This window comes from Balaenoptera acutorostrata, chromosome 16, assembly GCF_949987535.1.
Source record: "Balaenoptera acutorostrata chromosome 16, mBalAcu1.1, whole genome shotgun sequence".
Classification (NCBI taxonomy): domain Eukaryota; kingdom Metazoa; phylum Chordata; class Mammalia; order Artiodactyla; family Balaenopteridae; genus Balaenoptera; species Balaenoptera acutorostrata.
Window position 1 is genome coordinate 35,780,518 of NC_080079.1, and position 144,179 is coordinate 35,924,696.

The 144,179-nt window shown below is 38.3% G+C and overlaps 1 protein-coding gene across 3 annotated transcripts; it reads right to left on the minus strand.

Moving 5' to 3' along the window:
- Positions 1-11,219: 11,219 nt before the first annotated feature.
- TNKS2 (tankyrase 2) lies at positions 11,220-75,244 on the minus strand. 3 transcript variants are annotated; one of them, XM_057530809.1, is made up of 27 exons: positions 74,744-75,244; positions 62,187-62,411; positions 59,903-59,998; positions 57,966-58,002; positions 57,700-57,775; positions 57,237-57,331; positions 55,176-55,242; positions 52,096-52,282; positions 50,898-51,019; positions 48,475-48,566; positions 48,309-48,387; positions 45,188-45,359; positions 43,062-43,141; positions 39,014-39,159; positions 37,823-37,988; positions 36,833-37,052; positions 33,943-34,052; positions 33,046-33,234; positions 30,930-31,182; positions 29,848-29,930; positions 28,632-28,752; positions 25,305-25,402; positions 24,381-24,455; positions 20,002-20,107; positions 17,429-17,615; positions 14,396-14,552; positions 11,220-13,559 (listed from the first exon to the last, which is right to left on the minus strand). In XM_057530809.1, exons 1-27 carry the CDS (start codon positions 74,940-74,942, stop codon positions 13,497-13,499), a joined length of 3,501 nt encoding a protein of 1,166 aa, XP_057386792.1. In that variant the 5' UTR covers positions 74,943-75,244; the 3' UTR covers positions 11,220-13,496. The 3 variants fall into 3 exon arrangements, with proteins under 3 accessions (XP_057386792.1, XP_057386794.1, XP_057386793.1); XM_057530811.1 differs by lacking the exon at positions 33,046-33,234; XM_057530810.1 differs by lacking the exons at positions 48,309-48,387; positions 48,475-48,566.
- Positions 75,245-144,179: the final 68,935 nt, after the last annotated feature.

Here is a 144,179-nt window from a genome sequence, read left to right on the forward strand (position 1 = left end):
TTCTTTCCCTATTGACTGGAAATACCATTTTTATTCTCTTTCAATAACTTTCACTGTCCCTTCTTATAATAATAGCACATATTTTAATTATTATAGCCTTGTAATATGTTTTAGAATCAGGTAGTGCAAATTCGGTGGGAAGAGTCTTGATACTGCATCCTGTTTGTGTGTCACACACTTGTTCATGCACATTGTCTCCTGAATTAAAATATATTACTTTGGGTAATGCAACCTAAGTTGAGATACTTTATATGGTGGAACAGGATGCAGTCATTAAAAAGAAGCTTTTCCAAAAGGAGATATTTAGCAACATGGGAAAATGCTTTGCATATAATATTAAAAGAAAAGATTCAGGTTAAACAATATGATTTGGCTTTGCTAAAACCAACAAATTTCCTGTCTATATGCATAGAAAACAGATTGTAAATAAATACACAAAAATGTTAATGGTAAGCTGTTTCTAAGTAATGGGATGATGGGTGATTTTTACTTAGCTGTATCTTTCAGCCTTTCCCAGATTTTCTACAGTGAATGTGCTTTACTGTTATAAGCACAACAATCAGTAATTAATATTACTGAAATGGATGTTTTAAGGCCCACCCCCAGTACTTGTCAGGATGGTTGAAGGAGTCAATCCCACCCCAGAGAAGAGACTGGCTCTCTCTCCAGAGGGAGTCGTGGACGGGTATCCAGCCCTGAAAGAGTTCAGTCCTTTTGATTGAGAGATGCTGCCATTAGAACATGTTAAATGCCAAATAACATCATCTGGAATCTCCTGGTGACCCTCTGTGTCGCCAGCTGGGAGAGGGCTGTGGGTGTCACCTCCTGCTCGCCCTCTCCAAACACCACCCAGGAGGGCTGGGAAGACACAAAGATGGTGTGCTGCCATCAGGGCGGTATACAAATGCTGGCATGTCTCCGACCTTCTATCGGGAATGCTTAGGGTGTGAATTTGACCATCTTTCTCAGCTCATAAATCTACTTGGGGGCACAGCTGAGCTGTCAGACGCCATCAAGCAAAACTTCTTCTGAGGTTGGCAGTTTGAGTAAAACAGCCGGGATCATGCCTCAGTAAAGTCCAGTAAAGAGCTTTGTATGTGGGGGCCTGGAAAGCAGCGTCTCACATTTTGATACAATAGAACAAAACAGTGGGAAATGTGAATGTCTGATTATCTGGACTGGTGGTCTCCCCTGTGCCCCGCCTGCCCACTGAGCCATGGATCCTTATTCATTCACAATTCTTTGCATGCAGATGGATCTACCTTATTCCCAAACAACTGCTTGCAGAGACTCCTGTCAGACTGGTTTATTTAATCCCTGTCTATAAATACAAATTGCCTACATTCGCTTCCACTGGAATCTGCTAGCCTTTTTACAATGAAATCTACTAAACTTCAGGCAGGTCATTTCTGCCTAGATTAGTTCTCCCTGTATTCAATGGTCAGAACAGAAACATTCTACTCTTCCTGGGACAGAACACTCCCCCAGAAGAGTTCCCACTGTTTCCTCTTGACACAAATGCAGGGTTGAAACTATCAAAAGAAATCAGTTTCCACCTCTAGATTACAGCTCCATCCAGAATCCATCTGTTCCTCCAATTGGTCAGTTTACAACTCAGCTGATTAGAAGTTCTAAGTAAAAGCATACTTTCCAGCATCTGCTTCAAAAGGGGAGGCACTGAGGCAGGCAGTTAGATTTTCATCAACTTCCTTTTTCGGCCAAGCCTCCAAGCATGGTAGTGCAGTTTTCTGCCTTTAGAGTCATAAAGCTCCTCTGACAGATTCTGCACATTGACTGAGGTGAGGAGGAGTGCTGGCTCCAGGGCAGCAGTTAATTCCCCTGATCGGAGACTGGACGTCCCGGGAAAGACCTACCCACCCTGCATCTCCATATGGTAGAGGCAACCAGTGACACTCCCACAGAGCCTACATGAGAGACTCCTGTCTCCCCAGGGCTGATTTACTGCTCGCTAAGAGCACAGCACCACTTAGGAGGGCCGAGAAACACAGGCAAAAGGAATCGGAAAAGACTTAACAGCCTTGGCTTTGGGGAAGTTTCTTTAACTCTGGAGCTCCAGTTCCCTTCATTATCTGGTTTATGATGCAGGCATTTAATACATGGTAATTGTGATTACTGATCCAACTGACAGTGAATTGAGAACTGTGATTATTGATATTATTATTACCGGTAGTGAACTTTAAAAATGATAGCTATGATTACTGGTGTTATTGCTGGTAGTGGATTTGATAAACAACTTGTTACTGTTGCTGCTGGTAATGCCAGTACTAGCCATTTCTCCATGTAATGGTGAGTAGACTTTACAAGAACAGAGTGAAGATCATATGAGCCACTCACTCACTTAACAACTGTTTATGGGGCACCACCTATGTGCCAGGCACTGTTCGAGGCACTGCGGCTACATCAGTGGAATCCACCCTTGTGAAGTTTACCTTTTAGTGTGGGGAGACCGAGAATAAATATGTTAATTACATGAATTTAGAACTTTTTAGTTTAATAGGGAAAAATAGAGCAGGGTAGAGAGGACTGGGAGTAAGTTAAGGGAGATGGGGAGTATGCAACGGCATTTAAAATAACGTAGTTCTGGGCTTCCCTGGTGGCGCAGTGGTTGAGAACCTTCCTGCCAATGCAGGGGACACGGGTTCGAGCCCTGGTCTGGAAAGATCCCACATGCCGCGGAGCAACTAGGCCCGTGAGCCACAGTTACTGAGCCTGCACGTCTGGAGCCTGTGCTCCGCAACAAGAGAGGCCGCGACAGTGAGAGGCCCGCACACCGCGATGAAGAGTGCCCTCACTTGCCGCAACTAGAGAAGGCCCTCGCACAGAAATGAAGACCCAACACAGCCATAAATAAATAAATTAAAAAAAAATAGTGCTATTGACTTTGAGCTATTCTGACCCATTAAGAAAATAATAACTGAAAGTTAGTCATCATTTTTTTGTTTTTTAAAAAAAAGGTAGTTCTGGAGAACCTTCCTGAGAAGGTGATACCTGAACAACCAGGAAGGTGGGGAACAAAGTACAGAGAATGCTGGGCAAGAGCATTCTAGCTGCAGACATAGCCCCTGCAAAGGCCCTGAGGGTGGGGGCATGCCCATGCTAAGAAGGCTGGAGTGGCCAGGGGTCGAGTGAGAAATGGCATCACAGGGGTGCAGCGGCAGATCGAGTAGGGTCAACCTGGGTATTTTAAGGACTTCAGCTTTTTACTCTAAGTGAATGGGGAGTCACTGCAGGGTTTTGTGACATAGTTGACTTATGCTTCAAAAGGATCACTCTGGCTCCTGAGCTGAAAGTAGACTAAGGGACCTGGGCGTGGGCTTGGGGAGGGGTCGGTAGTGGACAAGGGTGAAAGCAGTGAGGCCAGGTGAGCTGATGTAGGCTGTGAGGGAAAGAGGACGCTGAGAGGGAAAGAGGACGCTGACTTCCAAGGTTTTTGTCTTGAACAACTGGACGGATGGAAAGGCCTTTCACTACGAAGAGGAAGACTGAAGGCAGAGCAGGTTTGGGGGATTTCTTTCTTTTTTTTAAAAATTAATTTTTATTGGAGTATAGTTGCTTTACAATGTTGTGTTAGTTTCTACTGTACAGCAAAGTGAATCAACTATACGTATGCATATATCCTCTCTTTTTTGGATTTCCTTCCCATTTAGGTCACCACAGAGCACTGAGTAGAGTTCCCTGTGCTATACAGTAGGTTCTCATTAGTTACGTATTCATACATCATAGTGTATATATGTCAATCCCAATCTCCCAAATCATCCCTCCCCCCCACTCCCTCTTGGGGGATTTCTCAGTTCAGTTTTGGTCACACTTTTCCAGACTTACAGCTTAAAAAAACTCTTAGATATTACCTAACTCAAATCTCATCTTTAGACAAATATTTTTAAATGAGTGCACAAAGTACAAAATTCTAAGTATAATAGATACAGAATAGAAAGTTCGCTTTCATTCCACCCCTATGTCTCCTGCCACCCGGATCTCTTCCTCAGCACAAGTATGCCTGTGTGTTGGTATTTCCTCTCTATATTTTACAATGGTAGCTGACTCTACACACAGTTCTGAACCTTGCTTTTGTTTTTTCCACTCAATAATCTATCTCGATCAGTACATGTAGGACTGGCTCATTCTCTTCATGGTTCCAGACTTTCTGGTGTATGAATGCGCTGTAATTTATTTAACCAGTCCCCTATTTTTTTTTTTAACATCTTTATTGAAGTATAATTGCTTTACAATGGTGTGTTAGTTTCTGCTTTAAAACAAAGTGAATCAGTTATACATATACATATGTTCCCATATCTCTTCCCTCTTGCGTCTCCCTCCCTCCCACCCTCCCTATCCCACCCCTCTAGGTGGTCACAAAGCACCAAGCTGATCTCCCTGTGCTATGCGGCTGCTTCCCACTAGCTATCTATTTTACATTTGGTAGTATATATATGTCCATGACACACTCTCACCCTGTCACATCTCACCCCTCCCCCTCCCCATATCCTCAAGTCCATTCTCTAGTAGGTCTGTGTCTTTATTCCCATCTTGCCACTAGGTTCTTCATGTTTTTTTTTTTCCCTTAGATTCCATATATATGTGTTAGCATACTGTATTTTTCTCTTTCTGACTTACTTCACTCTGTATGAGACTCTAACTCCATCCACCTCATTACAAATACCTCCATTTCATTTCTTTTTATGGCTGAGTAATATTCCATTGTATATATGTGCCACATCTTCTTTATCCATTCATCCGATGATGGACACTTTTAACCAGTCCCCTATTGATGGAAAGATGTGCTGCTTATAACTCTTTCCAAATAATGCTGTAATGTATTTCCTTACCACAGGTCCTCTTCCTCAGAGGGTATACCCATTTAAAATTTGGACAAGTACTGCTCAGTTTTCCTTCTAGAGGCTGTTTCTCGATGAGGCAAGAGAGGTATTTTCCTCCACCAGTGGGACTGTACTGGCTGTTAAATATCGGCATGCTTCTGTGCCTGCTGGTAACTACCTGCTGCCCCCAGTCCTGAGTGCTCCTCTCTGTTATCTAGAGCCTCCGAGATAGCCCAGAGGCCCTACTTCCCCCACAATCTCCCACCATCCCGCAACTAAAGGGTTAACACCAGGCAGAAGAGGCGGTCTTCAGTCTCTTCTGACTGGTCAGTGCCTGGCTGTTAAATATTCTGAATATCACTCCATCTTTTCTTTACTAGTAGAAGCGGAAAATGGTACCACGGTACAGAGTTCAGCTGCATTTCTCCTCTTTAAATGCCATTTTAATTTCCTTCTCTGTATACTGCTCATTTTCTATTGGGTTGTTGGTGTTTTGATTCCTGATTCTGAAGAGCTTTTAATGTTAAAAAAATAAATTCTTCGATTATGTGCTGCAAATATTTCTTCTGGTTTGCCATTTATCTTTTAACTTTGCAGACAAAATTTTTGTGAAGTTGGATTTATCAATCTCTCTGTTCAGAGCTTCTGGGTTTTGTTATAATCAGAAAGGTCTTTGCTATACCAATATTGGTAACATTGTTCTGTTTTTCTTCTTGTAATTTTGTAGTTTCACTTTCTATCATTACATATTTGACTCAACTGAAGTATTCTGATGTAAGAAACAAGGGTCCAACTTTATATTGTCCTGATGGCTCCTCAGTTGTTGCAAGACCATTATCTTTCCCACAGTTTCATAATATCCTACCTTTCCTACTGTAGATCTGAGACCATTTCTGGACTCTCTATTCCATTCCAGTAATTAGCTTATGTGCCAGTATTACTGTTTAATAGTTTAAAAAATATTTTTAATATGTGATATGGCTAGTAGCCCTTCAGTACTTTTTTCTCAGAAACTTTTTACAAGAATCCTTGTATATCTATTTTTCCACAGTAGCTTCAGAATCAGTTTGCATAGGTTCCCACCCCTTCCCTCAAAAGGGTTGGTATTTTTTGTTTAAATTAATTTTTATTGGAGTATAGCTGATTTACAAAGTTGTGTTAGTTTCTGCTGTACAGCAAAGTTAATCAGTTATACATATACATATATCCACTCTTTTTTAGATTCTATTGCCATATAGGTCATTACAGAGTATTGAGTAGAGTTCCCTGTGCTGTACAGTAGGTTCTTATTAGTTATCTATTTTATATATAGTAGTGTGTATATGTCAATCCGGTATGTTACTAGGTCATGGCAAATTTATATACTTACTTAAGGAGAACCAAAATCATTATAATATTGAACTTTTCTATCCAAGAATAGCATATAGTATCCTATTTGTGCCAGTCTTATTTTGTTTCTACGTAACATTATTTTCTTTTTATTGCTTTTATTGTTTCCTTTTTATATATCCAGAAGTAGGCTCTTTCATTTTACTGGTAATGCCAAATTGTTTTCCAAAGCACTTAGACCCACAGCAATGTGTAAGAGATCCACATCCTCTAATTGCATTGTCAAGTTTTTTACTTTTGTCAATTCCAGCAGGTGTAAAATGGTATTACCATGTTACCTAATTTGAATTGCCCTGATTACCAATACGGCTGAGCATTTTTTGGAATGCTTAGTGGTCACTGGGGTCTCCCATTTTGAGAAATGCCTGTTTATTTTTTTACTCATTTTCCCCCTTAGTTTAATATATCCTGGATATGAATCCTTTGCCCTTTAAATGTGCTGCAAATATTTTCTCCCACTTTGTGACTTGCCTCTTTACTTTCTTTACAAAAGTCCTTTGATGAACAGATGTTCTTAATTTTAATACAAATTTACCAATCTTTTCTTTTAGGGTTAAGTGTTCTTTGAAGCTCATTCTTATCTCCAAATCAGAGTCTTCTTCTGTATTTTCTTAACATTTAAAATATTTTGATTTTCATATTAAGTCCCATATAAAATCCATCTGGAAGTGATTTTTGTGTATGCATCTAGATATACAAATTTTTCCCATATGCATAACCAGTTGTTTCCTAACAATTTATTGAACAGCTCCTTCCCACATGATCTGTAGTGCTACCTCTGGTGTCTATAAAAATCCCATTTATACTCTGTTCAGTTGGTCAGATGAATCCATCCCTGCACCAATATTATTACACTTAGTTACTGGAGCCTTAATGCTATTCTTGACGTCTGGTCCTCTCGTTGACGTCCCCCTCCCCTTCAGGAATGTCCACCTGTTCTTACCCCTTTACAGATAATTTCCTACTCGTTTAAGATTCTTTCATACCTTTTGGGAGAAAAAAACTACATGAGTCACCTATGATCCCCACTTTTGTTGGAGTGTTCTTTTACCTTTTTTTCATCTTTACAGTTCTATTTCTACTCTTTTAGTGATTATTCTTAAAATTTTAATATGCATACTTAAACTCTGAAGCTCATCAACACTTTAAAGTTTCTCCTATCTTCCATATTATTGTCAAGTAGTACTTTAAATTCCACCTTGTTTTTAAAATCTCAAATCTATTTATTACTCCTACGGTATTTTTATAGACAATGCTTATTTTATTATAGTTTTGTTTAAATAGATAAAATAGTCCTGCTAGGGACTTCCCTGGTGGTGCAGTGGTTAAGAATCCAACTGCCAATGCAGGGGACATGGGTTCGAGCCCTGGTCCGGGAAGATCCCACATGCCATGGAGCAACTAAGCCCATGCACCACAACTACTGAGCCTCTGCTCTAGAGCCCGTGAGCCACAACAACTGAGCCCGCGAGTCACAGCTACTGAAGCCTGTGTGCCTAGAGCCCGTGTCCGCAACAAGAGAAGCCACCTCAATGAGAAGCTCGGGCACCGCAACGAAGAGTAGCCCCTGCTCGCCGCAACTAGAGAAAGCCCGCGCACAGCAACGAAGACCCAACGCAGCCAAAAATAAATAAAATAAATAAATAAATATAAAAAAATAGTCCTGCTACAAAATTCAAAAGGAATAAAAGACTATACAGTAAAAAGTCTCTTCAACACCTCTGTCCCCTGGCACCTAGGTGTCCTCCCAATAGTTTGTGTGTATCCTGGAGGTGTTTTACACATAAAGAAGCCAATGTATATTGTACTTTTTCCTATTTTACACAAATAAGAGTACCAAATCATACACAGTCATCAACCTCTTACTTTTTTCATTTATTGTATCTTGAAGATGATTCCTTATCAGTTAATAAAGTACTTATTCTTTTTTTTACACGAGTATAATTTCAGTCTGTTTACCAACATGTTTACCAATTTCTTTGTTCACCATGCTTCTTGCAGTCCACTCCTTCCTTCTGGATTCAACTGCCTTCCTTCTGGAATAAATCCTATGAGTTCTTTCAGCAAAATCTGAAAATGTGTTTTTCATCCTCTCTTTTGAATGCTAATTTACCTCTGTATAGATTTCAAGGCTAACATCAATTCTTTTCAACACTTACAACTTATTTTATTGTCTTCTGGCCTATACTGCTGCCATTGAGAGCCTGCTACCAGCGTAGTTATTCCTTTGCTGGTAATAACTACTAATTCCTTTGCAGGTAACTTTTCTTTTTAGTTGCTTTTAGATTTTTCTCTTGTGTTTTGTAGTTGTACTATATGTCTAGAAACAGACTTGTTTTTATTCACTCTCCTAGATATTTGTTACACTTTCTTAATTTGAGGATCCATACCTCCTTTAAAATTCTGGAAAAATCTTCAAATATCTTCCTTCCCCTATTCTTTATGTTGGACCTTCTCATTCTATTCTCCACGTTCCTTAGCCTTTTCCTATTTCCCATCCCTTCCTCTGCTATGACCAGGGTATCTTCCTGATTTATCTTCTAGGTCGCCAATTCTCTCTTCATAGATGCCCAATCTGTGCTTTAATCTGTCCACGGGGCTCTTAATTTCATTAATTATACATTTTTTTAGTTCCCCAAAAGACTTAGCTTTTCAAATCTACTTTGCCTTTTTCAGTGTCATCTTTTCTAATGGTTTTTATGCTTTCCTCCCCCAGCCAATCATTTTAAATATTCTTATTCCATAGTTATCATCCTACATTAAGTTTGTGAGGGTGCTAAAGCTCTAAGGTTGTGTCTACTGACTTATGCTCACAGTGGATTGTTTTGGACTTTTGATCATGAGTTCATTTGAGTGGAGTTTGTTTCTTCTGTACTGTAGGAATATGATGCAGGCTTGGGTTATGGGTATGTCTTCCTTCCCCAACCAGGTTGCCATCATGTCTGTCTGTGTGCTTTTGTCAGTCTTTTTCAAACTGAGATCCTCAGCCTCCTAGGGACATACATACCTCATATTTGAGCTTCTTAAGGTTTCATTGGAACAAAGGGACCAGTCCAGTGGCAAATAAATTTAGCTGTTTTAAAATTCTATGTTCGATAACTCCATGACAAGTGAGAAGACTCAACCACTGGTCCTGGGGATTCAGGGAAATAATAATATAATTACAATAACCAGTTTTTGCCAAGTACAGCACTTAGTGGCACATACAGAAAATCATTTAGTTCCCTCAACAAACCTATGAGATAAGTACTGTAAGGCTTATAAAGGTTATGTAATATGTTCAAGGCTGTAAAATTGGTGTGGGATAGGGTAAAATTCAAATCCAGATCCATCTAGAGCCCAATCACTTAACCACTATTCACTCAACAAAAATTTACTGAGGAACTACTACGTGTCAGCCTGTGCTAAGTGATGGGTCTAGTGGTAAAAAAAAACCAGGTATCTTTCTTCTACCTTTCAAGTTATCTGTGAGGGACTACTGTTTCTGTTTTCCTCTTAATTTCCAATTTGTTGCAGACCAATGTTTTAGTTAAAGAAATTTAAGAGGACTTCCCTGGCAGGCCGGTGGTTAAAACTCCATGCTCCCAATGCAGGGGGCACGAGTTCGATCCCTGGTTGGGGAACTAAGATCCCACATGCTGCATGGCATGGCCTTAAAAAAAAAAAAAAAAAAAAAAGAAAAAAGAGAAAAGAAATTTAAAACATTGCATCAATGTCAAACTGCTATAAAAGTTTCCTCTCAATTTTTGTTTTCATCTCTCCACGGGCTGGTAACAAATAGTTTGCAGACCAGCCCCACCTGCAGGCCACTTTTGCGTAGCACTGCTCTACAGTGTATTGGCAGACCATCTGAGGGGCTTTGTGCAGATTTTTGTGATGTGCACATTTTTGTGGTGAATAACAAAGTGGAGAAGACACTTCTGACAATGGTGGCTTGTATGTGGAGAGCAAGAACCTTCTAAGAAGGTATCATTAAGTATTTTATGTCAGTCTTCCTCAGCTAGTAAGCATGAAAAGCAGGAGGCGGGTAGAGATTCAGCAGATAGTGAAAAGGCCACACTACAGTCTAACTTTATACAAATCTGGCAGTTCTCCTGGTGAAGAATGTATACCACCATTTGCTTCCTCTGTTACTCTAGTCCTCTAATAGGACAGGACAGTAGGTAAAGGGCCAGTCAGGAATACTAATCACAAAAGCTTAGGGAAATTTATTTGCAAGTTTTCTTTCCTCATCACCCTGCAAACAACTGGATCACATCATACAATGGCATGCATGCTTAGGAACTAGCAAGAGAACACTTTAATATTATACCAACTCAAGCAGTAAGATAAGCTGCTAAAAAATATTTCAAAGCCAAATGACTTATGGATTATTTGCACCATTATTCTCCTATTATGGAAAGCAGGGACCTGACCACACACACAGACACTTAGCATATTGAAATCTAAAATACATTTATCTTACTATACTTTCTTTTAAGAATAAACACTACTAACTTTAAGATTTGTAAAGTTATAAAGACATTTTCTATGACACAGAATACAAAAATATATTCCTATTCCTCTTTATAAGTTAAGATATATTTCCCAGGGGAATTCCCTGGCAGTCCAGCAGTCAGGACTCCGAGTTCTCACTGCCAAGGGCCCGGGTTTGATCCCTGGTCGGGGAACTAAAACCCTGCAAACTGTGTGGTGTGGCCAAAAAACAAAAAAGGATAGATTTCCCAGGAAACAGCTTTAAGGTTTGCCAAAACCTGTGTAGGATGGACTAAATGTCTAAAAGCGTCTGACAGCTACTTTCATCTTAAAGCATCTGAGCAGGTATGGTCATGACATTGAGTATTTCAAATTTTAAACTGCAGTCTTCATCACTATTAGACTCAGAACTACATTATTTTCCTGCAATTGTGGTTTATTGTAATCTTAATCCATTTTCTGAAAGACCATTCAACACATTTATACTATTCCAGTAATTACCATGCTACCCAGAAAAACAAGTGAACAGTTTATTAAGAATTAAATGAGGGTATGGAATGTGATACAAGTAAGACACTCAAGATGGATATAATAGTACTACTCACACAAAAAGTTAAATCTCTTAAAAAAAAATCACAAAAGAAAAAGCAATTCCATCATCATAAAGTAAGGTATTTCATGCAAAAACTTCAAAGAAATCCCCAGTCACCCCCAAACCCCCCCAAGCTCCTAACAAAAAGCTATCTGAAATATTGCCATGCTAACATATTAACCACAATATAATCATTCATAGAAAAGCAACACACTAATTAAGCAATGGATTAGATGAAACAACACAGGCTGCAATATCGTAAACTCATAGACCACGATGATTTTACATGATAAGCAATTCCAGAGTCACTCATAGGGTGAGCAGTATGGGCTAAATGTTGAGAGATAAGGTATGTAAATATAAACTCCATTAACTCATCTCATTATCTTCTAATTATAAAACCTAGAAGCTTCCAGAACCTGAAAAATTACATAAAATTTGGCATACTCCATTTGTGTTCCAAGAATGACATTAGGATCATACTTGCCATTATTAGAGAGCTGTATAAAAGCACTTCATGGTCAGGAATTGACCTCTTAAATGATCACAATTTACATCATAGAAACACAACTCCAGATATGCATTTACTGTGATTAACTCACTCAAGACAAGAAACATGATTTTCTAGCACTTTATGTACAAATTACTGCAAAAGCCCAGTTAATTTAGAGACCGAATAAAATGTAAAACAAATGTGAACTGGTACAGAGAGTGGAGGGGAACAGCCTCATTAACAAAGATTTAATGGTTTACAGTCTTGCCTTGACTTCTGAGGGAACTACAGTCAACAAACAGACTGCCAAGCTGTAACTCATGTCTCTGTACCAAGATGCTTTAGCATATTTCATGGAAAAGATAGTTTTACATTAAAAAACTAGGAATGGCATTTTATGGGATAGCATTCCCCTCCACAGCTGCCAAACAAGCCTGGTCACCAGGTGGTGCATAAACAAAGCGTATTTCCAAGTGGGTGTACCATATCATGATGAGGCAACCCAGGAGCGGAAGCACCCATTTCACTGCACCTGCCTATTCAGGAGGCCAGGAGAGAACTGGGACACCTACATTTCATGGTTTTGGGTTGAGCTTACTTATGGTGTATAGATTGGCTACAAGTAAAACAATAAGGCCAAAGAAAAAGAACAGGAGAAAAATACTTAGGAGAAAAAACTACCCACTCCCATCTGCTATTTTTTTCCCTTTAGATTTAAGGTAATTAGAACAGGCTGGAAAAATTTCAGGATTACCCTTCCCACATCTGAAAATTCAACTTCCTATTTACATTCCATGAAAAGAACACTATAATTGTTCAGTGGCAGGAATTAGCCTCTCTAAAAAATAGAAGCTCTTGCTCTAATTTTCACAAAATGACATGAGAAAATTTTCCAATGTGAAACCCAGGGTTTGAGGCTAGTAAAGAAGTGTCTTTAATAATCAGGACCATCAAAGTTAGAGCTCTTTGGAATGTGTGTTATACATACAAAGTTATCACAAATTAAACTCCCAGAGTATTTATGAAACAAGCTCTTAAATGGGAAAGACTTCTAATGAGACATAAATGCTTCCATCAGCAAATTAAATCTGATGAATCAATCCTTCCCAAGTGACAAGGTCTCTGCTAACAACTCAACATAGCCTCTGGAATCAAAGGTAAAAGATCATTCAATCATGATGATGCAAGATGAAGTACAGATGAGCAGTACATATGAAAAAAATTTGTAAACCGCTGCAGTTCTAAAACAGTAGATTTATATTACAAAGCAATGTAAATAAATATGGGGCTAGTACAAAAGCTCTTATTTACAGTTTTACAAATGAAACTGTATTCAGTGTAAATGCTGTGTTTTAAAGAACACAGTACTATATTAGTAAAATGAGTTCTGTTGAGGGGAATTACAGTTTCTGTTAGAATCAACGTATAAAAGATTCAAGTTAACTCTGTTTATAATTTAGTACAGACAAACCCAGTTTAACCTGGAATGGCATCTGTTAAAGTGCTGAAAAACAGGAAATATTTAGAAAACACTGTACATTATTAAAGCTTTATCAAGTCAGAATGTTAAAATCCTTTCACATTTTTAACCTTTTGCCACAGGCTTGTGGACAAGATGATTTTTCTCAGCAAAGAAGTAAAACTTACGAGGCCACCAGCTGCTTAGATGATTTTAGGTTCAGTGTTGCTAGTTTCCTAAAACAACTATTTATCCATCAACCATACCTTCAGGCCTTACAATCTGGTAAGTAATTAAATATTCAGGATAAGCCTAGAAGAGAAAGATTAATTCAAATATTGGTAAACAAATTTTTTGAAAGGAGACTTATTATAAGGATTCCTAGGGAAGAGGTTCTAAATTAGTGCTGTGGATCTCTCAGAATCATCAAAGGGCATTTTCCCAAAACAGCCTTACCTTGACTCCAATCCCTTAGATTCTGAATCAGCAGGCCTAGGATGAGTATTAAGCATGTGTTTGTTTTTAATAACTGAGGTGATCCTGATACATATCCCCAGTACACAACGCTCTAGAGATGCTTTTGACTGGATCTATGTCACTAAGAGCAAGAGGGAATTACACATTTCTTTGCTACAGGGAGGTTAACTATTAAATATAGGATTCTAATTAATTATAATTTACAGAAGCTAAAAAAAAAAAGCATGGTTGACAAAATCTGAATAAGGTCTGTAGGTTAGATATATTACATTAATGATATTTTCCTGATTTTAACAATTTTAAGAGAATGTCCTTGATTTTAGGAAATACACATTGAAGAATTTAAGGGTAAAGAAAGATGCCTATTACCTACTTCCAAGCAGCTCAGAAAAAAAAAAAAAAAACTATACACACATACAGTAGGGAGAGCATGATAAAGGAGAAAGACAGAATGCTAAAATGTTAACATTTGGAAGATCTGGGTAAAGGGTATAAGGGAATTCTCTTTATTATTTTTGCAATGTTTCTTTAAGTCTGAAATAATTTCCAAATATGAGTTAAAAAGAAATCCAGCTCTTAAGGCAACATGCCTTGTCAATTTAAAAGATTTGTAAGAGGTTAAAGTATGGCTCTAAAGCATTTTTGAAGATGAGCAAATAAAACTGACTTACCTGTTCTCCTCTGTAAATAACATATTCAGCTAATGCTAGGCCATTTACACTGGGTCGACCAGTGACTGAGTGGTGTCCTGGTGGAGAATGTGCCATTTTCATCGCACTGAACTGCAGGAAAGACTTTCCCAAGGTTACCCGGCAAAAGAGCAGCTGCCTGTAACACGTGAGAAGGAAAAGAGCTCCCTGAAGACAAGTCGTACATGACAGTTTTATTTATGTACACTACATAAGCTTTTTAATGCACTTATACATGAACACTTATGACGGTTTCTATCATTTTACCCTTTAAGTAAGAATGTCTTCTACTACTCTCACTAATGAAAGAATTTGTCACTTTAATTAATCCTTATTTTAACTATAAAATGATATAGCAATTGTAATAATCTTAAAGTGATATAGACTTTGCCATCCTGTTTGTATCCCAGCAAAAGCACAAATCATAGCCCAAGTGGGAAGGAGGAGGAGGCTTTAAGGGGCTTCCATGAAGTGCCTTACAAAGTTGAACATTTACCCAGGTAAGTCCTGTTGATTCCACTTTCAAAATGTATTGAAATCAATTCTCTTCTCTTAATTCTACTGTCACTATTGAGTCCAAATCACCAAAATTTTCACCTGGACTGTAACAATGGCCTTTGAACTAGTCTTTCTGTTTCTACTCTAATTCCTGTCTAAATTATATTCCATCCAAGCAACCAGTGATTTAGGGAAAAAAACAACAAACAACAAAAACCATAAATCAGGTCGCATCGCTTTTCTGCTTAAAACCTTTTAGAGGCTACTCACTGTGCCTAGAAGAAAATCCAAATTCCTTTTAATGGCTCTAAATTCTCGAATTTTACTCTGGGTTCATTATGCCCAGGCGCATTAGTTTTTTTTCCCACAGGCCAAACTTTCTTGCCCTATGGCCATCAGACATACTGTTTCCTCTATCATCTAGAATGATACGTATTCAACCACTCTTCTACTGGCTAATATTCATTTTTCAAGTTTCAGCTGAAATGTCATGTCTTCAAATAGGTCTTCCCTCACCACAAGTTTAAGTATTACCCTCCCACTCCCCACAGGCATATGATTGGCCTTCCTTAGGTCCAATGAACTCTTTATTACTTCACTGTTTCTCTCTCTAATTTTCTTTTCTCTCTATAGGAGAAGAGGAGATTTGGTGGACTAACTGATGATTCTGTCTCCAAAGAAGACGGGCTATGTACTTTTTATTCTAAATATGCCCTTTGGAAACCTTCTTAGCGTTTCTTTCTTTATATATATATATATATATTTATGGCTGCTTTGGGTCTTCATTGCTGCACGTGGGCTTTCTTTTTAGTTGCAGAGAGCGGGGGCTACTCTTCGTTGCGGTGCGCAGGCCTCTCATTAAGGTGGCTTCTCTTGTTGTGGAGCACGGGCTCTAGGTGCATGGGCTTCGGTAGTTGTGGCTTGCGGGCTTCTAGAGAGGAGGCTCGGTAGTTGTGGCGCATGGGCTTAGTTGCTCCGTGGCATGTGGGATCTTCCCGGACCAGGGCTCGAACCCGTGTGCCCTGCATTGGCAGGCGGATTCTTAACCACTGCGCCACTAGGGAAGCTCTTCTTAGTGTTTCTAATAGATTTTCTATTATAGTCACAATCAGTCCCATGATAATCCAGCATACAGAAATCTTAAGTTAATAAATAAACTTATTTCCAGACATACAAGCATTCTACTTCAAAGGCAGCTGAGACGAGGTACTCGAACAATGCTTACTACTAATACTAATAATCAGAACTATTTAGCCTCCAGATAATATATGACAAGTAAAAGTAGCAATGTTCAATTTACAGAATCTCAAGAAATTACAAGCCTCCTAACCATTCCAACTTATGATCTAAAATAGAAATGGGTGGGAGGTCATACCCAGGAGGACTGACTTTAGATACCTATGTGAGTCTAAATTTAGGGGGAAAACAACAAGAACAAAACATAAACAGTCTTTGTTTCCCTTCAGGACTACAGTCCTTTACCCTTGGTAACCTTTCAAAGTCAGCTGGGAAGCTTTTAAAAATCCCATGCACAGACCAGACCCGAGACCAATTAAGTGAGAATCTCTTGAGGGTGGGACACAGGCATTAGTTTTTAAAGCCCCTTAGGTAACTCCAATGTGCTATCAAAGCTGAAAACTACTGCTCTAGGGTTTCTACATCAGTGATCAGAAGCTTCAGCATCAGCTAGGAACTTGGTAGAAATTGGTAGAAATTCAAGTTCTAGGGCCCCACCTACTAAATCAACAATTCAGGACGCACGGCACCGGAATCTGTGTTTTTACTAGACCTCTAGGTGATTCTGAGCTTGCTCATGTTTGATACCTACTGTTCTAGGTCTTTATAAGCAGTGTCCTAACTACAGAATAAACCTCAGTAATTAATCTTACTTGAGTTTTCAAATGGTGAAAGATAATTTATTTACCTATGAGGATTTTATCAATTTGACCCAAGTCATTTGAATGATTTTAACAACTGAGTTAGACCAGGGTAACTAAAAGTAGGAAAAACGAAGTACAAAGTAGTTCTTTGATAATGTGCTTTCTAAAGGGATTGATGTATTTTATTATAACTTTTTGAATAGTAACATCACAGATTGAGGATTAAGATCATTATCACAATGGAAGAGAGACTCCCTCACACATCGCCATGAAATGATTAGGTGTAACAAGTAATGCCATTTTAGCCTTTGAATACTAGATTTTTAAACAGTCCACAATAAAATCTCTTTCATGCCCAGTGATATTTTCTATTCCATATTCTGAAAGCACCATGTGCTCTAATGATTGAATGAGTTGAACAGGTCAAGTGCGTAGAACTGTGCTTGGCCCATACAGATCATTTAATAAATATTAGCCATTATTAGAACTGGTGAGAGGACCCAAAGCAACCTGAAATATGACTAGCTTGGATTCCTAAAGTTGTCCGAGATAATGTTTTGCCCTGAAAATTTCTCAAATTTGAAACCAGTTCTTATCTGATTCTTATCAAAATAAATGAGAACAAGTGATCTCTTACCTGTGGCAAATGTAACAAGATCTGTCTTTGTGTACTGGACACCCAGTACCTCCTCCGATTCCATACACATACTGATTGCTTTTGGAAGAGTTTTCAGCAAAATAGATCCCAGCTCCAAACATGCCACCTATGTAGGCGTGCCTTTCGTCAAAGCCTTTATGAATAATTGCATTCACAAAGGGAGACCCTAAAATACATATAAATATATAACATTTAAAAATTATCTTAGAAGAAAAAGAACAAAAGCTAAAGCCCCTTAGAAGTTAAATTCTTAAACATATATACACCACCACCACAATAAAGCAAAATCAAAACACAAGGGTTAACAAGTTAACTGTCAGCTAGCTCACCACTTTAGAATAGTTATTTTAGAAGAATTGCTAATATGAATGAATGTTTCTAATAGGGTAGTGGTTCAGATGCCAAAGTAAGGACACATACAGATTCAACTAGAAAAACAAACAGATCACCTGAAATATCAATGCTAGAGTTATCAAATTCCAGGCCCCAAATTCATATATATCCAGAACCAAGAGTCTCATAATTCACCTCTTATGGCAAGGCTGAATGCAATTAGGTCATGCAATGACGCCCACATCTGTGTACTTTTTCTAGATATCAAAAGTGGCCAAAGTGATCTTTTCATGTTCATTTTCTTCTTTACACCTCCTCTCTCCTATCCTTCCACTTCTCTACCTTTTATCACTTGCTAGTATCAGATTTCAACTGTAAATGTGGTGTGTTCCTTCATTCCCTACATATTGACTTCTTTCTCCTCCTTCCTTGCACGTGTGCCAAGAAAAAGCTTAGCCAAAGGAGAGGAGGTACTAAGCATGGGTACCAGGCCAGGGAGTGGAGTGAGGCTGGGGGTTGGGAAAAGCCAATGTAACACAACTAACTGATCCATCAAGATCAGTGTCCCTGTTCATAAAGGGACAGGAAAATACACTGAATTCCACTTTATAGAAATACTGAAGAATACAATAACTTATTTGAATTTGGAAAAACCAAAACCATTTCTATTATAAAACAGAAAAAATCATTCATTACAACCATCAAGTCAATACATAAATAAATATGCTCTGTGCCAAGAAATTATCACAATGATTTTTAGGGTTTTGGAATGAGAAGTACCATTTATATATTATATACCAATTCAGTCTGCTATAGCCATTCTTCCAGGGGACTGTGACATTTAAATGCTGTGTTTTATAGAACTTTACCAGTCTCTAAAAATTTTCTGCAATCAAAGCCAAATGAAGGAACAGACTGGCCAGATCATGGGTAATGTGCTTGAAGACTTGATAAACACTACATTAATATCTATATTAATTTTTGCTATAAACATGAAACACCAATCATCAACACCTGCCAACTTGCAACATAAACAGGAAATTTCAAGAATGACAAGTAATGGTGCTCTCAATTCAACAAAAGTTCTCAGAAAACTCCACAGGTTCAATGACAATGCTCTTTTTGCTGAAGTTAAATGTAGCCTTGACACTTAGAATCACAGTCAGAACAGGATGTATATATTCTTCTGAGGCAATTTTCAGATCTTATTTTAACTTTAATTCACCCAACCAGTTAAAAGTAAAACACACGGGCTTCCCTGGTGGCGCAGTGGTTGAGAATCTGCCTGCCAATGCAGGGCACACGGGTTCGAGCCCTGGTCTGGGAAGATCCCACATGCCACGGAGCAACTGGGCCCGTGAGCCACAATTGCTGAGCCTGCGCATGTGGAGCCTGTGCTCCACAACAAGAGAGGCCGCGACAGTGAGAGGCCCGCGCACCGCGATGAAGAGTGGTCTCCACTTGCCACAACTAGAGAAAGCCCTCGCACAGAAACGAAGACCCAACACAGTCATAAATAAATAAATAAATAAAAGAACGTGAATTTCTTTAAAAAAAAAAAAAAAAAAAAAAAAAAGTAAAACACACCATTTTTCAGAGTAATCATCACACAAAATCAACTATATTAAAATAAAAGGGAAAATATGAATAGTCAACATTCTCATTTCTACACTTTTTGTTATGGTAATCCTATTTATACACTACCCACTGTAAAACATGCAAACTCAAAAGACGTTAAAAATACAGGGACTTCCCTGGTGGTGCAGTGGTTAAGAATCCGCCTGCAAATGCAGGGGACACGGGTTGGATCCCTGGTCTGGAAGATCCCACATGCCACGGAGCAACAAAGCCCATGCGCCACAACTACTGAGCCTGTGCTCTAGAGCCCGCGAGCCACAACTACTGAGCCCATGCGCCACAACTACTGAAGCCCACATGCCTAGAGCCCGTGCTTATCAACAAGAGAAGCCGCTGCAATGAGAAGCCTGCACACTGCAATGAAGAGTAGCCCCTGCTCGCCGCATCTAGAGAAACCTCGTTCACAGCAACATAGACCCAACACAGCCAAAAAAAACCCAAAAAAATATAAATGTAAAGATTTACAGAAATACTGTTCATTTTTTTAAATGACATGAGGAATATAAAGATTCATTATTATTTCAAACCTGACAAAAAATGTGGAGGAGGATGGTGGTAGGGTAGGGGGAGAGGAATCTTACCATGAAATAGCATTCTTTCATTTGCATGGTTGTGGTTTTCTTCAGAAACTTCTTTCCTCCTGTGAGTATATCTTTCCCATAGTTTCTTGTTACAAACTTTCTGAATCTTTAAAAAGAAACCAGAAAAATAAAATCTCTAGATCATAATAATCAATCTTATCCAAAAATGGGCCACATAGGGCCAGAAGAGAGGCAAAACTTTTCTCTGAAATATAAATTATGTGTTATTTTTAGTCAACTAAAAAACTTTAACCCAACCATAAAAATGGAAATATAGGTACATTTTGGAAATCAAAAAACTACAAAGGGGAAAAAAGCTATATGTAAAGGTCAAGAGTACTGTTAATTGATTAAAATACTTCCATTCTCATTACTTTAGAATTACTGCTAAAACATCTCCAAATCAGACATGCTGAGTTCTGTATGGAAGTATAAGAAAGAGAATACTATCTTTTCCCCCCTGCTTTATCTGGCTCAAAGTACCATCTTTATCTGTTTTTAATTAAAAATATTTGAAATACACAAGTCAGAATGGCCATCATCAGAAAATCTACACACAATAAATGCTGGAGAGGGTGTGGAGAAAAGGGAACCCTCTTGCACTGTTGGTGGGAATGTAAACCGATACAGCCACTATGGAGAACAGTATGGAGGTTCCTTAAAAAACTAAAAATAGAACTACCATATGACCCAGCAATCCCACTACTGGGCACATACCCTGAGAAAACCATGATTCAAAAAGAGACATGTACTACAATGTTCACTGCAGCACTATTTACAATAGCCAGGACATGGAATCAACCTAAGTGTCCAATGACTGATGAATGGATAAAGAAGATGTGGCACATATATACAATGGAATATTACTCAGCCATAAAAAGAAACGAAACTGAGTTATTTGTAATGAGGTGGATGGACCTAGAGACTGTCATACAGAGTGAAGTAAGTCAGTAAGAGAAAAACAAATACCGTATGCTAACACATATATATGGAATCAAAAAAAAAAAAAAAAAAAAGGTTTCCGGTGTTGTGACTGAAACCCGTCAATATGGTGGCGGTCGGCCGCGGCCGCTCGCTGAAAAACCTCCGAATACGAGGGCGGAATGACAGCGGCGAGGAGAACGTTCTGCTGGATCTGACCCGAGGTTTTTGTCTCCGAGTTGGTGATGCTTTGTTAGAAAAAGATTCCACTGCCCATCTCTTGGTATGCATATCCCCAAGAAATTAGAACTGAGTATTGCATAGGAAATTGATTAAATACTTGACAGCAACTTGGCAACATGTGCTTAGCATAGATGAGTAAAATAAAGAGCATTTTACATATTTCAATATGCAAAAGCAAGAGTAAATGTGAAAGTGAAACAAAAATATTCAACTATACTGAAGGTGAAGAAATTTTGATGAAGTGCATTTTCTAAATGTTGGTAATTTTAAAGATATTAGTATTCACTCCATTTAAAATATTTTTATGCATCTGCTCTTTGGAATTATGGAAAACAATGACTGGAATTCCCTGAAGGTGGGAACATTTAATAACCTTGGATATCCTTGCTGATTCTGAGTCTAGACTGTTCAGTTCACTGAACAGATTTAAACTGAGTGTGTATTATTAGCTCCCAAAAGAATACTTGTTTTGGGACTCCCCTGGTGGTGCAGTGCTGAAGAATCCACCTGCCAATACAAGGGACATGGGATAGAGCCCTGGTCCGGGAAGATCCCACATGCCGCGGAGCAACTAAGCCTGTGCACCACAACTACTGAGCCTGCGCTCTAGAGCCTGTGAGCCACAACTACTGAGCCCGTGTGCTGCAAATACTGGAGCCCACGTGCCTGGAGCCCGTGCTCTGCAATAAGAGAAGCCACCGCAATGAGAAGGCCGCACACTGCAACGAAGAGTAGCCCCCATTCTCCACAACTAGAGAAAGCCTGTGAGTAGCAGTGAAGATCCAACGCAGCCAAAAAAAAAAAAAAAAGAAAGAATACTTGTTTTTAGTGGTGAACTTTGAGTGATTGCTTGTTTGATTCTATTAGGAGTGGTAAAATGCAGTAAATCTATATTTTTAACCATCTTTGTCAGGATTATATTAGATATTGCTCTTGTACCTACTGATACATGACTGTTTTTCCAAATTATTTTAAATGATTTTTCCTAGCCTAGAGCTGAACTAGTGTGGTAAATTTTTTGCTGTCTGATATGATCAGAACTTGGTCTAAAATGATATTTTGATTATCAGAACACTGCAAATTGTGTGAAGGATTTATCAAATGATGTGTTGTTTTAGCAGGCAATCTAGAAATTACATACTTCGAAGTAGATGTTTTCCTTCTAGCAGTCCTCTTGGAAGGGCATGTACTTGTTCTAGTGGTGATGTCACTGTTCAAAACATTTTAAAAATTCTGCTTCCGAAGATTATTAAAGCTTAAAATGTTGACTTAAAAAAAAAAAAAAAAGGTTATGAAGAACCTAGGGGCAGGACAGGAATAAAGACGCAGATGTAGAGAATGGACTGAGGATGGACTGAGGACACGGGGAGGGGGAAGGGTAAACTGGGACGAAGTGAGAGAGTGGCATAGACATATATACACTACCAAATGTAAAATAGATAGCTAGTGGGAAGCAGCTGCATAGCACAGGGAGATCAGCTCAGTGCTTTGTGACCACCTAGAGGGGTGGGATAGGGAGGGTGGGAGGGAGACGCAAGAGGGAGGGGATATGGGGACATATGTATATGTATAACTGATTCACTTTGTTATAAAGCAAAAACTAACACACCACTGTAAAGCAATTATACTCCAATAAAGATGTTAAAAAAAAATTGAAATAGCCACACCAAACACACACACACACACACATCCCTACCTAGTACTCCCTCTATCCTTCGCTATCCCTCCAATTCCTAAAATTTGTCTGGAGAAGAGTTAAAGACGGATACTGGTTTCATTAGGAGTACTGTCAAAATTCACAATCCTAGTGCTGTTTCTTAGCTGTATTTAAGGGTGCTACAGCCCCCTGCTGGTTCTAGAACACATCTGGGAGCTGGTGGTTTTAGTCTTCATTCAAATTAACTCAAAATACCATCACAGACATAATCAAGGCACACAACTGGCATAAACAGAGCTCATTAATGTTTAAAAATAAAAGGGAACAAAGTTTTATCAATGAAAGAACTTTTATTAGATATTACATTAAAATACCTTTATAGAGGAAGAAAACAGCATACCTCCCAAATTCAGTAACTTTGGAAATCAAACACATATTCTCTTCCCTGCCCTCACCCTTGACAAACCTCTACACATTCTGTTACTGCTTGCACACAAAATGGACTTGACTGAAATTTGCCTGTAGGAGGAATAATTATTTGTCTTATTAAAAATTACTATATATCTATCCATGAATAGAAATCTCAAGATGTCACTCAGGTCATACTATGATATGAACTAATAAAATACAGCTCCCAGAAGAATAACCCTTTCACCTGAAAAATGAATGTGTGCTTGTTTTATATCATCTTATTTCTAAATAGTATGAACACAGCAATCTCAATGAATAGTTTTAGTATTCACAAATTCTAAAATATGACATCTATTTGTATACTCATAATAGTATATTATTGTGAAACAGTAATACAACACAGCTGAAAGATTTGATACTGTTCACCTTTGAGTTTAAAATTTAGGTATTAGAAAGATACTTGCCACATTTTAATTATAACTCTAAGTCTTATAATGATTAAGAATATATCAATGTAGTTAATAGAAAATTATTATGCATCTCAAGTAGAGCATGCAGTTTGGTTGCTATATACCTTAAACAACAACAACACAAACTAGCAAAGCTGAAAAAGGTCCTGAGAAGAGTAACTGATACCAATAACAGTCAGGACTCTTTAAAACATTATTTTTAAAGACTATTTTTGGAAAGATGGAAGGTATAGAAGGAGTACTACTAAAATTACCAAAAATTGGTATATGTGGGGACCCACAGAAACCTGGAGTAGTCACAGTTAGGACAAACAAACCATGGTGTAATTATAAACACGGGAGTCCTTCCATGAGTCAAAAAAAATTCAACTTTGTTACAACAGAGTACCTTAACAGTAGTTTACATATTTAAAGTCCTAAACCTGCAGGATTTATCTTTACCCCAAGATAAAGCATAACCCCTAAACTTAAATAAGTTCAACAGAGGCTGAACTAGTGTTTAGTACAGAGATTTGAGGATCCTAACCTTCCAAGGACATATTATTTCCCAAAACATCCCCTGATGCCCTGTGAAAGACTTATTGGGCTGGACAGATTACATTCTTGTGAAAGTTAATCATGGCTTCAGGCTTTGAAAACTATGGTCTCAGCAAACTTTATTTTCACTAACTTATTACCTTGAGAATACTGTATCTGTTGAAGATTCCACCTGCATGACCTCCATCTCTGTGCTCTCGGACTGTACTCTGCATCTGACGGAAAAATATTTCAAATATACGTGCGTTAGCTTTTGTGTGTTTTGATTTAGGGAACATGGTTCTTGACCCATATGATTCTATTTTTGAGAATACAAAATGGGTTTTTAATATTTTTGTTGTTTAAGGAATGAGTTCTATAAGTTCACATGTACTATTTTTGAGAGATAGCAGATAGCTAATACAATCAATCTAAAAATACATACAGGTGAAAATTATATAATGCAAACTACGGGAAGAAAAAGAAACAAGCAGATGCATAGGTGAGCTAAACATACAAAGCCAACCACCTGACATACCAAAAAAAACCCCAATGATTTATTTGTTCCCATTTGTTTTGCTCTAATAAAGCACAATTTGTATATCACTGAGAGTTGGAGTTTCCTGAGCTTTAGAACTAAGTCTCACTCAACTTTGTATCTCTGTGCTCAGCTCACACAATTAGGGTATGATGTTCTTCAAAGTGCAAGGCAGTATTCTAAGATTTTGGTGGATAAAAGAGTTTTGTGGAAAGAAAGCTAGAAAAAAATTTCCTAGATAAGTAGCATTCACATGTTCTGGGTCTTGTCTACGATACTGGGCTTTGCAATTGCCTTCATGAAAGAAGGAAATATTAGCAACCTCTTCTTCAACAGAATTCTGTGTATTAATTGTAGTGCTGAACCAAGTTATTAGAATTAAGGTTTACTGAGATAGTGTACTTTAAATGCTGATTTCAGAAGTTTTCCAGGTGGTAAAGAGTTAGGGACATTAAAAAACCCTGCTACATACATGTTCAGGTAGACCTGGAAACTTCTGGGAAATTTAGCTACTGAACCAACATTTATTTAAGGTATATGAACATACCTCTTCCTCCACAGACTGAAACTCTTTATCATCAGGAGACAGATCTATGAGAATTGTTCCACTTCCAGAGGTGTTCAGAGTTAAGTATGGGTTAAGACCTATCAAATGAAATTTAAAGGTAAAAAAAAATTTGCCAAACCACCCCCCCCCCAATAAACATCAACCCAAAACAACCACCTAATTTATCTGATGCTTACTATCAATTTTAAAAAACTTTTTATTTTGGGATAATTTAGATTTACAGGAAGGCTGAGAGCACTGAGAGTTCCTGTGTACTCTTACTCCACTTCCTAATGTTACCATCAGGAACATTAATGTTTCCTTAATGTTACCATTTTACACAATCATAGTACACCTGTCAAAAATTAAGTAAATTACAGACTTTATTTGGATTTCACCAGTTTCCCCCACTAATGTCCTTTTACTTTTCCAGGATCCAAACCAGAATATCACACTGCATTTAGATGACTGTTTTTTTTATCTTATAAGTCATAAGGGTTTTGTGAGAATAGTTCAGAAAATCTTTCTATTCTTCATTTCCTATCTGTCACATGTTTTCTTCTTCAAAGTATTTCCTTTATTAACTAGGCAGCCCTTTCAGCATTTGGTCCCTTTATTTTTTGTAAAACTGAGGAAGAAACTTGCATGGCCTCAGGTAATTTTAAATCATCCAAGAATGAGAAGTCATAAAGTCTACTAACGATGGAATGCTTATTCTAACCCATGATAGATTCTTTAATTCAGCAATGAATGTCATATTTTCTGAATGTCAACAGTCAAGATAATCATATATATTTTTGTATCTTTACTCTCACAAAAGCTTTTTAAATGGAATCTTAAAACAGAATTTTCTAATTTCTTTGTTACATCTGTAACACAACTCTCCAGATTTCCACAAGATCTCCAGAGCTCCACTGTTTTCTCAGTTAAGGCTCAAATCCTTTACTGCTGGGTTAATGCATGGCGGTTTGCCTCTGGAGACTAAGAGCACTGTTCTGGTCTGAGTAACAGTACTACCACCAACATGCCAAACTCTGATAAAGATGTATAGATATGGCTGAATTACAATGTCTACAGGAATTATGGAGACTATACAGAGGAGGTATTTTATAGAAAAAACACTTAACAGAATAAAGTCTGACAAACACTTGACTAAGCCATCTTCTAATGGCCTCAAGAAGACATTTATCAGTGCTGAAAGATCAGAACAAGTAATCTATTTTTAAAAAAAATAAATTTATTTATTTATTTTTGGCTGCGTTGGGTCTTTGTTGCTGTGCGCAGGCTTTCGCTAGTTGCAGTGAGCGGGGGTTGCTCTTTGTTGTGGTGCGCAGGCTTCTCATTGTGGTGGCTTCTCTTGTTGCGGAGCATGGACTCTAGACGCGTGGGCTTCAGCAGTTGTGGTGCACGGGGTTAGCTGCTCCAAGGCATGTGGGATCTTCCCGGACCAGGGCTCGAACCTGTGTCCCCTGCATTGGCAGGCGGATTCTTCACCACTGCACCACCAGGGAAGTCCCAGAAAAAGTAATCTATTGACCTGATGCACTGAATGATAGCTAAGGCTGTTAAGTCAGCGAGATGAGAGACTGTCAGAAGCTTGCCACTGGTTCCATTTTGCAAATTGGGTATAATATAGGTATAGAATCCTGGCTTCAAATGAAAATGAGGAAGGTGGTAACTTTATGTAGGAAAGTGACCCTGATGTGCTAGATCAGACACAGTCATTGTGTCATGATGTTTCTCCTCCATGTAGGAATGAATGTTCCTACTAAAGTGTAGCTGGATGTTATCAGAATGACCAGAGGCAGCATGGAGGTACGGACCTCTGACACTTGAAGGCAGTATATCTGTTTCCATCATTGTTTCCTGAGCCTTTCATCAATCTTAACTGCTATCCTATCAGATCCAGTGTTTTCTAGTAGAGTCATGATGGCAGTCCACAACTGAGGGTTCTAGTTCCTCTTCATACTAACATTCCAGGGAGCCATGAGTCTTCCCTCTTCTTCTTCTTTTTTTAAAAAAATTAATTAATTAATTTATTTTTGGCTGTGCTGGGTCTTCGTTTCGTGTGAGGGCTTTCTCTAGTTGCGGCAAGCGGGGGCCACTCTTCATCGCGGTGCGCGGGCCTTTTCACTATCGCGGCCTCTCTTGTTGCGGGGCACAGGCTCCAGACACGCAGGCTCAGTAGTTGTGGCTCACAGGCCTAGTTGCTCCGCGGCGTGTGGGATCTTCCCAGACCAGGGCTCGAACTCGTATCCCCTGCATTGGCAGGCAGATTCTCAACCACTGCGCCACCAGGGAAGCCCCTTCCCTCTTCTTTATCTCATAAAATTTTGTCTTCTATACTAGAAATATCCAAGACTATCTCGCATTTTAAATGTTTTGCCCCAGTTCCTATCAGGCAAGTAAAGTGCATCTACCTTTAATCAATTCTATTCCAGAATTCCAGTTTAAAACATTCTTAGCTTGAATCACCTGATTTTCAAAGCTCTCTTTTTTCTTCTTCAAGAGATGGACCCATCCTGGCTAGCATACATCCTTCCCTAAAAATTCTCTCATTTTTGCTAATGGGGGTTTGTCTTTAACCACAGTTGTACAGCCAGGTCTTCAATTACAGGATGCTTCTGACCCTGGGGTACATCACTCCCTCAGTTTTAACAATGAACTTAAAATGTGGTTCTGACACCTAAAATAATTCATCTTTTATACCCAAGACCTGATATACAGGAAGTGTGAATATCTACTGAACAAATGCAATTTGCATTTTCCTAACGTATCAACATTCAAGAGAAATAAAATATTATTCAACTTTGTTTCGCTAAGTTTCTTTAGTTGCAACATTACTGTTCCCCAATATTTTTACTGCAAGTGTTTAGAATTTAACTATTTACAACAAAAGAGATTCACAACATTATTTTATGGGCAGGCCTGAACACCTAGTCATTACCTATTATATTACAATAAGATATTAGATATCCAAGTTTCAGATCTTTTAGAACCATACAATTTTTGAGCTGCAATAACTTCAGAAATAAGTGAATGGAAATAACGGAAAAAATTTCAGAGATAAAGCAACACCCACATTTCTGAATGGCCCAGACATTTCACTTAGGTTCACAGAGTTAAAGGTAGCAGCTCAGGAAGCTTAACAGTGGTAGATTTAAGATTCGATCCCAGGTTTCTGGAATCCTACTCAGTACGCTTATTAAGTGGACTCTCTGTTGCAGATTTTAAAATGATCATTTATTAAGTTGAGGGCTGCCTTTGTGCAAGCTGTTAATGCATGTGTCAATGCATTGATGATAGCAATAACTTAAAATGAAATACCTTGTTGCCCAGAGATAAGTCTCTCAACTCCTTTAATTAGTTTGTGTCTATGTCCATAAGCATTGATTCCAATCTCCTTCAGCTCCTTGTGCCCCATCTCAACTAATACATCCAAAGTGATCTTACAAAAGAGAATGAAACTGTTTAGAAGACTTGTTTGGAAGACATTCATATATTGGTGTTCTCACAATGTATTAGACTTATACATTTATTTCAAATTATTTTGAACAGATTAGAAATGAAAGCACACCAGCTGTTAGACTGAAACTGAAAAGTTGCAGCTAATTAAACAGAAAGTTGAGTCATGAACTACCAAAAATATCATTATTTTCATTTAATATAAGAACCTGAGCAGAACTAAACTGCAAAACAAAAATGCATTTTCAAATTAGCCACATTTAGGCACACTATTTTACCATCACTCTGCATCCAACCTATTTACACAATGTCTTAATGTAATGTTCCTACAGACTCTGGACTATGCTAACTGATAACTTGAGCATCATTGTTCAAACTAAGCCTTTTACCTCAAATATATTATTCCCATTTTGTGAAACTTAAGACATTCTTTAAAATCCTGCTTTTGTTTTTTTTTTTTTTTTTTTTACAAATCTTCCATGAAGCTTTCCCTGAACAGTCCAGCTTGTAGTAACTCTTTTTTTCTTATAATTTCTATGCCAGAAACTTGACTCTTTATATGTTCTTGGTATAGCTCCCTAACTAGATCGCAAGCTCCTTAGGGGTGCAAGTCTATAATAATTATATTTTCTGGACTCAAAAAATCAGTAAATGTATTCTGACAGAATACTTTAAATTAGGACTGTTCTAGAAACGCCCAGATACATAGTTTGTATGTCTATGTATCTCCCCATAGTGGCTAGCGAAGTGTCAGGCTTAGAGTGGGTAGTGACTGACACAACAGAATTGAACAAACTGAGCTCAAGGATAATTTACTTTTAAGAAATGAATACGCTAAACTTACTCGAGAAAGCTATTTTATTGCTACTACACAAGAAACAATTTTTATGTGCTAATAAACTAAATGGATATTCCAAGAACAAGCCAAATTAGAAGACTGACTGATTTCCAGTCTCTTAAAAAAACATCCTTTTCACCCCTCAACAGGCTGAATGGTTCAGGGCATTTCAAGTATGTTCTATTTTCCCCTTGAGGTTCCCCCAAACACCAAACCAAGCAAAACAACTCATGTACTTACCTGTTCTCTCTCAAATATATCCATTAGGTGTTCAAGTCCAAGATTCCTTACAAACTGAGTTATGCTAAAATCTACTCCTGGAACTAGAAAATTAAAAAAATCACAGTAAACAAAATTTCATATCAGAATAATGTATATCAACATTATAACAGCAAAGTTTTGTGACATTATTACATGCATGAAGAATGTAAAGATGAAGCAAAATATTAACAGCCGTTTGGGATATAATATTTAACTTAACATCAAAAATCGCAAGGAGAAAGCTATAAAATTTCAACATTATTAGAAGAAAAGAGTTAACCAATGGGGCACTCTCATGTTACAAAGAAATCTTTTCTTTTTAAGAAATTTTATTTTTAATTGTATCTTTAAAATATGTTTCCATACAGCTTAAACTAATAAAATGTTATATGTCAATTATATCTCAATTAAAAAAGCAAAGTTTCCCTATCTTTGAAGAGGTAAGCTATTTTACAAAAAAAGTTTATGAAAACAAGTTCCAGTGTTGCATAGGGTGAGATCAATTTTGACAGGTAAAAGATAAAGAGACTGTAGGTATGTGTCTTTTTTTCTTTTCTTTTTTTTTTTTGGCTGTGCCACATGGCTTGTGGGATCTTAGTTCCCCAACCAGGGACTGAATCTAGGCCCACAGCAGTGACAGTGCTGAGTCCTAACCACTGGACCGCCAGGGAATTCCCTTTCTTTTCTTTTTAAAAAATGATATTCAAAATTAGGTATTTTGATGTGGGGTTAAAAGTATTTCATAATTCTGTAATAATACACTGGAAGAGATAAATAAAGGCATAAGTACTCAACCAAAAGGACTTCTATACCTTTCAAAAAGTATGTTTACATCTAAAGAGTAGGTTAGCAGCAGAACACTCATCAAGTCTCATCGCGGAGGGAGAAAGTTTCATTAGGAATTCTAATACTAATGTAAAGAAAACAATAAAAGGCTAAAACTTTTAGGCTATGTTAATCTGATACTAACAGTTGTATCTAAGGTTAAAAAAATGGTTTTTTAGTAATCCAAATGACAAATATGTGGCTACAATACCAATTATTTTGGCTGAATGTCTCACCTTCCTTTTTCTCCAAACTGGAAGCACCCTCTGTTCCACTTGAACTAACTACTGAAGACAGTTCAGAAAAACTGCCAGATAAGTTGTCAAGACTGCTGGCTGCAGAAAGGCTTGACGGGCTGGATGGCCCTGAAGACAGAGCATCTGCAGTGGCTCCTGGGCTTCTCACGCCATTAAGCACTTGAGATTTATAACATGAAGGCAGAGCAGAAGGGGGCATGGCTGCTGTCAGGAGAGCACTGACATCATCTGCCTAGGGTATATGTCAGAGAGATGAAATCTGCAATAAGCAAGTTTTAAAATTCTACACTATACCCAATAGAACGCATTAAAAAATATGACAAAAACCCAGCAGATTTGCACTAGAATTGCTTATTATATAAAAACTATTTTAAAAAGTGAACCAAATAAGTAATATTCAGCTATTAAACATAAAACATAATACAGAACACATCTTCTGAGACATACAAAATAAAACTGTTAAATGTGGCAAAGCAAGAAAAAAATCCTAAGATATCATGATTGAAAAGCACTGAAATGAATTTTAGAAATATAAATTTTAAAAAGATTTAAAAACTTTTAAAGGCATTCTGAAGACGTAATTCAATCTACATAGAACTTTACCAAACAAATGAGTTTTTTGGGGTTTTTTTTGGAAAATATTCAGTAATATATTTGTTCTTCAAAATTGAACATTTGGAAGGGTAGGAAAAAAGATAATCATTTTAATCAAATCTGCTAGAATGGAAAAAAAAATCCCAACTTTACTGGTATATTAATTTAATAAGTAACAAATAACTATTCTTTAACAAAGCTCAATTAAGACACTAAGTAATTAACATTCAGCAAGAAGTAAACAGTACTTGTTTTCATGGCTTTTCATTTATACTGCCCTTTCAATCCTCACCTTTTTCTTCCCCTGAATCTGAGGACTCCCATGACACACATAGTTGGTATCTAACACTTAAAAGTAACATTAGCACAATTTATTGGGTGCTTTTTATGTACCTGATACCACGCTGAGGACTTTAAATACATCACCTCATTTAATTTTCATATTAACCAGATATATTTTACCTGCATTTGGAGATTAAGTAACTGAGGCTTTGAGGTTAGGCAACTTGCAAGACTGTACAACTGAAAGTGGTAGAGTTGGAATTCTAAAGCAGGTCTGTTTGACTCTAAAACCCATGCATGTTCTTAGTGCACCCTGTTTCAATGTCACTTAATTATATCTAGTGGACTAATGTATGTGCAGACTGAATTAGAAAAGTTCACTTCTAAGGTAGTTTGGAACTGGAAGGATATTTCCCTTAAGAAATAATCTTGCAAATATGGCTGGGTTGTCAGCCTGCTGAGAAAATTCTATCCAACCCCCAATGCAGCTGAACTAAATTAGCTTCTCAATGTAACTTGCAACAGTGGAATCTCAGTAGAAAGCAGTGTGCAGAAGAGACTCCCCTTCCTCTCCACCTCAAGAAGAATTTCTTCCCCTTTTCCCTCCACTGCTCTGGGTCAATGTCCTCAGTGGCAGAGGCAAGAGAAGCACCTGCATCACAGTGGCCAAAGCAGAGGTTGGAGGCCACAATGGAGACACCTACAGGAGTTTCCTTGGGAGAGGAAAGAAAAAAAGACTTCCCATGGAGAACTGGAGGAACAAACTTGTTTCATGAACAGTTTTGGTGGGGTAAGCAATAAAATCTTTGGGATGAGGCAGTGCTGGGAGGGAAGAAAATCTCTATAAAGGCAGGCTTTGCAGCTGCACCCTGAAGGCCATGTTCCCAGCTGGGTAAGTTCATAAAGACCCATGGGCCTGTACCATCTTGTGGCCTATGCACTGTAACAGCATCCACTGAGGGCCCTGCCTGCTTGTTTCCTAACTAATGTAAGCAGCTATACCTTATACTTCTTTTTCCCATTTCTAAAAGTACTCAGCTTACAGTAACTGATAATTCTATTATTTACTCATTATATTTTAATACCAAAGAGGTCTAAAATTTAAATCGGGCTAAAAGCCAGATTTTGCCACATTCACCATAAAGACATTTTATATATACCAAGTGAATTTTAAAAAGTCAGGAAAGCACTGAGATTTTTCAAAGAGCCCATCACTTACTGAAACTAAATCTAAAGGTGTTTGTCCTTCCTGATTTTTAAGAGTTGGATCAGCTCCATGGGCCAACAATAAAGCACAAAGCTGTGTTCGTCCCTTTTGGGCTGCTTCGTGCAAAGGTGTGAAAGCCCATTTGTCCGTAGCATTGACACATGCATTATACTTTATTAGTAAAGCTGCTACATCTACATGCTGTAAAAGAAAATACTCCTGTTACAGTCGGAAATATTATTTTATTGTACTTTAGTTCTTAAAAAGAAACCAGCTATATACCTATTTTTCCAGTTTCAAACTTACTCTAGAATGAAAAACTGTGTTTTCCCCCCATCATCATAATTTATGGGTAGCTGATTAAAAATTACAGTAGTAGACATTTACCTAACTTGAGAAAATATCTAGAAAATAGTTAGGAATTCTACACAGGAAGGAACTAAATTAATAGGACTTTAACAGTTTCTAATTTATTTAAGTGTTAAAACTGATAACATCAATTTATAAACCAGCAGCCTTCCTTAATTAATCAATTGAAGATGGTCAATACTGATTGTTAACATTCAAGGCTATTATAAGTCAGGAACAACGCATCTCATCTCTACAGATTCGTATGAATCCCAATGGAGTTTCTGGGCACCAGCAAATAAACAAAATCACCAACATCTCACTGAAAATAAGAGATATGTGCTAAGGAAGGTAATACAACAAAAGACAAAACGTGCTGCATGTCACACGGCAAGCTATAATAGATTCGGAATTGAAACTTGGAAGTTATTTAACCTCTTTAGCTCTCATATTTACTTCTCTGTAAAATGAGAAAGTCAAACTAAATTCCTTTTGAATTGTAATACTGATTTTCACTTTGAAAATTTCAGACATTTTTAAAGGTAACACAAAAGAACTTACCCCATAAGATGCTGCATTGTGTAAAGGAATAAGTCCTCCTTTGTCTTGAGCATTCACATCAGCTCCATGTTGTAGCAGATACTCTGCAACTTCTAAGTTATTATAACCAGCTAATTTAGAAAAAAAGTAAAATTACTTGTTAATATAAAATATAGCTACATATATGTATATATCTATATACAAAGAATAGATAGGATTTTAAAAATAAGAGATTTTTATAGAAATCTGAAATTCTCCAGTGGAGTCTATTAAAGATTTATCTTATGAAAAAAAAATTGCCCACTGGCCTCAAGTTGGAAGCTTTCAGTAATGATACCCATTTGTTTTGGAGACTCTAAAGTTATATTGACTGATATACTTAAATCTTTCCTTTTAAAACCTTCTTACCAAAGTCCCTGCTTTCATGGTTGTTGTATACACAACTTCCTGAACTCAGGTACATGGTCTCAAGGCTGCAAGCAAAAGGCATCCAATCGTATAAAAGCCAAGTTAGGAACACAAGTGGCTGGCAGAGCAGAAGACAACACACCAGTGTGGGACTCAGGGCCCCATTTCCCCAGAAGGCCACAAGGACATGCTTTTTGCTAGAGAGAATGTAAGGGTGTATATCTCTACAAGCAGCAGAATCTACTGCTGCGAAAGCCATGAAGTAATAAAACTTAGTATTTTATAAATGTACTGTAACCTTCCAGCTGTCATTTTGGGAACTGTCAGCTATCTTAGTAAATGCATGCTCACAGTAAAGTATGTGTATTTTATTTGACACATAATCAATAGTTTGAAAGCAAATAGTTTGAAAACAAATCTGGAACTTAATTTTGTCAACATAAAAATCAGGTATCACTTGAAACTTTAAAATAGTTCAAAGTATTTAACTCATTCATTTTTACTGTAGTTTTCAGCCTTTTGCTGAAAGATCTAAAGCAAAAAAAAAAAAAAAAAAAATTTAGTAAGATCAAGTAAAGAAAAACAAAACTACAAAACTACCATAAGCTAAATACTACACCAAATCCAAAAGTCCTTCCAGATCTCAAGGTATAATACCACATAAGTAAGAAACATTTTGTGTATACAACGTATTTGCCACTTACAAAGAACACAGACTTAAATAGTAATATTAAATGTTCTAGGTACGCTACCATAAAGATACAAAGCTAATATACGTAATTATGCACAGCACAATTCGAATCAGAGGTCAGGCCACATTTTGTCTTACCTGGACTAGAAACTCCTGATTGCCAGTGGAAGAAGAAAAGCTTTACCTCGCTTCGTTAGCATTTGTGGCTTATCACTTTTAGTGCACTTTTAATGCTCTAAAAGACACATAGATGGAGTAATTCTTTTCCTTTGCCAGTGGGGTTCCAACTTACATGGGGTCATAATTTAAAGGTAAAAACCACATACACTAAAATAATCTCTTAAGGGACTTCCCTGGCAGTCCAGTGGTTGGGACTCCGCACTTCCATTGCAGGGGGCCCGGGTTCAACACCTGGTTGCGGAACTAAGAGCCTACATGCTGCACAAGGCGTGGCCAAAAAACACAACAAAAAAACCTCCCAAAACAAAAACCTAGGAACATAGTTGCTCACACTGTGAGACTGAAAGGAACTGAGAGAAGAGTAAACTTACACCTCCTACATTATACAAAGTGGCAGAAACACCTGCATTCCTTTTTTTTCTCTTTTCAAACCACGTGTATCTAGATAAAACTTGTATGAGTCAAATGTGCCTATGACGCAACTCCACTAAAGTATTAGTTGTAGCTCAGTGATTTTAATGGCCCATTCCCTAGCACCTTATTTTTTTATTTTTTATAAAAGGAATATGCATTTGTAACTTTGTTTTTATTTTAAAAAAATTTTTTGGCCAAGTGGCATGCAGGATCTTAGTTCCCTGACCAGGGATTGAACCCGTGCCTCCTGCAGTGGAAGCATGGAGTCTTAACCACTGGACCGCCAGGGAAGTCCCCCTAACATCTTCAGTGCAGCTCAAAAAGCTGTGCTGAAATCACAATGCTGCATTACATGCAGTGAAGACAAAGATACATTGAGCCAATTTTATGAGTGAAAACTTAGAACAAATGTTTTGTACTCAACTGTATTCCCCAAATATCCTGTGTTGAAGCCCTTAACCACTAGTACCTTAGAATGTGACTATATTTGGAGATAAAGCCTTTCAAGAGATAATTAACTTAAAACAAGGCCGTTAGGGTCAACCCTAATTTAATGTGACTGTTGTCCTTATAAGAAGGGGAGATTAGGACATAGAGACACCAGTGATGCACATACACAGAGAAAAGGCCACGTGAGGCCCCCGAGAGAAGGTGGCCATCTGCAAGCCAAGGAGAGAGGCCTCAGAAGAAACCAATCCTGCCAACATTTCCAGAACTGAGAAAATACATTTCTGTTGTTTAAGCCACCTAGTCTGTGGTAATTTGTTAAGGCAGGCCTTACAAACTAATATGACAAATGACAAGAAGTTTATGTAATTTCTGGAAGTCTTTAAAGATTTTTTCTGCTTATGCTTAACAGCTATCATTAGAAGAATGGAAAGATTTAGCGTTCCATGAGGATGGCCAGCTCAGCAGGCTTATTTTTAAAGTTTCTGTAGCCAAAACACACTCACAAAGATGATTCAAACAATATGATGACCTGGAATAAAGGTTCCAAAGCACATGGTGACTGGCAGAGCCTCTTTTGATTGTTCTTAATGAATGTAACATGCTAGTGCTAAAGTGAACATGGCCCTGTACAAATACACTAGAGTATAATTGTTGTATTAGAAGATACTTGATTTGAATCTTTCAAATTTACTTACAGGAAATATTGTACTCGGGTAAAACCAATCTTAGATGTCACCAGCCTAAATCTGTGACACTTCATTCACTTACCTGCTAAATGTAAAGGTGTTGAATGTCGGCCTTGGGTATCACGGCAATTCACATTATCTGGTGAAGACAACTTCTTTACTCTGGCTAAACAACCCTTCTTGGCAGCATCCAACAAAGCTGCATCTCCCCTAAGTAGATCTTGAATATCTGTATCTCCATCTTTAACAAGATCCAAGGGAGTATTTCCATCTCTATTTTTCTTTGTGGGGTCTGCACCATGCTGGGCATGTGAAAAACAGAAAGGGAGGAATTAGCTTAAGTTTGCCCTTGGTCAATGAGAAAATATTCAATGTAACGATACCAAAGCAAACTATTTTTTTTTTAAACATCTTTATTGGAGTATAATTGCTTTACAATAGTGTGTTAGTTCCTGCTTTATAACAAAGTGAATCAGCTATACATATACATATATCCCCATATCTCCTCCCTCTTGCGTCTCCCTCCCACCCTCCCTATCCCACCCCTCTAGGTGGTCACAAAGCACTGAGCTAAAGAAAACTATTTTACACAGAGACTCTACCTTAAAGGTTAACGTGACTGTTAATAACGCTTAATTTAATACATAAAAAATTACAACAAAAAATACAGAGGCACTTAAATATTACTGGGCTTTAACAATGCAATAATATGGTCAAAATTTTAAACTACATTCAAAACAAGGTAGTATTTCACTAAAAATTACCTTTCACATATGCTATTTTTAGTTTTCACAAACATATTTCAATGTTCGTATAAAGTATAAATTTAACTATACTCTTTTTACTGTAAAATATCTACACTGGTACCAGTACAGATAAACCAGTACTATCAATTTCATTAGTACTAAATAAACCTGGCTTACACTGTTCATGACATTTATTCTGAAATCTAGGTACAGAATTAGATTTTTGCTTCCTACCCCCTAACTAGTTTAAGTTTATATTAGAATTATTAGAAATATCATAAACATATTCTACATAATATACCCTGTCCATAAGTATTTAAATATACCTGGAGCAGAAGTTTGCAAATTTCGTATTTTCCTTTTGCTGCAGCTTCATGTAAAGGTGTAAATTTCCATAAGTCTGCTACATTAACTACTGCTCCATGCTTAACAAGAAGTTCTGCAACTTCATAATGTCCATAAGAACATGCATTGTGCAAAGGTACAAGGCCTCTGAAAAGTTAAATAAGCAACACAACACAAAGATATATTTTAATTTAAATAATTACATACAGCTGATAAATTTCTTGACCTGCATAAGAAATTTTACTGATTTAAATTTATAGAACCTAAATTTATTGAAAGGAGAAATGGAATTACTTTGGGGCGGGGGGGTAGGCAGAGCGGACATTTTAAAAATATTTAAAATTGCAGAGAACATAACAAACATCTATTTTGCAATATCTAGAATTAAGAATATTCTATTCTATGCTATGGCCATGCAGCACAGCTTATGGGATTTTAGTTCCCCGACCAGGGGTCAAATCCGGGGCCACAGCAGTGAGAGCACTGAGTCCTGACCACTCAACCGTCAGGGAATTCCCAAGAATTATATACATATATATATATATATTTTTTTCTTCTCTTTTTTTTTTTACATCTTTATTGGAGTGTAATTGCTTTACAATGGTGTGTTAGTTTCTGCTTTAAAACAAAGTGAATCAGTTATACATATACATATATCCCCGTATCTCTTCCCTCTTGCATCTCCCTCCCTCCCACCCTCCCTATCCCACCCCTCTAGGTGGTCACAAAGCACCAAGCTGATCTCCCTGTGCTATGCGGCTGCTTCCCACTAGCTATCAGTTTTACATTTGGTAGTGTATATATGTCCATGCCACTCTCTCACTTTGTCCCAATTACATATTTTTAAAGAAAAGTAATTTTAAGATAAACTGGAAGAATTCAAGTATCCTCAATGCAAACTGAAAAATTTACCACATTAAAAATCAGCATCACACTATTGTTGTAATCTCCTTGGCCATTACAAAATTACAAGGCATTATGCAACTAAGTCTTTATATAAATGCTACTCATCATAAAATCTTAACTGAAATTAAGAAGCTATATTTAAGCCAGTTAGGAAACAGACTTCTCTGAAAATAAAAGAACTACCATCTATCATAAAAATGTTTTCAGATTTTCCTAAAAAGGTCAGATAAAGGAACAGAGAGGCCATGGCAATTGTTGGTACTTGCCCTTTATCTTTAGCGTGCACATCAGCTCCGTGTTGCAGCAGATATTCCACCACAGACACCCGATTATAGCCAGCTGCAAAATGGAGTGGCGTAGACTGTCGCCCTTCAATGTCTCTGCAGTTGACACTCTGAACAGTACACAATTTCTATAGGACGCAACACAGTATACACATGATGTTACATATTCTGACTTGTTTTCATTCATTTAGTAGAAATTTCAAATGTCTGATTTATTTTCTTGTTTCATCATATCAGTATTTTCAGAAACTCTTTGCTATTTATTCTTCTTATTTCATCTTATCATTTATTGGAAATCCCTCTGGTCCTCTTATCTATAATCATCTACTTTTGCTAAAGCTAGTAGGTAAATTTTATTATTACCATTACTGCTATATACATAAAGGTAACGCAAGTACCTGAAAGCAATCATAGCTTTCATTTTGTGACAAATATATGTAGAGATACACTGGATCATAGAAGCATGATGGCATCACCTGGGAACTTGTTAAAAACTCAGATTCTCAGACTCCCACCTACTGAATCAGAATCTGCATTCTGACACGATCTCTAGGTGATCTGTAAGCACATTAACGTTTGAGAAGTACTGTTCTAGAACAGTAGTTCTTAAACTTTCATGTGCAGTGGGTCCAACCTCCAGATTTCCTAATCCAGTATGTCTGAGATGGGGCCTGAGCAGTTGCATTTCTAACAAGCTTGCAGCTGATGCTGATGCTGGCAGTCGAGGAATTACACTTAGAGAATTATACTGTACTATATGGAATGAATTAACTAATAGAATGCTATTGGTTAGGTACCATCCTTGGGAGAATTAAAGTCACTCAAAGAATTCTTTTGTGTTTTGTTGGTTCAGACGAGGAAGTCTAGCTGAGAAAGGCTGTCAGAGTAACACTCAAAATACTCGAGTATTTTCCATGAAAAGTATGAACATTTGGGGAAGGAAAGCAACAGAGATAATAAATCATGGTGTTCAAAAAAAAGTCAAAAGAGTATTTTAGTAAAGAATATTAGTAAAAACCCTTCCCTTCCCCCCTTTTTTAAACTACCCTACCCTAAAAGCAGGGATAACTTTAAGCCTAATAAACCAAAGGAGCCAGCTATCGGTGGATTTATCTCAACAGGTTTAGTAACAGGTCTTTAGTAACAGGTCTTTAGTAACAGATAAAGCTCTTCAGTGCTTCCCAAACAAGATATATACATTCAGGGTCCCACCACTGAGAAACAGTGTTTCATGGGTCTGAAGCCGGGCTCTAGGAATGAGTATTTTTTAACACGTGTCAAGTGCTGCTAGGTTTGGTAGGTATCACTGGCCACTCTAACTCCCTAGCTCTCAAGTTTAATTTTGTCCACTCAGACAAGTTTTCTAATAGTAGGTGTCCAGAAAGTATCTAGGCTGATAGCTCACCAGTAAACAAACACAACCAAGCACATAATTAAGTGTTCATTGGGTAATATGTCCCAGTGATTCATACCAAGCCACCTGTCTAGAGATATACAAGGAATAGAAAGGTTGTTGGAGATAAATTTCCTCTAAGTGACTTTATTATTTAATTAATTAATTAATTAATTAAATTTATTTATTTGGCTGTGTTGGGTTTTCATTGCTGCACATGGGCCTTCTCTAGTTGTGGTGAGCAGGGGCTACTCTTCATTGGAGTGCGCGGACTTCTTACTGCGGTGGCTTCTCTTGCTGCAGAGCACGGGCTCTTGGCACGTGGGCTTCAGTAGTTGTGGTACGCGGGCTCAGCAGTTGTGGCTCGTGGGCTCTAGAGCGCAGGCTCAGTAGTTGTGGCACACGGGCTTAGTTGCTCCACGGCATGTGGGATCTTCCTGGACCAGGGCTCGAACTTGTGTCCCCTGCATTGGCAGGTGGATTCTTAACCACTGTGCCAGAAGGGAAGTCCCTCCTCTAAGTGACTTTTAAAGCAGAGGTAAGGGTAGACAGCCTAATGACTATCACAGGGATAGAGGAAGGTCTTCCTCAATTCAATGGCATTATGTTATTCTCTAAGTCCAATTCCTGTCCCCAATCTCATCCTCTCTTCATCTATTTCTTCCTCTAGGCTTCTTCTATCTCTATGAGAACAAAGTCTGGTCTTTAATATTAGATGTACTGAATGTAGTTTTATGCTCTTTAACATATGTAAGTAGATGAGCATTACAATTTTTTATCACCACCTCCACCCCACACACAAAAAAATCAGCTAGTTGACTCTAACTCCACCTGCCCAACTTATCACTCCTCCAGGAAAAAACTAAGCTCACTACCCTTTACTCAAGTGATTTGTTTTTCCACAAGTCATTAGTCAGTAAGAGAAACAAAATCCCCCATTCAATATCATGTTAACCTTCTAATTAAGGGCATGAGAACGTAATTATAAAACAAGTCAAACAATAAAATTGCATAATAGCATTTTTCTTTCAAAAAATGAAGTTATTAAAAAAAAAAACCTTAAGTTATTTGGAGATGACTGTACTACCTACACACATAAAGCAGTAGGAAAAGATCGCATGGACTTTTAAATCAACTTCCAGAAATCTCTTTATTTAAAAGGACAGTGAATAAATGTCCTCAGAGCTCAAGTTCTGATGAGGCCAACATTCACATTTTCTTCTCAGGAAATGTAAAACTGACTTTGTGGGGTGGGTCTGTTCAGGATTAACAACACCATATAGAAATATAGTGAAATTGGTTGAAATAGACTTCCGACATGTATCAAATCAATAATTTTAGCTTTTTATAAAACTTATTACCTATCAATGCCCCCTCAAATAGGACCTAGCACTGTTTTGAAAGTCTGTGGGGGATGTGTTGGTGGGGAGGGAGGATACAACCGGGCTTTTTCCCCCCTCTTAGCTTTGGAAATTAAAATTAACATTATTGCATTACTAAAGAATTATCTGGGCTTCCCTGGTGGCACAGTGATTAAGAATTCGCCTGCCAATGCAGGGGACAGGGGTTTGATCCCTGGTCCGGGAAGATCCCACATGCCGCGGAACAACTAAGCCCATGTGCCACAACTACTGAGCCTGCGCTCTAGAGCCTGCGAGCCACAACTACCGAAGCCCGAGTGCCTAGAGCCCGTGCTCCGCAATGAGAAGCCACCGCAATGAGAAGCCAGTGCACCGCAACGAAGAGTAGCTCCCACTCGCCGCAACTAGAAAAAGCCTGCGCGCAGCAACGAAGACCCAATGCAGCCAAAAATAAAAAATAAAAGATTGTTTAAAAAAAAAAAAAAGAATTATTTAATCATGAAACATGCCGAGTTAATTTTAATTTATATTAGTTGACTTGAAAAGCAGTCTTGCTCTTTCAAAATTTTAATCTTCTGAGTTATTTAGCTGGATATACAGTTTCTGTAGGTAACAGAAATATCTGGTATAGGCATTAAGACGTTACACATGATTCTACAGTAAAAGCAAAATTCGAGAAAAGGTTATTCTAGGGAAGACTGTTATAGGAGATGGGGGCCATAGACGGGCTCAAGTTGGCTCTTCTGAGAAAGAAAAAGAACATTTCAGTCCAGATAAATTGAAGATTATTAGGAGACAGTGGCTCTGAAAGGTGGTGACACTATATTATTACTATATTTAAACACTGGGTCCTCACAGAGGTAGAGGGGGCAAAGAAATGAAGAAACCAGAAAAAATATATAGACGGAGGGATACATTGTTTAGTTTTCTTCCCTTCCTGTTTTATGTGTCATATGTAAACAATAATGGACAATAATTTCATACACCTTATTCTTTTAAAGGGACAAATGAATAGGTCCTTTAAAGAAAATGCATTCCCATAAACATGCAGTTTATTTAAATTTGTGACTATGATGTATTTATTGAGATGCATGTGAAACTAAGGTTTCTTTCATTACCCAATGATCCTTATTTGCAGAGCAGAACTAGATTAGCATTATTTACCTTTTAAAACAATGCACATATAACTAGATTTTTCATTTTTACAGTACAGATTCATTAAACACTGTCAAAATAAAAACACAAAAGTTAACAAAACCATAAGATTATGTCTTACTTTTACAGTTTCTACATCTCCAGCCTTTGCAGCCTCCAGCAATTGTCTGTCTGCCTCTGAATTACCTAATGGGATACCCTCTAAAAAGAAAGAGAAGTAAAGAGTGATTAACTCCCATTTGGAAGGTGGGACCAAGTTTTAAGGAAGGCATCTTATTTAAGAGTAAAGTTCTTTTTATAGTTTGGTGATAATTACATAGGGAATCTCCATGGTAGTAGGGGAAAAGCAATAAAAACTTTTTTGAAACATTACATATATGAAATGTATGTAGATGTGAATAATAATTATAAAATGAGATTTAAGCAATATAAAGGAACATAATATAATGAAAGATGGCTTGCTCTATAACCAAGTCAGTTGACTGGTGGTAAAGTATTAAATTAGGAGAGCAACAGCTAGATATCTAACCATGGTTCTGCCATTGACTAGCTACCTGAATTGGAGCAAGTCACTTGAACTTTCTAGGCCTCTGATTTTTCCAGTTCTAAAAAGAGAGAAGTTGGACTAGAAACATCTGAAGTTATTTTCAGGTCTGAAACTCTATGTTTTATAGCTCATTTAAAATCTCATAGGAAAGGAAGAAAACATGTACCTTGTTCTCAGAACAAATAAACTTCAGATGGATTAAAGACGCTAAGTATAAAAAAATTAAACCTTAAAAATACTAAAAGAAAATATAGGTGAATATTTTTTTGTCTTGGAGCAGAAAAGCATCTTAAAGCAGTATATCAAAGGCAGAAACAAAACTAATTTGGAAAAATATCTGTCAGGTAATAACACAGCATTAAACAAAATCATAGGCAAAGAACAAAATGGAAAAAATACTGCAACATAAATCTAAGAAATGCAAATTAAAATAATGAAATACTGGGCTTTTTTTTTCATCCATTAGTGGGCAAAGAGCAAATGGGGAGTTACACTGTCAATATTTCTATAATTTGCATTTTTAAAAGCGTCCATTACTTCTGTAATTCACATACACGCACATAGACACACATTCACCCAAGGAAATGATTAAGAATCATAATACCTGGGGCTGACAAGGAAAACAGGTCCTGTCACATACTACTGGTAGGAATGTAAAATGGTACATAACAGCTTTTCTAGAAATGATTTAACAATTATGTTAACCTTGACTTGGAAATGCCACTTTGATAACTGACTCTAAGAAACTGGTTGGAAAGGTTAAGTAATAGCACTTAGTATAAAACTAGGAAGACTGTAAATGTCCATCACTAGGTAACTGAATAGGACTAATGTTATTACCCCCAAAACTGACACTGAAACAAATGCATGGTATACGGGGAAGTAAAGGCAATTTTGAGAGCAGTCTTGTAGTTAGTTCACAATTTTAGAAGTTCACAGGAGATCTTATTAATCTGCCTTCATCTATTCAAGCAGTGTTTTTCTCAAAATGCAGTTTCTAGACCATAGGCATAAGGATCATCAAGGGTGACTATTAAAGGTACAAAAGGCTTGATCTGTTACATTTCTTCTCATTTGAGCTTTGAGATGTCAAAGACACTCCATTAAATTCTAGTAAAATACAGAGATATAGGCAAAGACACTAAAATTTATGGGACCAGATTTCTAGGCTGAAATGTTTAACCTAGGCCAAATGTGTAGATATCTGATCTAAATTGATTTGATTTTAAAATGTAATAAGTATCAGTCCATTCAACAGTTACATGTTAAGTCAAATAGTTGGTTACCTTGTACAAATTCTATATGCTTTATATGAAGGAGCTAAAAAAGTGAAGAGGCAGGGCGAGTCTTTAGAGTACTGTTTATCACTATGGTTGCTCTTCTAAGAGACATCATCTACCGTTTTCAGTTTTCCTTTCTTTAAAAAGAAATAGCAACTGTTGTGTCTCAATTTTAAAACCTTTCTAGATAAAAACTTAAGAGACAGCTATATACTCACAGAAGCTGGGCAGCAAATGCTACTGGAACAAACTCATAAAAGACTTACAACATTTGGGCATTGAGTACAATGAGTTGATGAAGAAGAAATAACAGCCAACAATTCTGAAAATTTTTCTTTTTACTACCAACTCCTACATGGTATGTGAAAAAAACTTAAAGGTTAATTTAAAAAATTATAATTTCACGGAAGTATTCAATACCTTGAAGAAGTTGCTGCACGTTTTCATTTCCCATCTGTAAGGCAGTAAAGCCCTGAAGGGATATAATGTTAGGATCACACCCATAGCTTAGGAGTAGGCGACAGGTTTGTAGGTGACCACAATGTGCAGCTCTGTGCAGAGAAGTCTGACCGAGATTATCCAGAGCATTAACCTTAACAATCAGAAAAAGGTGAAATTAGCCTGCGGTACAAAACTTAAAATGATCTAATCATGTATCCAGCACTTGTTACTAATTTAAAAATCTCAATTAATCTCTTATGAAGCCCATTATCCAGTGCCAAAGAAAGTATTTTTGCTCAAATCTAGAGTATAAATTCACCAATTCATGAAGGTCCAATTTTCAATTAAAAATATTGAATAACAGTTGTTTAGCATTGAAGTACTCAGAGATTCACCACATTTAGAGTGAGACACTGCCTAAGAAAGTCTAATGCATATATTTTTATGGATCTCTGAGGTGCAGAAATGTGGAGACTAACCCCAAGATAACAGTCGGTAACAAAGCCAGAGACTAAATCAGCATTAAAATACTTATTTCTATTGGCTTAATCTTCTATCTTATTTATCATGTAAAATATAATCTGTATGGATAAGGACACTATGGTATATTCACACAATGGAATACTTCTCAGCAATAAAAAGAACAAACTATTGATACGTGGTTCAATCTCCAAAACATTATCCTAAGTGGAAAAAGTCTTACACAAAAGAGTATATATTGTACGATCCCATGGACATGAAGGCCCAGAACAGGCAAATCTAATCTATGTTAGAAAAAATCAAAATGGTTGTTGCCTCTAGGCATGGAGACTGCCTTGGCTGGGACATGGCCTCTGCCATGAGATAATGTTCTCTATCTTCAAGAGTTTTGGTTACACAGGTGTATGCATTAGGCAAAATTCAGTAAATGCACATTTAAGATTTGTATATTTCACTGCATGTAAATTTCACATCCAAAGAAAGACTGTAAACAAATATTGACCTCTAGCTGATGCCTTAAAAGAATCTGGGGAGAAGTGTGTAGTAACTTGCGAATTACTGTGAGGTGTGTCAAAAAATAAGATACTGATGGATAGAGAAATTGATGGATATGTAAGAAAACAATACGGTGAAATGCTAGCGGTAGAATTTAGGTGGTAAGTATATAGTTATACTCTGCAAAATTCTTTCAACTTGGTTGTATTTTTGAAATTTTTCATAATTAAAAAAAAAAAATCACCTGTAAGACCCCTCCTATCTCATCCCCACCCCGCCCCCGCCCAGGAAAATAATTCTTCAAAACCTAACTGAGAAATCAAATTCCTCAGTAATCAATCATGTGACCACTAGTGTTTTGAGACACTGTCCAATTCATATTCATGGAATCGGAGAAGACCTGAACAGGATTATATAGTAAAACTTTCTCAATGAATCTAAAAGTAGCCTATCAAGAGCTAGTCTCCATGCTTACAGAATCAGAAAAATCAATTTAAAATGCCCAGAGCAATTAATCTGTTTATTCATGTACCAAAACTCACTGCAATGTGAACTATATATCCACTTGAAAACTTTATTTGGGTGCCACTCTGTGTTAGGGTTAGGGTGACGAACTCGTCCTGGTTTGCCTGGGACTTTTCCAGTTTTAGCACTGAAAGTCCTGTGTTAAATCCCTTAGTCTTGGGACAAACCTGGATGGTTGGTCACCCTAGACAAGATTGTTTCACTGAGCTTCACAACTCAAATTTAATATGCATCCAGATATTCCTCAAGTAATGCACCACATGTAAAAAAAAAAGTGCAATCAACGAAAAGTTATAGGACAGACAGACAAATGAGATATGCCAAGCAGTCAAGCAGAAATAAACTTTATTTTTTCAATACTTTACAATAGGAAAGATTGAGATTATACATTATCAAGAATTCCCCCAAAATAAAAGAGAAATTAGGACACTGAGAGGCAACATAAAAAGAAACTGTAGAATTCTAAGTGGTTCCTTGAGTGGAAACCCAAGGAAGGACAGATTAGAAAATCATTCTGCAAAGTTCATTTAGAGAAGAGCCTCAGGGGTCCCCAAGGGGTAAAGGGATCTCTATTTCTTTCTTCTCCCTTCATCACAGCAGCTCAATTCTATTATATAATGAATTTCTACCACAGATTTTGTTTGAAGAAAGCAACGATCGATGGCTAAAAACTGAAAACTGTTGAATTAGGTGACTGTTATCTCTTCCAATCTGGGATGCTATGTGTATTGTTTACTGAGTAATTTTTTTTTAAGTTCCTGGGTAAGAAATAATGACTTTTAGCCTTGATGAAAACCTGATTATTCCATGAATAAAATGCTTTGTTTTCTTTAAATCCACTTGACTTTTTTTTGAGGTATAGTTGACATATATTATATAAGCTTCAGGTGTCCAACACAGTGAAATCACCTTGACTTAAGTATACCGTTTCTACAAATAGGAAACCAATATTCTCCTAATAAAAATTATAACTCTTATAAAAATGTTCATTTCGGATATTCCTTAAAACCATCTTACATGCCACATTTTAGAATACATTTCTCTACTGAATGTTCTGGAATGAATGACTTTTGTGATTTTAAAAAAATGCTTTGTGTACGAATGCCAACTACAGAACTTCGCAATATGAGGAGCTATGTTTTTAGTCAAGTTACTTAATTTATTTCCTTCTGTTCCATGATCTCTGGCTTAGTTATGAAATAACAGAGGGTAAGAGAGACTGTGGTTGGGGTAAATAACAGGAGTTACCATGGTAACCAAGCAACAGAAGATAACAGAAGAGAATCCCAGAAAAGATGATAGGTCAGAATAAATATGTCTGGCTGGGGATATTCTTAAGAGTGTATTGTTAGAAAAAGAAGGATAACTTGACCAGTGGGGTGTGGTTAAAAGGAAGAGAGAAGGAAGGATATATAGGAATAATGTTTCTTGAGTAAATCCACAGACTTTCTAGCAAAAAGATATAGAAAAAGTATCTGCAGGACTACTCTGAGGGAAAAATACCTATGAAAGAGTAAATAGCTTAGGAAGTCAGGCATTTCATCTGCTAAATAGAAAACAACTCACTGGATTACCAAAGATTACCAAAAATGAAGTATACCTTTGCTTCATGTTTCACCACTACTTCGACAACATCGTTATGAGCTTTCTCAGATGCAACGTGTAGAGGAGTCAAGAATCTTAAAGAGAAAAAGTCAGCCGGACAATGAATGTATTTTCCAAAAATAAAAGTGTCAATAATTTTTAATTATTAAAAGCATACTTACTCTTTAGTCTTTTCATTGATGTTTGCTCCTTTTCTTAGCAACAGTTCACATATTTGCTTTCTTTTGGGATATGGAGATGCGGCAGCACAATGCTAGATAATTTAAATTGCAGCATTAATCAAGGACTATACATAACTGATTTTTAAGAACTTTCGTGTTTCCAATCAAGAACAATTAAGAAGTTATTTCATGTGTTTGTTTCATTTTTGACTTATCTTTGCTCTTCAAAGACTTTCTTTTGGATAGAATGTGCAATGATTGCTAAATTCTGACAGGGCCTGAAAACCCTATTTAGCAAGTGATATGTTATTAAATATTTTGATTAAGCTTCATAGTTGTCCTACATCTCTGAAAAAGCTACTACTGCTGTAATGAAAAACTTAAATTGTGACCAACAGTCCTTTCAAAACTGTTCCCAAAGAGCATGGTGTTTATGTTATTTTTTAAAGGTTAATAAAACACCCCAAAGCTTGGGATTTCTTTACATGAAGAAATAACACAGCACTTGTCAGCTCTGGATTCTGCTTAGAAAAACACTGATGGAATAGCCGACAAACTGGGTGGTATTTATATCTTCCTCAATGAGTTGCTCCAGCAGGATAAGGACCTTGAATTACTTGTTTGGTAAAATCAGTGGTAGAAAATTATATACTCTGAGTTGGAGGCTGCAGGATCTATGTCTATGATGTATCAAGGAGAAAAGGAGATAGGAGGTAGGGATTTGCCAGTTATAAACCCAATAAGTATCTCATGGTCATGTCCCAGATCTTTGTCTCCCCAACATCCAGGATTATACCCATACACAATAGGTGTCAGAATGAGTGAACGACTAAATTAATGCATGAAAGTTAAGTTAAAACTGAAACCTGAGATTTCATGGAATAAAAGTTCTGGATAACTGTCAAGCTAACTTGTGCACACATCTAAACACAGTACATATGAAATGTGTCTGATTTTAACCTATTGCTAATTATAAAGCTTATCTAATCTTCATGACTTTGCTTCAGATTCATTCTTTGATGTTGTTGCTGTCACCAAAATCATTCCTTTGCCCTCAATAAAATCATTTCTAATTGGTGAACACAGCTCTTTTGATATGTTTTGAATAATCATCCCAGGACATCTATCAGGATGGCACAGAGAATGGAAAATAGTTTATATCCAAGAATTCTTGAGCTCATCCATTTCAAATTGCACCCTTACTCTTCTGCCCCATCCTGTTACAGACAGGGCCTGTAATCTCTGGAAACCTGGAAGACAATGTCTCTGCAACACAACTATCTACCAACAGTTAATTCCTTGTATTTTAAGGTTAATTAAAAAAATGAGTGGTTTAATAGTAGAATGCTCAGAGGAAAACAACATGTAGAATTAACTTTTCAGACTGGAAGATTTTCCACGTCAGTTTTTCCAAGTTTCCCTGTACCATCTTGATACTGTTATGATTTAAATTTTGCAGTGGCATTTCTTATTAGTCTGCAACTTTGCTATTTTTTTTTAAACACAGATTTTTTTTTAAAGTAGCAAAAAGTTCTACAATGTTTTATAGATAGGTTTCTACATAAAACTTCAGAGTTTATACCATGGCATAAGGAAGAAAATTAACCATAAAAGATATTAGGTAAGTAAAGCTACTACAAGTTAAATCTGCCCCTAAAGACATTAATTTACGTAGCGTCATCTTCCCTCACCGAAAGCACATTCTGCAACTCATACAGCTTTGTTCCTTAAATTTCTACTTCTAAGGTAGCCTCTGATCACAACATTCCCCTTCCTATCTTCCACCACTTACCTCTACTAGCTTCCATTCTTTTCTTTCTGCTTTTCCAAAGACTGCCCAGTTCTCATCTACTTTGTTACAGCACCACCGAGCTGACATTACCTCTATCAGGCAAGCTGCCTCTACTCACACAGACACTTTACTCACACAGTACAAAGGGGGTATATACAGACTTTAGATCTAATTCTGAAAAAATTACAATACCAAAAGGAAAATCAGTGGCTTTTATCTTGATGGCAAGATTATTTTCTTTTTCAGTGGGTTCCAAATTTTCAATCATAAACATTTATGCTCTTTATAATTAAAAAAAGCAAATGATATATATGATTTATGATAATAGAAAAGTCACATATAATACATGCCAGTATGTGAATAAAATTTTTGTCTGGAAGGATGTGCAAATGAACAACAGTACTGCATTTTGAGCGGATGTGGTTGTCTATTTTTCTGTATTGTTTGAAATTTTTTCTTTATATACCTGCAGGCATTAATTCTTAAAAAGCACATCTTTTTAAAACAATACTGTTATTAAAAGTAGGACATTATGTTAGTTATCCTGCATCACCGAAAGAAGTAAGACATGATGATTAATTCAGCATGTTTTTGGTTATTTCATTTTAAAAACTTAAATCTGAAACATTACCAATGCTGTTTCATGTGTTTGAGGATGCTTAAAATTCACCATTTCCAGAGACAGATGTTTTTTGATTCGTGTAACATCAGCTTCCCGTGCAGCTTGAAGCAACGAGTGGCCTTTAAATTCATCTAGATGAAGAAAAAGCATTTAAATCTGCATGAGAATTATCAAATTTATGGGACTTGCCAGACACAGTATTTTTCTAGAACTTATTTTCAAAATTATCTACCAAGTAGCCAGAATGAAGCTCTAAAGATATTCTCCAAATACAACCCTTGGAAAGGGCGACAGTGGTATGCCAGCTCCCCTCAGTTATGACCTCATTCATTCCCATGTGTATACAACATGGCCTATTCAAGGTCTATTTCGGTCTGATATATGGATTATTGCTATATATTCCCAGACCAGAGAGTTCTGAGAATTTTCCAAAGCACGGAACTTTTCTCAGTAAAGAAATAAAAGAAAAGGTGATCACAGTCCCCATAGTAACGTTACAGCAGCAGCAGATGGTTCTGCTCACACATCAGAGAACTGGGGACTAGACTAGCGGGATATTTCTAAGAGCCACCTACTGATCAATAAATGGAAGAGGGCATTTTCTCAAGATTCCTCGCTATTATTCATCGGACTTGTGAAACCACCCATTATCTTTTACTATTCCAGAATAATACAAGCTTAACACAAGTTTCCTATTTATGTATAGTAATACTATATCTGAAATACGTGGCTATTTCTCACCACTACATCTATTTCAGTTATAGACAGAAAAGCACAGAATTGCCCAGATACCAAAGAATATTAGATGGTAAGATCTGGGGACTATGTTTACAAGACAGCAATCCTACAAATAACACTTCAAAACTTCATAGCAGCTAATAAGAAAGTCACATCAAAGATAGGAATAAAGCTCAAATACTTTCTTTCCAAAAGCATACCATCTATAAGAGTAACACACACAAGAAGCATTTAACTTGACTTGAAAAAAGCAAATACAAATATACTTTCTTTTCATAGCATCTTAAGAGCAAAATGAGTAGAAAACTTTCAAATGATTAAATATGTTAGTGTGAACAGTAATAGATACCCATGGTTAAGGAAAATACCTTATTATTCAAAAATTTCCAAAAAACAAACAAGAAAGAAAAAATGTTAGTTTACTGATGTAAGAGCTTAGCTGAATGAACAGTTATCATTTTATACTTACATGCTAATCTTTCTTTTAACTGTGGTGTGGGAGCCAAGTCTATAGCACTTTTATTGTGACAATTCAGCAGTGTTGGATCTGCGCCGTAACTTAGCAGAAGAGAACACACTTCAACTCTGTTCTTGGAAGCCGCCTCATGAAGAGGCGTGAACTGCCACAAGTCCATTGCATTTACGCAGGCACCATGCTGGGGGTCGGGTAGGGTGGGTAAAGCATATATTTAGCGCTCAATTTTTAAGAGAATTTAGAGTTATCAGTAGTGTGTAATTTAACATCATGCAAGCTTAAAAAGGTTATGTTCCCAAAGGTCACTTTTCAAACCAATTACTTCAGAAAGAGTAATTTTTTTCCCCACAGAAGAACAGTCAGTGGTTGCTAGGCCTACCCACAAGTGCCTATTTAACTTTTATTGTTAAAAACAGTTAAAAATGAAGCTTTACATTTAACCTGCATCTTTTCCAAGAACTATTTTTTCCTTTCCTGAGATATAATGTACACATGGTAAAATGCACAGTTCTTAAGTATACAGTTTGATGAGTTTTGACAAATGTATATATCCATGAGACCATCACCCAATTCAAGATAGAGGATGCTTTCATCACCCCAGAATGTTCCCTCATGCTCCTTTATAATTTTTTTTTTTCCCCTACTTTATTTATTTATTTATTTATTTTTGGCTGTGTTGGGTCTTCGGTTCGTGCGAGGGCTTTCTCCAGTTGCGGCAAGCGGGGGCCACTCTTCATTGCAGTGCGGGGACCGCTCTTCATCGCGGTGCGCGGGCCTTTCTCTATCGCGGCCCCTCCCGTTGCGGGGCACAGGCTCCAGACGCGCAGGCTCAGCAGCTGTGGCTCACGGGCCCAGCCGCTCCGCGGCATGTGGGATCTTCCCAGACCAGGGCTCGAACCCGTGTCCCCTGCATTAGCAGGCAGATTCTCAACCACTGCGCCACCAGGGAAGCCCCATGCTCCTTTTATAGACAATTCCTGCCCCCATTCTGACTGTTAGCACTATATATTAGAATTACATGTCCCTGAATTTCATAAAAGTAAAATAGCACAGTATGTACTTTTGTGGCTAGCTTCTTTCACACGTTTCTGAGATTCACTCATGTTGTTGTATCAAGTTTGTTTTTATTGGGGACTTCCCTGGTGGCGCAGCAGTTAAGAATCCACCTGCTGGGGCTTCCCTGGTGGTGCAGTGGTTAAGAATCCGCCTGCCAATGCAGGGGACACGGGTTCGAGCCCTGGTCCGGGAAGACCCCACATGCTGCGGAGCAACTGAGCCCGTGTGTCACAACTACTGAGCCTGTGCTCTAGAGCCTACGAGCCACAACTACTGAGCCCATGTGCCACAACTACTGAAGCCCGCACACCTAGAGCCCGTGCTCCACAACAAGACAAGCCTCTGCAATGAGAAGCCCGTGCACCACAACGAAGAGTAGCCCCCGCTGGCCGCAACTGGAGAAAGCCCCGCGCAGTAACGAAGACCCAACACAGCCAAAAAGAAATAAAATTAAAAAAAAAAAAAGTTTGTTTTTATTGCTGAGTAGCATTCCACTGTATAGATATATCACAATTCACTTATCCATCATCCTGTTCATGGGCATTTGGACTGTTTCTAGTTTTTGACTATTACGAATAAGTTGTTATGAACATTCATAACAACTATGAATGTTGGATACATGCTATGATTTCTCTTGGATAAATCCCTAGGGGTGGAATTGCTGGGTTCTGTGGAAGATGTATGTTTACTTTTAGTAGAACTGCCAAACAGTTTTCTAAAGTGGTTGTATTATTTTTGTATTGCCATCAGCAACGTTCTGAGTTCCAGGGCTCCACATCCTTGCTAATATTTGGTATTGTTAGTCTTTTTAATTTTAGACGTTTCCAAGCATTGGATTTGGATAAACCACAGAGGTCATTCTAGTTCAACCTCTCATCAAACACAAAATCCCTTCCATAGCATTTCTGCAGAAGGCAAACCAGCTACTTACTCTTTTAGTACTTTCAATGATGGGAAACTAATTCTCAACGAACAGTGTTTTAAAACTATTAGATTACTCCTGACTCCCCTGAGCTTGACTGCTCTAGTAACTGCACCCTCACCTCACTTAGCGTCCTCTCTATATATGACCTCTAATCATCCTCCCACTCTTATTTAGTGAACACTAGGTCTTAGGAAAACACCATTCAGTTGTAAGCCCCAATGCAATCTCTCATGTTTCTCTCAGCCACAATTAACATTCCAAATATTCTGTTAAATTCAAGATTCAGTTTTACAATAAGCAAAAGCATTACTGTTAAATGTGTAATATTATAGTCACATTATACATTTTAAAAGGCTTATGGGCTACTCAGAGTAGCTAATCATTATAGTAAAGTTATTTCTGTGGGAAAATATAATCGGTGGTAGCACATGCCCAAAAGGAAGCAGAGAGGCATTGGAAACAAATGCCCTCTTTCCCTTCTCATGGCAGCTGCTGACAGAATGAGGAAAAGTTTCAAGGGCAGAATGAAAGCGGAGTGAGAGAAGTCTAAAGAATGTCAAATACATATGTAGAGACTGGGGGACAAAAAGAAATGGGTGTGGGTAACATCCTTGAACCCACTCTCAAAGAGAATATATAGCTTCTATTCTCATCCAACAGGGAGCAAAACAAGAAGTTTCTTGCCAGTCCATGGAACCTGCTTGTTAAACAATAGCTGCCCAGCATAAGGGAAGAAGTGAAGCTTACCAAGTAAGCCTGTTCCAACCCAAAGTACAACTGGGCAGGTCTTGAAAATCTAACTGGTGGTTTTAATAACATATGGTCCACTAAAAATTACTTCTGATATTTTCAAGAGTTTTGAAACTTCAAAACTTTATTCTGATATTCACAAAATGGGAAAGCTACTTTATATAAAAAATCTTATGGTATCTCAAAAATCTCAAAGCAGTCAGATGCTGATCTATCAATCATCCACATTTTGTAATGATTATAAATACTCCTTCTATATCCACCAAGCACTAAAAACACAAAGAAGACATGCATACTATGTATTTCAAGTAATTTTATATAAGAAAAGTATACAAGAACTAACCTTGACCAGAAGTTCAGTTACTTCATAATGACCATAGGAACAGGCATTGTGCAGGGGCACCAGATCACTACAATACGAGAAGGAGGAAAACCCTGTGTTATTACAGATTCCCTAGGCTTTAGTTTCTTTAATTTTAATTAAATTTACGCAAATTTAACTAGCAAATAGCTTATGTGACCTTCTAACAAAAGTGTATAAAACTTAATAATATCTATTTGAACCCTAAGTCCTAACAATTCTAACGCCCAAGTCTCTTTCAAATCCACCCCCCCACCCCTGCCCCCACTGTTACTGCCATCCCCTTAGTTTGGGCCTTGTTTATTCCTCGCTGTACTACTGAAACGGGCCCCACTTCAATTTAGCCTCCAAGCTATAGCCAGATTTTTCTAAAAGGTAAATCCGATACGGTTAGTCCTCGTTTTCATGTCCTTCATTGCTACTTCCTTGCTTTCAAATGATGGTTCCAACGGTTTAGCCTGGCATACAATGATCTGACTCTCTAGCCTTACCCTTCGATAACGGTATGCTAAACCACTTAAAGTTCCCTGAACTCCATAGTATCCCCTGCGTGTAATGGGATAGATTTCCCTCCCTTCTGACTTCTACACATCTTTTCCAAACTCAGAGCTCAAACACTGGCTCTTCTTTGAAACTTTTTTTTTAAAGATTCTGTAAAGTAAATTGCTATATTCCTTAATATAAAACCCAATTCCTTTATGACGGCAATGGAGGAAGAACTTTCTATACAGGAAGGTACAGCAGAACCTTAAAATCCTGAATTGTATCTGTAAGCTGCTCCTCCTTGGGAATCACTCACTAATCACCACAGACATCATCATGATGGTCGCTGTTGAGGGATGGCCACCGCTGAGTGATGGCCACCCAAGGCTTAGTCTTTGGTTCTATCAGTCCTCTCTGTAGAGGCTCATGGCTTTCCTCACCATTTTGATTATGATTTCTTACTTACCTGAGCACCAACTTCACTCCCAACTATCTACTAGCTACCTCTACCCGAGTTCCCATCATCATCTCATAAAACCAAGACTTCTAAAAGTGAACGCAATGTTTTCCCCCTCCAAAGTAATTAATTTTCTCTACTGGATTTCAGTATGTGTATCATTGGGTCTCACTCATTCAGCTTCAGAATATGAAATGTAATAATCTCTACTATTCTCCCTCATCACATTCAGATATTCAACAAACCTTAACCATTCTTACACTGTAATATCTCTTGCATCTGTGCCTTCTTTTTATTTCCATTTCCTCTGCCACTACTATTGAAGATCTCATTACGCCTGAACCCCTACAATGCTCACTCTCCTAACTGCTCTTTTTGCCTCTAGTCTCCTTCTTCAATCTACCCTACACATTGCTGCCAGAGCGTGTTTCCTAAAACTCCTCTTTTCATAAAACTCTTCTTGTAGAAGAATCATTCCCTTTGCTTAAGATACTTCAACAGCTATTGTGGCTCACAGAATCAAGCTTGAATTCCTTAGGCTAGAATACCAAGTTCTTTAAAAGCTGGTTCTTACCTATTTCTCCAACCCTAACCTTTACTTCTCCCCTATATTAATCATAGGCTTCAGTCACGTTGGTCTAGTCATTGTTTCTTAAGATATGCTGCAGTATCTGTTGTAGCACCTTCCCTCACATCAATTCTCTTGCACAGAGTGATGTTTCCTAAACTCTCTGCTTTCTTGAACTAAGTCCAGGTCAAGTATCACCTCCACCTGAAGGATTTCTCAACCACTACAGCCAGCACTGAGCATTCCCTCCTAAGAACTCCTATAAGTGCTATCCCTTTTTATTTATCACCTCACACTTAGTAGAGAACTTATACTGCTAGGTATCTTTTCATGCCCCCTAGAGTACAGTGTAAACCCTATGGGTGGTGGCCTTAAGGTTTTATAATTCCCTGTGCTCTCAGAGCAATCTGCATATTATAAAAGCTCAATAAATGTTTTATGCTGTTTAGTAAAAAATATGATTTTTACAAGATTACAGAGATTATCATAAGGACAATAACATTGAAAAAATCCTTTTGTTTAAATGCTTATTTACCCTTTATCTTTAGCATGAACATCAGCTCCATGTTGCAACAATAGCTGTACTATTTTTACTCTGTTGTAACCTGCTGCCAAATGTAATGGAGTTGACTGAAATGTTAAACAGACAAATTAATGAAATTCAATAGCTAAAAAATATGCATGAAAAATCCAAATATAAAACCAGAAATCCAGAAAAACCTTTATAACTTCATTGTCTAAATAACAGTAATAATCTGGTTTTACAAAATCCAACATATATACCGAAGGCATAGTATAAAAGTTTATAAGTTCACTATTGCAAATAGGAAGCTACCAAAATGTTTATTATTAACAAAGTTTTACTAAGGTTAAGAATTAATCCAAATTATTGCTTAAAAGAAAATATCAGCGTTTTCGTCAAATGTTTTAAGTTAAAAGATAAACACGATTTCATGTTACCAGGAGATGCACACAAACTTAGTTGCAAAAGGAAGTACCTTTCTGCCATCACTTGCATGGCAGTTGACATTTAATGGTGTAAGCAGAGCCATCATTTTTTCCTCATTGCCACTCCTAGCATACAAAAAAATGTATTAGCAATTTGTATTCTTTATCAGATCCTATCTGGAGACATGTATGTGACCATTAAAAAAAAATTCATTCTCTTTTAGAGTTTGCTTATTGTAAAAAAAAAATAAAATTAAAAAATTAAAAATTAAATGGTGAAATATTTATGGTACATGTTTATAACACTAGTACACACCTGGCACTTTCCAAGAGTTCATCTTTCTTATATTCACCTGTGAATTAGGGGGAAAAAAAAAAGTAGAAATTAAAAAAAAATTAATTACAAAAGTAATGTCAGTTTTATGCATAAAGATGCTCAGTGAACTATATTTAAAGTAGAAAAAATTGGAAATAAATTTCCAATAAATGGAAAATAATCAACAGAATACTGTGCAGTTTAAAAATATTTATATGAAGACAGACAGAATACCTTTGTTATGAAAATGAAAAAAAAAGATTCAATGTTATATAATGAAACATGACCGCAACTATATGAAAACAATATGCACAGAAAGAGGAAAGCCAAGAAGGAAATAAATCAAAATTTTAACAAAGTTTGTCTTAGGGGGTAGGTTATGGGTAACCTTTTCCATTTCTTTTTTACTCCTCAAATTTCATAAAACCAATGTTATTTGTTTAACAGACAAAATGCATTCACAACTTCATTCAAAATCAAAACAAAACAAAATCCAATATAAAAATATAACAATATCACAGAAATTACAAAAGATACTCTACAGCATCACCAATGGAACATAATCATTAACATTTTTATGAATCCAGAAGATTTTTCTACACTAAAATTGTTTTATTACAATGCTGCTTTAAATATATACAAATAGGGCTTCCCTGGTAGTGCAGTGGTTAAGAATCCGCCTGCCAATGAAGGGGACATGGGTTCGAGCCCTGGTCCGGGAAGATCCCACATGCCACGGAGCAACTAAGCCCGTGCGCCACAACTACTGAGCCTGCTCTCTAGACCCTGAGAGCCACAACTACTGAAGCCCGCGTGCCTAGAGCCCACACTCTGCAACAAGAGAAGCCACCGCAATGAGAAGCCCATGTACTGCAACGAAGAGTAGCCACTGCTCGCTGTAACCAAAGAAAACCCCGCACGCAGCAATGAAGATCCAACGCAGCCAAAAATAAATAAATAAAATTAAAAAAAAAAAAATATATATATATACACAAAAACAGGACTAAATAAACCCCTTATGCCTATAGCCTTTATATTTACAAATGAATACAGGCAAAAACTTTAAAATCGATACAATTTAAATTAACATAATTAAGTGTTTATTTGCTTAAACAAAATCCTAACTGGTGTCCACAATATGAATTGTATATTGATTGCTGTGCAAGGCTTCTTTTGAGCCCCAAGATTTTTAAAAAAGGTAAAAATAGGGAATAGCGTGGAATACGGAAGGAGGAAATGAACACTGAATTGTTGGTTACAATAGCTCATTTTTCTAGAACTCTTTTGGGGGACTAGTCTAAATTTTCTCAGTAATACCAGAAGAAATATCACAAAGCCCAAGCACAAAAGCTCACAGCAGAGCCCCTCAAGCTCTTGACTATTAGACATAATTCTAATGGTGATCACACGGTAGATAAGAATCCAAAAAAAAATAATATGGCAGAGAGTTGCTTCAGAGGAAATACTCTGATAAGGGAGAAAATATGTGAAGTAGATACTACCACTCAAAAAAGCCTGACAGTCTAAAATAAACCTAAACCTAGGGACCACAGCCTTATATATCTTAATATGTTCCAAGCACATGAATATGTTCCAGTAGAACACAATAACTGTCACTCTTCATGGTACTGAAATTGATGTGCCCAGAATCCTCTGTTTAGAAAAGCAAGAGAATGATTACTAACACACAATTATCTACCACCCCTGCCCCCAATAAGGCAGGAATCACAAATTTAAAAGCTCATTAAAAAAAAACAAAACAAAACTTTACCTTCCTTAGACAAGAATCAAATGTCAACTGTTCAGATGCAAAAAAGAATAGCAACTGAACTGATACTATTAAAAAAATCTCATTGAGTTCATTAACTGACTGTCTACCTAGCAAGCTCCTTCTTTATATTCTTCCCAGAATACCCAAAGAGAGTATGTAGACTTACCAGTCAGCACTGCTTTGGCGGACGGGTCTGCTAAATCCAATGCTGTCCTTCCATCTGTATTTCGAATGGTTGGCTCAGCTCCATGCTGTAACAGCACTGAAAAATAGCAACACTACCTTTCAAGATGGTAATTGTGACAATTTGATTTTAATAAATCATTTTCTCAAAAATTCTGGTCCAGAAGTCTCAAAGTAATTTAAAGACTTTTTATATCCTGATAGTATGGTAAATGTTATATTTTAAAGATAAGAATATATAAAATATTCCATTATTTAATGTATTAGACACATTTATCTCCCCTAAGCTCAATGTCAGATTTTCCTTTGCTAAACAAGTGACTAAGGACAGATAAAGAACTAAAAGGCAAGTTTACTTGAAAGCTTGTTTTCTGTTTTCTCATACCAAATAAACACTGCCTAGAAAGATTACTCTATAATAACAAAAATGAAATTTCTAAAGCTGTGACTAGCCCAGGAATAGGGATCTGTGGGATTAAAAAAAAAAAAAGAAAGAAAAAGAAAAAACCACTCTGTAGAGTTAACAAACCCCCAATCAAAACTGCTACATTACAACCCAAAAAGCATAAAAAGACTTGTGCTATACTCTGTCCATACTGTTATTTGGTTACATAAAGATATTCCATCACACTCTATAAATAGGGAGCTGGGGAATGACAGGCAAATACATGCAGAAAGGGAAGCTCAGCTCCTGTTCCTTTATAGGGTTAATGTTCATTCCACTGTACTCCTATCTCTAACAGTGATGTCCAATAGAAATAAAATGTGAGCCACATATGTAATTTAAAATTTTCTAGCAGCCAGATTATAAAAATAAAAAAGAAACAGGTTAATTTTAACATATTTTATTTAATCCAATATACCCCAAATATTGTCATTTCAATATTTACATTTATATTGTAAGCAATATAAAATTTAGATATTTTGCATTCCTTTTCTTTGTACTAATCTTTGAAATCTGGTATGTGTTTTCCCCTTACAGTACATCACAATTTGAACTAGCCACACTACAAGCCTTCAACTACCATACTGGACAGTGCAGATCTATAACTATATTTGGAAAACTCTACATTATTAAAGCTAATTATTTATATGCCTGAAACTCAGGTACCCGAAAAGGATTCTGAGCAGAGGGCAGATAACACAAAGGACAAAAACAATCAAAAAAAGATAACACACAGGAAAGGAGAACTGGACAGAGGTTACTAGGTAATCCTTTTCTTATCTTTATAAATTACCTAACCTAATTTAAACTAAGCTCATGACTTCAGTATAAAGTGATTTGGGTTGGTGGAGGGGGTGGGAGAGAGAGAAAGAACAATTTAAGTCTAGCATAGAGCCCCTAGACTTTTCCTAGTGCACAGAACTGGTTTTCTATCTGTCTCAAGGATTTCCAGTGTCCCTGTTTTGCATCAGGAAATAGAGGTAAGGTAGCAGTCCAAAATCTCTGACTCTGTTAAGCTCAGAAAAGTCAATACCGGGTTAATGACAATTCTCAAATAAGCAGCCTTCTCACGTATAATTTTCTGTCAGTGATCAATCTGTTAGGCAAATCCTATTTCATTCATTAAAGTATCCTAAATGACTGACAGTTTTTCCTTCAAATGCTTCTTTACTTATCCTGCCATTTCTACTCTCCTACAACCACCCTAGAGTTCATGCCTTCATCATTTCTCATCTGCATTATTCTATAGCTTCCTAGCTAGTCTCCCTAATGCCATCCCTTCTACTCAGTCCTCTACCAGATCACTCTTTCTAAAATATATTGCTCTCACCACACTGTCCCCTCCTTAAAAGTTATCAGTGATTCCAAACTATCTACATAACAATATCAAGCTCCTTACCCTGGCATCCAAAGCTCCTTATAAAGAAGTCACTACCTACCTTTCTGACCTTTCTCCCCAGTACTTCCTGGGAAGACTCCGGAAGGAGTGACTCAACTCCAGCCCAGTCACTGCACTCATTATCCTCTAACACTCTGTTCACTTCCACCATGCCTTCATCTGGTTCTTTGTGTGTGTTATTCCCAAGAGAATCCATATTTCTAGAGAAGAGAAATTCTGTACTACTCTATTCTCTAAGATATTTAAGCTCAGTACCACATACAAAAAGACACTCAGTAAACAGTGGTTGGATTAATCACGAAATGTTCTTAAATATTTAAATTCAGCCTGGCAGAATTTGATCACATTAACAGATGAATTCAATTAAGATTCAGAATAGTTACAAACTATTTCAGAAAAATTCTGGAATGTAAACAGTCTTACCAATGCAAACATCAATCTTTCCTTTAATTGCAGCTTCATGGAGAGGAGTATAATTCCAATTATCACGAGCATTTGGGTCTGCACCATGTCGCAAGAGGAGATTGACTACTTCAGCATGACCAAAAGAGCATGCATTATGAAGAGGAATAAGCCCCCCATCATCACGTGCTTGGACATTTGCACCATTCTGAAGCAAATATTCAACTACATCTTTCCGTCCGAAACCTAGAAGAAAACAAATTATACACATTTAAGTTCTCCAAAGGAAATATATCAAATTAGAATCAATAAGTATAAGCCATGCTAAAATGTTTCTGGATGCAAAACAGTAACAGATTCAAGAATTCATTGATGAAATATATCACTAACTAATCTTAATGAGAAGGTCAAAGGGTCTCTTCAATGCATTAGGTAGTACTACTACTAACTTCAGAGGAAGGTTATGAAATTAGTGACTGAAAGCCCAAAGTTCAAACATTTCCCACTCTACAATAGCATTCCTAATTGCAAATAACGAGTTCTGCATATTTTGTGTGCAGACATTTTCAAGTATTCAAAGTATATATTAACCAACTCTTGCTAGAATCCCTTTCCCACATGTATCTCATAAAATGTTTCTATTGAACTGGGGGACTATAAGACAGCAACAAAAATGTTTGTATTTGTCTATGTAGTGAAGATAGAGAGAGGTGATACTAGGCAGAAGTGTGATATGAGGTGTCTTCAAAGGAGCCCCTACTTTGCCACTTGCACAACACAAGCAACTTCTGCCTAGGCAGGAGGCCTTCTTTAGAAACCCATGTCCCACAGTTCTGCTGCAACTGCCCCCATAAGGAAAAAAACCAAAAAAGTCTGACAACTCATTTATACTGGTTAATAGATTTAGTACCAATGAGTTTCAATCTTTTACCATTCCCACATAACAGCACCTAAAATCTTCTTACAGGTAATAGTGAAAAGAAAAGGATTTCAGGCATATGTTAAAGCAGATGGGGAGATATACCTGTGTATTGGGAGAGAGAGAAAAGACCTTTACATTCATCTGAAATTTTATCAGAATATTCTTAAAACCAGCAAGCCTGAATGTAGTCCTTCTAAGAAGACCAGAGTGGAGTTGAATGAGAAAGCAACGACATACAATCTTTCCAAGGTGTATGTCTGAGGCTGGCCTGGCTGCAACTGAGGGAAGAGTTAGATGACTGAAGAGATTAACTGTTTTGTTTTGTTTTGTCTAAATATTCTAAGCTCTATGTCACAGAGGTGGGTGTCTTTGATACTCCCTATTCTCGATCTTTGATTCTCCCTACCCTCAAAGAGTTTACAATTTAGGATGTGGAGAAACAGTAATCTCAATATGCTATAACTGTCATAAAAGAGGTAGATAGAAAATGCTACTAGAACTCAAAGAAGAGAATACCTAGGTGGGGGAAAGCAAAGAACAGGAAGGACTATCCCAAAGGAGAGTCCAGTGATGACATGTGAGCTGAAGGCTTACAGAAAAATGAAGGGATCATTAGGAAAATAAGAGAAGTGAGGTGAAGAGAAAAGAGATAGGGAGTGGGAAAAAGCTAAGCAAGGAGAGAGCACTGCAGTTGAAGCAGAAGAAATAAAATGTACACAGGCATCGAAGTGTGAAAGAGCTAATCATTCATAGTAGCCAGGACACAGAATGCCCAAGTAGGCAGAAGCCAGATGAGGAAGAACCTTACAAGCCACACTAAGGTGGTGTATGGATTTTGTCCTATAGACTAGTGTTTTTCAAGCTGCTTTCAGGCAATAGATTTAATGCAATTTTTTTTTGCCTTTAAAAAAATTGAGATATAATTGACATTTAAGGTTATATTAGTTTCAAGTGCACAACATAATGATTTGGTACTTGTATACACTGCAAAACGGACACCACAATACGTCTAGTTAACATCTATCACCACGCATAGTTAAAAATTTTTTTTCTTGTGATGAGAACTTTTAAGATCTATTCTCTTAGCAACTTTCAAATATATAATACAGTATTATTAACTATAGTCATCATGCTGTACATTTTATCCCCAGGACTTAATTTCACATAACATAATGCCCTCAAAGTCCATTCATGTTGCTGCAAATGTAAGATTTCATTCTTTTTTTTTTTTTTTTTTTTTACAGCTGAATTATATTCCATTGTGTATATACACCTCAGTTTCTTTATCCATTCATCCCTTGATAGACACTTAAGTTTTTTCCCATGTCTTGGCTATTGTAAATAATGCTGCAGTGGCACTATTTACAACAGCCAAGACATGGAAGCAACCTAAATGTCCATGGACAGATGAATGGATAAGACAAATACCATATGATATCACTTATATGTGGAATCTAAAATATGATACAAATGAACTTATTTATAAAACAGAAACAGACTCACAGACATAGAAAACAAGCTTATGGTTACCAAAGGGGAAATGGTGTGTGTGTGTGTGTGTGTGTGTGAGAGACAGATTAGGAGTTTGTGATTAGCAGATACAAACTACTACGTATAAAACAGATAAATAACAAGGTCCTACTGTATAGCACAGGGAACTTAATTCAATATGTTGTAATAAACACAATGGAAAAGAATATGAAAAAGAATCTATATACATATACACACACACACACACATATATAAAACTGAATCACTTTGCAATAACCAGAAACTAACACATTATAAATTAACTATACTTCAATTAAAAAAAAAGAAAGAAAAATAATGCTGCAGTGAACATGGGGGCGCACAAGCCTTTTTGAGTTAGCATTTTCTAATGTGATCCTATATAAAATTCCAATATGTGTCTTGTTCACTGCAAAAATACCCAATGCCTGGTACATAGCTGGCACTCATAAAGTTGCAAATTAACTGAATTCAGTTTAAAATAATACTATTCAGGTTGAATCTGCTGCCTTCTCCTTCACAAAGACCCAAAGGAAATTATCCCCCTATTCCAGAGGCATCGTGTAGAAACAGTATGAAAAATACTGCTATATAACACATCAATGGTCACTGAAGGACAAGCAAATACCTACTAATATACTGTATATTTTAAAACCCTGTTTTGCATCTTCCTTAAAAAAAAAAAAACTAATAACATGCTAGAAATCAACTCCTATCAGCACACATTTTATTGACTGCAAGTACCAAAATTTAACAAGTTCCTTTCTCATGAATAGTTAGGTTGTGTCTAATCTTTTGCTACTGCATACAATGTTGCCAGGAGTAATTAAAGACAGAAGAGAAAACTGACAGTATCTGGCAACTTCTTTTTTTTTTTTTTTTTTTTTTTATTTTCTGCATTTGCTTTATTTATTTTCGTATGTGTTGGGTCTTCGTTGCTTCACGGGCCTTCTCTAGTTGCGGCGAGCGGGCTTCTCTTGTGGGATCTAGGCACGCGAGCTTAGTTGCTCTGCGGCATGTGGGATCCTCCCAGACCAGGGCTCAAACCCGTGTCCCCCTCATTGGCAGGTGGACTCCCAACCACTGCGCCACCAGGGAAGCCCTGGCAACTTCTTTAATTTGGGGAAAAGAGATGACTATCAGATGTCTGAGAAACAAAGTAAAACAGGATGTTTTGTGAGATAAGATTATTTGTTTTTGGAAATGCTTAGTTTCAGGAACAAATCCCCAGTAAGTAGAAGGTTCTGTGGATTTTGAACTAAGGAAATTAGTATGAGCTAGCAACTGACATTTTGAAGTCCTGACCATAAAGATGGTGTTTGAAGCCATGCAAGAAAATAAGTGAAGTTGACTAGAGAGCACTACTAATTTTCTGTTTTGTTGAAAGAAGTGTATTTTCTATCAAAGATCAATCCCTTCTCACCCTTACACTAAGGCCTTGCTCACCTTCTCAAGGTCTTCCCACTCACATCAGTCTCTCCCTCTCTACCAGATCATTCCCAGCAGTATGTAAACATGTTCTATATCTTCCATTTTATTAAAAACATTCTCCCTGAATTTACTTTTCCATTTCTCTGCTCCCTTGCATATTCAAACCTCTAAGGATTGTCACCAATTCTCTCATTTATTCTTCTCCCAAATCCATCTGGCTTCTTCCTTACAACTGCTTTCATCAAGGCCACTTACAATCTCCATGTTGCCAAACCCAAAAGACACATGTCTGTCCTCATCTGACTAGACCTCTCAGCAACATTGGACAACTGACTACTCCCTCCCTTGTGAAACATCTCTCCAAGTTTCCATGACATCACACATCCTGGGTTTTCCTTGTCTCATCTGTTCATTTAACAAATGATCAGGCAATATCAACCATGTAATGGACGCTTTTCTGGGTGCCTGGGACATACTAGTATACAAAACAGACCAAATCTCCGCCTTTGAGGAACTTCTATGGAGGTGGGGGAGATGAACAACAAATGCACAAAATGAGTACGTTAGAAGGTAATTAGAGGGAGACTTTCTTGGTGGTCCAGTGGTTAAAACGCCACGCTCCCAATGCAGGGGGCCCAGGTTCGACCCCTGGTCAGGGAACTAGAGCCTGCATGCTGCAACCAAAGATACCGTGTGCTGCAATGAAGATCTGGCGTAGCCAAATACATAAATAAATAAGTATTTTTTTTAAAAAGGTAATTAGAAAAAGAGTAGAATAAGAAGTGATCAGGGTGTGTGTATGGAGGGGGTCATAAAGTGGAACAGGGAGGTCATCACAGGCCTTACTGAGATGGTGACATTTGATCAAAGACCTGAAAGAGAGAGTGTTAGCCCTACTGACCAACAGTTAGAAGCCCAGAGTAAATGGAGCCAAGTGAGAAAGCGGTAGCATAGCAGGAGATGAGGTTAGAAGTAATGAGGACCAGCTAGAGAGGCTTGAGGACCACTGTAAGAACTGGCTTTTTTACTGTGGGGAAAAAGGGAGTGTCACTGCAGGGTTTTGAGCTGGTAAATTACATGATATGACTTATATTTGAAAAGTACCCTCTGGCTGTTGTGTTGAGACTAGATTTAAGGGGGTTTAGGATAGAAGTAGATGAGAGATTATGGTGGTTTGGACCATAATGTGGTGGAACTTGTCAGAATATTACGTAACAGATTCTGGGTACTCTGAAGGTAGACCCTGCACAGTTTGCTCACAGATTGGACGTGGGGTGAGGGTAAGAGTGAGGAGGTTAAGAGAGGGCGGGGGCGAGAGAGGAGTCATGGATGACTCCAAGGTTTTCGGACTAAGAACTGGAGTGGTGGAGTTGGCATCAACTCAGATGGGGAAGGCTGCAGACAAAATAGGTTCATGGCAAAAGATGAGGAATTCAAGTTTTGGACATGTCCTACTTCCCTGGGGGTTTCTTGCTTATTCCACCCAATTTTTAATGCCAGGATTCCTCAAGACTCAGTTCTCTACCCTCTTTTCCCTCTTAGATGATCACATCTTCTCCTATGGCTTTAAGCACCACATAGATACACAACCCGCAAATTTAAATCTCCGGTCTAGACTTTTCACCTGAATTCCAGACTGTTTACTGGACATATCTCCACCTCGGTATTTCAAAGGCATCTCAGATTCAACATGTTCCCTAACTTCTCTTCATTCCACCGACACTGCCCCAACCCACTGTCTCCAGCCTGAACTATTGCAAAAGTCTCCTTAATTGGGCCTCTCATTTCTACCCTGTCCCCAGAGATATTTTAAAGACAATCATCATATCATACCCCTGTTTAAAATAGTTCACTGGCTTCCCACTGCTGCTTAGAATAAAATTCAATCACACTCCCGCGGCCTACAAGGTCTGCTGCATGAACTGGCCGTTACCGCCTTCTCAAACTTCATTTCATACCACTCTTCCCTTTCTGAGCTGTGATCCAGCTTTCTTGCAGTTCATCAAGTATGCCAACCTTACTTCAGTGGTACATGCTGCCTGTCTGCTTGGACTCCTCCCTTGCTCTTTGCATCCCTCATTTCTACTCATTGTCTAATCTGTTTAAATGTCTCCACCTTAAGAAGGCCATCCCTGAGCATTCTACCTACAGCAGACCATTCTGCACACCCACATTCAATTCAGTTGGTTTTCCCCTCTCCTTCACTAGAATGCAAACTTCAGAAAAAAACACAGGAGTTTCTGTCTTTGTTGTTCACAGCAGTATCCGCTGGCACTTATTAAAAACTTGTAATTACTGTTTGGTACTTATCTCCTGGACTCTCAAGTTCCGTAAAAGGAGGATCAATGTCTATCTTAGTTCATCATTACTTCCCCAGTGTCCTCCACACTGCATGGCACATGGCAATTTGTTGATATTTGCTGAATTAATATATCACGGTATGAGAAAAGGAGACTGAGAAATAAAACTAAGAAAGAATCGCACTGCAGAAGCCACGAGGGAAAATTTCAAGGAGGGAAAGGCCAAATCTGCTGCCACTATGCTCTGGCCTGAATCTTCCTTACCACAGCCTGGGTACTGTTGATCACACTGTCCTCCCAAGTGAGCCACCCACAGCTGCCCCAGTCAATGGCTCTGCTATCCCAGCCACGCAGCACCCACCTGGAAGAAAAGCTTTTAAAAAAGACTTAGGTTGGAGAGTAAGAGAAAAGGAATCAAAATAAAGAAAAATTAGTAAAGGTACCTCTTTCTTTGGAGAGTTACTTGATGTACCCAAGCACTTTGAGAAGGATCACTATTTCTTCAGTGGTAATCGACACATCTGTAGTGAAAATGGCGACTCACAGAGTAACTGCCCAAAAAAGGAGTGTGAGGTGGGCATAGAAATAGGTGTAGTAGAACATCTAGTTGTTACAACACGTAGTGTCAATTAGGAAGATATCTGTTCCAAAGGATCAGTGATCAAGCTGAAGAAAGGTCAAGTGTAGCCTTTTGTTAAAATACCATTGAGAAGAGAAGAGGGCTGCCTCAAACCAGAGTTGAAGAGAGAGAATCGATACTGATGTGTCTGACTAAACACTGAAACTGAAGTTCTAGCTAGGGAGGAGACACGGAGAGAAAGGGTTAAGGTGATTTTATCTACATAGTTACCAACAGTCCAAGACACAGATGACTTCTACTTCAATAACTGTATCAACATGATTTCCTAGCCGTTAAGAGGTCTGACACCCATCTGGAGACTGACTGACAGATCAGCATGTTTTCCAAGTCACAGTGTAAGGACTATACAATATGTGCGCAGAGGTCATGCTGCTATCCTGAGACAGTAGATAAGAGTCTGAGATTTTGAATGTTTGAAGCCACTTCTTGACATGAAAGGAATTATTTAGAGGGGGTCAGCAGGTAGCTATTTCAAATTTTAAAATCTTCTACTTTTGGAAGTTTGGTGAAACCTTAGCTTTAAATGGCTTCCCAATCTCTGAGGGCTAATTCCTGATAAAATCCCCATTCTTACAGTGTCAAGAATAGTTCAAAGCACTTCTGTTAAGTACTCATTTCTTGAAGAAAAAATAGTTTTGCAAGGTATATTCTGTTCATGCTCTCACTGACCACGTAAAACATGAATAGGCATATCCTTAGAGTCATGCCAATCTTCATATCCTAAGAATTTCTTTATAAAGGAATCAGAAGCCTACAGTTAGCACTCATGGCTGCTGAGGATACACTGTGGTTTATTTTATAATTATGGAATAGCACTCATCTTCAAACATGAAAATCCTGATGAAATCATACACTGAGTTTGAATCCACTATAAAGCACTGACAGTGAAACAAAACAGGCTTATTTTGAAAGTAAATTTGCTGATCAATAAACTGTGTTACTTAATGGCAGGCATTGTCCCCTGTTCATTTCTGTTTACTGGACAAGGCCAGTACCTGGTATATAGGAGGACTTGATAAACATTTGTTTGGTGCATGGCTAATACTTTGTTGGAACAGTAAGCAAACGACCTCCACAGAAAATATGAAGTTAATGATTTGTGATGACTAAGAAAAGTAGTCTATTCAATTTCTCTTCTGTCAAATTTCATTACAATCTAGACGCCATCAGTTTCAGCAGTCCCAGGAACTGTCTTGCCAACCATGACTATTGTTAACAGTATCATATTTTGCTGTTCTACTGGAAACATGCTTTCATCTGAATGGTTTCCAGAAAGCTGTGAAGCACTGCAAGTCACTACAGAGAAACCAACTTAGACTCTTAGGAAGTTTCACTGAGAGCCACCACCTCCCCCTTTTTACAGTCCAAAGGTGGAATGGGCCATTGATGATGCAGCTGGTCTAATATGAAATGACAGTGATGTCTTGCCAACCTAAAGGTAGGCTAGTGTCATGTAGGGCTTTGTCAGAAGGAAACATTCAGAAACAGAAAATGTCAAAAAATGCCATGAAACAGAGAAGGCTCCTGTGGCCTAGGAGATGGGAATGTATAATCAAGCAGCCTTCAGCTTGACTTACACAGCCAGGACTCTTGTCAGATTTTTTTAAGGGATATCATTTTATACTTCTCATTCACTATTAACTTTAGTTTACTAAGATCCAGAAAAAGTACTTCCCACGTATATTTCTTGAGAATGAGGAACACAAGGGAGAAGGTTTTGCCTAGCTCAACTTGGGACAAATAATCTGGTCAGAGTGGGAGAAACTTGGAAAAGGATGCCATGGCCTCTGGGGTGATGAAATTCTGACAACCTGAATGCGGAAATACTGCACAAGTACTCCAGACTGGTTGTTACTGAAGTCAACTGCCTACCTCTAAATCCATCAAGTGCTGAGGAAAAAGGTATAACTCAAGTCTTGATAATATACTGGGAGATGTGGTAAGTCAAAAAAAATTCTGAATTCTTAAATAGACTGGTTTTTATTTGATACTGTGGTTTTCTACTGATGCAGAATTTAATTATTATACACAGCAAAAACCAATCCTAGAAACAAAAGTCTATAATTCTAGCCCTAGGTAAGAAATGTGGGTACATTCTGCGCATCTCCCATAATTATGACGGTGACCTACAGCCAAAAGAAGGAAATGCTTTTGAAACATTATTGGATGTCTTCAATAGCACCATTTTGGGAAAGGATATCAATGGCAATCACAAAAGCTATTATATCTTTGGTAGCTGAGTTGTTAAAATCTTCAATTGGAAGAATCATTCCACTTTCTTATACCAGTCAGATTCTGACTTACTGGTCCAATTGCCTACCCTATACAGAAATCCTTTCTACAACATCTCCGAAAGATGCCAATCCAACCACTGTTTGGAGACTTCCAGCCAATCCCACAGTTTGAATAGATTGTTAAAGGCAGTCTGACTCCTTGTAACCTTTCACCTACTAGCCCCTAGTTTTGACTGCCAAGGCCAGAGGAGTCATATCCTCTCACTTTCTACTTGACTATCTTACACATATGTGAAGATAGCAACATTGTTTAACCTTAGTCTTCTTTCATCTCTAGAATAAGCAACTCTAGTTTTCATATCAGTTGCTTGTATAATAAGTTCCAGATGCTCTAGTTCCATTTCCCTCTTTCAGGGAAAAACAAACAAACAAACAAACAAAAAACCCCTCTTATATGCAATTCACATAATTGAATATAATAAAGTTAAGTCTGACTAGTCCAATGTATATGGCTGAGTAGCATACTACAAATACAGAACAGTAGCAACACACTACAAAAACAAAACAAATGTTACCTTGTTTAACTAGAACTCTAACAAGGCAAGTTCTTTCTAAACTTGTCATTCCCTAGCTACATACATATGTATCATCTCCTTTCCACCATCTCTATACCTGAATTCCTTGAACCTAATAAATTATTTTACGTATTTTTCTACTGAATGATACCTCTCTGCACACTCCGAAGAATATTTAAGATTCTCAAGCCAGGGAATTCTATTCCTCCCAGCCCAGTCCCCCGAGTTCTAAGATTCTTGAGAATACTGTGTATTTCTTTCTTTGGCTATGATGGACAACAAGATGACTTTCTCCCAAAGATTCTGTCCCTCTTCATTTTTCAGAAATAAGTTCAGAGAAGCAATCTCCTTTACTGAGATCTGCTGTTTTCTAGGGGATTATACTGTCAAGGATTTCAGATGCTATTGCTTTTAGCAAAATTAGAGCTGTAGCCTTCCTACCACCAACCTGCCTCTACAAGTTTTGTAATGTGTCACAAAAAACTCATTCATATCCTCTGTGTGTGTGTGGGGGGGGGGGATGTAGGTAGGGGGCTGGTGGCAGAGGGATTGAAGAGGGAACAATTTTTCTCATAAGAAGTGACTTCTTAAAGCATGCTTATCTAAGAAATGTAATCTAGACCAATAATAGGAGAAAAGTTCCTGTTTATGTTGATTACTTTTTTCATTTGATAGAAGAACTTAACTCCTCTAGGACTGGCAATTGATTATTCCTTTAATTGAACTAAATATTTTAGATGAAAAGACACACCAAATTTTTTCTAATCTTTTCTATCGTGATTCATTTTACTTTTCGTTCCTGTTCTTTGGAAATCCAAACAAAAGGACAAAATCATGTCTACCCTACCCCCAATAAAACCTCCAAGCTTTAATCGGCTTAAAAAAAAAATTTCCCTCCCATAGCTTACCCTATAATGTACAAACACAAGAAACTGCTTGGTCAGGCAGTTACAAAGTCCCACCTACACTGAGCTTCCAATAACTTGCTTACGTGCATATTAACATAACGAATAACTCACCACCTACGAAGAGTTTATAAAATATATTCTCCACATATTAAGAAAAATGCAGCTGGATGCACTTATTTAAAAATTAAGAAAACAGGTTCTCTCTCATTAATCTAATAATAATTTAGATTGAATTTACCTAGCTAATTAAAAAAAAGTTTCTAATACACCTGAGTTTAAATGCAGGGCTTTAAAGCTCTGATTTAATGCAGACTATTAGTAATTTTTATTTTATTACTTTCTTTTATACCTTGACTTCTTAAGCTTATAACCTGTACCTGATAATTTGGGTAAATTGTGAGAGGTAAGTTGGTTCCTAAAATAAGTTTTCCATTTCAGTCTAAACAAACCACATGAAATCTATGTAAAAAGTACTTTGCAATGTTGGGACAGAACTCAGGGTGGGATGGTTGAGAGGAAAAAGGTCAATAAGAAGCTAATCCATAATCTTAAGCCTCTAAATATTACTATTTTCAGATATGAACTCATTAATGCAACAAATTCTTGAAAGGTAGCAACTAAGATCTTCTTTGGTTATTTTTATCCCACAGATCAAGTGAACAGAATATAAGTAACACTACTCCTTGGATTACATATCGTTGGTTATGACGGTTTGCCAAATCAGTTATTTAAATGCTTTTACACGGACAAGCAGGACAATCCAAATTAGCTGAGGACAGGCAGCACTGATCATCAAAAATTTTAGGCAAAATGGCTAAACAGAAGATTAGACTTTGGTATTCTTCACCCTTCCCTTTCTGCTGCCCACAGGCTGTTTCTAGTTCTCCCACCGACGGTCCCCCAAACCTTCTCCCTTAAAAGGCTCCTCAATGGGAACCCAACAAATTTGTAATTGATGGAGAAAGCATACCTCCCAGTAGTATTTACATTTTAAAACAGGTACAGGTTAAAACAAACAAATCTCCCATGGGTAGAAAGTGTAAAAGCAATGTCTGTGAACAAGGAAATCTTTCTTATGCCCCTCTGCTCATCATTCCTACTCCAAAAAAACCAGAGTGCTTTAAAACATACTCTTCTGCTTTTGCAAAAAATTATTTTAAACAATCATGTAATGCACGAAGTGAAAAACCAGCATTATCGGAAGTATGAGACTCTATTCCCACTCTCAATTGCGCATGGCTCACTTGATACAGGTAATCACGATCCTTCCTCAAAGTGAAAAGTATAAATGCTTTATAGAAATAAGATGTAAATTAAAAAAAAAAACGTAATTCAAACGATCTAAATCTCAGAATGAGGCGAGGTTAGCCCCAATTCAAATTCTAGATACAAGCCAGAGTACCTGCACCATCTTTCCTCGCATTCTACTACTTTCCACCCCGATTTGTAGGAGTCTGGCAGAGATTACCCGCCCGCACACAACCCAAGTCAGGTATCAATTCTCCCAAACTTGACTCTTTCCAGTTCTAGTCTCCAGAAAACTTGCTAATGACTGCTACCCAGGTAAACCTACTAACGCTAATGTGTCAATGATCAATTAAGCTGCTGCTCCTAAATCACATCCCTGCATTTTACAAAAGCATTAAGAACGTAACCCAAAGGCTTTTTAAGAGTTATAGTGGAACGTGCAAGAACGATAGATTTTGGAGATAACTGGCCTTTAACTCACAAGGCCTACTACCTCCCTACTCTTTCTAGTATGTAGAGGCCTTTTAGGGTAGTAAGACCGGAAGTTGGTACAGGTATTGTCGATACAAAACAAAGCAAAAAAGCCCAAACAAACAAAAAAACCCACAGCTTCCAGTGAGTGCGGCACATTTGCCCCCTAGTCCCCTAGGGGACTCCTCAGTCCCCACTAGACGAGATCGAGATGACCAGGACCGGAATCCTAGGGGGGAAGGCCGGGGGCAGAGGAGCACTGTGTCTGGTTTCGGGCCTGCGAGCCGGGGTGCGCAGGTGGGGTCTGGGGGAGAGGCGAGGCGGCGCTGGCCCCGGTTACCTGCGGCGAAGTGGAGCGGGGTGGACTTCCTCCCCGCCGTGTCGCGGCTGTTCACCTTCTCTGGCGTCACCAGCCTCTTGACTCGCTCCACGTCCCCGTTGCGGCACGCCTCGAACAGCTCCCGAGCGGCCGGTTCCACGGCCTCGGCCGCCGCGCCCGCGCAGGCCGCGCCCCCGCCAGCGCAGCGGCGGCCCGACATGATCCTGGCCGCCGCCGCCGCCAGCAGCAGCGCCAGCAACGGCAGCAGGAGCCCCGGCCCCGCGAGCAGGAGGGCGAGGCCCCCGGGAGGAGAAGCGCTCAGGGCCCGGGCCGCTCGGATTCCTGCTGTCACCGGGCTCGGCGCAGTCCCATGGCCGCGCCGCCGCGCGCCCCTCGCTCGGCCTCGCGACCCCGGCTGCCCCGCGGCGGCGGCGGAGGCAACGCGAACCCGCCTTTCGACCCCCGAAGCGACGCGGAGGCGGAAGCTGGCAAGGCCCCTCCTGCCAGCTCCTCTGAGCCCTGGGAGCGCACGTGACGTCACGCTGCGCGTGCGCAGTGGTCGTAGAGGGCCGGGCAGGTTTCGGCGAGCGGGGCGGCGCGGAGGGGTTTGTGGGAAATGTGAGGCGAGAGCCTCCAGCTTTGGGAGGAGAGGGGGGCTTCGTCCCACCGCCATCTTTGTGGTGGGTTTTGCTGAAGTCGAGCGGCTCTGCTTATCGTCTTTCTTAAAGAACGGATTTCCTGATCTGAATTTCATTATTACACTGAAAAGAACTCTTGAAAGTTTTTCCCCGATCTTGCATATTATTTTGGACTTCTTTTGTGGAAAATTTCCATTTTTTCAGCTTCCACAATCCCTTTCTCCTGGGGGTTTCTCTTCTGTTTCGCTTGTTTGTTTGTACACCCCCCCCCCCAATCCCCACTGTCTCTTCCCTTCCCCCGCGACTGCTATTTTGCTGTTTCTTGTGGGCCACTTCTCGGAAATGAATGAGTTGCTTGATGGGAAGTTTGGATGAGCTGCCCCGAGATCATCTGAAGAAAATTAGGAAAGCAATGAAAGTTTGTTCCAATTCTAAATTAATGATTGAGAGGCATGGCTTAGATTAATTACTGTTTCCACAGTTATTAGTTTAGGACTAAATGAGGGACCCCTCGTAACTCCATATTATGCTGCTTTGGCTGAGGTGTGGATATACTGGTGACAAAGTTCAATGAGTTGCGATTTATTTATTTTTTTTGCTATGAAAACAAGCACATAATTAATTCTCACGCTTAAGGTAGTGATCAGCTGGGTTTCTTTAAAGATTTTTTTGGTGTGGACCATTTTTAAAGTCTTTTATTGAACTTGTTACAATATTGCTTCTGTTTTATGTTTTGGGTTTTTTTTGACCAGAAGGCATGTGGGATCTTAGTTCCCCAACCTGGGATCGAACCCACACCCCCTGCATTGGAAGGTGAAGTCTTTTTTTTTTTTTAATTAATTAATTAATTTATGTATTTATTTTTGGCTGAGTTGGGTCTGTGTTGCTGCGCCCGGGCTTTCTCTAGTTGCAGAGAGCGGGAGCTACTCTTCATTGCGGTGCGCAGCCTTCTCCTTGCGGAGCATGGGCTTCAGGCGCCTGGGCTTCAGTAGGTGTGGCTCTCGGGCTTGAGAGCGCAGGCTCGCAGGCTCAATAGTTGTGGTGCACGGGCTTAGTTGCTCCGCGGTATGTGGGATCTTCCCGAACCAGGGCTCGAACCCGTGTCCCCTGCATTGGCAGGCGGATTCCCAACGACTGCGCCACCAGGGAAGCCCTGGAAGGTGAAGTCTTAACCACTGGACTGCAAGGGAAGTCACTCCAGACAGTCTAATCATCTGTGAATGTGAATGTTGGAAAAAGTTTCTCCTTTTCCCATCCTAGGCCTTAGGCCTTACTGGGTTGGCTAAGACCGCTAATGTAATATTGATACTGGATATGCTTGCCTTGTTCTGGTTTTTAAAAGGACATCTAACCTTTTACTGTTGAGAATGATGTTTTGGGGATTTCCCTGGTGGCCCAGTGGTAAGAATCCGCCTTCCAATGCAGGGGACGCTGGTTTGATTCCTGGTTGGGGAACTAAGGTCCCACATGCCGTGGGGCAACTAAGCCCACGCACCACAACTACTGAGTTCTCGCGCCTCAACGAGAGAGCCTGTGTGCTGCAAACTACAGAACCCATGCGCTCTGGACCCTGTGCACCACAACTACAGAGCCCACGCGCCCTGGAGTGTGCGCGCCACAACTAGAGAGAGAAAACCCACACGCCACAACTAGAGAGAAGCCTGCACGCTGCAATGAAAGATCCTGCACACCTCAACCAAGAACCCGCATGCTGCAACTAAGACCTGACGCAGCCAAAAAATAATAAAAAAAAAAAGCCATCACTAAAAAAAAAAAGATGTTTTTTCACCTAGAAGAGAACATAGGCAAGACATTCTCTGACATAAACCGTAGCAATATTTTCTTAGTCTCCCAAGGCAAAGGAAATAAAAGCAAAAATAAACAAATGGAATCTAATCAAAGTTGTAAGCTTTTGCATAGCAAAGGAAACCATAAACAAAATGAAAAGACAACCTACAGACTGGAAGAAAATATTTGTGAATGATACGACTAAAAAGGGCTTAATTTCCAAAATATACAAACAGCTCAGACAATTCAATATCAAAAAAACAACCCAATCAAAAAATGGGCAGAACTAAATAGACATTTCTCCAAAGAAGACATACAGATGGCCAATGGGCACATGAAAAGATGCTCAACTTTGCTAATTATTAGAAAAATGCAAATCAAAACTACAATGAGGTGTCATCTCACACCGGTCAGAATGGCCATCATCAAAAAGTCTATAAATAATAAATGTTGGCGAGGATGTGGAGGAAAGGGAACCCTCCCACACTGTTGGTGGGAATAGAAATTGGTGGAGCTACTATGGAAAATAGTATGGAGGTTCCTCAAAAAATGAAAAATAGACTTACGATATGATCCTGCAGTCCCACTCCTGGGCATATATCTGGAAAAGATGAAAACTCTAATTTGAAAAGATACATGCACCTCAGTATTCATAGCAGCACTATTTACAATAGCCAAGACATGGAAGCAACCTACGTATCCCTCTAGAGATGAATGGATAAAGAGGATGTGGCATATATATACACACACACACACACACACACACACACACACACACACACAAAATGGAATATTACTCAGCCATAAAAAGAATGAAATATTGCCATTTGCAGCAACATGGATGGACCTAGAGATTATCATACTAAGTGAAGTAAGCCAAAGACAAATATTATATGATATCACTTATATGTGGAATCTAAAAAATAATACAAATGAACTTATTTACAAAACAGAAACAGACTCACAGACATAGAAAACAAAATTATGGTTACCAAAAGGGAAAGGAGAGGGGGTGACAAATTAGGAGTTTGTGATTAGCAGATACAAACTACTATATATAAAAGAGATAAAAAGGATTTACTGTAGTACAGGGAACTATATTCAATATCTTGTAATAATCTATAATGGAAAAGAGTTATAGATATCTGAATCACTTTGCTGTACACCTGAAACTAATATTGTAAATCAACTATACTTTGATTAAAAAAAAAGAATGGGGGCTTCCCTGGTGACGCAGTGTTTGACAATCTGCCTGCTAATGCAGGGGACACGGGTTCGAGCCCTGGTCTGGGAAGATCCCACATGCCACGGAGCAACTGGGCCCGTGAGCCACACCTACTGAGCCTGCGTGTCTGGAGCCTGTGCTCCGCAATGAGAGGCCACCACGATAGTGAGAGGCCCACGCACTGCGATGAAGAGTGGCCCCCACTTGCCGCAACTGGAGGAAGCCCTCGCACAGAAACGAAGACTCAACAGAGCCATAATTAATTAATTAATTAATTAAAGGTGCTAATAATTTTTTTTTAAAAAAATGATGTTTTTTAAAATGTTGTTTTTCATAGTGTTTTGGTAGTTACACTTCTTTCAGGTGAAAGAGGTTTCCTTCTGTTTGCACTTTGCTAATGATTGTTATCATGAATGGATGTTGAATCTTTATAAAATGCTTCCTTTTTTGTTAAGTTTTTATCACAATTGGATGTTGAATTTTATCAAATGATTTTTTTCCTACACCTATTGAGATACATTTTCTTCTTTGATCTGTCCGTGTAGTTAATCATATTTATGGATTTTCTAACATCAAACCAATCAATAATTTAAAAACTTCCCACAAAGTGAACATCAAGTCCAGAGAGTTGTTTAGGCAAATTCTACCAAGCTTTCACAGAATAATTCCAGTCTTGTTCAAACTCTTTCCAGAGACTAGAGGGAGACAAAATACTCCCTAACTCATTCTATGACACTGTTATAACCTTGATACCAAAGCAAGTAAGGACAAGAAAGGAAAATTACAGACCACTTTCAATCATGAACATAGATATAAAACTTCTAAATAGACCATAAGCTAACAGAATCCAAAAAGGTGATGTAGAACCAGCTGGTGCTTGAAAAAAAAATACTCAAAACAAATACAACACACAAAAAATAACTCCAGAGGTGTTTATCTGTATAACTAAAGCAACTGTGAGACTGAATCTGACAGTCATTTTCTTAATTGGAAACAAGATACTTTCCCTTGCTAATCTTTATTTTTCCCTTCATTAAAAGGGAAGTGACGGACTTCCCTGGTGGCGCAGTGATTAAGAATCTGCCTGCCAGTGCAGGGGACACGGGTTCAATCCCTGGTCTGGGAAGATCCCACATGCCGCGGAGCAACTAAGCCCGCGAGCCACAACTACTGAGCCCACATGCCACAACTACTGAAGCCTGCGCGCCTAGAGCCCGTGCTCCGCAACAAGGGAAGCCACCGCAACGAGAAGCCCACGCACCACAACAAAGAGTAGCCCCCGCTCACCGCAACTAGAGAAAGCCCTCATGCAGCAACAAAGACCCAACGCAGCCAAAAATAATAAATAAAATAAATAAATAAATAAATAAATTAAAAAGGGAAGTGAACAGCTTGGACTTAGAGATAGTGAGTTAAAACAGAAATAAGGAGGTACAGAAAAAGACTATACCAGGTTGAATTGTGTCCTCCCCCAAATTCATATCCACCCAGAATCTCAGAAAGTGACCATCTGAGGATGGAGGCGGAGATTGGTTTGATGCATACACAAGCCAAGGAATGCCAGGGATTGCAGGCAACCATCAGAAGCTAGAAAAGGCAAGAAAGGATCTTACCCTAGAGAGCCTTCAGAGACAGCACAGCCCTGCTAATTCCCTGCTTTCAGACAGCTAGCCTCCAGAACTGTGAGAGAATACATTTCTATTATTACAAGACACCCAGTTTGAGGTACTTTGTTATCGTAGTCCTAGGAAACTAATAACAGATTATGATGCTATAAAGTGGGGTGCTGCTGTGACAAATACCTAAAAATATGGAAGTGGCTTTGGAATTGGATAGTGGGTAGAGGCTGGAAGAATTTTTAAGTGCATGATAGAAAAAAGCCTAGATTGCCTTGGAGAGATGGTTGGTAGAAACAGAAGTTAAACATAATTCTGGTGAGGGTCTAGAAGGAAGAGAAAGCTTCTGTAGTCTGAGGGCATACAAATATCACTAACAGAATGTTACTAGAAATATGAATGATAAAATGCTTCTGATGAGGTGCCAGATATAAATGAGGAACATATTAATGAACACTATACGAAAAGTAATCCTTGTTATAAAGCAGCAGAAAACTTGGCTGAATTATGTTCTACTATTGGGTGAAAATAGAATTTATAAGCGATAAATTTGGATAGATTTCCAAGCAACATGTGGAAGGTGCAGACTGGTTTCTCCTTGTCACTTACAGTAAAATAAGAGAAGAGATAAGTTGAGAAATAAACGGTTAAGGAAAACAGAACCTGCAAATGATGAATTGGAAAATTCTTAGCCTACCCAGATAGCATACTCTGGAAACAGGGCCAAGGGTGTGAGTGGACAACTCTTTGCTATAGAGATCAGGTGTGTGTAATTTATGGATCCAATCAACCATCTCAGCAGCAGCCAGCAATAGACAAGGTTACCCAGGAACGCTTGTGTCTGATGGTGTGGATTCTCTTGACATCCACGGAAGATTGACAAGGTTTTGGAGAATTTTACACCAACAGAAACACTGCCAGCCCGGATGGAAGGGGACAGAGACAGGATGAAATGAAGAAAGAATATCCTTGAGGGCAGAGCCATGAAGGCAGAGGCCAGAGAGGGTGGGGGCTGCCACCTAGGAGGGCTGAGAGGATGGAGCATCAAGTCACAAAAGATTACTCTTAAGCCTTGAAGCCTAAAAGAATTTGTCTTTCTGGGTGGTGAACTGTTTTAGAAAGGTAATCTCTTTACTCCTAACTTTTTTTTTTTTTTTTTTCAGTTTAGGAATGGCAATATCTATCCCATGGCTGTCCCATCATTGTATTTTGGAAGCAGACAGTTTGTTTTCTAGTTTCACAGGTCTGTGGACAGAGAAGAATTTTGCCCCATGATGGACCATACACAGAGTTTCACCCATACCTGATGTAGATGATTTAGATGATGAGATTTGGAATTTTTTTTAAGTTGACAATATTTTGGAATTAGATTTAATGCTGCAATGGGGACTTTGGGATGGGGTGAATGTATTTTGCACATGGGATGGATGCGAGTTTTGGGGGAGGCAGATGGCAGACTGTACTGAGTTGATAGTGTCCCCTCTAAAATCATGTCCAGTTTGAACCTCAGAATGTGACCTAATTTGGAAATAGGGTCTTCACTAATGTAATTAGGTTGAGGTCATATTGGATTAGGATGGGCTGTAAATACAATCACTGGAGTCCTTACAAGAAAAGACAAAGACACACAGACACAGAAACATATGGAAAAAGGTCATTTGAGGATTACTGGCAACCACTAGTAGCTAGAGGAGGCAAGAAGTATCCTCCATAGAGTGTTTCAGAGAAAGCATGGCCCTGCCAACACCTTGATTTCAGACTTCCAGCTTGCAAATCTTGAGGGAATAAATTTCTGTTATTATAGGCCACTCAGTTTGCAGTACTCAGTTCAGCAGCTCTAGGAAATGAATACACAGGGCCACTGATACTTGTGAGAAATGCTTGTCAAATATAGGTGCTCAAAGGACTGAAAGCTCACAAGAGCATGGCAAAGTGGGCAAATGGACTAAATGTACGAGTTGTGAGGGAATGAAAAGGGTTACCAACTGACCTCTGCTCAAGGGTTATGTTGTAGGAGCTTGGGAAGGAGACAGAAACTTCAAAATGATTTAGTGGAAAAGCTTTGCCTTGGTATTTAACTTGCTGCCTAATGGAAACCGATTATATGCCTATTTACTCTTCATCTTTCGTAGCCCTTTGAATTTCCCTAGATAAATAGTGAAAGTATTTTGGCTTTTCAGTTTCTATGGTACTTTCAGCTATTTTATGTTCATCACAGAAAATTTGGCATGTTTTGTTATGACTAAAGCTGACAGAAATGCATTCTCATTTTTTAAAAAAAAATTTACTTGTTTTTTCTTTTCACAAAATGTTTGTTGTTGAAAGTTTGAAAAATAGAAGTCAGCAAAAGGAAAAATATGCTAACAAAAGTTGACACAAACATACATATTAACGTTCGTGTCACAGCTTGCGTTCTTTGGGAAGCTGACTCTGAGATGGAGACTAGCGTGCAGGATGCTTATTAAGGAATGGTCTTGGGATCAATACTTGTGCAAGGGAGGAGAAGGAAGCAGGATTGGGTAGAGGGAGAAGTTGAACTGAGATACAGTTCCAATCAACTAACCTGCTGACAAACTCTGGATCTCATATGGCCCTTAAAATTGTCCCAAATTTGGGCATGAGGAACAGACACTTACACCTCCTACATTGACCAGTCATGGAATAGGAACTACCCTTCTAGGGAGGGATGATCTTGGGCCAGTTTTATTTAGGCAAAGTAATCCCCAAAGAGGGCTGAGAACAGAGGGCTGTCTTCCTGAAGTACTTCCAGTGGCTGGGGGAATGAGTCCTCCATTTCTTGAGAGGCATCTGGGTGGCACATTGCAGCATCTACCACATATAGGTATAGAAAACTGAGTTAATCATATTCTGCAATTCATGGCTGCTATGGACTGAATGTTCGTGTCCCCCCCTAAATTCACAGGTTGAAACCCTAATCTCCAGTCTGTTGGAGTTTTGGATGTGGGGGCCTTTGGGAGGTAATTAGGTCTTGAGAGTGGAGTCCTCATAATGGGATTAGTGCCCTTAGAAGAGACATAAGAGAGATGATCTCTCTCTCTACCACGTGAGGATACAGCAGCAAGTTCTCCAGAACTGTGAGAAATAAAAGTTTGCTGTTAAAGCCACACCTTCTATGGTGTTACAGTAGTCCAAGCTGACTAAGATGGTGGCACTTTATCACCATCTGTTTTGGCAGCAATCTCTTTTATTTTATTTTTTTCCCTTTCAACGGATCCCTAGATCCATTCTTCTACCCTGATGTGTTTGGTGTATATTCCTTGATTATGAACTATTATTGAAAAATATATAATACTGTTTTGTATATTTATGTGTTTTAAATTTATATCAGTGGTACTAAGCTGTAGTTCTTTTCCGTTTTCCATCAGTTACATTGATGATACTGTGCTATCGCTGTCTATAGTTGTGCTCCTTGCTGTTTTTCCCAATATTATGTTTTTCAGATTTATACATCTTATTGTATGTTCATCTAGTACATTGCTTCCAGATGCTTCATTTTACCTCCCCATCTTTTTTAGTGATGAAAACCCAAGTTAATTCCAACTCTCACTACCATAAGCAATTTTTGTACATATTCCCTTTAGGTAGAAAAGTTTAAATAAAAGGTATTTATGGGTTAAGGTAGATTCATATATCAATTCAAATAAAGCTAACTGCTGTAATAGATAAGCCTTAAAATCTCAGTGGCTTTACATAATGGAAATTTCTCGCACATATGAAGTTCAACTGGTGGTGGGGCATGATCCATAGAGTCATTCAGCGCCTAGACTGGTGGAGGCTCTGCCATCTTTTGCCGTGGTTCTAAATGTTGATAGCCAGCCAACATATGCGGAGAGAGAGAGAGAGAGAGAAGAGGACTGCATGGGAGATTTTTACAGGCCAAGCCTGGAAATGGCATATATCACTCTACTCACATTCCACAGGCTTAAAGTCACACAGTTGTTCCTAACCAAAAGGGAGGCTGGAAAATATGGTGTAGTTGAGGGTCCAGGAGAAAAAGGAATTAGGTCTGTTGAGTGGGTGGCCAGTCTCTGCCATAGTTCACTCTTCTGGCAACCAATATCTGCTTCATCCTTCTTCCCACATAGTTTACACCACATCTTAAGAGAGACTACCCAAACTCTCATTCAGTCACTGCATGCAACTCAAGTTCCAGAATTTCCTGGTGATATGCAATTCTTTCCATCATAGGTGGTCAAGCCACCTATGAACTAAAGAGATAAGTTATTTGTACCTCTTCTCATCCCTACTCCCACACACCCAATATATTAATGGGACGGGGCTAGAATAGCTACAATTAAAAATTCTTATTTGGAAAAGGAAAAGATGAGAGACAGCAGTCAGGGGTTCATAGTAATTATGAAATCCTCTGGGACTTGCATTGTGAATACCTCCTACCCTCGGGTGTGGGGTAATTTTTGATTAGATACTGATCCTGTTCCTGTTGAGGAGTTCCCTTGTCCATTGTTTCTCATGGTCCTTGAGTTAACCCTCCTGGATATTCTTCCTTGTCCATTTTCCTTCCTGGCCACAGCTGAAGAGGTAGCTGAGGAGTAAACCCTTCTTGGGGACTGCAGAGTTTTCTCAGTCTGCTTGCAGCTATGCAGATTTGAAGACCTGAATTTTGAAGACCAGAAGAGTCAATGCTTCTTTAGTAGACTCTGTTTTTGGTTTTGGCCAGATAATTCCTTCAAAAACTTATTAGGTTTCTGATCAGTTTGCTTCTAGTCAATTCCTGGTGCCTGTAACCACAGTTAAATTCTTTCACAGACACAATTCTCAACCCTAATTTAATTTTTGCTTCCTTGATGCCACGCTTCTTTCTCTTACTATAATGATAGCTACATTAAGGCCATAATGCTTGAGAAAGAGGGCCAACCTCTTAATTTATTCTTTGCTACCTGGCTAAGTCTTAATGGTCCTTGGTTGCACAAGAGTTTTCTCAATGCTATTTCCTTCTGTTTAGCTTTTGTGACCCTCCTAGGCCCCACGTTCTGGATTCTCTTTATTCTCTTTCATTTCTGCTTGAAATTAGCTAATTCTTACCTGAGATTATCTTGTTTTCTAATATCTTGCTAAATACAATCAGTAACAACCATAACACACAGTTAACTTTTTGTTTACCCAATGTCTTCCCCTAAGCTATGGACCTGGTAAATACCTGGTCTGTCTTTCAAGTTATCTCTGACAACAGTTTACCATATATTTTGCCATTGCATATATGGGTCTCTATATCCATTTCCAACACTACCCCCCGCAAATCATAATATTTTCCTCACTGCCTAGCCACCATTAAGCCAATGCCACACAATTTAGATTTTCTTTTACAACACTCAACATCACGGTTCTAATTTCTGTATTAATTAAGGTAATACTAAACTACCAAAATTTCGGTGGCTTAATACAATAGAAATTTATTTCTTACACCATAAAGTCTATGTGATTGGGCTGTGGGGAGGGAAGGCTTTTTCCCACATGGTCATGCAGGGATCCAGGGTAACAGAAGTTCTGACTTTCCAATGAGTTTCTTCTAAGGTTGCCCTAGCTAGTTCTGTGCCGTGAGCCTAGAATACACATACATAAATATATCTCATTAATATTACGTGTTAAAATGAAAATATTTTGGATATATTAGGTTAAAGAACATCTATTATTAAAATTAATTTCCCCTGTCCCTTTTTACTTTTTAAATGTGGTTACTAGAAAATTTAAAACAACAAAGACTTACCACTTTATATCCATCAGAATGACAAAAATAGGAAGTCAGACGTGGGGATGATATGGAGAAACCAGAACCCTCTTGCACCGTTGATAACATATGGGACTTGTTCAGTTTTTATTGGGGCACAGTCATGCCCACTCATTTACGTCTTGTCCACGGTTGCTTTTGTGCTATAACAGCAGAATTGAGTAGTTGCAACAGACAGTCTGGTTCCCAAAGCCTATAATATTGAGTATCTGGCTTTTCACAGGAAAAGCTTGCTGACCACTGGCCTAGTTGATTAAAACCTGTTGTTGTCAACATTACAAATATCTTCTGCAAATGCAATCCCTGGCTGTTTAACTTTTTCTATGGCTTTCTTTGTTGAAAAAAAAATCCTTTAATTTAATGTAGTCAGATCCTTTAATTTGTACCTTAAGATTTGTGCTTTTTGGGTCTTTTTAAACAAGTTTTTCCATTCTCAAAGATCATAGAGATATACTCCTTCATTCTCTTAGCATTTCACACTTAGGCCTTTGATCCATATCAAATTTACCTTTTTAAAAATTGACGTGGGGGTTTCCCTGGTGGCACAGTGGTTAAGAGACTGCCTGCCAATGCAGGAGACATGGGTTCGAGCTCTGGTCTGGGAAGATCTCACATGCCACGGAGCAACTAAGCCCGTGCACCACAACTACTGAGCCTGCGCTCTAGAGCCCATGAGCCACAACTACTGAGCCTGCGTGCCACAACTACTGAAGCCCGCACGTCCTGGAGCCTGCGTGCTGCAACAAGAGAAGCCACCGCAATGAGAAGTCTGTGCACCGCAGTGAAGAGTAGCCACTGCTCGTTGCAACTAGAGAAAGCCTGCGCGCAGCAACGAAGACCCAATGCAGCCACAAAACAAAACAAAACAAAAAAATGATGTGAAATTATTATCAAAGTTAGTAGGATAAACTATTTTCCCTACAGCATTCATTAAATAATCCATTTTTCCCATTGTATTATGGTATTACCTAGAATTCCTATTTCATTCTATAATCTTGTGCAAGTTCTATGTTTCAGTTGCCTCATCTGTAAAATGATGATAATAACATTACTTACCCCATGAGGTGACTGGGCAGATTAATTGTGTTATTACAACTAAAGTACTTAGGATAGTACCTGGGATAAAAAGTCTACAGTAAGTATTGGCTATTACTATTTGTATTACCTCTTTCTGTGATATGTGTATCGTGTGTGTGTGTGTGTGTGTGTGTGTGTGTGTGTGTGTGTGTTCATGGCAGGTGGCAGATATGCAAGAGAAGACAAGCCATGAAACACATGTAAAGCCTCTGCTCATGTCACATTCACTCACATTCCATTGACCAAAGCAAGTCCTATGGCCAAGCCCCAAAACAGTGGGGTAAGGATATCTGTCCATAGTGAAACTATGGCAGGGGCCAAAAAGAAAGGAAGAATTGTGACAATATTGTCTTCCACATTATTATTGTTGCTGTTCTTATTATTTAAAAAATTCCCATATATCCCTGGTTTGTTTTTGAATTTCAATTCTGTTTCAATGGTCTATTTGCCTGTTCCTGCAATAGAAGCATGTGTTTTTATTATTATAACTCTGTGATATACTTTCATATCTTGTAGGTTAGGTTTCCTCCTCTTTGCTCTTCTTTTATAAAATTGACTTTTCTATTTGTGGAATTTATTTTTCTACATAAATATTAGAAAAAGTTTGATTACCTCATAAATTCTGGAATTCTAACTAGAATTGCTTTTATTGATTAATTGGGGGAAAGACTGACATATTTACAATGTGAATTAAGATGAGAGACTACCTTATACTCATTAGATCATTAGATAATATTAGGAGCGGGTGAGGATACTGGGAAACCATTTATGGTTGAATGATATAGTGCTGCCATTCTGGAGAGCAGTCTGTCAATGTTTAATAAAGTTTATGTGTATATGCTATGATGTAGCAATTCCTCTCAAGAGTTTTTACCTGATGCACAAGTAGACATGCACAGGATGTTCATTGCAGTTGCTTATGGTAGTCAAGAGTTGGAGACAACTTACATGTCCTTCATAAAGGAATGGATAAGGAAAATATATAAGCATATGATTGAATATGATGCAATGATCAGAAGAAATGAACTGGATTTTCATACAGCAACATAAATAAGACCTCATAAACAAGATTGTACAAAAATTGAAAAAGAATGCAAATGATAGAATAGTTTCATGTATGTAAATTAAGAAATACACAAAATAATACCACATATTTTCAAGGACAAATACATGTATTGAAAGGTAGATTGGAAGGACATACATTATATAATACATAAGAAAGAGACCTTATGATGGGATGTAGAAAGAACATGGAATTGGAGACTGGGGACAGAAATAAAGGAAAAAGACAATAAATATTACATTTTTTAAAATGTTAATGGGTCTTAACTTGAATGGATAATGATAGCTTGCCATGAAATTAATATTATCAATTCAATTCTATACACATGAGGTAAAAAAGAAGGCTCTGCTAATAGTTTACTAAGGTATAACATTTTTTGAAAGGATTCTATTTTTATTTTGTAAATATTTTAGTTTATCTATACCAATATGAAATAAATGAAATAAAATTAACATTTTGCTTTCATCTTTTAAAATTGCAAATTACTTTATTAGGTTAGTGTAGCATATATTTACTTAATAAGAGCATTTCTATTCCTATGAAAACCTTACCACATTCTCTTTTTGCTTCAATCATGAACAAAATTTGTTTTCAATGTCCTTTATTAATTGCATGTTTGTTTTTATTGTGTATATTTATTTTTCTCATTTGTTTCTTGACAAAATAGTCCAATGGCAAGTTCTCTTAATTAATTTAAATTCACATTTTGTCAAAAGGCACACTAATTACTATACAGTTAGTATTTAGAGATCATCATATACCTGATTAAAAAAAAGAGAGAGAAACTCTCTTATTCAGCAATCTAACTTCCTTAAGCAAAATCAATAGCTTCACTGAAGGGGAAGCTCTAAAACTCTGTGGTTGGGATTTCTACTTTTAGCATGGTAGAGTAACTTATGTCAGAAAAATGCATCCTTTCAGAATAACTAGAGAGAAGTTGGATAAAACAACAGCAAAAACAAATAAAATCCCTTTATGGGTATTGGAAAGCTGATAAAAAACTTAGAACTTGAGAGGTCAAGATTCTGGAGAGGAGAAAACCACGGAGAGCTGAACTAACATTCTGCAGACATGTTTTTCCAAAGGGTATTTCACAATTCTGGGCTCAAGGAATGTGGCTGAACATGCAATAAAAGTCTTGGGCAAAGGACAGCTGCTGGAAGGCAGAAAAACCAACAGAGTATCTGGTAATCCTGTGGGTCTAAAGCAACACAAATTAGAGCCTGGAGGGGTAGAAAAATGAACTCAACTGGTCAGGTTTTTTTTTTTTTTAAAGCGTTTTGCTGAATTCTGAAGCTGTAAAGTATAGGAGGCAGAAAGTTTCTGAAAAGCAGAGTGGGGTTTCTGGCTGTCCTAGGCTACTTAGCAGTGAAGGATTAGAGTTCAAGACAAGCCATGGGAGAAGGGCCCTGGGGAACTAGTCAGGCTTTTAGTTGGAACTTTGCAGGCTATGCTCTAGGGTGGGAGTGATGAAGAGGTAGAAAAAGCTTTAGTAAAACTGCAGCATAACCTTGAGTTAGCTCAGTCTGTGATTGGATTAAGGTGACCAGCCCTAACTCTACCTACCTAGCAGATGAAATGGTGAATCCTCTCTAGAGATTCCCTCATCATCCAGAATTTCTACAACTTTTCAACACAATATCTGACTGTCAACTAAAGAGTACTAGGCATGCCAAGAAATAGGAAACAATAACCAAAAACATAAGGGAAAAACCAGACAGGTGATTCAGAATTATAGATATCAGTAAAATTTTTAATATAATTATGGTAAATATATTCAAGAAAATAGAGAAAAAGAAGGAAGAACTAGATTAAGAAAAAGAGAATTTCACCAGTGACAGATAGGACATAGCAAACAGGTCTAACATATACGTAACTGGAGTCCCAGCGGACTAGGAGAAAAAAGGGAAAGCAAATGCTCCAAGATAGAAAAAGAAAATGTGGAAAAAAAGTGAAGGGTAGTGAAAAAGCTAAATATATGAATAAATATATAGATAAACATGAATGGATTCTGAGTGTATAAAACAACAGTAATGTTCTTTGCAATTTCAAAATATGTGGAATTAAATCCACGATAACACGGCAGACAAGAAATGGTAAATGGAATTAAAGTGTTCTAAAGTCTCAGCATTGTCAGGAAAGTAATAAAAGTAATAATTAATTTTAGACTGTGTGGTGGGTTAAATTGTGTTCCTCCAAAAAGATATGTGAAATGCTGACCCCAGATACTCAGAATGTGATCTTATTTGAAAATAGGGTCATTGGAGAATTATTAGTGAAGTAGAGATAAGGTCATACTCCAGTATGGTGTTCTTATAAGAAAACAGCCATGTGACAACACAGAGACATAGGAAGAATGTCATATGAAGATGTAGGCAGAGATTGGAATGATGCATCTACAAACCAAGGAATGCCAAGGATTGCTGGCTATCACCAGAATCTAGAAGAGAGGCATGGAATAGTTCTCCCTCAGAGCCCTCAGAAAGAACCAACCTTTCTGACACCTTGTGTTTTGGACTTCTAGCCTCCAGAATTATGACAGAATACATTTCTGTTGTTTTAAGCCATCTAGCTTGTAGTACTTAGTTATGGCAGCCTTAGGAAATTAGTACATACAGTAATAAATTATAGTATTTAGGCTAACCACTAAAAGAATAGCTTAAAAAGTATAAATAACTAATAGATGGAAAATATAGCATTATTTAATAGTAATAATATAGCATTATTTAACTAAACTAAAAGAAGATAAGAAATGAAAGATAAAAACCATCTGGGTGAGATGTAAAACAAGTAATAAGATAGTAAACATATTATAATATTATGCATTAATCATTACATTACATTAAGTGTACATTTAGTTACATTAAATGTAAATGAACTAAATATTTCAATGAAAAGATTGTCATATTGGTTAGAAAACAGAATCCTATTATATGCTGCTTACAAGAAACATACCTTGATATAAGAACACAGAAAATGTGAATCTAAAAGAATTAAAAAGAATTAATGAAATAAAAAATGATGTAGCTATATCAATATCAGACAAGAACACGTTACCGCAAGAAATATTACTAGGAGTAAAGAGAAACATTTAATAATTTTAAAGACGTGAATCCTTCAGGAAGATATAACAATTTTAGATTTATATACACTCAATAAGATAGCTTCAAAGTACATGAAGCAAAAATTTGACAGAACTAAAAGGCGAAATAGGGAAATCCACAGTCACAGTGAAACACTTTAACATGGATCTCTCAACACCTGTTAGAACAAGCAGACAAAATATCAGTAAGTATAAAGATTTGAACAACATGATTAACAAAACAACTGACATACATAGAACACTACACACAACAACATAATACACATTCATTTCAAATGCATGTGGAACATTTATCAAAATTGACCATATGCTGGATCATAAAGCATGTGTCATAAAAATTTCAGAGGTTTGCAATAATACAGAATGTGTTCTTTGACCATAGTGAATTCAGTAAGAAATCAAAAACTGGTAACTAGAAAACCCTCAACTTTAAAGAAATTAAGCAATATAATTTTAAATAAGTCATGGCTCAAGTAAAAAATCATGATGGAAACTAAAAAGTAGTTTGAATTGACTGATAATGAAAATATAACATATTAATACCCATAGCTGCTACTAATGCTGTGTTTATAGGGAAATATATAGCTTTAAATGTATAATCAGAAAAGAAGGAAGACTAAAAATAAAGAATCTAAATATTTATCTTGAAAAATTAGAAAACAACAGCAAAATATCAATAAATCTACAAAAGTAGAAAGTAAATAAAGATAAGAGCAGAAATAATTAAATATATAACAAATGCACAATAGAGAAAACAAACAGAACAAAAAATTGGATCTTTGAACAGACTAATAAATTTGACAGACTTATCAAGATAAGTCAAGGAAAAAAAGAGAGAAAGCACAAAATTCCAATATCAGGAATAAAAAGAAACTCCTACAGATCTTACAGACATTAAAAATATAATAAATGATATATACAACCCATGTTGTATAGTCTCGTATCTAAATAAGTTGATTCTGTAATTTAAAAAGTTCCCAATAAAGAAATCTTCAGGTCCACATGGCCTTATGGGTGATTCTTCCAAATATTTAAGGAAGAAATATTAATTTTGTACAACCCCTCCAGAGAAGGGAAAAAGATGGAACACTTCTAACTTATGTTAAGAGGCTAGCATAACTTTTGGTACTGAAGCTTGAAAAGGACATTTAAGAAATGAAAATTAGAGTCCAATCTCTTTCAAGAACAGATATATAAATATCCTAAACAAAATATTAGCACATTGAACCCATCAATATATAAAAAGGATGATATATCATGACCAAATTGGCTTTAAATGAAAATTAATCAGTGTAACTCACCATATTAACAGAAAAAAGAGGAAACTCACATGATGGTGTCAGTAGATACAGAAAAAGCATTTGATCATGCAATAATCATTCGTGATTAAAAACTCTTAGCAAATAGAATAGAAGAAATTTATTTTATCTGATAAAGAATATCTAAGGGACTTCGCTGGTGGTCCAGTGGTTAAAACTCCATGCTCCCAATACAGGGGGGCTGGGTTTGATCCCTGGACAGGGAAGAAGATCTCGCATGCCACAGCTAAAGATCCCACATGCAGCAATGAAGATCCTGTGTGCTGCAACCAAGACACAGCACAGCCAAATAAATAAGTAAATATTTAAAAAAAAAAGAATATCTACAAAAAAACCTAGAGAAAACATAATCCTTAAGAGTGAGTATTTAAAAACACCCCCTTGATATGGGCAATGAGACAAGCTTACTTTTTATCACTCAACGTTGTACTGGAGGTCTGAGCCAGTCCAAAAGAGTTAAGAAAAGGAAGAAGGAAACACATTAATCTCAGATGATATGGTTATGTGTGTAGGAAATCCAAAAGAGTTCATGAACTCTTTATTAAAACAAATAACTGAATTTAAGCAAGGTTGCAGGATATATGATCAAAATGCAAAAGTCAATTTGTGTTTTTATATAACAGTCACAAACTATACCAAATAAAATTTTAAAAGATAAAATCTATAATTGCATAAAAAACACATCAGATATCTGGCAATAAATATAATGAAATATGGGCAAAACCACCATATCAAAAAACTACAAATCATTACTGAAAGAAATTAAAAATGATCAAATTAATAGAAGTCTATATCATGTTCATGAATTGGAAGACCCAATTTGTAAAAATGCTGTATCAATCAGGGATCAACCAGAAAAGCAGAATCACTAAGACAAGATAAATAAATAAATACACACATATTATATATACATATAATATATATACATACATGTATATATATGTATAATATATGTATATATATATATATGAGATTTGTGAGAAGAATTTGACCTTACACAGTGTGGGAGTTGGTTAAAGAGTCTCTGTAAAGCTGTTGTCTTTGTATCTCATGCTGGAGCTTGAAATCTGTATGGCAGGCAGCTGAGAAAGGAGGATGGATATAAAGTCGGTAGAGCAAAGAAAAGCTGGAACACATGAGGACACGTGAGTGAACTCAGCTCTCACTGCCTCCAATCTTGGTGACGTGGGTGTCCTGCAGGAGATACTGGTGCCCACTACCAAGGAGTCAGAGAAGCTGAAAGAGGATTCAGAGGAAGCTGGAGCAATTATAGGCCTGACTGCTGTTCCTATACCAGCAAAGTGAGCCAAGAGATAAGTGGCACTGTTCATGAGCTCTAATGATCCCTGCTCTGGAATTCTGAACATGAAAATCATGACTGTTGCTTCACTTCTGCCCTCCAAATCTCAGGCAAAAAAAATCTCCCATGGCTCACTCTAACCAAAAGGCAATCAGGGAAGGGAATTCTGGGACATGTAGTTTTGCTTACCTAAATTGACACATTATAAAGCCACCACAGATATCAATTTTCCACCAAATTGACTTACTGACTTAATCCAATTCCAATAACAATCCCAGCTGTTGTTTTTATTCTCCCTGTAGAAATTGACAAGTTGATTCTAAGATTTATCTGGAAATGCAAAAGACCAAGAGCAGTTAATAGAACCTTGAAGAACAAGGCTTAGGGACTTACACTACCAGATATCAAGACTTGTTTATTGTACAGTAACGAACATAATGGGCCCAAGGAGAGAAAAATAGAAAAAGGAAAGAGAAGAGAAAGTCCAGAAACAAACCTATATATATATTTATATACATATTTACCTCATTTGTGACAAAGATGAAACTGTAGTAGTGAAATGATGGTCATTTAAATAAATAGTGCTGGGACAACTTGATATCCGCATGAAAAAATGAGTTTTTTCCTTGCCTCACACCATACACAAAAAGCAATTGCAGGTGGATTATATCTAAATATAAAGGGTTAAATAATAAATCTCCAAGAAGAAATCATAGAGTAATATATTCATGAATTTGGAACTGGCAAAGAGTTTTAAAAACAGGACTCAAAGAATGTGCTAACCATAAAGAAAAAAAATGATAGGGACTTCCCTGGTGGCACATTGGTTAAGAATCCGCCTGCCAATGCAGGGGACACGGGTTCAATCCCTGGTCCGGGAAGATCCCACGTGCTGCTGAGCAACAAAGCCTGTGCGCCACAACTACTAAGCCTGCACTCTAGTGCCCAAAAGCCACAACTACTGAGCCTGTGTACTGCAACTACTGAAGTATATGTGCCTAGAGCCTGTGCTCCGCAACAAGGGAAGCCACCCCAATGAGAAGCCCGTGCGTCGCAACAAAGACCCAACATAGCCAAAGATAAATAAATAAATAAATATAAATCTTTAAAAAAAATGATAAATTGGATTTTGTTCATCAAAGATACCACTATAGAGTAAAAAATCAAGCCCCAGACTGGGAAGAGATGGTTACAATATATTTATATCTGACCACCGATTTGACAAGCCTCAGATATATGAAGAACTCCTACACATTAATTTTAAAAAGGATATAGGGGCTTCCCTGGTGGCGCAGTGGTTGAGAATCTGCCTGCCAATGCAGGGGACACGGGTTCGAGTCCTGGTCTGGGAAGATCCCACATGCCGCGGAGCAGCTGGGCCCGTGAGCCACAACTGCTGAGCCTGCGTGTCTGGAGCCTGTGCTCCGCAACAAGAGAGGCCGCGACAGTGAAGAGGCCCGCGCACCGCGATGAAGAGTGGCCCCCGCTTGCCGCAACTAGAGAAAGCCCTCGCACAGAAACGAAGACTCAACACAGCCAAAACTAAATATAAAAATAAATAAATAAATAAATAAAAAGATTACTATAAGAACAGATGTCTCAAGTTAATATTTTAAAAAAAAGATATAAAAAACTCTAGAAAAATGAACAAAAGATTGTAATGTTCTTAACCCGTAAGCATATAAACAATTTCAGTAGGAAATGCAATTTAAAACCACAATGAGCTATCACTACTTACTTATCAGAATGGCTACAATATAAAAGGACTGACTACCAAATGCTGGGGAAAACTAGAACATTGGAACTCTTATACCCTGCTGGTGAGAGTGTAGATGGTTACAAACATTTCAGAAAACTGGCAATGTCTACCAAAGCTGAACATATGCAAATCCCATGACCCAGTAATCTCACTTCTAGGTATATCCCCACCCCAAGAAATGCATACGCATTTTGGTTTAAGAACTTCATAGAAGCACTATTCATGATAGTTCCAAACTAGAAAACACATGTGTCCATTAATAATAGAATGAATAAAAAGTTGTGGTATTTCACAGCAGGGAAAACAACATGGATGAGACCCACAAACACAATGGAAAGCAAAAGAATTGAGAAGATTCATATAAGTTTCAAAAACAGGCAAAAGTCTAATAGCATTAGAAGTCAGGGTTATGGTCACTATCTTGGGCAGGTAACCAGGGGGGAGAATAATGGGCTTCTGGGTGGCTGTAGTACTCTAAGTCTTGATCTAGGTGTTGATTACTTGGGTGTAACCAAACAAATAGAAAATAGAATCTAAGAAGATAAAATCTACAATTGCACAAAAACATTTATATTCATTTCACTTTGTGAAAATTTATCGAGCTGTATGCTTACAATTTGTGCACTTTTCTTTAGTTATGTTATACTTCAATAAGAAGTTTTCATGGTGCTCAATTTTTCTACTAATCAAATAACAAATTATCAAATACTAATAAATAACAAAGCATGTGAGGGGGAAGAAACAATCTCATTGATGATCAGAGTAGAAATTGTAGCATATGATAAATTCTACTCAATGGATTATGTTTTAACTTAAGAGTATCTTTATCACCTGGGGAAAAAATGCAACACTAATGTCAACTATAAATAGCAGTAGCCAATCTTTTCTCCCAAATATCAAACACTTAATTTTTATAATCAACAAATACTTTTTGATCTGAGAATATGAACAACAATTACAAAGAGATAATTTTTATATATGTCTTTCAGTCTTTCTTTTGGGTAAAGCTCTTTATTTCTTTAAGAAAATTTTCAGATGTTGTTTAAGGCTACAAACTTGCAATGAGTAGTAAATAAGTCCTAGAAATTTGTGCATTAGCATAGTCTAGTGAATATAGACAACAATATTGTATTATAATCAACAAACTTGATAAGAGACTAGAACTGAATCGATCCAACCACTAAACAGAAATGATAATTATGTAATGTGATAGAGGTGCTAATTATTGCTACAATGCCAATCATATTACAATATATAAATATAACAAATTAACATGTTGTATACCTTAAATTTACACAATACTATAGGTTCAATTAAAAGGAGAAAAAATTCAACCAGAAACAGAAATAATTTCTCTGTTTTTTAAAAGCACATTACATTTTTAACATTTATTGACTTTTTCCAAAGTGGTGCCTAAAAAAAATGGAATCATAGATAAAAGCTTTGTATTAGTAAGTCTACTAAATGGCTGCATATATATATACTTCTCTGTAAAAGGTAGGCTTTAAAATTTGCAAATTGCTACAAGCTGGCATGGCTCTTACAGTTCTTAGTAAAGACAGCCATCTAGTGGAAATGGCTTTACTCATTTTTAGAGACTGGCAAATAGCATGAATATGAGCCTTCATCCCAACTACAAAGTGCAATGTTGGTTTAAGGCTTAAAAAGAAATATAAAAAAAGCGTTCAGTTGCTTCCTTATGTCCAGGTCTGAAAGTGAAGTGGGGGAGGGGAGGCAAGTTGTGGGGTAGGGAGAGGAATTGGTGCTTTGCACATAGTCTGGGGAATAGGGTGCCATTAGAATAGAGAGAGCTCTGGACTCAAACATGCACTGCTTTGCGCTGCATCGAATGCTCTTTCAAGGAAGCAGGAAGAAGAAAATTTTGCAGGATAGCAGGAAGTTTCCCAATGGAAGCTGAACAACTAGCACCTAGTTGTCAGAAGTTCAGTTAGTTTGTTGTCATCAATCCAATTAGGGTTCCAGGTGAGTACCCCTTTAAGTTGATGGTTTAAATAACGAAAGCATTGCACTATACCAAATGCACCCTAAAGGCTCCAATTCTGAGAAGGAATGGTGTAAAGCAGAGTCTGAATTAGGGGTGAGAAAACCTAGGTTAGGTCTGCGTCTCGTGTGTACAATCTATATGACTCTGCTCATTTTACTTACCCAAATTACAGTTTTCTTGTTTAAAAAAATAGACAGTACAGTATAGTAATAATACCCGTTTCCGTGACTCATACCTAGGAAGAGAAAGAGTCTCTCCTTTTGATTCCTGTCTGAAACCTTGGATGCTAGTTGTAAATCAGTGCTACCCAGAGGCACAGAGTAAAACACTCTCTCATCACAGCTTACCATCAAACTGTGTTTCTCTAACTTTTGATGTCCACAGACCATTTAATGGATTTTTAGAGCATATGCAAATCACCAAATTTAGCCTTAAAATCTATTAGCATTAAAAAATAAAGCATAGGGACTTCCCTGGTGGTGCAGTGGTTAAGAATCCGCCTGCCAATGCGGGAGACACAGGTTTGCTCCCTGGTCCGGGAAGATCCCACATGCCGTGGAGCAACTAAGCCCATGTACCACAACTACTGAGCCTGCGCTCTAGAACCCCCTAGCCACAACTACTGAAGCACACGTGCCTAGAGCCTGCGCTTTGCAGCAAGAGAACCCACCGCAATGAGAAGCCCGCGCACCGCAAGAGTAGCCCCCTCTCGCCGCCAACTAGAGAAAGCCTGCATGCAGCAATGAAGACCCAATGCAACCAAAAATAAATAAATTAAATAAATAAATTAAAAAAAGCATATTAAAATTATTAATAATAATCTCTGACCGGTTTGATCATGGATAACTTGAACTGACTACTGAACCTGTGCTCTAGAGCCCGCGAGCCACAACTACTGAGTCCTCGTGCCACAACTACTGAAGCCTGCGCGCCTAGAGCCTGTGCTCCGCAACAAGAGAAGCCACCACAATGAGAAGCCCGCGCACCACAACGAAGAGTAACCCCTGCTCGCCGCAACTAGAGAAAGCCCGCACGCAGCAACGAAGACCCAATGCAGCCAAAAAAAAAAGGTCATGAAAAACCTAGGGGCAGGACGGGTATAAAGACGCAGACCTACTAGAGAATGGACTTGAGGACACAGGGAGGGGGAAGGGTAAGCTGGGATGAAGTGAGAGAGTGGCATGGACATATATACACTAGCAAATGTAAAATCGATAGCTAGTGGGAAGCAGCCACATAGCACAGGGAAATCAGCTCGGTGCTTTGTGACCACCTAGAGGGCTGGGATAGGGAGGGTGGGAGGGAGGGAGGCACAAGACCGAAGAGATATGGGGATATATGTATATGTATAGTTGATTCACTTTGTTATAAAGCAGAAATTAACACACCATTGTAAAGCAATTATACTCCAATAAAGATGTTAAAAATAAATAAATAAATGAAATATTTCTTCTCATTGCAAACTTAAAGTATTTATTAGCTGCCCTTAATCATTGGCACAATTCACTATCTTCTTCAATGCTGAGTGAAGACCCAGAGGTATATGTAGATTACCCGCTGAGCTATGGATCTGTGTTTGGACACCGTTTCTTTTATTTGCATAGCAGCACATCCCTTGCTCTAATATAGCTGGTACTCCATCATTACTAAATCCACCATACATTTTCCAGTTCACATCACAGGTTCACAAAATAATTGTTAATCATAAACTCTCCCCCTGTAACATGAGGTTTCAGTGTTAAATACATAAAGCCATCATGTGTGTATCTATTGCCTGTATAAAATATATAGAGTTACGAGGCAACTCATAATTTCAGTGCTTTTAAGCAACTGTAGAGTGAAGTATCTTCTAAACTGGGTATGTGATAGTAATTGCCTTCTACAGCTATATTCCAGATATTCAGAATTCAGTAGTGTTATTTGATAAATAAATTTTGCTAAATGCTTTCTTTCTAAGAGGAAAGTATCAATTTTATTGATATGGCTCTTAGTACAAACATCGTACTAATACCATAACTTATAGCTGTTTTTACTATGAGGAATGAAATTTTGAATGATGTTTCTTTAATTTTGTCCTCTTTTTTGCCTTTAGCAACCCAAATTCCTCAATTTAAAGCTGGGAAGCATTATTTTGTGCATATTTGGCTTACTAGAGGGATCATGGTATTTTAATTAAAAATGACCCTTATGTTTCCATGGCATGAACCATTTGACAAGTTTCCATAACAGATAATGCTCTGGAGACTAAGACAACAATTCTAATAAGAAAATGTGCAAAGGATGTGAACATGAATTTGCCTAACTTACAGTGCAGGGAACTCCAACAAGCAAATTAAGAAATGCTTAAATGCATCAATAATCAGAGAAATGCAAATGAAAACGATGAGATATCAGTTTCTATTTCTTAGAAAGCTATATCATGCCAAGTTTGGAGTTACAGGAACTCTCAGGGACAGCTGGTACCAGTAGACAGGTGTAATCCGGCAGTACTTGACAAAATTAAAATTGTATCAAGTATAATATATAAAATTATATATTATATACATTAATATATAGCTCTGCTCCCAGATATGTATGCCAAGGAAATTTCACATAGGTAAATGTGGGAACTCATTTAAGAATTTTAATTTCAGCATTATTTGTAGTGGTAGGTGGTTAGATGCTCCCTTGAGTGTCCATTACTGGGACAGTAGCTAGGTGTGGTGGTTCCACACCACAGAACAAGGCAATAATCAGAAATAGCTAAGCAGATTTTACACATGGCAGCATAGATGAACTTAAAAGCATAGTGTAGAGTGAAAAAAAGAAATAGAAATATATAGCAAAATACTATTTAAGTAAATTACAATTATCTTTACGCAAAACAATATATTTTGTAAATACACTTAACAACCAAAAAGATATCTATGCAATTCATTGGCATGGTTGCCTATGAGGGATGAAGGAGAAAGGTATGAGGAATAGGGGTTAAAGGAAATAAATAAAATAAGGGCGAGGCCTTGCACAGACCAATGATGATAATGGGCCATGAAGTGGAGAATATGATTAACTCAACCCTGTGCACCTGGGCCATCCACCCCACCCTCCCACCTCTGCCAAAAAAACCAGAAAAGACCTATGATAAGAAAAAGTCTGCACCCTTAGAATTATGTCTTTGCCTTGCATGTATATCTCATCTCTTCAGATAAAGTTGTTCCAAGCAAGTTTGGGCATACCTGACTTAGAAAATCTTGCTTTTGAATTTGCCTTTGAAAAGGAGCTGTGAAGGACTAATATTTAACAGATTTTATGCTTTTCCCAAACCACAATAACAAGAATTAAAGAGCTCCTCCAAGCCGAAGCCAAAATGGAAATAGATTAAACTAGAATGAGATATATGATACTATTTATAGAAATCAAAATTACCTTCACACAAAACAATATATTTTGCAAGAACACTTATAAACAGAAATATACTCATTCAACTCATTGCTGTAAAGGAATGGAAGGGATGTTCCCATATACATCCCTACTGGTTTGCAATAGTAGGAATGTTTAGAGATGGGGAGAGGTTCGAAGGAAATTCACTAGATTCTAGACGCTGAAATAGATATTTCATATAGATTCTCTCATTTAATTCCTACAACAGTCCTGTGAAGTAGGTTATTATCTCTATTTTACAAATAGGAAAACTGAGACTGAAAAGCATTCTAAATATCATGTAGCTCTTGAGTGGTAGAACTGGGACTCAAATCTTGATTCATCCTGACGAAGAGCATAATAAAAATCATGGGTATGCTTGAAACTGTTTGGCTTTGTCCTCACACTAGACAATCATGGCTTAAATAATATAGATACTGGTAGAGAGATCCTAAGGAAAAATCAAGCCCAGACCCTTGAGAGTAACTTAACCTGTAATTAGAAGCCTTTAGTTTTTCAATTCTCCTAGCTATGTGGTTTTTTTCCATGGACTTTTAAAACATATTTGTTACTCTTTAACTGTGTTAAAAATAGAAAATGCAGTGGTCTGGTTTGTACATATCATGCTGCAATCAAGCTGAGATCTTACTCTTTAGCTAGTTACTCATTAAGTAGAGCATATGATAATCAGACATTTGACACTGGAATTGATTGAAGTTGGAGCTCTGGATTTCCTGTTAAACTCATGTCAATGAATCCAGTAGAAAAGAGTTTATAGTAGTTCATATTTATTATCATATCATAATGTGATATTGGCATAAAACGAGTATGCAGCCTTCCAAAATAAAAGTTTCCTGAGAAAACATTTTACATTTCTCCTTAAAACACTTTGTAATGAATACTAAATGCATCTGTATTCAGATTTATAAAGAAATAAATGATCTATTGGATCTATTCAGATCCAGTTTTAATATACTGACCTTAAAACTTCAACTATAGATTACCCACAGTTCAGTTTACTTTTTAAAATTTCTGCTGTTCAGGAAGAGGACAGGAGAAACGAGCCAGAGAACAGAAAAGGGAAAATGGGAAATGTAGTAATGACTGGTGACAAAAAAAGTTGTTTTTGTTTTGTTTTGTTTTTGTAAATTGAGAAGACAAAGAAAATAGGCCAAAAGGAGAAGTAGAAATCTAAATGACTTGCTATTGGTAACGGGACAGAAGGGAGTATGAATTTGACTTGCTTGGTTAAAAAAATATTTAAAAAAATGAAGTGTGTTGGAGGATGTGTGGGTACAAACAGAAACAATTAGAAGTTTGACTTTTTGTTTTGGAAGATTTATTTCCAAGTCTACAGGCTCATCCTGGAAAAGCTTACTTGGTATGTTCACTGCCAGCGACATCAGCTAATGACTACAATAAGGGAAATAGGCAGTGTCCACATTTGGAAGAGAATATAGTCTTCCTTTTACATCATGGACTGGCACCCTTTTATTTATTTATTTATTTTATTTTATTTTTTGGCCCTGCTGAGCCACATGTGGGATCTTAGTTCTCCCACCAGGGATCGAACCCCTGCCACCTGTAGTGGAAGTGTGGAGTCCTAACCACTGGACTGCCAGGGAATTCCCACTTCTTCCTTTCTAATTTGGATTCCTTTTATTTCTTTTTCTTGCCTGATTACTCTGAGTAGGACTTCCAGTACTATGTTGAACATGAGTGGTGAGACTGGTGAGTGGACACCCTTGTCTTGTTCCTGATCTTAGAGGAGAAGCTTTCAGTCTGTGACCCCTGAGTATGATGTGAGCTGTGGGCTTGTCATATATGGCTTTTATTATGTTAATGGATGACCCACATCCATTAAATCAGAATTAGTTTAGATTGGGATCAGCCACTGGCTCGGCTCTGCAGATGGGCAGAACTGCTGGCTGAGATCTCTGCTCTGGCACTGCTGCAAGCAGGAACGTGGTCTGCCCAGATTGGAGACTGGTTGCTGGAAGCCCTGCCCCCCTTCTCCGTCTCTATCTGATCCCCAGTGGTTGAGCCCTGAAGATCCCCCCAGTGGTCCCTGCGAGATGAGAACTGAGTGAGCCTCCTGGGAAGAATCCGGCAATGCTGGGGGAGCTGGATATCCACCTTGGGCTCTATTTTCCCACTGGAAAAACTGTAGTCCTAGGGGAGTCCTCTTGGTGCAGTGCTATGCTGGCCTAGGGGAGGGGGTGACATGGTCAGAGTGCCCCTTGACACTTCAAAAGCGGTCCTTCTCAGTCTCTGTGGTCCAGGAGTATGCTTTAGGCTCAACCCCAGTTTCTGGGATTTTCACAGTGGTGTCATGTCTATGGATGGTTGCTGATGGTGTTTTGTGAGAAGGACTGAAGTTGGGAATGATTTATGTTGCCATCTTGATGGCGTCACTTTTAGCCAGGCTTCTGATATAAGAGAAAGTGCATATATGTCCATGCCACTCTCTCACTTTATCACAGCTTACCCTTCCCCCTCCCCATATCCTCAAGTCCATTCTCTAGTAGGTCTGTGTCTTTATTCCCGTCTTGCCACTAGGTTCTTCATGACCTTTTTTTTTTTTCCCCTTAGATTCCATATATATGTGTTAGCATACTGTATTTGTTTTTCTCTTTCTGACTTCACTCTGTATGACAGACTGTAACTCCATCCACCTCATTACAAATAACTCAATTTCGTTTCTTTTTATGGCTGAGTAATATTCCATTGTATATATGTGCCACATCTTCTTTATCCATTCATCTGATGATGGACACTTAGGTTGCTTCCATGTCCTGGCATATATACACTACCAAATGTAAAATAGATAGCTAGTGGGAAGCAACCGCATAGCACAGGGAGATCAGCTCTGTACTTTGTGACCACCTAGCGGGGTGGGATAGGGAGGGTGGGAGGGAGGGAGATGCAAGAGGGAAGAGATATGGGAACATATGTATATGTAAAACTGATTTACTTTGTTGTAGAGCAGAAACTAACGCACCATTGTGGAGCAACTGTACTCCAATAAAGATGTTGAAGAAAGAAAAAATAAAATAAAATAAAATGAAATTAAAAAAGAAAAGAGAAGGTGCATTTAGATATCAGAGAAGTACATTCTCTGGCATGAACTTAAAAAGCAAATCTTTTGTGTTAGTTTTTTTTTTTTAATATTTATTTATTTATTTTTGGCTGCGTTGGGTCTTCGTTGCTGCGCGCGGGCTTTCTCTAGTTGCTGAGAGCGGGGGCCATTCATCGTTGCGGTGCGCGGGCTTCTCATTGCGGTGGCTTCTCTTGTTGCAAAGCACGGGCTCTAGGCGCTTGGGCTCAGTGGTTGTGGCATGCGGGCTCAGCAGTTGTGGCTCACAGGCTGTAGAGCGCAGGCTCAGTAGTTGTGGCACATGGGCTTAGTTGCTCCGCGGCATGTGGGATCCTCCCGGACCAGGGCTCGAACCCGTGTCCCCTGCATTGGCAAGCAGACTCTCAAACACCGCACCACCAGGGAAGTCCTGCGTTAGTTCTTTGAAGGGAGAGCCGTATGCAAGACTCATAGTTGACAAGTTAGGAGCCTGGTCTGAGAGCCTCTTTACTCTGTACTTAGATCAGCTACTGATGAATGATGAAATTTGGGGAAGTATGACTCTTCAAAGGACGTTTTATTTTCATGATTTAAAGAGCAGAGGCTAGAAAATAAGATCAACCAATGAAGTGACAGGGAGTTGGATCTCACTGGTCAGGCGATCTAAGGCAGAGCCGGAAGTCCTGAGTCAGTTGGTTGCAACCCTGACTGCTCACTTAAATTATCTGGGAAGCTTTAAGAAAGTAAGTAAGGGAGAGTGTGCATGCGTGTGTGTCTGTGTGTATCTGTATGTGTGTGTGTGTGATCCCACCACCCTAAAATAATTCTGATTTAATTGATTTGGGGTAACGTGGACCAGCACCCTTTTAAAAGTAGGGTGCCAAAGTTCCTACTCCCTTCCCTTTGACATTTTGGAGGCGGCTGGCCATGATTTCCAAACAGGGAGGGAGCAGGAGAGCTCATTAACACTGAAGCGGAGGGAGAAGCATGCTGGCTGCCAATTTTTGTCACTGAGGCAGGTAGCAGACTGTCATAGGCAGCGGGCAGGTAGGCATGTGATGGCAATAAATTTTGGTATGGCATAAGGGCTATTCGTTGCCGTTCTATATTCTGATTTAAAGCATATGCATTTTTGATTTGGCGATGGGGATAGCAGTGATGCTGGGTGAAAGGGGAGGGGTGGGACTGGGTAGCGATGGTTAATGTCTGACCCAGTAAATTCTTGGGTTAGCAAGAAGGAGTTCTTGTGTTATCCTCCCTTGCCTGTTAGGAAAGACTTTGCAAGGAGCATATGGTTAAAATTGATAGAGTCCTGCAGAACTTCTCGAAGGAGGATTTGGGTCTTCATTTATTGATGCTGATTATAGTATCCTACTTTCTAGCTTAATCCAGGGTTTATCTTTGACCCAATAAATTGCTGATAACTCTTGAAACATAAAGAATTTATATTCAAACAGTCATCTGCATCTCGGTCACATAAACTGGTAGGTCAAGGGTCTGTACTCTTCCCATTCAACAAGTGTTCATTGCATTCTTGCTGTTCTAGCTGTGATGTGGGAGACTGAAAAAAAGTACAGTGTATTCTAAGGATTTACTTATGAGTAGGAAGCTCTGAGTCTAATAAGAGAGGTAAGTTATAACTTACACAGATCAGTTTGCAGTGTAAACAAATATATTATATATATTTAAGAGAAAACTTGGATCTAAAAACTGCAAAAATTCATCAAAAAAAAGGAGCCAACTGTGGTCTGGAAAGATTACTTGGAGAAGGTTAGATTTTTGACTTAGTTTCAAGGGATGGAGCCAGATTTAGATGCGAGGAGAGAAGATGTGTTCTAAGTGGTCAGGGCCTGATTTAACTTTTAGAAGAAAATTTATGATGTGTGTATACCATATGCAATTCAAAATAAAACAGTTCTAAAACTGTAAGCACAAAACATGCATGCATGATGAAATTAAACAGTTTATTTTAGTTTTCTGGTTGCAAAATTCTGGATAAATGCATTATAGTTGAACCTCTCTCTCTTTCTCTCTCTGCCCTCTGCTTTGCTAGTGTTTTAAATACCTACTTACTTTCTCTGTTAGATTATCCAGCAACTTGGAATGGGGAGATCAAGGCTTAGATATAATAAAGAATAAGAGAACAGTAAGGACAGTTTGTTCTTATTTATTTGTTTTTATTTGAGTGGGAAGATTTAGATTAGGAAAGAGTAGGAGATAAATTCAATGGATTGGTGTGACTGGATTTTAGAATCTTTGAATGCTAACTAGATGAACATTATCTGGTAGATTATAAGAAGTCATTAAAGGTTTTACAGTGTGATGGTATGAAATCACTGTAACAGATTTATCAAAGAAGTGGCTTACTTTATGATCTTTATGTACTAGTGGAAGGTTCAGATAAAGATAGTTTGGAGGAAGTTGAGACTAGGTAAGATATTGGGAAAAAATATATATATTTGCTTCTTTATCCTTCCTGTAATTTACTCCACTTCCAGGATTATTTCATCCATAAGTTAGCTAAGTTTGTTTCTCCCTTCCTTCTCTCCCTCTTTCCTTCTCTTTTCTTATCCAGAATGTTCTTCTACATAAAAGAAAAACATATTTGTCCTCACAAACACATTCATAAATAAAATAATTGAAAGAGCTATGATTTCATTTGGCTGTTAATAAAGGAAAACCTAACTAACAATAGCCTAAACCATAAGAATATCTATTGTTTACTTAATAAGAGCATTGGAAGTGGGCAGTTCCAGGCTTATTCACTGGCTCAATGATGTCATCAGGATTTACCTCTTCCTGTCTTTCCATTGTACTATTCTTGTTAAGTTGACTTTTAGTCTTCATGAACGTCACCTCATTGTTGCAAGATAGCTGCCACAGCTCTGAGCATTATATCTTCAAAGCCATGTTCCAAGAAGGAAGGGACAAGTACAAAACATTAGTTACTTCTAAGACTTGGTCTTTTTATTTGAGATGGGAAATATTTTAGTTACTTTTCCCTTCCCTTGAAAAAAATCAGATGACATGTTTACTGTATAACAGTCTATGCCAAAGTAGAATAGGATTACCGTGACTGGTTTAGGCGAATCATGATTCATTGTTGGGGACTGGGATAGATCAATGGCTCTATGGTTACTTGAAAAAAATCAGGGTTTTATTGTCATGGAAGTGGGGTATGAGGCTTAAGTGATGGGTGGAAAATGAACCATGTGTGTCATAATTATTAATTTAGAAAAAGTAGAAGAAATGGTAAAGAATGGTAATATAGGATAACTCAAATTTGGGCAGAGGTCTATGGGAAGCTTATTAATTCTACAAATACAATAACTGAGCTCCTGCTACATGTCAGGCACTTTTTTAGATGCTGAGGATACAGTTGTAAATAAAATAGCGTCTGTGTGCCTGTGCATGTGTAAGTGTTGGAGGGACAATATAGAAATAAACCAATACATAGTAATGAGAAAGTCAAGTTGTAATATGTGCAATGAAGTAAGAAGTATGTGCATAATGCTATTTTAGATACAATGTTTGGAGAAGGTGTCTCTGATAGGGTGATGATTTAGTAAAGACCCGAATAAATGAAGGGGAGACGTATCTGGCGGAAGAGTGTTCCAGGAAGAGAGAACAACAAATAGAAAGACCCTGATGAGGAACATGCTTGGCATGTTTGAGTAACAGCAAGGAGGCCAGCAATGCTGACGCAGAGTGAGCAAGCAGGAGAGTGGTGGACGTGGATGTTGATGAGGTGGCTGGAAATCAGATCATACAAGGCCTTGTAGATTATGGTAAGGAGTTCTATTTTATTCTGTTTAAAGATGTTGGAAGGCTTTGAGCAAAGAAGTAATATGATGAGGTTTACATTTTAAAAAAGATAACTTCAGAGCTGTTCTTTGGGAAATAGATTGTAGGGGGTAAGAATGGCGGCAGAGAGACTATGGCAATGGCCAAGGCAATAGATCATGCTGACTTAGATGAAGATAGTAGTGGTGGAGGTGGTGAGAAATATTTAGATTTGGAATATATTGTGGAGGTGGAGCAAACAGAATTTGCTAACAGATCAGATGTGGGGTGTGGGAGAAAGAGAGGAGTTAAGGATGACTCCAAGTTTTTTTTTTTTTTAATGATAAAAGGGTCAATTCATTAAGAAGATAAAACAACAATAATATGTATGCACCCAACAGCAGAGCTTCAAAACACATGAAGAAAAACTGACAGAACTGAAGGGAGAAATAGACAATTCAACAATAATTGTTGGACACTTCAATATCCCATTTTCAATAATGGACATAACAACTAGACAGATCAACATGGAAATAGAAACTTGATCAAATTATAAACATAGTAACAGACACAGAACATCTATAAAACACTCCCTCAACATCAGAATATATATTCTTCTCAAATGTACATGGGACCTTCTCCAGGAGAGATCATATGTTAGGTCTCAGATTTAAAAGAATTGAAATCATACAAAGTGTGCTCTCCAACTCCAATGAAACAAAGTTAGAAAATCACAATAACAGAAGGAAATTTGAGAAATTCACAAACATACAGAAGTTAAACAACACACTCCTAAATAATCAATGGATCTACCTGGCTGGACAGCTGGATTGGGAGATGTTAATCCTGTAGATGATTGTTGTTGATAAGCCTTAAGGCTAGAAGCAGTGTTAGGTAAGGCCTAAGAAATGCTGCTGTGTTCAGCTCTCAAATATTTCTTGGATCTGTCTTTGTCTGCAAACAAACATACACTTAATGGCTTCTGAGATAAACTCCCAATCCCATTATAGTCAAACCTTTTGAATCTATTAGACTATTACTCATTACTGCCAGTCCAACTGCCCAGTGACTCCAAGTTTTTGACTTAGGCAATTGAGGGAATGGAGAAGAAGGCTTCTTCAGCCAAAACTGTTCATTTAGTCATCCCTAGTTTCAGAAGAGGCCGAGAAAGTAATAATTTCACTTTCCTAACTTCTATACTAGAGGAAACAAAGAAAGAAAAGTAGGGATGAATGCCAAGTGAGCCAACCTGTGATGCCCGCAACATAGTTATTATAAAAAATGGCACATGTTGGGACTTCCCTGGCGGCGCAGTGGTTAAGACTCCATGCTCCCAAAGCGGGGTGCCTGGGTTCGATCCTTGGTCAGGGAACTGCATCCCACATGCATGCCACAACTAAGAGTTCACATGCTGCAACTAAGGAGCTGATGAGCTGCAACTAAGGAGCCCACCTGCTGCAACTAAGGAGCCTGCGAGCCTCAACTAAGGAGCCCACGAGCTGCAACTAAGACCTGGCGCAACCAAATAAATAAATAAATATTTTTAAAAAATGGCGCATGCGATACATTGATGATTGAGTTGTTTCGGCACATGCCAGTCAACCCCTTCTCGTGTACTCTCTGTTCTCAGGGTACATCTTTACTTGGTCAGTGCCTATTAAGGCCTCCCTTGTTTCCACTTGGTGATTTAAGTCGTATGTCAACTTTGAGGTTGCTGAGTGTACATTACCAAAGCAATTGATTTCTGGATACTTTCAAGGCTGTTCTTCTGAAAAAGCCAATCGACTATGTGGAAAATTAGGCATTCTTGCCTTATGTAACCATTGATTTTTTTTTTTTTTTTTTGCCTGAAATTTTGTTAACACAGATGGCATTGACACCGTCCTTGAAGCCATTTTAGAGAAACTGGTTTATTTATTTCTACTCCATTGGTGGGAGATGGAGTTAAATCTGTAGTATTCTCAGTGGCAAAGTGTGATTCTGGGGCCAGGAGTAGGTCATTTTAGAATTTCCTCTTCCTAATGTGTTTTTCACATTGAAAGGTGTTGGTTTAAGAAGGTAGAAGCAGGTCTCCTCTCACCTTCCTAGGGAGGGAGCGAATGGTTGGAGCAGGTTCTTAATTCACTCTCTAACATTAACTGACCCTAATCATGGGAGCTGGATCATTTGGTTAAGTGAGGAAAGCAGTGTTCCAGTTGGAGCGATTAGCATGTGTGAAGGCCCAGAAGCGATATGGAGTGTTGGCTCATTTAAGAACCCAAAAGAAGTTCAGTGAGACTGTCAAGTGTGATTACAGGTACTCAGTGGGGAACAAGGAAGCACGTGCTGAAATCTACCAGCGTTGGGGAGCAGGGAGGGTGGCTGAGAAAGGAGTTATAGAAGAAGTGAGGCTTGAGCCAAAGCTTCATGTATTCATTAATCTGATTGTTGGAAAAAAACCCAAGATCATGTGCCAGGTGCTGGCAGAGTGCTGGGTATAAAAGTGATGAGCTAAACAAATATTCCCTGGCACCCTTTCTCATGCAGTGTATGATCTAGTTTTAGTGGGAAAACACTAGAAATAATCAAATAAATAGGTATATAACACAAACCAAGGTAAATTATACAAAGGCAAAGTACAAGATGGTATACTAGAGAGACCTAATTTAGATTGAGGGTGGTAGTGGTTGGGGAAAACCTCTGAGGGAATGACATTTAAGTGGAGACCAGAGGATAAGTAAGAGTTAGACCGGCAAAGAGCCATGGAAAGTGGTTCAGCAGAGAGAAAAACATAGGTGAGCTCCCTGAAGTGGGAAGAGCTTGATACGTTTGAGGACCTGAAAGAAGAACAGTGTGGCTGGAGGAGAGTGAGAAGTCAGAAAGGATATGAGATGAAGCCTAAGAGTTACAAGGAGCCAGGTCATGTAGTGTCATGGTGAGGGTTCTTGATTTTGACACTAATTTTAATAGGAAGCCACTGAAGGGTTTGGATCAGGTTTATATTTCTAGAATTTTTTTTTTTTTCTGGCCCTTGTGTGATGAATAGTTGGGAGGGGCAAGAGTAGAAGTGAGATCAGTCAAAGAGTTATGACAGTAGTCAGGAAGGAAAACAGAGGTGGCTTGGTTGGGGCCAAATCCTCAGCAGAAGAGGATGGGTTTGAGATATATTTTGGAGGTAGAATCAGCAAGAATTTGTGGTGAATTAGATTTGGGAAGTAAGGAAGAGGGAAATAACAATGATGACTTCCAGGTTACTGGTTGGAGCAGCTGTTTTAACGGAGGTGTCTTTTACTGAGAGGTAGAGCAACGGGCTTGGATGACAGAGGGTGTAGAAAGAATGAGTTCTGTTTTGGACATATTAGATGTGAGCAGCTTACGAGATATCCAGGTGGTGATATGAGTCTTGAGGTCAGGAGAGAAACCTGGATTGGAGATAAAAATCTGGGATTTGATAGCATAGAATTGATACTGGAATAAATGAGAATGGGTGAGATCATCCAGTATAGAGTGAGAAGACTCCTGAATAGAAGCCTAGAATAACTCCACACTCTTTAGAGATGGGGAAGAAAAGGGAAGGCTGGAAGAGGAAACTTAGATAGAGCAAGCAGGGAGGTAAGGAAGAAACTAAGGTGGTGAAGTTTCATGGAATTGGAACAGCAGGGTGTTTCAACGTGGAGGATGTGGTCAATTGAGAGGTTTAGTAAGATTAGGATTGAAAAGTGTCTATGGGATTTGGCAACCTGAGTAAAGAAAAATTTATTAGAGTGGGTCAGAGACGGGGGAAGATGGGAGAAGGTTGAAAAGTGAATGAGAGACATGGAAGTGGATCCTGTTGGTAGACAATACTGTCAAATGTAATTATTGTCTTTAAAAGTAGGAAAGCAAGATTATCAGGGAAGTTATCGGGATTTCTGGGCAGTGTGAGATTGCTGGTCACTAATTGAAAGGGAGATTAGTCTGCACAGTTGTATGATATTCCAAGCTATACCAGTTACTTGGGTGCAGGTCCAAAGGTGCGGGGTCCTGGCTGGGGTTTTCCAGGTGAGATGTTTGCCTGTGCAGGTGAGTGGATAGGGTGAGAGTTGGTGAAGACGTGGGGGTCTGGGATAATGTTGGGGTGGGAAGGGATGAGAATCCTAAGCCAGAGGAACAGGCATAGGGTCGAGGAGGTGCTGCGAGAGATGAGGCTTGGAAGTTTTAAATGCAGGTATAAAAAGTCACCTTCTCTTTCATGGACTTTCCATTCATGCCCTTTTCTCGCTGGTTATGGTCCTTTATACATTAATAATATGAACCTTTTGCTGGTCTTGTAATTATGTACATATTTTTGTTTTCCATATACATTTTCATTTAGTTTTGTTTGTGGTCAGTAGAAATTACATTTTTAAATGTTAAATTGATTCATCTTTTTCAGACTTTCCCCTTCCAAACTTCCTATGGAATTTATAAATTCATTTCCTTCAGAGACTGTATAAATTTTAATTTATATTTTCTTTCTTTAAAGTTTTAATTTTTTTACATGCAGTTTTTATATAGTCTGTGTATAGTGAAGGTCTAAATGAAGTTTTTGTATAAAAAGCTAAGCAAAGGCATTTTCTTTTTACTAAATCTTTCCTACATTCTTTATTATTTATTGAATTTATATACATAGAAATGTATGTATGTGTATATACATGTGTGTGTTTCTAAGTGACACATTTTGGTATATATACATTCTGATATTTTTCTGAGTGTCTCTACCTATGTCTAAGTCTACATTTGTATCTGCACACACACACACACACACACACACACACGGAGACTTAAACAATACATTCATACTGTAGGGTTGTGTATCAGTCAGGGTCCTGCTAGGAAACCACACTTAAGGTGGTTATGAAAGGGTTTGAAGAGTTTAACAGAGGGAGCATTTACAGAGGTGTGAGGCCAGGGTTAGAGGAACCAGCAGGTAGAGCGCATCTAGAAACTAGATATCTCAGGAAACCTTTTCCACCCTAGGTCTCTGGGGTTTGAAAGAGTCTGGGGAGGGAACTGTTACTGGAACCTGGTGGGAGCTGTAGCTGAGGGAAGGACCATTTAACAGGTACTGTGGCCTCAGGTATAGAAACACAGCATGGAACACCACAGCCCAAATGCAGGAAATAAAAATTCCAATCTCTCTCCCGCTTCCTGTCTCTTGCTGGTGACTCCCATTGGTCAAATGCAACAAAAAGTCACTTTTGCAAATATTTACTATTGTTATGCTTTGATACTATCTTTAATCATTTGACGGGTGGAAATATCTTTATCTCATTATTTTAATATGCATTTCTCAGATTAATAGTAATGTTATGTTTGTTCTTTGTCTACGCAACATTTGTATTTCTTAAAAATGCAGTTTGAAATGGGCTCACAGACATAGAAAACAAACTTATGGTTATCAAAGGGGAAAGAGGGGAAGTGATAAATTAGGAGTTTGGGATTAATAGATACAAGCTACTATATATAAAATAGCTAATCAATAAGGACCTGCGTGCTATATAGCACAGGGAACTCTACTCAATATTCTGTAATAACCTATATGGGAAAAGAATCTGAAAAAGAACGAATATATGTATATGTATAACTGAATCACTTAGCTGTACACCTGAAACTAACGTAACATTATAAATCAACTATACTCCAATATAAAATAAAAATTAAAAAAAAGAATATATATGTATGTATAATGTAATCACTTTGCTGTACACCGAAAACTAACACAACATTGTAAATCAACTATCCTTCAATAAAAAATGCACTCTTTATGATTTTGCATGTATTTCTAATGAAACATTAGTTTGTTAGAGATTCTTTTATATTTGAGCAACTCTTTCTCTGTTATAATATATTACATTTTTCTCCCCACAATTTGCCTTTTCTTTTTTGTTTGTGTTGTTTTTTCTTGTTAGAAAGAAATTTAAGGTTTGGGGTTTTTGCCAGTTTTTATATTTTATATTTTGACTTCTTTTGATTTGTGCTTAGAATACCATTTGATTTGATTTGAGACGTTACTGCTATATTTGGGTCTTTTTTGGGATTTTATATTCTGTTCCACTGATCTGTCTATGATTGCCCAAATTTCAGCCTAACGTTTATGTTATTGTGGCTTCTTAGCACATTTTGTTAGCTTGTTGGACAGGTTTCCCTGCACTGATATTCTTTCTATATTGTTCTGTTTTTTTTTCTTGTATGCTTATTCTTGCAGATGAAGTTTTGAATCATGTCAAATTGGAGGAAAATCCTGTTGGCATTTTTATTTTCATTGTGTTGCCTTGGATTAATTTCTACAGAATTGACATCTTACCACTGAGCCTTCCTAGTCCAGAAACATGACCTCTTACAGTTTTCCAAGACTACTTTATGCCCCTCAGTAAAGACTTGTAGTTTTCTTTACATTAGATCTGCATATTTATTTTAAATGTATTTTGAAATACTTTGTATTGTTGTTATTACAATACATAAAAACCATTATTTTGATATATTTTACAACCAACCACCAACTTATTGGAATTTCTTCCACTAGTCTTTCGTTTGATTTATTTTTCTAAATTCTGTTGGAAAACCAGTTCATCTACAAATAATGACATTTCTATCACCTCTTTTTCAATATTTATATCTCTTATTCATTTTACTTATTTAATTCTACTAGCTAGAAATGTCAGATTAATTAAAGAAACAATGAAGGTAGTAATAGCGGGCATTCTTGGCTTTATGGGAAACCATCTAGTATTTTATCACTAATAACATTTTGGATATCAGCTTGAGAGACTTTTTAAAAATCATTTTATGAAATATTTATGAAATTCTCTTAGAATGAAAAATATCAGGCTTTAAAAATGTTAGCTGAAAATTTAAATTTTAACTAATTAATATAATTTATCATATTAATACTTTTTCAATATTATGTAATCTTTGCATTCATTGCATTAAGCTTACAGGATTAAAATATTCTAAAATATACTGCTGGGTTAAAATTTTCAATATTTTCTTTAGGATTTTAAAAACAGCTTTTTAAAGGTACAATTGAAATATACTAAACTGCACCTATTTAAAGTTTAAAATCTGATAGGTTTTGACATATGTACATGACTGTGAAACTATCATCACAATCAAGCCCTGAAGTTTCCTCATTCCCATGTGTAATCCTCCCCTCTCTCCCCATCCCCACCCCTTTCCACACTCCTCCCCACACCCTATCTCCAGGCAATTCTGTTCTGCTTTCTGTCACCATAGATTATTTCCATCTTCTAGAATTTTATATAAATGAAATCATACAGTAGGAATTTTTTCGGCAGGGGTTGACTTCTTTCACATAGCAAAATTATTTTGAGTTGCACATATGGATAGTGCATTCCTTTTTACTGCTGAATAGTAGTCTATTGTGTGGATATACCACCTTTTGTTTATCCATTTACCTCTTAGTGGACATTTGGGTTGTTTCCAGTTTTTTGTCATTACAAATAAAGTTGCTTTGAATATTTGCATGTGGACATATACTTTCATTTCTCTTGGGTTGATACCTAGGAGTGGAGTAGGATAGCTGGCTCCTATGGTAGATTTATGTTTTATCTTTTGCTCAGTTTTAGCATTTTGGTTTGAAATATTTTAAACACACAGTGAAGTTGAAAAGATTTTTAAGTGACCACCTTTATACACACTATAAAATTGTATCATTAACATTTTATGCTCTTGTTTTATCAGGTATCTATCAATGCAATCATCTCTCTGTCCACCCATCAATCTACCTTCTTTTTGATGCATCACAAAGTAAATTGCAGGCATCAGAACAATTCACCCTAAATATTTCAGTAAGCATTCATTAGCTATTCAAATCATTAGTATTTAATACTTGTTTACAGCTTTTTCTTATGATATGAAGTTTACATACAATGAAATGTACACAAAATTGTTCCTTTGCTGAGTTTTTGACAAACAAATGCATGTGTGGAACCCAAACCCATATAAAGATATAGAACGTTTCCAGCACCCCAGAAAATTGCTCACAACTGTGTGTAGTTAATCCCCAGCTCTGCTTCACCCAAAACTAGAACGTCTATACAATGCTGGTGAGAATCTAAAATAGTACAACCACTTTAGGAAAATTTCTGGCCGTACCTTATGAAAGGAAACAATAGGCTTACTTTATGAGCCAGATATTTAATTCCTAGGTATTTACCCAAGAGAAATGAAAGCGTGGTTCACAGAAAGACTTGTTTGAGAGCATTCATAGCTTTACTCATAATAGCCCCAAGCTGGAAACAGCTCAGGTGTTCATCCGTAAGAGGCTGGATAAACAAACTATGGTTTATTCATACAACTGAATACTGCTCAGCTATAAAAAGGAAAAAACTACTCATATATACAATAATACAGATAAATTTCAAAGGCATTGTGATGAGTGAAAGAAGATTTACACAAAATGCTAAATACTGTGTGATTCCATTTAGATGAAGTTCAAGGACAGACAAAACAATCTATGGTGGAAAAACTGAGAATTGAATTTTTTTTTTTTTTCAAGAAACAGCCAAACAATTTTCCAAAACGGTGGTACCACAACATTTCCTTCAGCATTATGTGAGAGTTCCAGTTCCTTCATATCCTTGTCAACACTTGGTACAGTCAGACTTCAAAATTTTAGTTATTCTAATAGGTATACAGTGGTTTTAATTTACATTTCCATAATGACTAGTGATATTGAGCATCTTTTTATGTGTTTATTTGCCATCCATGTATCTTTTTTGGTGAATTATCTGTTTAAATATTTTTGCCCATTAAAAAAAATTGGGTTCTTTGTTTTTGTACTGTTGAATTTTGAGAGTTCTTTATATATTCTGGATATAAATCTTTTATCAGGTATATGCTTTACAAATATTTTCTCCCTGTCTGTGACTTGTCTTTTTCATTTCTTAACAGTGTATTTTGAAGAATAAAAGTTTTTAATTTTGATGAAGTCCAATTTATTAATTTTTTTCTTTTGTGGATTGTGCTTTTATGGCATATTTAAGAAATCTTTGCTCAAACTAAGGTCACAAAGATATTCTCCTATGTTTTCTTCTAAAAGTTTTATACTTTTAGGTTTTACATTTAGGTCTATGATCCATTTTGAATTAATCTTTGTATATGGTGCAAGGTATGGATCAGTTGTTTTTGCTGTTTTTTGCATATTCAAGTTTTCCAGCACCATTTGTTGAAAAGACTATTCTTGGAAGAATTTTTTTTCACCCCTTTGTACCTTTGGCAAAAACAGGGTGTCCATGTATTTATTTTTCCCTGGATTCTCTGTTCTGTTCCATAGATCAATTTATCTCTTTTTAAGCTAATATCATGCTGTCCACAGTGTACCACAATAATAAAGTAGTGCTTTAATAAATCGTAAAGTCAGTGTTAGTCCTTCAACTTTGTTCTTTTTCAGAGTTGTTTTGTCTTTCTAGGTCCTTTGCATTTCCATGTGAATTTTAGAATTAGCTTGTAAAGTTCTTAAAAAACTGCTGAGATTTTGATTGGGATTGCATTGAATCTATAGACCAATTTGGGAAAAATCTTCATCTTAACAGTGTTGAGTTTTCCAACCCAGGAACATGGTATATCTCTCCATGTATTTAATTCTTAGTTAATCTTGTTCTCATTATTTTTGAACTTTCAATTTTAATTGTTCATTGCTAGTATGTATAAAAATACAATTGCTTTTTATGTATTAATCTTAAGCCTGCAATACTGCTAGGCTTATTTATTATTTCTAACAGCTTTTTTTTTTTTTGCAGATTTCATCATATTTTTACATAGACAAACATGCCATCTGTGAATAATACAGTTTTACTTCTTCCTTTCCAATCTGGATGTTTTTTATTTCTTTTTCTTGGCTATTGCACTGGCTAGAATCTCCAGAACAACGGTGACTAGAAGTGGTGAGAGTGGATATTCTCATTTTTTTAAAAAAATAAATTTATTTATTTATTTTTGGCTGCGTCGGGTCTTCGTTGCTGTGCACAGGCTTTTCTCTAGTTGTGGTGAGTGGGGGCCGCTCTTTGTTGCGGTGCACGGGCCCCTCACCGCGGTGGTCTCTCTTGCTGCAGAGCACGGGCTCCAGGCGCGCGGGCCTCAGCAGCTGTGGCCCGCAGGCTCTAGAGCGCAGGCTCAGTAGTTGTGGCTCACGGGCCCAGTTGTTCCGCAGCATATGGGATCCTCCTGGACCAGGGCTCGAACCCACGTCCCCTGCACTGGCAGGCGGACTCCCAACCACTGCGCCACCAGGGAAGTCCCGGATATTCTCATTTTGTTCCTGATCTTAGGTGGCAAACATTTAGACTTTCACCATTGAGTTTGATATTAGCTGCAGATTTTTCATAGATATTTTTTATTGTGTTGAGAAAATTTCCTTCTCTTCCTAGTTTGCTGAGATTTAGATGTCAAATGATTTTTCTGTGTGTGTTGAGATGATCACACAGCTTTTACATTTTTAGTTTGTTAACAGGTGAATTACATTAACTGAATTATAAATTAAGATATTCTAAAAGTATACTTCTGGATTATAATTTTCAGTATTTTATTTAGGATTTTAAATCTCTATATGTTAGATAACTGTATTGTTTTGCATATTTTTCAGGTTTAAATATCAAGGTTATATCATCTGGTAAAATGAAATGGGAAACATTCCTTTTTTTTCTATATTCTTTAGCATATAAATTATGGATTCCTCTTTGTGATTTGTAAGAACTAATCTGTGAAACCACATGGGACTATATAACCTGGTACCATTTGGGGGGATATTTTTAGACATGTTGAAAAGTTTTCCCCTTTGGTTATTATCCTACTAGGTTTATCACCTTTTCATGAAAGATATTGTCATATATATACATAATATGTATTCAGAAAATAGAGATTAAATAAATTTATTTGTGTTTGTGCCTCCTTTCTCATTCCTTATGTTGTACCTTGGTGTTTTTTCTTCTTAACCTTGATTATGATTGCCAGAGCTAAGTTTTCTTAGTCTGTAAAAATGAACCGTTTCTTAAAAATAACTGATACTTTGAACTGATTATGCTGTGAGCTGCTGCATTCTGTCTTTCCTCATATTTTCCTTAACTTTATTTTTTGGTGCTTTTTACAGCTTCTTGACTGAGCTATATTTAAGTTATTTTGATTTTTTTTTGTTTGTTTAATATAAATGCTTGAGGCTTCATGTTTTCCTCTGAGTACTTTTCTCCACAAGTTTAGATATGTAGTGTTTTCTAAAAACACTAGACTTTAGTCTTTTAGACTTTTCTAAAAAGTCTGTAATTGCAATTTAATATTCTTTTGTGGCCCAAACTATTTAATATAGTGTTTAATAATTCCCAATGGTCTACTGTTTTGTTTGTTTTCCCATTTATTAATTGCATTGCAGTTAGGAAATGTAGCCTGTACAATTTTTTAGTTTTTGGAATGTATGGAGATTTTCTTGTTGGCTAAGATGTGAAACAATTTAAAACTTATGGGATACAAAGTATGATATATATTATTAACTCAAACTTTCAGTTATATTTTTATACATTAACTGTGTTTGCTTTTAATTAGATCTATTAAGAAGAGAGAGTATGTTAAAATCTCCTATTATGGTTACAACTTTGGACTTTTCCCTGTGCTTCTAGCAGCTTTGGTTTTATCTATTTTGATGCTATCTTATTTGGTGCATAATCACTCATGACTGTATTCCTGGTTGAATTTTCCCTTTTATACATCTAACATTACCCCTTTTCCTTTTTTAAAAAATTATTTTCCATTGAATTCTATTTTGTCTAAATTTAGTGTGTGTGTGTGTGTGTGTGTGCGCACACTGAGCTTCAAATTTGTTTCAGACATTTTTAAAAAAATAAATTTATTCATTTATTTATTTTTGGCTGTGTTGGGTCTTAACTGCTGTGCACGGGCTTTCTCTAGTTGCGGAGAGCGGGGGCTACTCTTTGTTGCGGTGCGTGGGCTTCTCATTGTGGTGGCTTCTCTTATTGCGGAGCATGGGCTCTAGGTGCGTGGGCTTCAGTAGATGCAGCACGCCAGCTCAGTAGTTGTGGCTCACGGGCTCTAGAGCACAGGCTCATTAGTTGTGGCACACAGGCTTAGTTGCTCTGTGGCATGTGGGATCTTCCCAGACCAGGGCTCGAACCCATGTCCCATGCATTGGCAGGCGGATTCTTAACCACTGTGCCACCAGGGAAGCCCCTGTTTCAGATATTTTTAGATGAGTCTACCAATCAGTGAGATCAGGCATCTCTTCTGCCACAATGCCTTCTGATATGTGGATGGCATCCTTCTCTGATTTCCAACAGTAATACAAAGTATTTTCTTTTGTACTTGCTTCATTACTCTAATGGGAATTGGTAAGTGAGCAGTGTTCTGATTACCACCTTGAACTAGAAGGCCCTGCCTCCAGGTTTGACTTCTTTTTGTACACTCAATCCTCCACGTGGATCCTCAGGCATCTTTCTAAAATGCAAATCTGATCCTGGCTCTCCCCAAAGACTTTAATCATTTGATGTCTTTATCTGTGTACAGTATACTACTCCTGATCACCAAACCTCATTGGCACTCCAGCCATCCTGAAAAAATAGCCCTTTTTTGATGCTTCACTTTTGCACAGGGTCTTCTCTCCCTCTGGCGTGCCTTTTGACATTTTCTTCACCTTAAAAAAGTCCTCCTAACTCCCATTCAGTTTTGATCCAGCCTAAATGTATTTCTGGGATGAAGCCTCCTCACTTCCTTCAGACACAGTTAGTTTCTTCTTTTCTGTGTTCTCATAGTATGTAGTTTATGCCTCTGTAGTAGTGGTTAAGACAGAGGTCTCAGGAATTAGACTCTTCTTAAACTAGCCATATGACCTTTAGGGAGTTAATCTTGCTAAAACCTCACTTCATAGAGTTGTTATGAGAATTAAATAACTCATGTAAAGAGTTATACAGTGTTTGGCACATAGGAGACACCTGGTAAATGTTAGCTTCACTATTACTCTGAATTTTAATCTATCTGCTTAAATTTCTATGTCCTTCACTGTCCTGTGAGTCCCTCCAAGGTAGAGGCTCTGTCTTTTTCACCTTTGTATCCTCCAATGCCTAGCACAGTTCCTTAACAATCATTAGTGAAATGAATTATTACTTCCCTACATACTACACTTCTGTGTTTGGGGAAGCAGTCTTTAATAATGTAAAACTCCCACTTTTCCCTACTTACATATGTTAAAGTTTTGAATAAGCAAGAGTTGACATCGGTTTTTAAAAATTATAGCTTACTTAAAAGATCTGTAGTTCTTCCAGAATTCAGCAGTTTGAATTTAGATTTGCTGTCCTCAAAACAGCTGGAACTGTTTATTTTCCATTTTAAACATGTAATTTATGGTAAAATTCACAATTAAATGCTTGGAAAAATGCAACATGGCTTATTTAATTATTGGCATGAATAGATCTGGCACTTCATAATAATATAGCAACAGTATAGAAGACAGCTTTTTGATGAAAGGCAGTATTTTGATAAAAACTATAAATAAATATACCGTTCTTCCCATACAAAGAAGATATACTGAGTATTTGGTTTGACTAATTTTTAAAACAGCAGTGTCGGGTTTAGGATAAGCTGCCTATACTCTTTTACTCATGTTAAAAAATAATGAAGATAATTATAAGGATTTTCTTATTTATTTATTTATTTATTTATTTATTTATTTATTTATTTATTTTTGGCTGTGTTGGGTCTTCGGTTCGTGCGAGGGCTTTCTCCAGTTGCGGCAAGCGGGGGCCACTCTTCATCGCGGTGCGGGGACCGCCCTTCATCGCGGTGCGCGGGCCTTTCTCTATCGCGGCCCCTCCCGTCGCGGGGCACAGGCTCCAGACGCGCAGGCTCAGCAATTGTGGCTCACGGGCCCAGCTGCTCCGTGGCATGTGGGATCTTCCCAGACCAGGGCTCGAACCCGTGTCCCCTGCATTAGCAGGCAGATTCTCAACCACTGCGCCACCAGGGAAGCCCTGAAGATAATTATAATAGAAACAATAGCTGCTATGTACTGTATACCTACTACAGGCCAGAGATTGAGGTAGTATTTTGCATTTGTTAATTTTTGTTATCAAAACAACCTAGCAAGGTATATAGTATTTCTGTTTAATAGATGAAGAAACTGAGGCTTAGCGGGTATATTAGTTTTTCATGGCTGCTGTAACAAATTACCACAAAGTAGGTTGCTTGAAACAACAGAGATTTATTCTCTCACAGTTCTGGAGGCTAGAGGCCTGCAGTCAAGATGTTAGCAGGGGGCTTCCCTGGTGGCGCAGTGGTTGAGAATCTGCCTGCCAATGCAGGGGACGCGAGTTCGAGCCCTGGTCTGGGAGGATCCCACATGCCGTGGAGCAACTGGGCCCGTGAGCCACAAGTACTGAGCCTGCACATCTGGAGCCTGTGCTCCGCAACAAGAGAGGCCGCGATAGTGAGAGGCCCGCGCACCGCGATGAAGAGTGGCCCCCGCTTGCCGCAACTGGAGAAAGCCCTCGCACAGAAACGAAGACCCAACACAGCCAAAAATAAATAAATAAATAAATGAATTAAAAAAAAAAAAAAAGATGTTAGCAGGGCTGGTTCCTTCTGGAAGCTCCAGGGGAGCATCCGTTCCTTCTCTTCCAGCTTCTAACGGCCGTTGCATCCTTTGGCTTGTGGCCACATCACTCCATCTCCACCGCCACCTTCACATCACTTCTTTTGTCTGTGTGTGGCATCTACTCTTCCTCTATCTTTCTCTTTAAGGACACTTGTGATGGCATTTGGGGCCTACTTGGGTAGTCAGGGTAATCTCCTCATTTCAAGGTCCTTAATTAATCACACCTGCAAAAACTTGACCACATAAGGTAACATTCACAGGTTCCAGGTATCAGGATGCAGACAAATCTTAGGAGCCATTATCAGCCCATGACAGCACGGTTAAGTAACCTGATCAAAATCCATACCTAGTAAGTGGCAGTTATGAGAGCTGAACTCTGATATACTTGACTTCAGAGTTTATACTCTGCACTATTTCAAAAAGGAGGCATTTGCAAGATAGCTGCCTTGTCAGGAAATGGTGGTGATGGGGCAGAAACAGAAGAGTTCAGAACTGGGGATTCACCCCAGTAGGAGGGAAGGGTGTAGGTAGTAGGCATCTAACTTCTCTCAGAGTCAGTTTCTTCATTTAAAATGGTGACTCTCTAGAACAAGGTGGGTGACTGTAGGCGCTTAGTGCAGGTGACTGCAGCACAGGAGAGGGCCAGGTCCTCTGGGGGGATCCACCGGGTCTTACACCAGGGGTCTCCATAAAAGAGCCAAGTGGCAAGAAGGCTGGGTGGGATCCTCAGTTTTGGGAGGCAGGCAGTGTGTGCACCCAGGAGGTCTGGGCTCCTCAGAAGCTCTTGGGATTGTGGTGGCTGAAATGATCCTATGACAGAGGCCGTTTTCCTCCCTGCTCCCATTTTTTGTCTTCTATGGAGAATGGTTGTCTGTAAGGCCAGAATTGCTTTATAGGCCTAAAGAAAAATTCTGTCAGGGAAAAAGACGCTATGATTGCCTCCTAACGCTGGTTTGGATTATGAATTAAGCCAGTGACTATGACGCAGAATTTTTTTCTGCTTCAATTCAAGAAGGCTACACAGGGGACTTCCCTGGTGGCGCAGTGGTTTAGAATCCGCCTGCCAATGCAGGGGACACGGGTTCGAGCCCTGGTCCGGGAAGATCCCACATACTGCAGAGCAACTAAGCCTGTGCGCTACAACTACTGAGCCCACACACCGCAACTACTGAGCCTGCGCTCTACAGCCCACGAGCCACAACTACTGAAGCCTGCGCACGCCTAGAGCCCGTGCTCCGCAACAAGAGAAGCCACCGCAATGAGAAGCCATGCACCGCAACGAAGAGTAGCCCCCGCTCACCACAACTAGAGAAAAACTCACGCACAGCAACAAAGACCCAACGCAGCCAAAAATAAATAAATAAATAAATTTAAAAAAAAGGCTACACAGATCCTAAAGGGTGTCTTATGGCCTGATTGTCATCTTGTTCAGTCTAGCAGAGCTAATATTATAAACACCTCAAATTTAGACTCCTTTTAATGTTTTAAAGTAACCAGTGTCACAACTGCCAGGAAAAGTAGTTTAAAAAATCCACATTGTGAAGAAAATGAAAATATGTCAAATTATATTAAGTACCATGTAGATGGGAATATTCAAAGGGAAATAATATAATGTGAAAACTCACTGCTGTCAACTTTAGATAATGCCAACTTTAAATAATAGAACGTCTTTAAAAGGTTGGAAAAAGGCGTATACACTGTATATAAAATAATAGTGCCACAAAAAGATCCACCTCCCCTTCCCTGACAGGAAAGGAAAGGTCACAATTAAGTGGAAAGTCATTGCTACACAGAAAGTCACTGGGGCGAGAAAAGCAGGGAGGCAATCTTTCTTATTACCAAGGACCAATCATTTTGGATCAATCATTCCTGTTCAGGATGATTTTAATGCCCAAATCTAAGGATATTTCAGAAAATTTGATATTGAACTGTTTACCATCTGAAGGCTGTATCAAAGAGCATATATAAAAACAAAAACATGGGGACAATATATAAGCTTTTAATATTTAAACATTTGCATAGTAGTTAAAACCTTTGGATAATTCATAGACATATTTTCCCCCCAACATTTTATTATAAAATCTTTAAAAGATACAGAAAAGTTGAAAGAATTATATAGTGAATATCTATATATGCACCATTTTGATCAGGGGTTGGCAAACTACAGTCCATGGGTCAAATCCAGTTGCTTGCCTGTTTTTGTAAATAAAGTTTTATCAGAACACAGCTATGCCTGTTAATTCATGTATTGTTTCTGGCTGCTTTTGTATTATAACAGCAGAGTTGAGTCGTTGCAATGGGGATTGCAAAGCCTAAGTACTTACTATCTGACCCTTTACAGAAAAAGTTTACCAAGCTCTGATTTAAATAATATAGTTGTTAACATGTTGCTGTATTTGCTTATCATCTATCTATCTATCTACCTATCCATCCATTCATCTATCCATCCATCCACTATAAGCTTATTGTTAACAGGAAAAAAAAGTACGAAATGGTCATTTGGTGGCCAGATTCATTTCTCAAATAGTTAAGGATTATTACTAAAATTTCAAAAGAAAAAAGTATTCAAAAAGGAAAAAAAATCACTTAACTTTGCTATTTGTATTATAATTAGGCTTATTCTCAGCCATCATGTAGATAAACTTAGTTACAATGTTAGATGCAAAAAATCATATTAACTGAATTTTTGAATGTTACTTTATTTTTGCTTGAATCATACTGATTTATTTAAGTTTTGATGTCTCTAAATCTATTACTAGGTAGTTTTTATCAAGGCGGTATTTATATTCTGAGAGGAAAACGTCCTCAAAATAGTTGAGTAAAAACTAATTTTTCACTCTTTAATAGTAGAACTATATATTGTTGCTAAGTTGTTAATGAAATTGTATAGAGTTAGGATTGTTACCATTTGTGCATTAAAATCTACAAGCACTATTTATTGACTCTTTCCTATGCCTTAGACAGAGTTAGAGTTCTAGGTACTTTGGGGGATGTGAAGATGAATCAAAGATTCTGTCCTCCAAATACCATATGATATCACTTATATGTGGAATCTAAAATATGACACAAATGAACATATCTACGAAACAGAAATAGACTCACAGACATAGAGAACAGACTTGTGGTTGCCAAGGGGGAGGAGGGTGGGGGTGGCTTGAGAGTTTGGTATTAGCAAATGCAAACTATTATATATAGGATGGATAAACAACAAGGTCCTACTGTATAGCACAGAGAACTATACTCAATATCCCGATAAACATAATGGAAAAGAATATGAAAAAGAATATACTGGGTGGGCCAAAAAGTGCCTTCAGTTTTTTAAGTAAAAATAAAAGACACATTTTTCATTTTCACCAAGAACTTTATTGAAAAACGTATTCACCCTTTTGTTCCACTACCTTCTGCCATTTTCCAGGCAACTTCATAATTCCATCTTCCCAAAACTTTTTATCTTTTTGAGCAAAGAACCGTTCTAGGTGCCTTTTACAGTCTTCCAGGGAATTGAAATTTTTTCTATTAGGAGAATTTTGTAAAGACTGAAATAAATGGAAATCCGAAGGTGCAATGTCTGGTGAATATGGCGGATGAATCAGAACTTCCCGGCCAAGCTGTAACAGTTTTGCCTGGTCATCAAAGAAACATGCGGTCTTGTGTTATCCTGATGGAAGATTATGCATTTCTGTTGACTAATTCTGGACGCTTTGTGTCGAGTGCCGCTTTCAGTTGGTCTAATTGGGAGCAGTACTTGTTGGAATTAATTGTTTGGTTTTCCGGAAGGACCTCATAATAGAGGACTCCTTTCCAATCCCACCCTATACACAACATCAACTTCTTTGGTGAAGACCAGCCTTTGGTGTGGTTGGTGGTGGTTCATTTCGCTTGCACCACGATCTCGTCTATTCAACATTGTTGTACAGTATCCACTTTTCATCGCCTGTCAAAATTTGTTTTAAAAATGGAACGTTTTTGTTACATTTAAGTTGAGAATCACAAACAGAAATATGGTCAAGAAGGTTTTTTTCACTTAACTTATGTGGAACCCAAACATCAAAGCGATTCACATAAGCAAGCTGGTGCAAATGATTTTCAGTGCTTGATTTGGATATTTTGAGTATGTCAGCTATCTCCCAAGTGGTATATGTTGATTGTTCTCAATTATTGTTTCAATTTGATCGCTATCAACCTCAACTGGTCTACCCAACAGTGGAGCATCGTCCTGTGAGAAATCTCCAGCACGAAACTTGGCAAACCACTTTTGACATGTTTGATCCGTCACAGCAACCTTCTCCACACACTGCACAAATCTTTTTGTGTGTTTCAGTTGTGCTTTACCTTTCTTGAAATAATAAAACATAATATGTCAAAAATGTTGCTTTTTTTTCTTCCATCGTCAATATTAAAATGGCTACACAAAAATTCACCAATTTTGATGTCTTTTTTAAAATGCACGCTGATATGACAGCTGTCACATACAATCTAACAAAATTGTTTCGAATGAAGTCAGAGACAACTAAGTGCTACTAGAGCCATCTTACGGAAAAAACCAAATGAACATTTTGGCCCACCCAGTATATATCTGTATAACTGAATCACTTTGCTGTACAGTAGAAATTAACACAATATTGTAAATCAACTATACTTCAATAAAATAAATTATAAAAAAGATTGTGTCCTCAACGAAAACACTAACTCAAAAAGACAACTGCACCCCCATGCTCATAGCAGCATTATTTAAAATAGCCAAGACATGGAAACATTTCGTGTCCATTGATTGGTAGAGTGGATAAAGAAGTTGTGAGTGGAATAGTGGAATATTATTTATCCATAATAAACGAGGAAATCCTACCATTTGCAACAACATGGATAGACCTTGAAGGCATTATACTAAGTGAAATAAGTCAGACAGAGAAAGACAAATACTGTATGGTCTCACTTACATGTGAAATCGAAACAAAACAAAACAAAAGTTACCAGACTCATAGAAAATGAGGTCAGATTTGTGATTATCAGAGGTGGAGTGGGGGAGAGGGGGAATTGGAGGAGGGTGGTCAAAAAGTACAAACTTACAGTTACAAGATAAATAAGTCCTTGTGATGTCATGTACAACATGATGACTATAGTTTACACTGCTGTATGATATATAGGAAAGTTGTTAAAAGAGTAGATCCTAAGGGTTCTCATTACAAGGAGAATTTTTTTTCCTTTCTTTTTATTGCATCTCTATGGGATGATGGATATTAACTAAACCTTTTGTGGCAATCATTTCACAATACATGTAAATCATATCATCCTGCTGTATACCTTAAACTTATACACTGATATATGTCGATTATTTTTCAGTAAAACAGGGAAAACCAGATCCTGTTCTTAAGGCATATAGCTGAGTATGGGAGACGGGCACAACGACTGTAAGAGTGGACGGTGTTTCACGTTGTGAGAATATAGTAAGTGCTGTGGGAGAGCAGAGGAGGGTGATATTAGGCATCTTCTTCTCCTGATAAGGTGGGATCCTGAAGGAAATGGCATTCGATTTGGATCCTTATAGACTGATGACATTTGGAAACGTGGAGCAGGAAATGAAGGGCTGTCTTTGAAAAGCAAGTTGGGAGATCGTATGAAAGCAGCAAACTGCATTTGGCTTTCTGGTGGTATAGGCAAAGCTTGTGAAATTTAAACACACTTGTGAAACCCATCTAGGGTTTTCCTTATCATTGGTTCCTAACGACTTGCAATCAAGAGACAACTTTTCGTAAAACAAACAATAATCTTATGAAATTGTGGTTTACTGGAGGGTAGTTGCTAATCATTCTCTTCCTGCTAGCACTTTAGCCAATTCGGTTCTTGGCAGTGATACAATTTAAACAATCATTTCCCATGTAGTACACAGGCTTGAATGAGTTAATGCAATTCCCCAGTAAAGACATTTTTATGAATATATCTTAAGGAAATAATAAAAAAAGTGAACAAATATTTAAATATGATGATAATCATCATAGTATCATTTATATAAAACATTGGAAAATATGTCCACGTTCAATATGGAGTAATTGTTAAATAAATTATGATATGCAGTGAAATAATACACAGGTCCTAAAAATCAGGGTTTTTTGGATGAATTTTTAATGATACAGGAGATGGTAATTATCTAATGTTTTAAGATAAAAACAATATACCAAGAAGGCAGTTTATAAAATTTTATATACAACATATGGCCAATTTTGGATACACTACTTCCTTCCAAAAAAGAAATTTCAGCTGGGGAAATGAACCAAAGTTATTTGGGAAATGGAAACAGTATTTTCTGATAAGAATTTTGCCAAGATAATGTATGCTTTCCATTTAATAGAAAACTTTATAAAAATATATTTTCTGGGTTCTGGGGATATGGCTTACTGAGATAGCCCATATTATCTTCTTTTCTCATTCCAAGCACCTGTAAATGCAGGACAAAATGTTGACACAAAAAATTTAAATGCAATACCCGTGCTTAAAATAAAGAAAGAGAATTCCCTGGGAGCCAAAACCAATGAGGAAATGTGAAGCCAGATGTGTGACTTTGAGATCTGGTGCTACAATGGCTCAGAAAGATATTAGTCTGGAAATAGACCAAAGGGACTAGTCACTGGGGACTTAATATTCATGTTCATTTGAGGACAGAGGTGTGGCCTTGGGCTTTTGTAAGAGATGAAACTAAATCTGAGAGCTCTCCTCAGAGACAGACGCTTCCAGGGCTGCACCTTTAGTAAAATAGGACTAGAAACAGTTTGTGCAATTAGGGAAGTGATCCAAAACATTTCTCTGCCTTTGAGAAATCAGAGACCCAGCCATGTGAGTTGTGTAGGTGGCGTTCAAATTTATATTTACCCAAGTAGTCCCATAATGTTCGATCCAATAGAAAACATAAAAAAGGTAACTCAGTGAAATTTGTAGAAGCAAATACCAAATTTCCCTGTAGCAACACTTCTGTAACAGGATACATGGGATTTCCATAGGCATCTCTCCACCCCCCAAAAAAATCCCTGCTGAAAATGTGCTCACAGGAGAAAACACAAACACATAAGGAAGAAATACTCCATGAGGGAGAGTTGACAGACCAAACAAGAGAATTGGTGTTATATTTGAGATCAACAAGCTGAAAGATACTAAATAAAGTATGTTTAAAATTATAAAATAGGCAATAGAGGAATTAAAACCATAATGAAAGCATAAGACAATATGAAAAAATTTTTTTTAGATCTGAAAATGGTTCATTGGAGCAGTTTAAATATTTTAAAACTTTATGATCTTTAGGGTAACAACTTAGATGGCTTTAGGATGATCAACAATCATACTCTGGGTTGGCTTTCCAGGAATTAGGATGGATTTATATTGCACCAGCTATATATATATATATATATATATATATATATATATATATATATATATATATTTTTTTTTTTTTTTTCCCCCCCTTTCTTGGCTTGATGTAACCAATGCCATGAGTAGGTGGGAGGACTGGTCAAGACTGAGAGTGAAATGTGCTATTATAAAAATAGGATGGTTGCTCTTTTGTCCTTAATCTTGTCAGCACTATTTTAAAACCAATTGAACTAAATAGGCACAAAAGTGGTGAGATGCCTTCAAGTTACTTATTTAGTACAGCAGCAACTTCAATCAAAATAGTTTATGAACTTATCGGCAACTCTGCAGAGACAGAAAATTTGAGTTACAAAGTCCAGAGATGTGAACCAAGGGCTGGGGGCCAAATTCAGCCTGCAAGTGTGTTTTATTTGGCCATAAAATGTTAATAAAACAATTTTTGAATTAGTTGTCTTTAATTAAAAACTGGGAGATTTCACATAAACGCATGGATCTCCGGCTTCATTTGAAAAGCTGGATGATCTGGCCATGCTGAGGATGGGTACTTTTGGTTGGCAACAATGACCTGGAACTAAGCAGCATTGGTCCCTTCTCCAGTTCTATCTGGACCCTTCTATTCCCTATTGAGTGTTTAGCACTGTGGACCAGTATCAGTGCTGTTTATTATCACCCTTGAAGTGTATGGGTTGTACAGTTCAGATCACCTGCCTTTATTTGTCTTGTCTATAGGGATGCTGGGAATCAGGACAAGTTACATGATTAGAAGCTGGGGTCAAGCTGCTGCTGGGCTCAGGGCGGCAGCACTGGTGTTGCTATCTGACAGTCTGACCCTCGCTAAGTCCTCAAAGATTAGATCCATCGTCCCTCCCTCCCTCTCTCCCTCCCTCCCTTCCTTCCTTCCTGACACATTCATTAAACAACTATGCTGTGCTAGGCACAAGGACCAAAACACGCAGGGCCCACTCAAGAAACTCAAAATTTAGTAGGGAAGTTAACTCCATGATGGAGGAGTGTGAGGGGGTTAGTGGTTATCTCTATGCTCTGGGTAGGGTTGCCAGATTTGGCAAATAAAAATATAGGATGCCTATTAAATTTGAGTTTCAGATAGTGATGTAATATTTGGGACATAATTATACTGAAAATTATTTATTGTTTATTTGAAACTCAGATTTAATTGGGCATTCTTATTTTATCTGGAAACTCTAATTCTAGGGCACCTGGGCCTTTGTCTAGTCAGTGACTTGGTTGGTAAACTGAACTGTTCACATTTCCCCTGGAAAGAGAAAGCCAGAGGTAGTAGTCTTTTCCTTTTAGAAATTTCTGGTCAAGTCAAACTCCTGAGTAATGTTCGGCCAGCCTGATGAAATCCAAACCTAGATGTTGGTCATCTTAAAATCTAACCACTACCCAGAGAATACTAGTCAATAGATAGAGATCTGTTAATCATCCTAAAGTACAAAATTTTAGGGAGCACAGCATGAGAACTAGCGGCAGAGACTATGGGACTATAAAACATGTTTTTCCAATAAAACACAAGTCTACCACTACGGGGCAAAATTTTTATGTGTGTGCCAAAGGTAAGGCTATATCTTCTATTCTGGAAGAGTCATGTAATTAAAGCTTAAACATGTGTATTTAAAAGGTTATAAGGACTGGCAATTTGTGAGGAATGTATTGGTAAGGTGATGGGTATGAAATCAAATTTAGAATCCAACATTTTTTTGTTTTTTGAGAGACATGTCCTAACTTCACAAATGACTGTAGCTACCCCGAAAATGATAACAATCATAAAAATACCCACTTCTTATTGACACTTACTATGTTGTACGCACTGTGGCAAGCATTTTACGCCCCTTACCCCATCTAACCCTTACAACCCTGTGGAGTAGGTTCCATTACTCCTGCCACAGAGATGAGGAGCTTGGGGCCAGTCCTCAGAGCACGGAGATCTTTCCACGGTTACACCACAGAAAGTGGTGAGCTTGGTCTTGAACCCAGACCGGGGTCTCTTACTCTGCATTCTGAGTCTTATCTACTCAACTGTGCCGGTGATTCAGTCGTATCAGTGAGAGGGCTCAGCAACAAACTTGCAGGTGAAGCCTTCGAGGGACTGAAGAGAGTGGGTGTTTTTGCTGTTAATACCTGTGGATTCCTTTGTGAGGAACTACTTGTCTTTTCAGAAGAAATTGGATAAGAGTACACTGGTTACAGTGAACTTAAGGTCCTCAAAGTGTGTAGTTTTTAGACTCTCTAAAAGACCTGTACTTTAACAAGATTGTCTAACCTTTTATTCTTTAGCTTTTTAGATTTATTTATTTATTTTTATTCATTTACTTTTGGCCGCGTTGGGTCTTCATTGCTATGCGTGGGCTTCTCTTTGCGGTGGCTTCTCTTGCTGCGGAGCATAGGCTCTAGGCGCGCGGGCTTCAGTAGTTGTGGCGCACGGGTTTAGTGGCTCTGTGGCATTTGAGATCTTCCCGGACCAGGGCTCAAACCCGCATTCCCTGTGTTGGCAGGTGGATTTTTAACCACTGCACCACCAGGGAAGACCTAGATTTAAATAACTGAAAATTTTGAGAAAACAAACGAAACCTACCACCCATTAAGACAGTATGTTCTTTTGGCTATATTCTTTCTCAATGGAGTTTGCCCTCATTTTAAAGGTTCTTTTCTTGGGTAGCACCCTGGGGAATCTTCATCTTCATGGGTAAGGAAGTGTTCTGCCAGCGAATCTCCTTTACTTTTTCCTAATGATGTCAGTTCCCTGCTCTTGGACCACCCTGTTGCTTCATTAGGTTGACCTCAGAGGAACTTTTGAAGGACAAGTGTACAAAAGAGTAACCCACTTGGAAAACTTCAGGCATAGTTAATCCTCCAAGAACTATCTCAATGTGAAACATAACAAAGTAAAAACAAACAGGCAAAAAAAAAAAAGTGAGGATTTTTCTAAAAGACTTATTGGTCATTAACTTTTTTTTCATGTAGTCACACACATGCAGACACACACACACACAATTTGTTCATATAGTCAGTCAACAGTACCAGCCACTGTTCTAGGTGATGGTATTTATCAGTGAACAAAACCAGGCCCCTGCTCTTATGAAGATTACATTGTAATTGGGGTAGACAGAAAAGAAGCAAAATGAATAAGAAAATTATATAGAATGTTCAATGGTGATAAGTGGTATGGAAAGAAAACACAGAATGTGGAGATGGATGTTGCTATTTTCAATAGTGTGCTCAGGGAAAGCCCGAAGGAACTGAGGGAGCCAACCATGTGGATATCTGGGGGAAGAGTATTCCAGCAAGTGCAAAATCTGAGTACAGAAACTATGATGGTTAAAAAAAAATCAAAGAATACAGAAGCATTTATAATGAAAAGCAAAACCCTTGTTTTACACCTTCCTCTACAGCCCCACTGCCCAAAGGCAACCATCTTATTTCTTTTTTAGTTGTTTGTGTTTTAAATTATGTTGGTTACTTCCAGCTGTCTAATTTATATGCTCATATAATTCCACCTCCATTTATCAACTTTAAATGTTACATATTAACCTCCTGCATCAGATGAAGATTTAGCTCACCCTGTCCCATATTCCCTCCTTGCTCCTCCAATATTTGATAGATACAGATGATTTTTTACTCATGACATTAGTTACCATTATGATTTTAATATACTTGAACCTCTATTTATGGCTCCATTGATTTTGGGAAAGAACAACTGGAATTGGGAAGTGCAGACAGATCCATGGGATTGGGCAAAGGTCACAAGTCTGGATACTGGCTGAAAGTCCAGAGCCTTTGCAGAGGCACACGGAGTTCAAAGCTGGTCAGAGTCTAGATCAACCTCCATGGACAAAGATGATGAAATGTGACATCGGTCAAGGTGCAAACAGAGATTAAGAGTGGGAAGTACAAGTGGGTCTGGGGCTGGTATGGGGGACCTATTCATGGGGAGGCTAGAGTTGAAGAGCAATAAATGTGAATATCTGGAGAGACTGAGGCACTGGGCAGTCTTTCATGAGCAGAGGAGAAGTAGCCTCTTCATGGCAAAATACTAGCTCATTGCTGGTGTCCTGTGCCACTCACTGCTTATTTGATCTGAGATCTCATATCTATTTCCTCTGCTCTGCTCTAAATCCCAGCAGGGCTGCCCCAGTAGATTGCATTTCCCCAAGCTTCCTTGCCAATTGTTTTCTGTCTGCATTTCACAGATGGAGAGCCCAGGAGGGAGACTGTAGAAAAAAAGAAAAGGAGAAGCCAGGGTATTTCATCAGGGGGTGTCTTGAGTTTCCAGTTTCTCCTTTGTAGCTCTGGCTTCTGGGTTTTGATAATATGGTATAACAACTCCCTGCTGTTGTGAATTGCTGGGTTATCTCATTGCCCTTTGTTTAGCTGCTCAATTTTTCCAGTACCTTTATAACTGGTTCCCTGTATTAACTTATCTCCATTGAACCATCCGGCAAGAGCTCCCTTCTCCTGAGAGAAGTCTGATTAATATATGCTCTAAGCATTGAAGAGACTTTCCTATTACTGAATTAAATCCATTGATTCCAGATTAGTAAATGAAGACAGTACTGGATTTTAGGAAGATTCTGTATTATGATTACTAATTTTTTTAACCTTAAACTTGACTTCCATTCCCTTTGGTGGCATTTTTTTCCACACATGATTTTGTCTAGTGTCTCTGAGGCACTCCAGCAATGGCATCTCAGACAAGATGCCGGACACTTAAATTAATTTCAGTAGCTGCCAAGCCAGATGGTGCATGTCAAATGATGATGCACGCACAAAATGTTCTAGAACAAAATGATAATTCAGATGTAAATAAATCACTTGAGCATATGGCATCCACCCAGGTGTTTCTGGAGGTAAAACTGTGGGACCATTGGCTAAAATATAAACCTTAACATTACTAAAGGTTACCAGCTAGCTGGTGGATTAGTGACATAACACATCTATTAGGAAGTTCCAGAGGTTACCATAGGAATTATGGGCTAGTAAGTTATTTTCACTGTAATTCTCAGCAATATGGTAGAATCACAGATAAAGTATAGGGTCAGTAGCATAAAATAAATATAACCCACTGTGAAAACGTACTTAGTAAAGAGCTTTGCATGTAATAGACACTAAACAGACAAGTATAGAACATTGGAGAAATATGCTTTTTGAGGGGATAAATAAGTGAATGTACATAGGCAAACCAATGAACAAAATTTATCTAGACATTCAAAAAGTATTTTACATAAAGTAATAACATGTCATTTTGCCCCTATTCAAATTGAAAAAGATTTTTTAAAATTATGATATTCAATACTGGTGAGAAAAATAGGCACCCTGAGAGGGTAAATGAGTACATTTCTGGAGGGTAATTAGGCAATATATATCCTAAGTCTCAAATGAGTTTGATTCAGCATTTTTACTGCTAGGAATTTATTCTATGGAAATAATCATGGACATATGCTTTGATTTATCATTACAGTCTAATTTGTGACTGAAAGAAAAAAAAAACCCACCTACATTTCCATCAAAGGTGACTTGGTTAACTAAAGTAAGATATAGCTATGCAATGGTATAGTAGGCAGTCATAAAAATGATGTGTAGGAATAATGGATGTATGGAGCAATGTCTATAATTTATTGATAAGTAAAAAAGCAAGTTATAAAGTAGTTTGCTCCCATTAAACAGTTTTACATAGAAAAGTAAGTCACCAAAATGTTTGTGGAGTCAGATTAGGTGATTTTCTTTTTTCTATGTGCTTGTCTCTATTTTTCAAATTTTCTAGAATAAGTTTATTTTGTAAATAGGTGAACACAAAGAAATATTATAACACTTGCCTTGAATTCCATTTTAAAAACTCAGAAACTGATTTTTTGGAAACTGTTATGGAAGAGAGGACATGTTTTGTCTTGGTAGTGAACTTCATTAGAAACTTAAAGCACCCAGAGTATTTTGTAACACTGTACTAGGAAACAAAGAGCATATGCAAAAGTGACTATTGTGGATAGAAGTTTAAAACTTTGTTAAATGTATTTTTCACGTAAATTTATAGAAAATTTGTAAAACTAGATATGTCAGTCTCATTATTCCCAGAGACCACTGTTATTGGTAACTTCTTGAAATGTCTTCCAGTCTTTTTTTTTTTTTTTAACAGTATGAAAGTTATAATGCAACTTTGTATCATGTCTCTTCACTTAATACTATATTGTGAGCCTTACCCCGTTGTCACTGGGTAATGGCTGCATAGTATTCCACCATGGGGACAGTTGCAGAGTATTAATTTGGTGTTGGGATTCTTTTATGGATCAGTGAGAAGATGATGAGACAACTTAACACATTCCTCAGTGATCTGGAAGAGGCCCTCACCTCTGGTCTCCACCAATGTGTAGGCTGTACAAATAATAAACTAGAGATGACCCACTGAAGAGATGTCTGGCCGACTGGTGCTGTGTGCTTGGGTGGGAGCGGGATGAATGATCATCAGCATGGATGCGACACTGTGCATCTAGGAATACAATTTCTTGTTACTCATTGTTAGGGCTGATCTGAGTCCCTTCCCCTCACTTTGTACATTGAAGCCCTAACCCCCAGAGCCTCAGAACTTGACTGTGTTTGGAGATGGGGCTTTTAAAGCAGTAATTAAATTAAAATGGGATCATTAGGATGGGTCCTAATTCAATATGACTGATGTCTTTATAAGAAGGAGAGATTAGAATGCAGACCACACAGACAGAGGGCTGGCCATGAGGACACAGAGAGAAGGTAGCCATCTGCAAGCCAGAAAGAGAGGCATTAGGAGAAGCAAATCTGTCGACCCCTTGATCCTGGACTTCTAGCCTCCAGAATTGTGAGAAAATAAATTTCTGTTGTTTAAGCCACCCCGTGTGTGGTGTTTTGTTATGGCATGCCTAGTAGACTAACACACTCATGGAAGAGAGGACTAATAAATGGGTCAGGCGAGGCAGTGCCACCCCTACTTCATCTCTAAAACAGCATTTGGACAAGATGATCCATTGGCAAGATCCCTTTCAGTGTTGGTCTTCTAAGACACAGTGCATCATTCAATAATTCTGTTGGTTATTTCTCACCCAGATGAAAGCAGCAGCCTCTCAGTAGATTTAGCTCCTCTCTGATCCATCCTCCTTACGCAGCCAGAGTGTTTCCACAAATCCGATCATATTATACTAACTTCTCAGTGGTTACCCATCCCCTTCAGTATGAAGCCTCATCACCTCGGCACAGCAAGCAAGGCTCTGCCTTACCTGGCCGAGGCCCATCATCTCCCAGCGCCGTCCCATCCCACCCTGCCCTCTAGTCACACCAGACTTCGTAGAGTTCCCCAAAGTGCCATAAACTCTCACACTCTGTGCCTTTGCATGTGTCATGCCCTCTGCCTAGAACATCCTTCCCTCTCTGCCTTCTTGGCTGCTCATTTTCTTATGACTTTATATTGAAAACTGCTCTGAATGCTAAATGTCCACCTTTACAATAAACAAACACAGTAATGGTAACTCACACTAAAATAAAACATATTTCTGATATTGACTACTCATTTTTAAAGACTGGCCCAGCCACTGTTTCTTTCTTGGAAGCCTTCCCTGACCCATCTCACTTCTCCTCCACCCTCACTCCCTTTTGGGTTAAGCACCTGTGGGTCCCCTTTGCTCTGTCAAAGCCTTGATCATGGGACTTCCCTGGTGGCGCAGTGGATAAGAATCCGCCTGCCAATGCAGGGGACACTGGTTCACTCTCTGGTCGGGGAAGATCCCACGTGCCACGGAGCAGCTGAGCCCGTGCGCCACAACTGCTGGAGCCTGTGCTCTGCAGCAGGAGAGACCACCACAATGAGAAGTCCATGCACAACGAAGAGTAGCCCCAGCTCACCGCAACTAGAGAAAGCCCGTGCGCAGCAACGAATACCCAGCGCAGCCAAAAATAAATAAATAAACTTATTTAAAAAAAAAAAAAAGCCTTGATCATATGCTTGAATAAAAGGAGCCTCTAGTATTTTGTGCACACACTAAGTACTCTTTGGAAACAATGCTGACAGTCATAAGAAATAGGTCATATCAGGGTCTCTAAATTGAAAGGGGTGGAATTATTTGTTGGAAATTTCTAAAATCAAGTTTAAAGAGCATATGAGCCAGAAGGCAAAATAAGGGAGTGAGCTAGGAAATAAGCAAACAGCAGAATTCCTATCCATTCGCCAAACTTTTTTTGAGCATTGTTGTGGGCACGGCTTAGTGTCAGGCAGAAACGTGGACTTGCGCTGAGATGTCACTATTCAGAGCATCAGCAGTGTTAGAAATGGTCTTGACCTCTTCTCCCCTCTTCTCTTGGGAAGCTGGAGACCAGAAGAGGCATGGGGAGGGTCAGTCTCTCAGCTGTGGTAATCACTTCCTTCGATGGAGGAAGCAATTCTCATCTGGAGCTTTACAGGCTCCGAATGCAAGGTTTGCACCAAAATAAGGAGGAGATCTGAGGCAGATACTAGAAGTTGGAGTAAGTGGCCTTGGGGTTAAACAATGGGAATGGATGGGGCAGGACAGTTCTGGAGATCAAGTTCAATTTCTGCCTCTGCCACTGATAGTTTGATGATGTTGGGCGATTAATTTAAACTTCTTGAACCTTTGTTTTCTTTTCTATAACATGCAGATGCTAGTATCTACCTTGCCTACCTCTCAAGATTGTTATATCAAATGAGAAAATATCTGTGAAAGAGCTTTGCAAACGAAGGCACCTGAGCACGAGAGAGGCGTTATAGATGAGGGTTCCTTCCTGCAGGGCAGGCGCTGGCCATGGCCTTCTTGGGCCTGCAGGGGCAAGCAGGGCAGGGACTGCTCCTGGCCGGGGGAGTATGTGGGCAGATTCTGGCAAAGGGTACTGGCAACAAAACTGAGGTTTCTATCATTTCTGACCACCCTTCTCAAGAATGACCTAATGGGGCTAGAAAAAAATCCAGGGGAGGAGAACTAAGTGATGAAGGGAAGGGAGCAACTTTTGGGGGAAGATACATTGAGGAGATAAGGATTCTCCCACAGAGAGAGATAAAGCCTGAGAGACTAGAAGCGCTATTTAACCCCGCAGTGGTAGAATAGAATCAAGCAGTAAATAGGTAAAGTTCAAGAAGGATTTAGGTATTCATGGATGATAAAATTAACCTCAATGATTGAGCAACTTTGGGGATGTTTAGGGTAAATCATCACCATGAAGTCACTATCGTGAAGGCTCCCCTTAAAATTATCTTAAAAAAAAAAATCTCTCATGAGACTAGGGTTGGATAGCTTCTATATCTGACATCTATTTTTTTAAATTAAAAATTGTTTTTAAAATTTTTTAACCATTAAAAAAAATTGAAGTATAGTTAATTTACAATGTTGTGTTAGTTTCAGGTATACAGCAAAGCGATTCAGTTGCTTTTATCAGATTCTTTTCCACTATCGGTTATTACAAGATATTGAATATAGTTCCCTGTGCTATACAGTAGGTCCTTGTTGTTTATCTATTTTATATATAATAGTGTGTATATGTTAATCCCAAACTCCTAATTCGTCTCCATCCCCTGTGCTATCCCCTTGGGTAACCATAAGTTTGTTTTCTATCTGATATCTATTTTCAATTCTCTTCATTAAAGAACTGAGTAGAGAAGCGATGAAAAACGTTTTCTCTTGCTAAGTGGACTTCTGTGCAATGCTCAGTGCATCTGTAACCACTAGTGCACTGTCTCCAATTCCTGCTATGTCCTCTGTGAGGACAGGAATAGGTCATCTCATTCCTGCTGTACCCCAGTGCCTGGCGCAGGTCCCAGCATGCACTGGTGCTTCATCAGTGTTGTAAATTGAATGCCGTTTTCCCAAGAGTGACAGATGGGGTTCTTCTTCTCCAGAGGAGTTTCTATTTTAGAACCTTGGTCTGAGCCAATGGAAGTGTTCTAGAATTTCACACAGAGCTGTCAGAGCTGGAATCTGGGCTCTGTAAGGTTTGCCTTGAACCAGCCACACTACCCACTCGGACCAGCCTGCCCCTGTCTGCTCCATGTGGGTCTCGAATTGTCAGGCTTCTGCTTTCTTCTGCCCTGTTTGTGGTCATGGAGCCTCTGCTTTCTGCTTGTGAGCACAGGTAAATCTCTAAGTTGATGGCCTGTCTCCTTGGATTCCTTTCTTAGTCATCTTATTTCTCAGGCCTGGCCATTTGCAAATTTTCTCCTTGGGCAGCCCTACTGGTTTCAGCCCCACGCCCAGGTTTTGAGGTGCTGCCTTCTCTCTGGCCTTGAGGTGATTGGTCCCAGGAGTTCCAAAGTATCTAGGAGAGGAGAATGAGCAGAACCCAAGTCAGTCCCTCCTCTTTGCCTGAAGAAGGAGTTGTCTTGAGGACAGATGATACTTGATAGGGCAGTGGGGGGCTTCGAGGAGAACTGACCCTTGTCCTGTATCATGCGCTGCCCTTCTCACAGCATAGCCACAGCCAAGAGCACAGCCTTCACCACCCATACAGTCCCCAGCCCAGTGTGTCTAGATCCCAGCAAGAGCTAGAAATGTTGAAGGCCTTTGGGTCACCATTGTCCTGGGGAGACTGGAAGCAAACCTTCTTAGTGCTCTCATCAACAGAGCCAAGAGGCTGGCGATTGTTCAGTCCTACAGAGAGCCACACATGGGAAAGCTGTGACGGGCTCCTGGCCCACATGCCCCCCTGAAAGCCTGCCCTTGGCAAAGAGTGTAGGAGGAGGTACAGACTGGGGCAGGGCCTCTCCCTGATCCGACTGCTTTACGGAAGCTGGGCCTGGCCCATGGCCTATGACTTGGCCTGGAGCAAGGCTGCTCCTTGCTTGGTTCCATGACAGTCTGGCAGAGCCTCTCTGGGATGAGCTGGCCTGGGTCCCGGGGCTTTGGTTGGGAAAGGAGGTTGGCCACTGTCTGTACTTACTCACTGGTTCTCACACCGATGCTGCTCCCACTAGAGCCCTGAGCAGCCCTGTCTTAATCAGTTTGGGCCACTATACCACTGACTGGCACTGACTGCTAAACAACAGACATTTATTTCTCACAGCTCTGGAGGCCGGGAGGTCCAAGATCAAGGTGCTGGCAAGGTGAGGGCCCTCTTCCTGGTTTGCAGATGGCCACCTTCTTGTTGTGGCCTCACGTGGTGAAGAGCAGGGGGAGGAGCAGCCTCTCCTGTCTCTTCTTCTCAGGCCACTAATCCCATTCACAGGGGACTCCACCTTCATGACCTAATTACCTCCCAAAGGCCCCACTTCCTAATACCATCACATTGGGGGTGGGTCAGGATTTCAACACAGGAATTTTGGGAGGGGGGAATACAAACATTCACTCCCTAATAAGCTCTCAGGCGAAGGTGGGGGCCCAGGTTGCTCACCAGGATTCCTGCAGCACTAGGAAAACGTCATGGCCCTGGGGCTCAAGAAGCTGCATCTCTGAGGGACTTGAAGGCAAGGAAATCACCTCGGAAACAACGTTGGTGGCAGCCCAGCAGTGCTCTCTGCCTCTGCATCATGGTCACACGTTTCATTGCCTGATGAGGAAGGGTCTTCCCAACCTCCAGAACCAGAAAGAGAACAATGATAATAAGCAGGTGAACATTTATCAAGCATTTCCTCTGTGCTGTAGCAGGGTTTCCTGGATTTAATACTTTGAGTGAGGTAGGCACTATTATCCTCCATTTTACAGCTGACAAAACTTAGGCACAGGTATCGTGGCCCAGGACAATTCCTGCCAACAAAGAGGAGATAGTATGAAGCCCGGGAGAGTGGGGTCTGGGTGGGGCCCCGGCTAGGATGTGTAGCCCAGTAGAGAAGAGCATGGGCTGACTCTGTTCAAATTCCAGCCGTGCCTCCTACTAGCAGTGTGACATCATCTCAGACCCCTAGTTCTCTGAAAGTTCCCATCTTTCCTAAATCCAATGCAGAATACTCTCTTGACTTTGTTTTCAGTTCTCAGATCTGGCTGTGCATTCATGAATTAACTTGGGTCATGCTCTTCTAGACTTAACCAGGCCCCTGGACCCATCCCATTTATATGCTTCCCCCTGGATGTCCATCGCTGTGTCCTGAACCTATGGGTAGTACAAGAACAGGGTCATCCAAAAGGGACAAAAAGGGAGTTATGCCCTTACCTGTTGGAGTAGACTTCTCTATCAATACCTGTATGTCCTCGCATCTCCAAGTAGGTGCTGGTGTAGCCATAGTTTATCACTTAGCTCAGTGTGAAATTAAAACTCCTGACATAGGCCTGTGATGTATATGGATTAAGTCCTAGGCACCCGGACGTACACTGAGTCAGAAAACTCTCCCTATGTCATGCTCTAGTTCATTAACTAGCTTTCCAGCTCCCTACTGACATTGTAGTCCAAAAGGAATGACAGAATATTATCTATCTTTAGTAACATGTATCAAGCTCCAAATGTATAACAGGTGTCTCATGTCACATGAGAGGCAATGATAGTGACTACTTTGTGAGATACAAAGACGATGAAGAGATTGTCCCGGCATACAAATAATTTACTGTTGATACAGGAGACAAGAAATTTCATAAATAACCATAAGGCAGAAAGAGAAAAGTCCTTTAAGAGAAATGAGTCCCATGGGGGTTTAGATTACTTCCAGTTGTGGTGATCTAGGACAGTTTCATGAGGGAGGCTGCAGGTGAGTTGAGCCTTAAGGGATGAATATTCAGGAGGAAAGGATTCCGGAAAACACAAAGCTTGTAGGAGGAACAAGGCAAAGTTGGTTCTGATTAGTGTGAAGGAAAATGGGAAATAAGCCTGGAAAGATGGCAGGTTGACCACACAGGGCAAAGATCTAAACAAAAACATCAGGATTCAGCTTAATTTTTGCCATGAATATCTGATATTACATGGATGTATTTGCTCTGGCCAGAAGTTCTCTGGAGGCCAGCACAGAGGATCAAATCTATATCTTTCCAGAGGAGATGTCTCAGAGAGACTGGGATCTCCATTCTGTGTCAGAAGCAACCATAAAGAGCAAGGATGAGATCTATCATTTTAGCTATTGGAAAGCAAATAAGTAGAAAGCAGATTAAAAACTCCAGTCAACGTCACCAAATAAGAGATAAGTGTGTGTGCTGGGGGGGGGGGCAGGGATTTAAGCTGCAGTTTTCTGTAATTTGCCCATTAGCTTTGCGCTGGCCCAATTTGATGCAATTGAAGGGCTATGGAGTGGGGTGAGGATGGAGACCAGGGCCACTGGCCAACCATCAGCACCATCTTAATTAAATGTTATATTGAAAAACAGTGGCTAACGACAGTCAGTTACAGTGGCTTTGCCCGGATGGTTTCTGCTAACACAAACAACTCCAGTCTGTAAGGCAATTTAAATTATTTTTACACTTTTAGGTTTCAATTTGATTTTAAGTTCTCTGGGGTTGATAGACTGGGCAGAGACAATGCAAAAACTCATTAAAAATGTGTGATGAAAGTGGAGACTAGCCTAGACTTGCTTAGTAAGCTAGACTGCATACCTAAATGTTAATTAAAATGATTTATTAGATCAGGCGAGAGATGCTAGAAAGATAAGAAAGTGCCAGAAAGAGAAGAAAGACTTCCCGGTTTCTGTGCTCACAACAATTATTCAGGGTGCTTTAAAAACACAAATATATAAAATGATAAATTGTCCTCTATGATGCTAAACGAAATGTTACAAGAAGGAGTGGCTGATGAACAGGGGATTTTCACTTAATCATCCATCTCCCCATGTCTTCCCTGGGAACTCCAGAAGGGAGCTAATGCTTCTTTATACAATTATTTGTTTTTGTTTTTGCTTTGACTAGCTGAAAAGTCAGAGAATATTAAAATTCGATCATTTGATATCATTCCTTCATTAAATGAATATTTCTTCAGACTAAGGGCAAGTAAAAAGATAGAATAATTCTAAGTTATGTTATGAAAGAGTCCAACAGTGGGTTGAAATAGAGAAGAACGAGGTAAACTTACATGCAGAAGGAGATCAGAAAGGGAACTGAGGGGCAGCAAGATGAAGGGACCTGTCCAGGGTCACCATCTAGTCAGATGGGGCCAGAGCCCCCGTCTCCTAACTCCTGGATCTTTGGACTATGCTACGCGTGCTGCCCGCTTTGACACAGAATCTGCCTCCTGCTCTTTAGCCTCTGTGTGGATATCGGATGATTTCTTGGCTAGTTGCTAAAAGTAGGTGGGAGGGGGCTTCCCTGGTGGCGCAGTGGTTGAGAGTCTGCCTGCCAATGCAGGGGACACAGGTTCGAGCCCCGGTCCGGGAAGATCCCACATGCCGCGGAGCAACTAAGCCCGTGAGCCACAATTACTGAGCCTGCGCGTCTGGAGCCTGTGCTCCACAACAGGAGAGGCCGCGATAGTGAGAGGCCTGTGCACCGCGATGAAGAGCGGCCCCCGCTCGCCGCAACTAGAGAAAGCCCCCGCACAGAAACGAAGACCCAACACAGCCAAAAATAAATAAATTTAAAAACAAAACAAAACAAAACAAAGTAGGTGGGAGGCTGAGTAGTGAGGAGAGGAGGGGGTCACGAACTAGAGGTGTGCTACGTGCTGCTACACGTTTCCAAAA

Coding starts and splice junctions, on each gene's coding strand:
- TNKS2 (XM_057530809.1), bottom strand. CDS start 74,942: ATGTCGGGCCGCCGCTGCGCTGGCGGGGGCGCGGCCTGCGCGGGCGCG. Junction 57,776..57,965: donor GAACTCTTGGAAAGTGCCAG/GTGTGTACTAGT, acceptor TTTGTATGCTAG/GAGTGGCAATGAGGAAAAAA. Junction 20,108..24,380: donor ACAGATACAGTATTCTCAAG/GTAATAAGTTAG, acceptor TTCTTTTTAAAG/ATTCAGAAAGTTTGTAACAA.